The 124,389-nt window shown below is 42.4% G+C and overlaps 4 protein-coding genes across 10 annotated transcripts in view; 3 read left to right on the top strand and 1 right to left on the bottom strand.

Annotated features, from left to right (window-relative positions):
• The first annotated feature begins 6,068 nt into the window (after positions 1 to 6,068).
• Positions 6,069 to 29,286, top strand: LOC124133389 (testis-specific serine/threonine-protein kinase 1-like). 2 transcript variants are annotated; one of them, XM_048401136.1, is made up of 12 exons: positions 6,069 to 6,453; positions 8,676 to 8,783; positions 10,341 to 10,540; positions 12,131 to 12,186; positions 13,064 to 13,196; positions 13,674 to 13,792; positions 15,813 to 15,946; positions 19,785 to 19,995; positions 23,907 to 24,148; positions 25,779 to 26,003; positions 27,681 to 27,784; positions 29,002 to 29,286. In XM_048401136.1, the coding sequence occupies exons 1-12, from the start codon at positions 6,175 to 6,177 to the stop codon at positions 29,207 to 29,209; spliced, it is 2,019 nt and encodes a 672-aa protein (XP_048257093.1). In that variant the 5' UTR covers positions 6,069 to 6,174; the 3' UTR covers positions 29,210 to 29,286. The 2 variants fall into 2 exon arrangements, with proteins under 2 accessions (XP_048257093.1, XP_048257092.1); XM_048401135.1 differs by having other exon boundaries at positions 27,681 to 27,817.
• Positions 29,287 to 34,473: 5,187 nt separating this feature from the next.
• Positions 34,474 to 88,002, top strand: LOC124133390 (phosphorylase b kinase gamma catalytic chain, skeletal muscle/heart isoform-like). 4 transcript variants are annotated; one of them, XM_046497789.2, is made up of 13 exons: positions 34,474 to 34,600; positions 49,183 to 49,373; positions 66,986 to 67,161; positions 68,961 to 69,015; positions 76,409 to 76,474; positions 77,021 to 77,093; positions 78,347 to 78,437; positions 79,367 to 79,457; positions 80,984 to 81,013; positions 81,755 to 81,878; positions 82,124 to 82,204; positions 83,505 to 83,546; positions 84,479 to 88,002. In XM_046497789.2, the coding sequence occupies exons 2-13, from the start codon at positions 49,279 to 49,281 to the stop codon at positions 84,716 to 84,718; spliced, it is 1,164 nt and encodes a 387-aa protein (XP_046353745.1). In that variant the 5' UTR covers positions 34,474 to 34,600; positions 49,183 to 49,278; the 3' UTR covers positions 84,719 to 88,002. The 4 variants fall into 4 exon arrangements, with proteins under 4 accessions (XP_046353745.1, XP_048257090.1, XP_046353744.1 ...); XM_048401133.1 differs by lacking the exon at positions 34,474 to 34,600 and adding an exon at positions 41,434 to 41,500; XM_046497788.2 differs by lacking the exon at positions 34,474 to 34,600 and adding an exon at positions 42,948 to 43,139.
• A 4,002-nt stretch (positions 88,003 to 92,004) lies between these two features.
• Positions 92,005 to 102,975, bottom strand: LOC124133392 (SRR1-like protein). Its single transcript, XM_046497791.2, has 7 exons — positions 102,799 to 102,975; positions 101,738 to 101,778; positions 100,363 to 100,610; positions 98,542 to 98,640; positions 95,965 to 96,116; positions 94,511 to 94,556; positions 92,005 to 93,596 (listed from the first exon to the last, which is right to left on the bottom strand). The coding sequence occupies exons 1-7, from the start codon at positions 102,963 to 102,965 to the stop codon at positions 93,414 to 93,416; spliced, it is 936 nt and encodes a 311-aa protein (XP_046353747.2). The 5' UTR covers positions 102,966 to 102,975; the 3' UTR covers positions 92,005 to 93,413.
• Positions 102,976 to 115,622: 12,647 nt separating this feature from the next.
• The window catches only part of LOC124133393 (BTB/POZ domain-containing protein 2-like), a 10,429-nt gene continuing 1,662 nt past the window's right edge, over positions 115,623 to 124,389 (top strand). Inside the window, exons 1-4 of one of the 3 annotated variants that reach the window (XM_046497792.2) lie at positions 116,474 to 116,730; positions 118,001 to 118,119; positions 122,564 to 122,867; positions 124,289 to 124,389. The exon at positions 124,289 to 124,389 is cut by the window's right edge and continues 1,662 nt beyond it. In XM_046497792.2, the coding sequence (XP_046353748.2) occupies positions 116,657 to 116,730; positions 118,001 to 118,119; positions 122,564 to 122,867; positions 124,289 to 124,389 (598 nt within the window). In that variant the 5' untranslated portion in view covers positions 116,474 to 116,656. Of the gene's footprint in view, positions 115,662 to 116,473; positions 116,731 to 118,000; positions 118,120 to 122,563; positions 122,868 to 124,288 lie in introns of those variants that run through there. The other 2 variants (XM_048401132.1, XM_046497793.2) reach the window with 2 other exon arrangements.

The raw sequence follows: 124,389 nt of genomic DNA, 5'->3' as shown, positions 1-124,389 counted from the left end.
CTATCCTTAGTAGGTGCGGTCGGGTAGCCTAGTGGTTAAAGCGTTGGCTCATCACGCCGAAGATCTGGGTTCGATTCCCGACATGGGTACAATGTGTGAAGCCCATTTCTGGTGTCCCCCGACGTGATATTGCTGGAATATTGCTAAAAGCGGCGTAAAATCAAACTCACTCACTCACACCCTATCCTTTGTAAAAGTAATGTTCCCTTATTACATTCCGTCAGTATATGAGCCAGCGTGGTAAAACTGCATTACTCCAGTAGAATTTTTTCTTGGGTTTTGTATACACAACCAGGACACACCGAAGATTGGTTTTGTGCAATAATTTGGTTGTTATCACAACTGTACGGGTTAATTAATTATGACGTCAATTTCTTCTGGACTTATGATAAGGAAGAGTGGTTCCCAGCACGTCTGGTCGGTCGTCGGTCGTAGTCTTGTTTACATAACTAAAGAGGTGGATCTGGTAGCGACAAACATGTAGTAGAAATCAACAAGTCAACAACTCAACTACTCAACATCTCAGCTACTCAACTACTCACCCAAACGGCCTCCACGGTCCTGTGAGCTGTCAGTTAGCGTTGGGGATATTGACTTCCGGTATGTTAGTTGGCAACGCAGGTCGGAGTCGTGCATCAATTATTGATGGCCTACCCAACATTGAACCCTGCCACGCGCAGACATCACGCTCCAATTGATTGGGGCTACTAGCTACATTTCTTCATCAATACTTTATTGACAATCAGGGGCGGTCGGGTAGCCTTGTGGTTAAAGCGTTCGCTCGTCACACCGAATACCCGGGTTCGATTCCCGACATGGGTACAATGTGTGAAGCCCATTTCTGGTGTCCCCCGCCGTGATATTGCTGGAATATTGCTAAAAACGGCGTAAAACCAAACTCACTTTGGAGTTCATTTTTAGGGTTGGTAGGTTTGTTGTTTAACGCCGCACTCAGCAATATTCCAGCTATATAACGGCGGTCTGTAAATAATCGATTCTGGACCAGACAATCCAGTGATTGATATCATGAGCATCGATCCACGCAATTGGGATCGATGACATGCATCAACCAAGTCAGCGAGCCTGACCACCCGATCCCGTTAGTCGCCTTTTACGACAAGCATAGTCACCTTTACGGCAAGCATGGGCTGCTGAAGACCTATTCTACCCCGGAATCTTCACGGGTCTCATTTTTAGGGGTGATTTGAGTGCTTTCAAGGATGAGGATTCATTGTTTTTAAACCCAATTTAAGGTATACACCTCCTTGCCTTCTCAGGTATTATCGAATGAATAGATTAGCCCTGTCACTGAACACCAAGCTACATTGAGGCTGTGAGAACGGAGGCAAATAAACTAGTATTTGGTATGCAGATTCAACATTTAAAATAAATAAGTGTGTATGTTAAAAATCCTTTATAAAAACTGGCGTCCAAAAGAAAGTATACTAAGACTTTGAGAGGCGATTGAAGCAAAGATATTGAAAGTTAAAAGATATATATCAAATTTTAATGAAGTGTTGTTGAAAATAATAATCTGTTTCCAAGAATACAGGAAAAAAATAAGCAAAATAAAACATCTGGCATACAACACACTGGATCTTCCGAGTTCCCCCAAACTGTCTGGCTCCCCCGTCCAGAGATTGTTGCATGCAGACATTTGAGATTTGACTTTCACGTTGTTTGATTTCACTGGAGGATTAACCTTCACAGTGAGTGGGTGAGTGAGTATGGTTTTACGCCGCTTTTAGCAATATTCCAGCAATATCACGGCGGGGGACACCAGAAATTGGCTTCACACACTGTACCCATGTCGAGAATGGAACCCGGGTCTTCGACGTGTCGAGCGAACGCTTTACCACTAGGCTGCCCGACCGCCCCTTAACCTTCTCAGGCCCAGGGCCAAACTGTATGAACGTCGAAGCTTGCAACAATTTTTGTTTTCATATACGTTTTTATTTATTTTTATGTTAGCTTTTGCTTTGTTATTTTTCTAAATTATTTACTTTGGCAGGTTTAATAGTTGTTTGTGTGGCTGTTTTTTTCTATTAAGTGCTTTGTTTGTTTGTTGATGTTTTTGATATTTTCTATGAAAGGTTAGATATTTGACCGGAACAGATAACCTGTGACGATGCTGTTATGGAAGGAAAGTGCAACGCCCCTCGGAATGTCCCTCTCGCTTTATCTTCTTTACTTTAAATAATTTAAATTTACTGACGTTTAAATAAATAAAATCTGTCTGTCGACCTTCCGGGTGCGAGCTGGCATCTCTCTGTTGAACAGGTCATGGCATACCTGTCCCTCAACTGAATTATCGATCAATCACAGAATGCCTAGAGATCGATCACGAATTTCAAAGTTACGCGAGATCTTACGAGAGTGACGCCGGCTGTGTTTTGTTCTATTTTCCAAGAATCTCACCATAAACCTGAATTAGCAGAAAATATTAACTTATCAATTATAGTTTATGCAGAATTTACGAGAAAGCTTTTATTAAACAAGTGCCTCTGGTTTTTACGTTTGAGGGTTGTATACAATGAATATACAACACTATTCTATCATTGACCATACACACAGTATTTACATTGCAATATGATATTATCAAATATGATGATATATATATATATATATATATATATATATATATATATATATATATATATATATATATATATATTTATACATATATATATTTATGATATAATATTTATCACAGAAAAGTTGAATATTTTATTTCCTTTTTATTGACTCATCCCGAAGTTGAAATATTGTTCAAAAGTCTCTTTAAACTGTGTAATTCATCAAGTTTTTGTGAACATTTTAGCATATACTTCAGTGTGAATGAAGGCTGTGTTTTCTGAAGTTGCTGTGAACATAACACTTTGACGGAACTATTGTCACGCAAGAATTACCTCCCCTCAAATTGTCTCCCTTTATCGTAAGTGTCCCAATGTCCTTCCCAGCGCGTGACACCTTCGTTACACTCTCGGTAACATCGCTGCCGTCAGTGTGGGCGCGGCCATTACAAGTTTTTGCCGTCTAACCCCAAATGTAGTCATATTATAGTTCTGTTTATGTCTTTTGGAATTCCATCATAGTGAATTTTTATTTTTTTTACGACTGACCAGATTACCCAGATGAATTTACCTTTTTGTTTGTTTCATCAGATTGATTCGAGATTGCAGACGAACGGAAAATCACTCAACTTTCCCTTTACATTCTTACCATATCAATTACATGATAGTTGAAATGAAATAGAAATTCAAATTGACAAACAACGAAAATAATTTAGCAGAGGTTAGAGTGTTCGACGTCTTGGCAGCCATCACTTGTTTGAAAACATAACGGCCAGTATGGCTGCGAGTTCAACTCCATGTATGGTTGTGGCCACCTATCACAGTGGGGAGTTTTGACTGGTGGCAGCGATAGCATAGAGAGCTCCGCGGATGGGATATCGCTGCGAGGGGCTTGTAAGTGTCTGGCCCACAAACTTTAAACCTTGACCCGTGATCCGGGGTAGAATAGGTCTTCAGAAACCCATGCTTGCCGTACAATGCGGCTATGCTTGTCGTAAGAGACGACTAACGGGATGTGGTGGTCAGTTTCGCTGACATGGTGGATGCGTCTCATCGTATCCCTATTGCGTGGATCGATGCTTATGATATCAATCACTGGATTGTCTGGTTCAGACTCGATCATTTACAGACCGCCCTGATATATCTGGAATATTGCTAAGTGTGGCGTTCAACAACGAACAAACAAACAAACAAAACGATAGTACCACATTGACAAATTAATGACAGGTGTACCGTCAAGTATCCCTCCCTCGACGCTTCGTCTAATTATAGGTACTATTCTCAGTTTAAATCTTTACTAAATGTGGAAATATATTTAACCTTTGACCTTTTCCTTTATCAACGGAAAATATTAACCATGTTTCGGTGTAAGATCTTTGCAGTTGTGGTCTCCATACGAAATCTCCATATGACGAGCGTTTGTGTAGTCTGCCATGCTAAACGCCTTGATAATGTGACAGATTAACTCAATATACTGTTGATTTGTAACAGATATACCCAGCTGAGCTCAAGAAGAGGCCTAGGGTGTCGCGCTAATTATTTCATGAATTCCCCAATAATTGAAACCTATCAAAAGACTGATGTCAACCGACATATCCATAATATTACACGAGTAAAATCCGTTGCAAAGTACGCCGCTTTTAGCAATATTCCAGCAATATCACGGCGGGGACACCAGAAATGGGCTCCACACATTGTACCCATGTGAGGAATCGAACCCGGGTCTTCGGCGTGACGAGCGAACGCTTTAACTACTCAGCTACCCCACCGACCCCAAAGTACTACACGATATGAAGCGAAAATCTCAGGACCCGAGGAACATTTCATTTGCATTTCAGTATTTCAATATACAAATAAACGAAATTCTTGTGATGGTTTGGGACACTTTTCCACTCTTCTCCCTTCTTCTCCCTTCAGTAATGAGAAGATGGTTCGACGTAGGCAAATATCGGGATGAAATTATCATTGTAATTGACTTGTAATTCTCAAAAACATTTTTTTCTCATTTTACTTTCGCTTTACTCTATCCACCGGCCGTCAATACTTGTACAAGATGACTTTAAGAAAGGGTTTAAATTATTTTTCAATTTATGTTTTGAAAAATATCTTGAACCAAACAATCGGAAAGAATAAGAGATGTTTTTAGTTTTCGCATAGAACCTTTACATATAGATGTAGTCTCTGAGTGAAGATATATCAACAGTTGATCTACATTTGTATGTTAGTTTGTTGTTTAATGCCGCACCCAGCGATATACCAGCCATTTTACGTCTGTAAATAGGCGAATCTGGGCCAGACAATGCAGTGATTGATATAATGAGAAACAACGGGGTACGTTGACAAGCAATCAACCGAATAAATCCCTCAAAAAAGGAGAAAATGCTACACAGAGTAAAATCTGAATTTTGCTTTGTTTACTCTTCAGTCAAACGTGATTTTGTAAACACTATCCACTTCGGCGTTCGTATTTGCGTATTTTAAAAAACAACAACTTCTAAACGATTAAGGGTTATCGGCGACGATTCAGAATGATCATCGATGATGTGATTAGAAAACAGATGCCCCTTATCACATACAAGCATTTTTGGTAATTAAAATCTCTGGGTAAATAGCCGATATTTATATTTCAAAACATACGCGAAATAACGCCGTGAATGGCGATTTGGTAATATGTAAAAAATGGCGAGATTTACGATGTTACTAATTTTCAGTTTTCAGTAATTTTGTTTGCCTAAAATGTCAGCGGAATATGTCACAAAATAGAGAATTTCCGGCAGGGTTCACAACCTGAAGAGTATGTCTGTGAGTGATGCAGTTTGAATTTTATTTGTGTTCAATTTGGGGTTTTTAAAAGGAGGGACATATATGTCCCTGTGGCATCCAGGGGGGTAAAATGTGACAGTGAAGGTGGTCGTAGCGCTAACAGAGGGCGCTGGCATAACCAGTGACTTTTTCCCCGGATCGACGGAAATAGCCGAACGTGAGATTGGGGCGCTTCTCGAACATTCGTGAGCAACTCGTGTTATTCCGGGACAGGCCGAATAGCGACTCGTGCCCCTCTCATATCCATTTTTGCGACCGGGTTCCGTCTTAGCGCAAACGGGCATACCTAAATCAATTGTCAACTCGTTGCGTAATGGTTCACATATATTTCCCCATATATTATATATATTTCAGATGCAATTTAAAGCACATCTGGACATGCGGAATTATACAGCATGATTGAACACATTTAACTGTGTCTTGGGTATATTTTTAGATGCAAAACATATGTAAAATCAAAAATTATTTCTGAGGGATTCTTTGATGAACAACTTGAAATCAAACGCGCATTCTGATTGGTTTGTCGTATTTTCGCACATAACCTTCATCGATAGGGGGACGAGTCTTCTTGCAGGTTACGGAAAGGGGCGAGTGGTGACGAATGGCGGCTCGAAGTGCCAATACTGTTAAACGTCACAAAGCTGTGACGTCACAAACACCCTGACGTCATAAGCGAAAGAGCGCTGTCAGCGCCATGGCAGGATAGCGAGAAGACGTGGCGATGTAACTGCTCAAAGAACGGACAGATTTCCGAACAGGTAGAAAAAAACACCTGCAAATGGCAACGGGTACGATTAAGCTACCTTACAATCGCAGGGTTAATGTACCAGAGGCCGAGGGGGGTAAGAAAGGACAACTCTTCTCGTGTAAGTCCCAGACCGCCAAAGAAACCGAGAGTGAGATTGTAATGACAGAGTGTCTGGGCAGGGGGTACAGACTTCTCGGTAAGACTTTGGGGGAAGGGGCATACGCCAAAGTCAGTCTCGCTGAAGTATCGGCAGCCAAACTCGCTCGATGCAAGGGACTGTCTGACACCGTGGATGGTAGCAACCCGTTCGTGAGTATACCGTTTGTCTTTATTGAGTGAGTGAGTAAATATGGTTTAACGCCGCTTTTAGCAATATTCCAGCAATATCACGGCGGGGGACACCAGAAATGGGCTCCACACATTGCACCCATGTCGGGAATCGAACCCTGGTCTTCGGCATGACGAGCGAACGCCTTAACCACTAGGCTACCCGACCGCCCGTTTGTCGTTATTAATTCTTGGGTAAAACTCCCCCACGGGTTTGTCTTGATTGATTTTTGGGTAAAACCCGTGTAAGAGTATCGTTGTATGGGGGCAAAGCGTGTACTTGTTGTTAATTACCATTTACTTTAACTAACGGCTGAAGTAGGCTTGATCCCTTGTGATACGGCACATTGAAGAATTATTTCGATTGTTTGTTTGTTGTTTAGCGCCGCACTGAGCAATATTCCAACTTAATGATGTGTTCTGTAAATAACAGATCAGACAATGCAGTGATTGACATCATGAGCATTGATCTAAGCACATAGGATGCGATGACATGCATCAACCAAGTCAGCGAATCTGACCACCCGATTCCGTTAGTCGCCTCTTACGACAAGCATGGGTGGCTGCAGACCAATTTTAAACCAAATTTTTACGGGTTGAATAATTTCGAAAAATATTGACATAATTTCGAAAAGATTCGACCCTAAAGGGACATTCTTGTAAAAAAAATAACCGATTTGTGGTAGGGTCGTCATATCCATGGACATATATTTGAGGGTAAATGATTAACAATACCGGTGTAATTATTATTAGAACAAACCAGTTTTGGTATAGTACACGTGTGTCATGGCCAAGGGTATAGTGCAAGGGTTGACAAGCATTTGAGAGCTGGAGGGGGCGGTCGGGTAGCCTAGTGGTTCGCTCGTCACGTCGGGTTCGATTCCCGACATGGGTACAATGTGTGAAGACCATTTCTGGTGTCTCCGCCGTTTTATTGCTGGAATATTGCTAAAAGCGGCGTAAAATCACACTCACTCACTGAGCTGGAACAATCAAATGTACATACAATTTATCCTCATTCATGACATAAGTTACTGTAATGCAAAAGAAACTATACCTCTCAGTTGATTTTATCATATGTTTCATTTCCAAATCAAAATATCGTAAGTTAGAGAGAATATATAAAATTGAACTGTTCTTGCCTTTTGTCAGCACTCAAAGAATACTTCTACATGGTTTAAATATTTAATTTGCTTTAAAAACTTTCAACAATTAAAATAACTATAAATCGCATAACACACAACTGCTGGTGGGTATCTTAGAATCTGATCTTTGAAAATCAATAAATTTGCTTCATTTGCCCCAAATTTATATTTCAAACATGCGGACAGCTTAATCTTTTCGAGTTTGTTTCTGGAACAAATTAATCCATTTTTTTAAATCCCACGGTTGGGATTCATTTTTTTGTGAAATAAATAATACGAATATGGATTATAAAAAAAGGTAAAGGGTACCGACTGAACCATGATATTGGGGTTACATTATTTACTGATATTATTATTATTTTTCTTTCAAATCTGGATTTATAAATAATGAGAAATATCATACAACTTTTATATTTAGTTCATATGAACATGTGCGACAGAAGAATTATTGCACCATGTACTAAAAAATGGACCATGCAAATGGCTCTTTAAATAAAATTTAATGCACGATTTACGATGTGGTTATTTTGTATTAATATCATATCTTTCCAAGCAATCCCATGCAACTGATTTTGTCAAATGTATTTGTAAACAACTAATTTTGACCCCTTTGTCTTAGGCGGCGCAAATCGCTGTGCAGAGATGCGTCCCTCAAGCATGCCACAAACGCCAATGATAGTGGGTTCGAATCCCGGTCCGCTTTGATTATGTTTTTAGTTTTTTAGCACAATATACCAAAGTGGTAAACGTCTAAGACTTTCCTCCCACATTTAGCTGACACAACGTGATATAACCGGAATACTGCTCAAAAGCTCCGTTAAACCAAATTCACTCACTCACTCATTTGTATATACAACGCACAGTTAAACCTTCTCAGTCCGGACCGTAGCATGTCTATTGAGATGGTTCGGATTAATAAATGTCCAGATTAACTGGTGAGGTTTGTGAGATGTTCCTTTCATATATAAGCCAACCTTCCAAGAAGTAATCTCCTAAAGGTGGCTTTCTGGACAAAGGGTGTCCGCACTAATGAGGTTGTACTGTATCTCTACATCCAAGGTGGCTATCAAGGTGATCAACAAGAAGTTGGTGCCAAAAGAGTTTCTCCGAAAGTTCCTTCCCCGTGAACTAGACAACCACGCTACGCTCCCCCACCACCCACACGTGGTGAGTATACCTCTTCCCCACCCCCACACCCCCACACCCCCACCCCACACCCCCACCCCACACCCACACCCCACACCCCCACCCACCAAAAAAAAGTTAAAAACATATACATATATATGAACTCTCAGACAGCAGATAGATATAAATACCAACTTTGAGTAAATTAATCCCAACATTTGAGCGAGCTTCCACTCCAGCGAACCTCTTCAGGCTGGTTCTCCTAGTTGTTGGGGGGCACGGGTGGCCCAGTCGTCTAAGGCGCCGCGATCCGCTGTGCAGAGTTGCGTCCCTTGGGAACGCCAGAAACCTATGATTGTGGGTTCGAATCCCGGTTCGCCCCGATTATGTTTCTAGGTTTGTCAGCACAATGCCCGTGCTCGTGGGTTTCACCGAAGTGGTAAACGTCTGAGACCTGCATCACTTGTGGCTTTCCTCCCACATTAAGCTGACACGCCGTGATATAACTGGAATACTGTTAAAAGCGGCGTAAAACCCAACTCACTCACTCACTCACCTAGTTGTTATTTGTTGAACATGCCGCGATATAACTGGAATACTGTTAAACGCGGCGTTAAACCCAACTCACTCACTCACTCACTCACTCACTATTTGTTTAACATTTTATTGGCTTGGGGCTCTCACTAATTCACCAATTCCTCAAATCCTCCTCTCGTGGTGAGTACGTGGTGTGTTAGCAACGCGTGTGGTCTGGCGTTGATAAATGTATAATTTGCATACTCGTATATGCAAGAGGCCGACGTATGGTTCCTGTAGGAAGTGACAACTTGGAGACGATGGCTTGCGGTATATACAGTTTTACTTTATACATGTAGATATATACATACAAAAGACACTATGTGCCAGGTCAGCACATAGTGGTAGTGGTTGTCGTCTAGGTGCCCCGGAGCACCCAGCCTAACCCTACCTAGGCTAAGGGTAAGACCTTTCTTTTCTCCTTCTCTCTGGACCAAGGCTTATATAGTCAAGGTCACCTGACATTTAGTAAGTAATAAATATAAATGTAAACAGTAAATCATCAGTCACATACTTGCACATCTCGCTCAGGATGGCAGACGGTCGATGTACATAAAAATGGGGATTAACAAATAGGATTAGCATCTTATAAATAACAGCAATGAAGTGTTTCAAGGCATATAGATGTCATGGCTCCAGGGTAATTAGCCTTTGCAATTAAATGTTCTTCAGACAATGGGTGTCGTAAATCAGTCGCTATGACAGTATACGCATCCAAACGTGATGAGTATACTAATAGATGCTCACGCCATCGACATCCGGTTTCCCCCTTCCAGAGTTACCCAGTAGGAGATGAGACACAAAACTTATGTACAGTAAACTACGGTTATAACGAACTCAAAGGGACTACTAATTTTAGTTCGCTATAACCGTAGTTCGTTATAAGTACATATACAGCATGACTACAGCAAGTCGTCGGGACCAAAAAGTAAGTTCGTTATATCCGTGAGTTCGTTATAAACGTGTTCGTTATAACCGTAGTTTACTGTATAATCGAAGCTATGTCACATGTCCACGTCCCAGGTTCAAGTGTTCGAGAACTTCTCCACGGCCGACCAGGTGTACCTTGTCCTCGAGTATTGCGAGAAGGGGGACCTACTGGACATGATCAACCGAACCATCAACAACAACCAACGCGGCATCAGTGAGGACCTCACCAAGAAGATCTTCAAACAGATGAGCCAGGGCGTGCAACACATGCACAACAACGCTATCGTGCACAGGTAGGTGGATTTTAGTCACAGTAACACCTGCACAACAACGCCAGCCTGCACAGGAAGGTGGATTTTAGTCCCAGTAACACCTACACAACAACGCCATCGTGGACAGGTAGGTGGATTTTAGTCACAGTAACACGAACAACGCCATCGTGCACAGGCAGGTGGATTTCACTCACAGTAACACCTGCACAACAACGCTATCGTGCACAGGTAGGTGGATTTCACCCACTGTAACATCTACACAACAACGCCATCGTGCACAGGTAGGTGGAATTTAGTCACAGTAACACCTGCACAACAACGCCATCGTGCACAGGTAGGTGGATTTCACTCACAGTAACATCTACACAACAACGCCATCGTGCACAGGTAGGTGGATTTTAGTCACAGTAACACCTGCACAACAACGCCATCGTGCACAGGTAGGTGGATTTTAGTCACATAAACACCTGCACAACAACGCCAGCCTGCACAGGTAGGTGGATTTTAGTCACATAAACACCTGCACAACAACGCCAGCCTGCACAGGAAGGTGGATTTTAGTCCCAGTAACACCTGCACAACAACGCCATCGTGCACAGGTAGGTGGATTTCAGTCACATAAACACCTGCACAACAACGCCAGCCCGCACAGGAAGGTGGATTTTAGTCACAGTAACACCTGCACAACAACGCCATCGTGTACAGGTAGGTGGATTTCACTCACAGTAACATCTACACAACAACGCGATTGTGCACAGGTAGGTGGATTTTAGTCACAGTAACACGAACAACGCCATCGTGCACAGGTAGGTGGATTTCACTCACAGTAACATCTACACAACAACGCGATTGTGCACAGGTAGGTGGATTTTAGTCACAGTAACACGAACAACGCCATCGTGCACAGGTAGGTGGATTTCACTCACAGTAACATCTACACAACAACGCCATCGTGCACAGGTAGGTGGATTTTAGTCACAGTAACACTTGCACAACAACGCTATCGATCACAGGTAGATGGATTTTAGTCACAGTAACACGAACAACGCCATCGTGCACAGGTAGGTGGATTTCACTCACAGTAACATCTACACAACAACGCCATCGTGCACAGGTAGGTGAATTTCACCCACAGTAACACCTGCACAACAACACCATCGTGCACAGGTAGGTGGATTTTACCCACAGTAACACCTGCACAACGCCATCGTGCACAGGTAGATGGATTTCACTCACAGTAACACCTGCACAACACGTCGCTATATCAGTGCAATAATCTTGACCGCGACGTTAAACCCTGTTTCACCTCACCTGTGAAGCATTGTATTGCATTTTAAAGCATTGTAATTTCATTGTTACGATATATCCAAGCGATATCTCCTGCGGAAGCCAGTATGGGTGATAAAATCGCTTTAGCGCTGCGATCGTTTTGAGGAATCGGGTCCAGGGTCCCGTTTCACAAAGCGATCTTAGCGTTACCACTGTGGGAAGCCTATGTTAAAATATGGGAGTTACAGTCGTCATAGTGTACGAACCTGAATAGAAGTGTCATGTTTCTGTTTGTGTGAAAGATGATTGAGGTACATTCTCAATGTATCTTTCTGTCTTCAGAGATCTGAAGTGCGAGAACATCCTCATCACGTCAGAAACTACCGTTAAAATAACAGGTAAGCCTATATTAATAGCAGGAATGTAGGTCATGAAATACTGATTTCTTCGGAATGTAGGTCAGTATGATGAGGAAGTATACTCGTTAATACACTCAGAGTCGCAGCCGTGAAGATCCGGGTTAGAATTTGTCTTCAGCAACCCATGCTTGTCATAAGATGCGATGATACTTGTCGTAAGAGGACGGGGGATCAGGCTCGTTGACTTGTTGATACATGTCATCGTATCCCATTGCGTGGATAAATGCTCATGATGTCAATCACCGGAGACTTAAGTCTTTACAGGCCGTCGTCAAATAGCTTGAATATTGTTGAGTGTGGCGTCGGGGGTCGGGTGGTCAGACTCGCTGACTTGGTTGATGCATGTCATCGTATCCCAATTGCGTAGATCGAAGCTCATGATGTCGATCACTGGAGACTCTATTCTTTACAGACCGCGGTCATATAGCTTGAATATTGCTGAGCGTGGCGTTAAACAACAAACAAACTTAAACGACAACTAACGGGATCAGGAGGTCAGGCTCCCTGGCTTGATTCATGCATCTGTAGATCGATGCTCATGATATTAATCACTGGATTGCTGTGTCCAGACTCGATTATTTACAGACCGCCGTCATATAGCTGTAATATTGCTGAGAGCGGCGTTAAACAACAAACAAACAAACAAACAAACAAAACCCGATCCAACTGGCCTCCTTTTCCGACCAGCATAGGTTTCTGGGGACAATTCCAACCCAGAATCACCGCGGGGACATATGAAGTAGTACAATTATTTTACACTAAGTCTTCCTTATCACAATGATACGCAAACAGAATGCTGAAAACATGCATGTTTATTATAAAAAAAATTTTAATGTGTGTCATGTTTTCATTGTAGACTTTGGATTCTCCTGCCGCTTCCCAGACCGGAACCTGCTCCTGAAGACTTCCTGTGGGTCGTATGCGTACACAGCACCGGAAGTGATCAAGAACAAGCCGTACGACGGATACAGAGCGGATGCCTGGAGTCTGTGAGTAAATGCTTTACTCGTGGCTAAAAACAGTGTACAGGACTTTTGTCTTCTGAAAATGTGCTCACAGGTAATTCAGGAACGTAGTGGATACATACTTGTGAATATTAACAATGGGGTATTCCAGGCATTTTACGTGCGGCATCATAAAACAATGCAAACGCATGCGCAATGAATCCGGAACATGTGACACATGGCTACAATGCGAACATTTTCAGTATTATGAGAAATTAATATATTTACCATTGCCTGTTTACATACATGGAATGAATTTCAATTGTATTTATCAAATTGTTTTTTGCAAATCACGAACAGCAATAATCAATAAGAACAATGTCAACACAAAATCTTCATTTTTGTATAACGCGAAAATTCCACGGTTACGTTTCCTTTTGATAGTACACGCTGTCTCGTTTAGAAAGAATAAAATTGGGCCCAAGACACAACCTTGTCTGATACCGATGGGTGTATTTCCAGTGGCATCATCCTGTTCGCCATGGTGAACGGCCGTCTCCCTTACAACGACAGTCAGCTAAGCGAGATGGACGAGGATATGAGAATGCAGAGGCTCAGATTCGAGCGTAATGTCTCATTTGGTGAGTGTTTCTTACATGACCGCCAGGATATTGTTGCGTCCTATACTGCCCAACCTTTACATTTGTTAATACATTATTTAAGTCGTAAGAGGCGTCCAACGGGATCGGGTGGTCAGGCTCGCTGACTTGGTTGAAGCATGTCATCGATGCCAATAGCGTGGATAACTGGATTGTCTGGTCTGGACTCGATTATTTACAGACCGACGTCATATAGCTGGAATATTGCAGAGTACGACGTAAAACAACAAACCAACCAACATTATTTAAGAAATAAACGACAAGTAGGAGTTGTTTATCGTACAATATAATTTATTGTACGATAAACAACGACAACGAGACGTTTATTTCTTATATGAGATATCATTTTGTACACCTTTTTCAAGAATGTGACCTCTTCAATGTTGGACAAGTCCATTTTATGTACAGGGGGGTGGGGGTTAAGTTTGGTATTCTCACAATTTTCAAGTCGATTATCTGCACCTTTTCTCCCAATACTGACTGTCATATCTCTCTCACTTTTGGGTGCGATCGCGCGGCCATTGCGTTCATCTGCGCTGTCCAGCTGCATTATGGGGAACAACTCACTAGACTTTCCTCGTCATCAAGTTGCGCGCACATGTTCTATTTTCCATAAATGACGTCAAGACAGAACAATGTTTTATCGTGACATAAACCACGCTTCGTTGTTCATTGTTATTTAGGATTTACCGCGTAGCTATTTTATTTAATAAATATTCAGTAGTATGTACTTCTCAAAAGAAGTTAAGGACCACTCTATTCTTTCATATTACCAGAGTTAATCTGTCATGTTCTACACAAAAGAAGTTAAGGACCAATCTATTCTTTCATATTACCATAGTTAATCTGGCATGGCTTGGTCCTTAACTTCTTTTGAGTAGTATAGTTGGCCGAGCGGACCTGATATGAGACCAAGATGAGATCCAATCAGTTGATACGGGGGCACGGGGGGCCCAGTCGACTAAGGCGCCGCGATTCGCTGTGCAGAGTTGCGTCCCTTAGGCATGCCAGAAACCTATGATTGTGGGTTCGAATCCCGGTTCGCCCCGATTTTGTTTCTAGGTTTTTCAGCACCATACCCGTGCTCGTGGGTTTCACCGAAGTGGTAAACGTCTGAGACCTGCATCACTTCGGGCTTTCCTCCCATATTAAGCTGACACGCCGTGATATGACTGGAATACTGTTAAAAGCGGCGTTACACCCAATTCACTCACTCACTCACTCAGTTGATACAGAACGATAGATGCGCGTCCAGCGCGCTGATCTTGTATTTTATATCGGAAAGTAAAGTATATATACACATGAGTATATACTGACGGTCAAAAGAAACTTTACCATAATTTTTAAAAATCACAAAAGATAGCTGCATGATGTAAAATGTATTGAGAAGATCAAACTCTCAACGAAATTTCCCAGCTATGTGACTGCGGTCTGTAAGTAATCGAGTCTGGACCAGACAATCCAGTGATTGACATGATGAGCATCGATCGCAATTGGGATGCGATGACATGCATCAACCGAATAACCGAACCTGACCACCCGATCTCGTTAGTCGCCACCTGCGACAAACATGGGTTGCTGAAGAAATTCTAACCTTGATTTTTCCGCGTCAAAACATATGTCTTTTAAAGTAAATAGATATATTGATTCTTAATTCGGCTATGCGGATTTACACTGTATGCACACCAGTTTTACGGTTATACCACCATGAGCAAACAATAAATATCTTTTTTCCTTATTCATGGTAATTTCGGGGCGGTAGGGTAGCCTTGAGGTTAAAGCGTTCGCTCGTCACGCCGAAGACCCGGGTTCGATTCCCGACATGGGTACAATGTGTGAAGCCCATTTCTGGTGTCCCCCACTGTGATATTCCTGGAGTATTGCTTAAAGCGGCGTAAAACCAAACTCACTCACCTACTCAAGGTAATTTCGGTATGTTTGGTCAGGTGCTTGCTCTGAAATACACGCCAAAATGTTGTTTTAACTCTCCCCTGTTGTGTAGACTGCATGGTGCTGATACGGAGGATGCTCCAGTACAACCCCCTGCTCCGCCCGGTCGTGGAGGAGGTGCTGTCAGACCCCTGGCTCACTGGCAAGAAGCCCATCCCCCGCCAGTTCAACAAGCCCAAGTGGATCGTGAGTAGCAAAACAGCCTCACAGGCCTGGGCATCTATAGGTCAACAATGTTCTTCATCCGACATCGTGCGGTGGGGTAGCCTAGTGGTTAAAGCGTTCGCTTGTCACGCCGAAGACTCGGTTCGATTCCCCACATGGGTACAGTGTGTGAAGCCCTTTCTGGTGTCCCCCGCCGTGATAGTGCTTGAATATTGCTAAACGCGGCGTAAAACAATACTCACTCACTCCTTTCTGGTGATACCCGCTGTGATATTGCTGAATATTGCTAAAGAGGCGTAAAACCATATTCACTCATCCGGCATTAATGAGGTTAAATAACACCAGACAAGACCGACAGATAGACAGACGGAAAATTGTATTTAAGTCTCACTCGTAAAATAAATTTTAAAATACAATGATATTGTAGGGAAAGTGTCTACGACAATCGCTCAATGATTTATGAGAGACAATAAAGCATGGTATAAAACAGTTACTGATATAAAATGAGACATATTAGAAATTATACAAACATATTTGCCAACGCTAATATCAATATAAACGTTGACGTTGTCGTAAAATGTCACAGCAGGCTTTGGCTGCATAAAGGTGAGGTCAAGGTTAGACAAATATACACTGTAAGGCAAAAGAAACGTCATGTGGATGTATCATATAAATATTTTTATTTTCAAATGCTTATATATGTAAGTAAAGACATAAATGAAATTAACAGTCTGGGGGATGTTTTTGCGAATTGTGAATTTGGGGAGGCACCAGAAGACATCACAGCTAGGGGGTTAAAAATCAGTACCTGGTGTGGCCACCACGGGCGTTGACTACAGCCACACATCTCCTGTACATGGAGTGGACTAGCCTGGTGATGAAGGCCATTGGGATATGGGCCCATATCCTCAGGAACGCTACACGCAGTTCTGCTGCAGTTGTCGGCCTTGGGCGTACGTCGTTGAGTCGGCGTTGGATCTCATCCCACAAGTGTTCAATGGGATTCAAATCCGGACTGAGGGCAGGCCAAGGCATGATTGGGATGTTGTGCTGCTGGAGGAAGTCCCTGGTGACTCTGGCAGTGTGGAGACGGGCGTTGCCTTGCTAAAAGGTGTGGTTTTGATGACGGGCAAACAAAGGCACGATATGGGGTCTGAGGACTTGGTCAATGTAGCGGAGAGCTGTGATGCCATTACCCCTGCCTGGACCAATATTCTGAAAGACCACAGGTCCCACTCTCTGGTTCAGTCCGCTTCCACCCCAAACCAAGATGCTTGGATCTCGTTCCATAACACAAGCATCAGCATAACGTTCGCCCCTCCTTCGCAAGAACCTAACTCTGCCATCCACCGTTGAAACACAGAAGCGACTTTCATCAGTGCTGTTGACGTCAATTTTGATGCTGCCTGCCAATTGCAGTCGGGCCTGTCGGTGACGATCTCTCAGGATGGGTACACGAGCAGGACGGTGGCACGAGATGTTGTTGGCAGTTAGGCGACGTCGGACTGTACGATCACTGATGGCACGCTGGTGGTTGCCAATGGTTGCCGAGCTGTTTCAGTGGCCATTTGGAATCGGTTCTGCAGATGTTGGCGGATCATGAACCGATCTTGTCTGGGAGAAGTGACTCTAGGACGACCACTACGCGGTCGGTCGTCGTTGGTGTTGGTGGTGTTGTGGCGATGTTGCAAACGATATATCGTTCTGACGTTGACATTGAATGCATCTGCAACGTCCTGTGCACTCTGGCCTGCTTGCAGTCTTCCGATCGCTTGTTGTCTCTCATTTCCTGATAATCTTGGCATGGCTGATGAATGGAAATAGCGAAAGCCAGCTTAACAGTTTGGGGTGTCTTTTATACCCATACCATCCACGATATGCACGTGCATCATGTGAGTCCCTTTGACAAGACGTTTCCGCAACTGAGTCCCATTGCACTTTTGTAGGCTGCGTTTGGGCAAAGCACTCCATTTTAAACTCAATTGTTAAATGGACTTTAAGGCAACAAAAAAAAGCAGTAGAACGATAAATGAGTTTATTGACCACAGAACATGTAACTACCAGTGTCTGTTAAGTTTTATCAGTATTTTAAGAAGTGACGATTCTTTTGCCTTTCAGTGTACATACGTTTATGTGTTTCGAACATCTTATTTACTTATATAATCAGGCAATATGAGAACTTTTGCGGCCACGGGGATCGCTTCCGTGGTCAAGTGGTAGAGAGTCTGCCCGGAGAGCGGATTTATTATTAAGGTCAGGGGCTCTATTCCCGGGCCGCGTCATACCGTAGACTTAAAATATGGTACTTGTCGTTACCCTTCCTGGCGCTCGGCATTAATAATATAATATAAGGGGCTAAAACAAGGACTGGTCAAGTCTGTGTACAGCATATAGTCGGGACTAAAAGGTTAGTTCGTTATATCCGTTAGTTCGTTATAAGCGTGTTCGTTATAACCGTAGTTTACTGTATGTTCAATAATGTTGGACGCGACAAACCCCATTTAACGTCACCTCGCCTGTAGCCATGGATGTTCCTGCTTATATTGATTGTTCGTCCGCAGCTTGTTTCCGCCGTATAGCTTCGTGCTTGTAAGCTGATTTCTCTGTCAAGTTTTACAATCCCTCAATACAGACACCTTCTATCTTCCCGAGCCAAGGGAGCTAACTGATTATATAAGTCCAGTTTCCACCCTTGCCGAACTAGGCTGGAATTTCTGGGCTCGATCGTAGAGCCACCGAATGTCAAGTTCGTTGCGCGATTTTGATTGGACTATGCATAGACTCGTTTGTCCAACCAAAATGTGACACCGAAATTCAAACCTTGTTCGGAAAGGGTGGAAACCCGTCTTTTACAGCCAGTTAACTCCCCTGCCTCTTGGTAGAATGCAGATAATCCTTCTGTGTTTTGAAATTTGATGAGTCCCACTGTAGAGTAGACACCCCTAAAGCGCCCGGTTCCAAATTAAAATAAAGAGGTATCTACTCTTCAGTGGGACTACATCAAATTTCAAAACACAGTAGGTTTATCTCCTAAATAAAACGGGTCTTAAGTGCATCAAATCATGTGAGCACCTTGATTAAAAGCATTAAAAGATTTGGAAAATATCTGTCTACGCCCAGTTGACGGTACACATGCTTTGCAAATCCTCCAGTCGACCGAAATCTGGACGTTGAAATCCATGTTGTTTACAACCGGATGTCGATTTCGTTACGCGATTTTGATTGGACTATGCATAGACTCGTTAATCCAGCCAAACGATAACTCCATAATTCCATCTCAGTTCTGCAAGGGTGGAAACTGGACTTTTACAGTCAGCTAATTCCCTTGCCTCTGGAAGATGGATTCATTCATATTTGAACATTAAGAGATTAAACAAGGACTGCTCGGCTCGGAGTATACTGTGTCTGAGAGTGGTATCCATGTTACGAAGCTGCGTGGTATCTCATTGGTTAGAAGTATAAGACCGGCATTTCTTCGGACTAGTAAACCGCACAAGCAAACCACGCACACACGTGCATGCATGTCGCTGTATATGTGAAATAACCTTGAAAGCGACGTTAAATTCAATTTCATCCACCACATGCCGTTGTGATAAAGTTGAAATATAAATGTAAGACATTGAAGTCTTCACGCAGTTATATGTCGCTATTGAAGTTATATATGTCCTCTGTTTCAGAATCGGGGCGGTCGGGTAGCCTAGTGGTTAAAGCGTTCGCTCGTCACGCCGAAGACCCGGGTTCGATTCCCGACATGGGTACAATGTGTGAAGCCCTTTTCTGGTGTCCCCCGCCGTGATATTGCTGGAATATTGCTAAAAGCGGCGTGAAACCATACTCACTCACTCACTCACTGTTTCAGAATCCATACACGGCGAGCAAGGAGGAGTTTGGTCCGGAGAAGGAGCACTTGCGTGTAGATGGCGCTGGTTCCAAGAAGAGCGGTCAGCCATTGTGTTACCATGGTGATAACCCAGGTAGAGGTCGGCCGAACGCCACCCCAAAGTGTACTGTGACAATCAACCAGAGAATGGGGGAGACAGTCACTCTGAAGAGCCGGGGCAAGAACCAGAGTAAGTCGACTAGAGTACGAAAATAGACATCTGATGAAGCACGTGGGAAAAGAATATACCCCATATTGAAGGAATAGCGATGTCATTTGATTGTGACGTCATGGTAACTGATGACGTCACAATGATCTGCAAAGTATTGGGATGCAAATTCACTGCACTGCAGCTTGATCTCACCCAGGGATATCCCCATCTTCCCGGGGCAGAGGAGTTAACTGACTATAAAAGTCCAGATTGCAGTCTTTCCGAACTAGGTTGGAATTTCTTGGCTCTATCGTTGAATCACCAGTGTCTATAACGAGTTATGTCCCTTCTGTGCCCTTCCTATTGACCAATCAGCTTCCATCTTTCATATCACTTGTAAGGCTCTAAGATCTGTATTGTATTCTACCATGACATTGAAGAATGCTTGATTCTTTTTGTTTAAAAAGGGGTTTCGTTTTTGCTATGGAAAGCCCTTTTAAATACAGTAAGCCTTTTCACACAAAAGGTGCGCATAAATACATCGATCACCACTAGGAACATAAAACGTATCGATATTTCCTCTATTACACGCTTGGTCTCTAATACAAGCCTGGGCGCCGTTGTACAAAGCGACTTTAGCGCTAAGGTGATCGTAACTCCCATACCTTGACATAGACTTACGACAGTCGTAGCGCTAATGTTGTTTTGTACAACGGCACCTCGGTCTCTAATACATGCCAAGTCAATGGCTCTCGCGAAATTAATAGACGGCCTTGCGTCTAATAGAGGAAATACGGTAGTTTGATATCGGTTATTTTTGGCGACGGAATGTTGTTCTAGGGCGTAATCCTGACTGTTTCGGAGATGAGATTACAAGACTCTACAAAGGCATATCTTTTGCATACAAGTGAAATGTTTATGAAACTGTCAGGGACATGTTCAAAGTGAACAGACTCGGAATAGGCAATATCGATCGTCATTGAAAAGACCGACAATGAAAGTAAAATATAACATTATAAAAATGTGTTTGAAGAAACTTTATTTATAACAACATGTAGTTTACAAAACTTTTTGTGTTCGATATTCATTGCCATTTCTGTGGCAGGATTTGGCAGGAAGGGATTTGAAAATCCATCAGAAAATACTCCTCCCTCCGAAAGGCCACGAAAACAATGTCCTGGCATCACTGAAGTCACCGCTTATCAAACTTGATAAAATTCATTTCAAAACGCGCACAATTAAGAAAATAATTCAGGAACCACTATTTGGCCACAAAGGTCTCATTGCTTTCACACTCTGGCTTTGAAACCGCGAAATCTTTAAATTGACAGGTTACACCACGCAGATACCCTGTGTCAAAATATCTGGCTCGTTTGCAGCCTGAAAAACGGCTGTTCAGTCATTCTCAGTTAATTTGGTAATCATAATGTACCAGCAGGCTCAATCATTCCCAGTATATCTACAGGTTAATGTTGAACCACATCATAGATCGGGGTTGTCATCTTGCTTCGTTTAACTAGTTACGGAGAATGTAAACACAATATTATCAGCCATTGACAGTTGTGAGGTGTGAGTAACCGTGATTTGGTCAAGTTCTGCCACATCCAAGTTGGAGAGGCATATATTTTGATTTGTTTTTATTTACTGGGAGTCATTGCAAACTAACTAATCAGACTTACACATGTTAAATACATAATTGAATGTTAATTCATAAAGTTTGTTGTAGACATATATTTGTTTAGAAATTTAAAAATATGTCACCCCTACAATGGAAATGGCATGTTCGATTTCCAAGAAATGACCTCTCGCATATTTCCAAGAAATGACTAAATAATAAAAAGGTATCTACTCTACAGTGGGACTACATCACATTTCAAAACACGGTTGGTTCAAAACGGGTCTTACCTCGAGAAGTGCATCAAATCATGTGGGCACCTTGATTAAAAGCGCTTAAAGATTTGGAAATTATCTGTCTACGCCCATTTGACGGTACACATGCTTTGCAAATCCTGCAGTCGACCGAAATCCGCCCGTTGAAATCCATGTTGTTTACATCCGGATGTCGATTTCGTTAGGCGATTTTGATTTGAATATGCATAGACTCGTTAATCCAGCCAAACGATAACTCCATAAAACCAGCCTAGTTCGGTAAGGTTGGAAACTGGACTTTTACAGTCAATTACCTCCCTTGCCTCGGGAAGATGCACGCTCCTTTCCAGCGCGTGACACCTTCGTTACGCTCTCGGTAACATCGCTGCCACTAGTGTGGGCGCGGCCATTACAAGAATCTTGAAATTTGCCCTCTAATCCCAAATGTAGTAACGTTTATACTTTTGTGTATGTCTTTGGGAATGCCATCATATTTCATTTTGAAAAGGTTTACGTTTAACCATGTTTTCCAGATGAATTTACTTTGTTGTTTGTATAATCAGATTGGTTCGAGATTGCAGACAAACGAAAAATCAACCAACTTCTCCCTTACATTCTTACCATATCAATTACACGATAGTTTTAATGAAATAAAAATTCAAATTGACAAACAAAGACAAGTAATTTAGCAGGGGTAAGTGTATTCGGCGCCACGACAGTCGTCACTTGTTTGTAAACATAACGGTCATTCGATTGCGAGTTCAACTCCAAGCATGGTTTGGGTCACCTATCACAGTGGGGAGTTTTGACTGGTGTCAGCGATAGTATAGAGAGCTCCGCGAACGGACTATCGCTGTGAGGAGCTTGGGGAAGATGGGATATCTCCTTTGGAAGCCAGTTTTTGGATGATACATATGGAATACTAAACGAGCTCCCATGTAAAACCAATTTTATGAAACGAGTGAGTCACATACCAGGGCCCACTTGCACAAAACCATCTTAGAGTTAAGATTATCTTAAGCCTAGTATGGTAGTTACGGCCATCTTAGCGCTAAGATCACTTTGTGCAAGTGGGCCCAGAACCGTCCACGTGTGTCATAAAATAAGGTAGACTTGCAATGGTCAAGACGGAGAGTTGGTCATCTGAACGTGGGCACATATAACCTTTATAACTGCCTGTTATCTTGTTATCCGGACACACCCCTCCCCCTTTTTAAAACCAAATGTAGTCACTTTTGAAATGCTGGATCCGCCCTGGAGTGGTCTAGAGTTGGTTGGTTGGTTTGTTGTTTAACGCCGCACCTAGCAATATTACAGCTATATGACGGCGGTCTGTAAATAATCGAGTCTGGACCAGACAATCCAGTGATTACCACCATGAGCATCGATCCACGCAATTGGGATAGATGACATGCATCAACCAAGTCAGCGAGCCTGACCACCCGATCCCGTTAGTCGCCTTTTACGACACGCATAGTCACCTTTAACTACAAGCATGGGTTGCTGAAGACCTATTCTACCCCGAATCTTCACGGGTCAAATGTCACAACATACCAACACAAAAACACTGAATGAAAACAATGTCGTGTAGTTATTATGGCATGTAGTTTTTTGGTGGGAGACAACCCCTATAGATTTATATAGTTTTAATTAGTGCCATGCTAGTTGTTTTTAAACAACAATCTTGTTTTTTAACGGACTGCCACAGGTCCCAATCCTAGTCCACCTTTTACGAAGACAACACCAAAAGCCCGAAAAGCAAAAGGGCGAGACTGAAACGGGTCACTGTTAGAAACTGGTAAACGTCCGAGATCTGCATCACTTCGGGCTTTCCTCCCACATTAAGCTGACACGCCGCGATATAACTGGAATAATGTTAAAAAGCGGCGTTAAACCCAACTCACTCACTCACTCATTGTTAGAAACCAAAACCCCACAATGATCTTCGCATGTTTGTTTGTTTTTTGTTCAACGCCGCACTCAGCAATATTCCAGCTATTAGGCGGCGGTCTGTAAATAATCGGATCTTCACGGGTCGATCTTCACATATCAGTAAGTTGTATTGGAGTGCTGTGTTTAAGAGTACCAAGGAGTTGAACCACGCCCACAAACATGGCCGAAGACCGAGAAGGAGAGAAGACAGGAAGACAAACAGTTGCCTAGGAGACGCGGTAAGACGGCACCGCCAAGGAAGCTTAAGGACCAATCACAGTCCACGGCTCGGCTGACGCAGTTGCTAGAATTGACCAAAGAGAGAGCAACACGTCAGAAGGCTGGACAACAACACGCCCAGATGAGTGTGCCACTGTGGTATGTGTACAAGGTGAGCTATTTGTGTTCGTGTCATGCCGTGTCAGATACATAATTATCACTCTAGAGGTTAGACATTAAACGTGTAACCATTATGTCGGACCATTCGTGACCAACTCGTGTTATTCCGGGACAAGCCGAATAGCGACTCGTGCCCCTCTCGTGGCCATTTTTGCGACTAGGCTCCGTCTTAGCGCAAACGGGCATACCTAAAACAATTGTCAACTCGTTGCGTAATGGTTCACATAAATTTTCCCATATATTAAATATTTCAGATGCAATTTAAAGGACATGTGGACGTGCGGAATTATACAGTATGATTGAACACATTTAACTGTGTCTTGGGTATATTTTTAGATGCAAGACATATGTAAAATCAAAAATTATTTCTGAGGGATTATTTGACAAAGAACTCGAAATCATACGCGCATTCTGATTGGTTTGTCGTATTTTCGCACATAACATTCATCGATAGGGGGACGAGTCTTCTTGCAGGTTACGGAAAGGGGCGAGTGGTGACGAATGATGTCGGACGTGTAACATATACTGAATGGTCAGCATACATGGTTAATGTATGACTAATGAGGACAGTTGTTTGCTCTTATGTTGTTGTTTGTTTGTTTTTTGTCTAACGCCGCACTCAGCAATATTCAAGCCATATGACGGCGGTCTGTCAATAATTGAGTCTGGACCAGACAAGCCAGTGACTGATATCACGAGCATCGATCAACGCAATTGGGATACGATGACATGCATCAACCAATCAGTGAGCCGATCCCGTTAGTCGCCTCTTACGACAAGCATAGTCGCCTTTAGTAAAACCCAAGAGCACGCGTATGGAACTGACAAACCAGGGAACATAATCGGGAGGACCAGGATCCTAACCCACTGCCGTAGGTTTACGAAACCCTGCATAGTGATTTGCGGCGCCTTAGTGAGTGAGTGAGTTGGGTTTTACGCCGCTTTTAACAGTATTCCAGTTATATCACGGCGTGTCAGCTTAATGTGGGAGGAAAGCCCGAAGTGATGCAGGTCTCAGACGTTTACTACTTCGGTGAAACCCACGAGCACGGGTATGGTGCTGACAAACCTAGAAACATAATCGGGCGAACCGGGATTCGAACCCACAATCATAGGTTTCTGGCGTGCCCAAGGGACGCAACTCTGCACAGCGAATCGCAGCGCCTTAGACGACTGGGCCACTTTAGAACAGAAACCCAGACAGTGACTGATTGATTATGCAAGTTGCGTTTGGTGCTGCATATTTCAGCTATCCCAGCTTGTCGTCTGAATGTTTGAGGAAACGTTACGAGTTTGAATATGTTAATGAACCGATAGACCGAGGGTCATAATCGGGGGAAATTGGAGATTCAATTTAAAAATGGTTAAAAAGGGGCACTGATCATCAGCAATTCCTATGTTGCGTTAGCGAGCACATCGACTCACGGCAGCTAATGAGCCCAAGCGGGCAGTGTTAGACAGCCGAGAAGAAGCCAGCGATAAGTGCCCCTTTAAAGTGAGCAATTCTGAAGCCATGACATTCGGTCGAACTGAAGGTCAACTTTATCGTTATTGTACAAAAAGGATCAGAATATATTTGATTGTTTAAAAACAATGTACACGGGCCATATCCTGTTCCATAGATCCTTCAAAACAGCTGTAAACAGAATGGTCAACACGTTGGTAACACCGGAAGTCGCCAGTGTACTGCAGTGCCCTCTAGCGGGCCCAGGAAGCGGTACAAGACTTACGCGAGGGGCGCGAAGAACGGTGGGGGAGTGGTGAAGCTCCACGGCGACGCCACGAAGAGTGCCCTCATGGACAAATTGTCACAGAGCAGCGAGACAGAAACCCCCGAAGTAGAAGCCGTGAGTGAAAACACGCCCACTATTAAATTAATATATTCTGAATACAATTATTATGTCGTGGGAAGTAAATGTTAAAATCGGCTTTATGTTCCAGTCAAGATTCAAGATTCAAGATTCTTTATTCAGTATTTTGGGCCATGTGGCCTGGAGTACAATTACAATTACAATAATTGCTGCGTCACGTGATGTCAGGAAAATAAATACAAGTAGTCTTATTTCACATTAAATACATGATTTAAGTATAAGGCCAAAGCCTTTACAATGTTGATATTTTTGGAGTTGAGTAGATTACATAATCTGTGATTATCATGATGGACATTGGATAACCAAGGCAAATAGTGGTTTCTGACAGAAGAATATTTTGAACATATAAACAAAACATGAAATTCATCCTCTAATTGCCTCCCTTTACAGTGGGTACATAGATATAGACTCAAGTCTTCATTTGTATGTTTTGACTTTCGTAGCATGTTAATCTTAAAACCGTGTAGCGATATTCTGAATTTACAATATGCTCTCCTGAGTGATTTATTCGTGGGATTACTTTTCTAGTCTACATTATAGTGAAACTTAGTTGACAGCTGGGCCGCCTCCGTGGTCTAATGGTAGAGCGTCCGCCTGGAGAGCGGAAGGTCCGGGGTTCGATCCCCAGCCGCGCCATAACAAAAGACCTTAAAAGATGGTACTTGTTGTTACCCTGTCTGGCGCTCGGCATTAAGGGGCTAAAACAAGGACTGGTCGGCTCGGAGTCAGTATACTGTGTCTGAGTGGGGTATTCTTGTTAAACTGCGGCATGGTATCTCAGTGAGCTAGCACTATAAATCGGCATCAGTCCTGACTAGTACAAGCAGCCACACACACACATACACGTGCAAATCCAATTACTGACATCATGAGCATCGATCTACGCAATTGGGATACGATGACATGCATCAACCAAGTCAGCCAGCCTGACCACCCGATCCCGTTAGTCGCCTCTTACGACAAGCATAGTCGCCTCTTACGACAAGCATAGTCGCCTCTTACGTCAAGCATGGGTTGCTGAAGACCTATTCTACCCCGCTTATGGTTTTATGATAACCACGTTATTAACATTTTAGGAGATATTAGATGAGTGAAAATGTATTTTTAAACTAACAATGTTTACCTTCCCTTCTCCTTCTCCAAGGGACCCGTGAAAATTCCGGGGTAGAATAGGTCTTCAGCAAAATGAGAAAATGATATTTCGGGTTTTACAGTTGTCCACATAAATATACAAAACTGTACGGGTTGCAGTGGGCGCTGCTACTTGCTGTGCAGAGTTGCATCCCTTGAGCGTTTGGCTCATTTGGCAAATTCACTCATATCAACTTCACTCATAGACCCGTGAAGATTCCAGTGTAGAATAGGTCTTCAGCAACCCATGCTTGCCGTAAAAGGTGACTATGCTTGTCGTAAAAGGCGACTAACGGGATCGGGTGGTCTGGCTCGCTGACTTGGTTGATGCATGTCATCTATCCCAATTGCGTGGATCGATGCTCATGATATCAATCACTGGATTGTCTGGTCCAGCCTCGATTATTTACAGACCGCCGTCATATAGCTGGAATATTGCTGAGTGCGGCGTTAAACAACAAACCAACCAATCTTCTCCAAGGAAGGGGTCCTCGAACCACACCATGTCTTTACTCTTTCCAGGGGGACGCAACTCCTGTTACTTATGATGCCGACACCCAACAACCACAGGAAAGGCGTTCTTCCGTCAATAGATCCAAAAGCTGCAGAGAAAGGTTCCTCAAAATGTATGGTCCGAACATGCCAGCATACGTTAATGAGTATGTTTGTTTTTGGTTTTGTTTGTTGTTTAACGCCGACTCAGCAATATTCCAGCTATATGACGGCGGTCTGTCAATAATCGAGTCTGGATCAGAAAATCCAGTAGGTGATATCTTGAGCATCGATTTAGGCAATTGGGAATCGATGATATGCATCAACAAAGTCAGCGACCTGACCACCGGATCCGTTAGTCGCCTCTTTAGTTGTTTGTTTCTTTTTTAACGCCGCACTCAACATTATGCAAGTCATGTGATGGCAGTTTGTAGTGATAAACAGATCCATTAGTCGATCCGTCACGACAATCATGGGTTGCTGAAGACCAATTCTAACGCGGATCTTCACGGTTAAATGAGTGTGTAGGACATTTAAACTTGAGCTTCTGACGAGGAAGTATTTTGAAGTGAATATGTCAAAACTGGCTTAACATGTGGAGACGACAATAAATTGATTAAGGGTCCATGGTCAGTTGATATTTCCAGTCAAAGTCCAATTATTCAATTATTCAGTTTATTATATACTCTGTTATTATATGCCTATTTCATACCTCGATCTCCCCGCCGCTTGCAAAAACGTCATTGTCCTGTGCAATATAGACTAAAGCTTAGTCTTGAAAATATATTTTTTGATAGAAACTAACAACTCCATTTAAATTGAAAGGGAGCCCCAGTGTGATAGCTGAACCTGTGGAAAATCTAGACTTGCTTCGTTTAGAGCTATAGCGTTACAATAAGGAATGGGTGGAAGGGGAAATGATACTAATAGGGTATGTGCGAACTACTATTTGCAATATGGAGAATCTGGTTGAATTCACTCCAGCTAGCTTGATTGAACAGTCTGCAAATACAATTTGGTCGATAATGAACGGATTGCAAAAGGCGCGCGTGTTAACCATGTTCGCCTTCGAAATTCACGTTAGTTCGAGACTATTTACTTGTGCCGAGGACAAATCCAAAGGTGGTTGTCGTCATTGACTAGTTTCATTTGAGGGTTATTATTCTGAAGCAGGGAACTGGAACTGGAACTGAATAATAATGAATCTAAACATAGTAAACATATTTGTCCTGTTCAAGCATGACTAGCGACACGCTCTGGGGACTAATGAAGTATGGTGTTTGAGGCTGTCATGCTATCAACCCCTGGGTGGAATGAAACAGCAGTCTCTCTCAATATTTGCTTTCATCAGGTTCCCACTCCCGCCGTTGATGGTCCAGCGTCTTCAGATTCAGAACATTAATCCCAAGGCCGTGAAAAAGAAACCTTGCAGTCCCCCCGCCACCGGAAGTACTCCACCGGAACCACGGCCACCTTCTCCAAGCGCAGCCGCAGTCCACAAACCTGGTTCTGCGCGTGTGAAACCAGTTTATAAAGTTGTTTATCACACCTCTGTGTGACATCTTTTTCAAAAGTGTTTTGTTGTTATGTATTTATTTGAACATCAGTGGATCAGTGCAATAAATCCAGAGTTCTTTTTTCTTGTTTGTTTTTTGGTACTTGCTTCATAACGGTACAAGCACCTACCAACGAGACGTCGCATTGAAGATGAGAACGAGTCAATCTCATTAAAATCAGATCTTAGTTCTCGCTATCGCTAAACAAAGATCAGATTACGGGTCACGACAGACCGAACTTTCGAACTTTGACCGACCAATGGAATAACTAACAAGAAGTCGGCAATAGCCAATCAGAAGGCAGCCTAATCGAGCTTTACAGCACGAGTTTCAAACTGGCGACTACGCTTCCAAACATATTTTGAAATATACTCGATTAGAAAATTAAAAACTGAACATTCTGGAATAGCTAATAGATGTAATAGATGGTCTAGATTGTATGAATACAGCCATAACGCCCATAACTGTCGTTCGGAATACCATGTGTGTTTTTTAGGTTGCACGATAAAAAAAGCACATTCTAAATGTCACTTTCATGATCTGCTAAGCGATGCTCTGATTGGTCAGATGAAAGGTCGTTCTGACATGACCCGCAATGGGATGTCCTTAGATCTTTGTTAGCGAAATCTAAGATCTGATTTTAATGAGATTGTGAATGAGTGAGTGATGTGGTCATTTTTAGTTATAACACGGCGTGTGAGCTTGGTGTGGGAGTGAACTAAAGTGGAGCATGTCTTAGAGTCTACCAATTGGGGGAAGTGCGGCGTTAAACAACAAACAAACAAACCAATCGGAGAAAACAACAAGCACCGGTAGGTGCTGACAAACTTAGAAACATAATCAGGGCAACCGGGTTTCCATCAAACAAGCATTGGTTTCTGGCGTGTCCAAGGGACGCAACTCTTCACGGCGAACTGCTGCGCCTTAAGGGCTGGGCCATCCGCGCCGCGCACTGCAAGGAATTAAGTTCTAGTCTATGAGTCAGTAAACATAATCAGGGCAACCGGGTTTCCAACAAACAAGCATTGGTTTCTGGCGTGTCCAAGGGACGCAACTCTTCACGGCGAACTGCTGCGCCTTAAGGGCTGGGCCATCCGCGCCGCGCACTGCAAGGAATTAAGTTCTAGTCTATTAGTCAGTTCTGCCTTCATGAATACTACAGCTTCTAAAACGCAATTTAAAGGGCCACTGATCTACAGCAATTCCCCGGGACTGGTTGATGCCGTTATTGTTTTTTTAATGTGAGATCGACTAGTTCGCGACTTGTGCTGCGCCCACAGTAAGTATTTGTCGTTATTATTGATAGTAAAGGGGCGTATTGTCAAGTTGATCAACAAAATGAAATACAGTATAATAGTGAGTGAGTTTGGTTTTACGCCGCTTTTTGCAATATTCCTGCAATATCACGGCGGGGGACACGAGAAATGGGCTTCACACTTTGTACCCATGTCGGGAATCGAACCCGGGTCTTCGGGGTGACGAGCGAACGCCCCCATGGAATTCATAAGGAAATCAAGGTATCTTTGGGGTAGCATCGGTATGATTTTCGTCTACACTATTTCGACTTGTAAGACAAACTAAATATTTCACCCGAGCATTGCTTTTTTTATTGTGTGTATATGTTATAGTTAATGTGTAAAATGACTAACATTTAATCTAATTAAAATCAGATCTTAGTTCTCGCTACCGCTAAACAAAGATCTGAGGACACCCCATTACGGGTCACGTTAGACCGCCCTTGCGCGAACTTTGACCGACCAATGGAATGACTGACAAAAAGTCGACATTAGCCAATCAGAAGGCAGCTTTCTCGTGCTTTACGGCCTTAATTTCAAATTGGCGACTACGCTTCGAAACACATTTTGATTAATTCTCGATTAAAAATTTGAAACCTGAACAAAGAACATTCTTGAATGGCCAATTTATGTCTAGATTGTGTGGATTCAGTCGTTAATCCCGTAACTATCGTTCGACATACCCCGTGTTAAATGTTTCGAGGTTGCATGATTAGAAATCACATTCCGACTGTCACTTTCATGATCTGGTAAGCGACGCTCTGATTGGTCGGATGAAAGGTCGTTCTGACGTGACCCCTACTGGGATGTTGTCAGATCTTTGTTCAGCGGTTGCGACAACTAAGATCTGATTTGAATGAGATTGGACTAACATTTTCACATTTTCAGTTATTTCAAATTAAGTGAAAAATGACATAAAATATTTAGATATTTTATAGATTGCCTAGTTGAATCACATTGACTGCAACATATACACGCCTACAAACCAATGACTGTGAAAACAACAACTTAGTGTTGTCTGTCTTGCATTGAAGAACTTCCCAACGAAAATTGGAAGAACAAGAATGATTCTGTCCATGCTACAGAAAATGAATGAAAACAAAATGCAAATATCGTAATAACAACCGATCAAAGCTGTCACCTCGGGTATGGAAATCTACACTACTTAGAGCATAACAGGGTAGAGTGTCTGGCAACTCTGCCACATGCTCCCTGTTGGGTGGACAAGCGCGAAACCTGGTCTTCAATAATAGTGTCATAGCGACCAATTTGGGGCATCCATTGTCTGAATGAACATTTAATTCCAAAGGAGACATGACATCTATATGCCTTGAAACACTTAATTGCCGTTATTTATGAGATGCTAATCCCAATTGTTCATCCCCATTGCATTGTACATCCACTGTCTGCCATCCTGAGAGAGAGAGAGAGAGAGAGAGAGAGAGAGAGAGAGAGAGAGAGAGAGAGAGGGGGGGGGGGGGGGGGGGGTCTTACCCTCAGCCTAGCTAGGGTTAGGCGGGGAGCTCCAGGGCACCAAGACAACAACCACTACCACTTTGTGCAGATCTGGAACACAGTGTTTTTTGCATGTATATATCTACCTGTATAAAGTAGAAATGTATACACCGCAAGCCATCGACTTGATGTCGTTACGTCTTACCGAGAACCATGCGCCGACCCTTGGCATATGGGAGTATGCAAATTATTCATTAGCAACGTCACGTGTGTCTGCAACGCACGTGCACCAGAGGGTTGTAAATAATAGCATTCGTGTTTTAGTCGTGATGTAAACATCCCAGCTTCCAGCCGAGAGCCATGAACGCCATGTCAGGCGGAAAGCATCTTCCCGAGGCAAGGGAGTTGACTGACTGTAAAAGGAAGCTGGGCTTTTACAGTCAGTTAACTCCCTTGCCTGGGGAAGATGGTGGAAAAGCGGCAGAAAAAATGTAATATGGAACTGGAATGTGATCATGTTTGTTTGTTTGTTTGTTTTTTAACGCCGCACTCAGCAATATTCCAGCTATAAGACGGCGGTCTGTAAATAATCGAGTCTGGACCAGACAATCCAGTGTTTGACGTCATGGGCATCGATCCACGCAATTGGGATACGGTGACATACATCAACCAACGACCCCCACTGTTTGAAATGTAAATTTGTTCCGAAAATATTCATTGGCTTTCAAAGATAAGATGTCTAAGATACCCACCAGCAATTGTGTATTATGCGATTATTTATTTTTTTAAAGTTTTATATCAAATTATTTTTTTTTTAAATAAACAAATAAAACCGTGTTGAAGTATTCTTTGAATGCTGATAAGCGCTAGTAAAGTCCATTTTGTGGATATAATGTCGCTTTAGATATTTTCAATTTGAATATCAACCATGATCAAATCAACTGTGAAATATATTTCCTATTGCTCCTCAGTTGAATATGTCAGAGTGAGTGAGTGAGTTGGGTTTAACGCCGCTTTTAACAGTATTACAGTTATATCGCGGCATGTCAGCTTAATGTAGGAGGAAAGCCCGAGGTGATGCAGGTTTCAGACGTTTACCACTTCGGTGAAACCCACGAGCACGGGTATGGTGCTGACAAACCTAGAAACATAATCGGGGCGAACCGGGACTCGTACCTACAATCATAGGTTTCTGGGGGCAGTCGTTTAAGGCGCCGCGATTAGCTGTGCAGAGTTGCGTCCCTTGGGTACGCCAGAAACCTATGATTGTGGGTTCGATTCCCGGTTCACCCCGATTATGTTTCTAGGTTTGTCAGCACCATACCGTGCTCGTGGGTTTCACCGAAGTGGTAAACGTCTGAGACCTGCATCACTTCAGGCTTTCCTCCCACATTAAGCTGACACGCCGTGATATAACTGGAATACTGTTAAAAGCGGCGTTAAACACAACTCACTCACTCACCCATACGTTCATTTCATTTGTTCATGGAATGCACCCTTTTGATTGACGGTCGTGACGAAGAAAAATATCTTCAAATGACTGACGTTTCTGTCAAACGATATTGTTTCTAAATCACTAAATAACTTCGGAAAAAAATAAAATTTAATTTTCCAATCAATTTCGTCAATCTTCATATGATAAATGTTAATCATACAAAGATTCGTAGCTCTCAATGAAATACAAGAGCATTACGTAAGCAAATAAAACAAAATATTGTGTTTACAGTAATACTTAAATAATCAGGATTCTAAACCACTCAAAACCTTACGTGAATAATATTATGTTGTGAGGTATCATGAATAATTTTGTATATTTTAATTAAATTGTGTTCTGTCTTCACTACAAAATAATATCCCATAAAATATTCACGATCGCTTAATAAGTCGGAAAATGAGTCCAAACGTTTGATGTCATGTATCTCTGCAATACATATGAATTTAAGCTTGTGAATTGTATTTTTGTGTTCCGAAGATACTTTAGTTAAAAAATATAATGAAAAGTTAAAATGTGACTTTTCACCCATAAGATCCCTTTTGTTGTAGGTCACATTTCGAAATGCTTCTAAATAATTCTTACATGTAGGGGAGACAACTCTTCACATACTGGCATGAGTTTCACATGTTTACTGCCTTGCTTTGAAGCACCTTTGACCTATGAAAAGTAAAAAAATAGTTGTACTAGTACCTATGCATTCGTGAATAGCTACAGTTTCTGCTTTCAGTTGTTCTACAGCAACCATAATCTGGGTTTTGAGTCGAAACAAGGGTCAATTTACGTTACCAAAATGTTGTTGTCTTTGTAAATCAAAAACTATTCATGTCGCAATAAAATTATTTCCTTAATAAACATGAGGTAATTGATGTGGTCGATCAGGATATCAAATAAATATACAAACAACATGTATATATAAAATTATACGCCTTCTATCAAAACCACTTGAAATCGTCGACTCGATCCTGAAAATGGATGGTTGTTCGAGAAAGAACACCGAACATTAGTCTGACAAAAGTAGTCTCCCCCTTGACCACCAAACTTGGCAACTTATCAAAATGGTGGCAGATATCGGTCAACGATGACATTGACCTTCGTAGTATATTTACTGTCGTATCGTCGTCCACAGCATTTATCAGAGGATTAATTGGGGTAGGTAAATTATCGATTTCATGCAAACATATCTGATGTAATGTGTTCTCTGGCGCGAGAGGCCCGTCGCTTAATTTATCCACTGTTGTCTGTGAGTAGGACTGTGTATGATCAATGCATGACGGTACGACCGAGCAAGTGATGTTAGCGAGTGCTGAAAAATTCAACTCGTTTTGTAATTAGGTATTTGTTGCTGGATATGAAGAAGTGAGTTGTGATTGGGAATTTGTGTCATTGAAATAGGCCAAATTCAATTTGACATCTTTCAAAGTATCACACTAATAATAGTTAACTGCCTAGTAATAAACCGAATGCGGAGACAGTGGCCAAGTGGCAGAGGAGTGTTGAGATTGTCTTACTGCCGTTATACGAGATCTCATTGAGCTGTTCGCATTTTTGGACATCGGCTGCACTGATTTTTGCAATACCTGAATACCGTACAACTGCAGAAGAAGTTCAGTTTGTCTGGGTATCACAATTGCGGAAATAGCCAAGAATATTCCCGTTGACAATCTTTATCCGTTGTTCAATATACCTGATGAGATCATTGCAGCTCAACATAAACAAGAATCTCAAACATGATAAACATTCCTACATGGCCTGTAAACATAATAAATAATAAATTCTACCATGAGTTTCGAAAATGCTTGATTCCGATTGGTCAGTCAGGAGTATCAAATCACCATGACCACCACAGAAGTTACTATTTGTAGCAAAGTACTTGGGCCTACCTTTAGAATACAGTACCACAAACTTTTCATACACTTGACAATACCCTATGATGTAATTTGTAGTATTGTAGTGATTTTACCTCTGCGAACAATATAGTGATTAGCCGCTCTGAGGGTTTCACCAATTAATGCTATGATCGCACGGACCGATCCGCGTAGTGTTAGGTTAAAATATGGCCCGCGACTGCTAGCTCAGAACTAGGGACTTTACCTGTTTCGAAGCTTCGTTTGCATACGACCCCTTTTCCGGCAGCGCTCGGCCACATGCATTTCGGCCTCAGGTGCCCGAATAGTTCCGAGGGAAACCGAATGTCTCCGACGGAAGTGGAGATCGTCTCATACAACAGTATGTTGTTGCCCTTCGCACCGGCAAAACAATGCCCTGTGACGTCAGGGGTCATCGAGTGTGCATAAACTCCTCCCAGTGATTTATCATCTCTATATGCAATGTCATTAAATACGCCCAGCTATGTTGAGAGTTTTGAATATTTTTTTACTAGCCTGCTGCAGCACATTTTATAGCAAGGGCTAGTTTATGAAAGCACTTTTATTTTCAATATATATTTTTATTTCTTTTTTTTCATAATTCAAGTGGCTAAAGTGGTTATAAATGGGAACTAATCTACATATATTATTTTTTCGGTTCATTCATTTTCATTATTATGCATATGAATGCAGTTTATTAGGTATATAATATTGGCGCTGAACACATCCAAATGTCGCCAGTGTTAGGGTAGGTTTCCCAGAACTCTATCCTTAGCCCTTGGATCCCATTTACGATCATTAGGGTTAGGTTCCCGTTTAGTGTCTATTGTAGATTCTGTAGAGGCTCCTAATATTCTTCTTACAAAAACATCAAGTAAACAGGATGAAAGGGATTTGTGTCAAATATTTTGGCTACTGGAAACTGTCCTGGAATATTCACACCAGCCACTTTCACCGGCTACATTTTTTCAGTACTGATTCAAAAGCGAACTCACCTTTGTGTCATCACTAGCCATGCTCATACCTCCCTCATTCCTTACTATTATCCACATCATCCTTACAGTGTTCCCTACCACACTTTCCTGTCACAAAATACACCCGACGAATTATTAAATATCATGTCATTCATGCGTACTCGCGAGGTCGACATCTGACACCGGTAGCTGTTTTCAGTTCATGCCATATTGGCTCATTCCTCACCACTCGGAATTACGGAATGGGACGTGTGTGCCAAATGGCATCGGGATCATTCGTAAGTGTCCGTAGACTAAAGTCACGAGACACCATGCCTACCCGTAATCTTCGTAAGTGTCCGTCACCTATTCGACCCTTTTTGTTCAGTTCTGTAACGTCTTAGGCATGAGGTAAATTTGCACTTAGTTTCACAGTGTGGACGTAGGTCAGTCGGTTAGCTGTCAGGTTAACAATCCGAAGGTCGCGAGTTCGTGTCCAATGCATTCTCACTAAAACTGGTTGCTTGTCTTTGAGTCATGATATCTATGGCAGAGATCATCCTCATGAGAGGTTGTGGTACTGTACTCTAAAGGTGCTCCAGTACTTGTTTGTCAGTCACTGTCAGTAGGAATTTTGAAACAATAATATACAAAATTATAAATTACACTGTTGCAGTTCCTACAATAATCAAAACTTGTGTGGCAAAAACTACTTTAGCACATAGACTGAACATGCTATATCCGGACCAGACAATCCAGTGATTGACATAATGAGCATCGATCTACGCAATTGGGATACAATAACATGTGTAGCGGCCATAAAATTTCCGAGTCCCGTGATGGGATTCGAACCACGGACCTTCTGATCCCTGGTCTGACGCCTTGTCCACATGACCAAAGAGGTTAACCCCATCAGCAAGCTGACATGGTAAGGATGTCATTTTTGGGATGACTCCATGCCCTGCTACACGTGCATCAACCAAGTTAGCGAACCTGACTACCCAATCCCGTTAGTTGCCTCTTATGACAAGCATAGTCACCTTTTACAGCAAGCAATATAACTGTAATACTGTTAAAAGCGGCGCTAAGCAAGACTCACTCACTCACTTTAACATGTTTACAATATTGCTTTGGACAAAAAGAAATCTTTAGCATGATAAAATCTATCTGTTTGTATTTCAACCATTCAACAAAAGGTTTGGGAAAGCAAGATGTGAAAGAAATACCTTTTGAAATGAGAGACCTTAAAAGGTTTCCTAATTCTTGAAGCATGACTGTCATTGCTCTCTGATTCATATTTTCTCCATTATAAAGTCTTTGAAGGTAATGAGGTTATTTGCTTTGTACGTAGTACACCTCTGGTCGTTCAGCTGTGACTGCTGCTTGGCAGCATACAGTTTTTTACTCATTATCACACAAGTATTTTGAAGCAAGAAACATGTAGGTTGGAAGCAAGCATAGAGGGCAGAGCTCCAGATAAGCTTTTGGTGTTGTGGGTATTTTTCCCATGCATTTTAAAATCATTGGGTATCAGTTATTCTATCTGGGTATTCAAATTTCTGTTACCCACTAGTTTTTACACATGTGGGGATTTAAGTTAAACATTGAAGAACACTATTCATCTAGTCCCTGCAAACTGGTGTCGTGTGGGTTCGAGAGCTTTTAGGACTAAAAAATACCACGATACTTCCACAAGAAAGTGTGATGGCAAATGATCATGATGTAACTGTCATCGTGGAGTTTGGCAAGGTTGACGGAATGCCCGTTTATAATTTCAAAATAAGTTGCTGATTTGCTAATCGAATATACAGGATTACTTCACAATATTTTGATGATACACACAAGTTTTATTTTTGTAGCGTATCTGTAATGTTCGTTGCGTATTTGATACGCTTGGATTTTATTTTACTGCATATTTCTGCATTTCTGATGCGTATTTTACGCAGATACGCAGCTTATCTGGAGCTCTGGAGGGGTTATGCATTATGACCCAACACAGAGCTGAGCCTGTAGATCAAACTACTAAGCTCGCGGACAAAATCAACTCCTCTAATGGTTCAACCAGATGCTACATGCATCTTCCTGAGGCAAGGGAGTTAACTGACTGTGAATGTCCAGTTTCCACCCTTGCCAAACTAGGCTGGTATTATAGAGTTATGGTTTGGCTAGACTAACAAGTCCATGCTTTGCCCAATCAAAATCATGTTTCGTAAACACCGTTTTCAACATTCTGATTTCGGTCGACTGCAGGATTTGCAAAAGAAGTGTACCATCAGCTAGGCATCGACATATATTTTCCAAATCTTTTCATGTGTTTAATCAAGGTGCTCATGTGATTTGATGCGCTTTGCGAAGTAAGACCCGTTTTATTACAATATAGATCTTGATCATCGATCAGATTGACTGACTGGGCACCTGATTTACCAGTAGCACTCCACCTGAAAAACTTGATGCTGGGTTTGATGTTTGCTTTAGTCATGTTATCACTCTTTAACACTATTGCAGACTATTTGAGTGAGTGAACTTGGTTTAAAGCCTGTTTGAACAATATTCCAATTGTTTCACAGCATTAATATCGCAGTTTTCAGAGGGAGGAAAATCACTTGTACAATGATGGCAATTATGTTTCTGTTTGATCAGAGGAACTTGTTACAGTCATTAAACAAGTGTTTGGGTGAAAGTTGATCAGTCCTTGAGCAGTCAATCAGAAATCCTAGTTGAATTAATAATTGTTTTAATAAGTTGGTCCTTAGATTAATTTAGACAGGGCCTGTTCAACAAATCGATCGGTGCGCTTACAACTCTCATACAGCTATGTTTAAGTATGTCAACTATGTGTGTTACGATCGTCTTAGCGCTACAATTGTTTTGTGGGACAGGACAGTGAAGCACTCGACATACTCAAGGACAATAGGACATTGTCGAACTGGTAGATACGGATCAAATCTATTTTGATAGCAAATGCTAAACTTGGCTGATCCGAAAATAATGATAAGGCCATATGATTATGTTGAGAGTAACGTCTGCTTGGTGCATTATAAAGTCATGGGTCTTGTTGAGAAGAAGCGTTTGCACAGACTTGCACTAATAATGTCAGCATGGAAAACGGTTTTGTTTCTGTTGTGTAAACATCAAAAGGAGGATGGCGCGGTGGTATATTGGCAGATACCAAATGCAATCATGTATATATGCCTCTATGGTCCTTGACCTGCACCGACTGACACTTTGCACTGATGGGGGAATCATTCACTGTTGGCTGTTCCAGTAACACCCCCAACTTTCTTAAAGGAACCTGCACGGTGCAATCTCATTAAAATCAGATCTTAGTTCTCGCTGCAACTAAACAAAGATCTGAGGACATCCCATTACGGGTCACGTCAGACCGACCTTTCACGAACTCTGACCGACCAATGGAATTACTTACAAGAAGTTGATATTAGCCAATCAGAAGGCAGCTTTCTCGTGCTTTACGGCACTAATTTCAAATTGGCGACTACGCTTCAAAACATATTTTGACAAACCCCCTTAAAAATTTGAAACCTGAACAAAAGAAAATTCTCGAATGTCTAATATATGGTCTAGATTGTATAGGATCAGTCGTTAAGCCCGTAACTATCATTCGGAACACCCCGTTTTAAAGTTTTGGGGCTGCATGATTAGAAATCACATTCTGACTGTCACTTTCATGATCTGGTAAGCGACACTCTGATTGGTCAGATGAAAGGTCGTTCTGACATGAACCCTTATGGGATGTCCTCAGATCTTTGTTTAGCGGTAGCGAGAACTAAGATCTGATTTTAATGAGATTGCTGCACAGTGCCAATTTTCCTGTCTTGATCTCCATGTGTGGATTCTGGGTTAGAATTGATCGCCAGCAACCTACAGTCTATGCCAAGAACTGTGGAGTCTGTTACCCTAAACTTGGCTCTAAAGCGTCATTTTCGGATTTTAGTGTTATTGTACATGTTGTATGGTCAAGTATTCATTTTATCTGCTGTTTACTAGACTGAACAGAATTTTACCCGACTTGGGCTCCGTACGAGTGGCTAATGTTGCAGACTGAACTTGTGGTTGTAATAGGCGACCAAACGGATCAGGTGGTTGACTCAGTGGCCTGGTTCATAACATGTCCTTGTACCCTAATCGTTGCTCACAAAATCATTCACTAGATGGTCTGGTCCAGATACAATTATTTATAAGCCATCATCAAATATATTGTTGAGTGCAGCAGTTAGGTACAACTAACTAATTTTGTGATTGGTTTCTACATAAACATGACTACCAAACTCAATTACCCATCCGAGGTAGAATAGGTCTTCAGTAACCCACGCTTGCCGTAAAGGCGACTATGCTTGTCGTAAGAGGCGACTTACAGGATCAGGTGGTCAGGCTTGCTGACTTGATTGAAGCATGTCATCTATCCTAATTGCGGGATCAATGCTCATGATATCAATCACTGGATTGTCTGGTCCAGACCATGATTGTAGTAAGAGGCTATTGATGGTCAGACTTGGTTGATGCATGTCATCGTAACCCAATTGCATGGATCAATGCTCATGATGTCAATCACTGGATTGCCTGTCTGGCCTCTATTATTTACAGACCACTGTAGCTAAAATATTGCTGAGTGTGCCGTTAAACAGCATACAAACAAACACACAAACAAAACCGGATTGTCTGGTCCGGACTCATACCACCTTCATAGAGCTGGAATATTGCAGAGTTCACAATAAACAACAAACAAACACATCAAACTCTGACATTTCTTCTTGGATTACTTTCATTCAATCTTGCATTTGTGATTATAAAATGCAAGCTTCATTTTTAAAAGCTGTGAGCATGCTTGCAGACACAGCTGCAATGGGAGAATCATTCACTGTGTGAATGTTCCAGGAACGCCCCCACAGGCTGCAGCCTCGGTGCATGCGCTCCCCGATGCCATCTGGTGTCCCTGCTGCGTCCGTGCAGCGGTTGATGTGCATGTGTGGTGGGCGTGGGGGCTGCATGATTGCTGTGCTTCTTAGGGGGGAAGCATTGTATAAATGCGATAGGGATAAACATTTGACCTTTTGATAAGCATTTCTGCTATGCTGTTGGGCCTTTGTAAAAAAAGCAGAAGATGTATTTGTTTGGATAAAACCTTGAGCACATACTGCATTACTGGATTTGCATACATTGAGAAGCTTATCGTGCAATTTCAGCATTAGAATAGGTAGACAGGATGTAGACAGGTAAGCAGCATTAGAAATTGGCACTAGTCCTATAGTCCTTGCCAAACTGCCTAATAGGTAAGGTATCATAAGGTATAATTTTGCTATATGTTCTCATGGTAAAGTCTAGTTGACTGAAACTGTTAGTTTCCAAAGCTGCTGTCTGTGCAAAAAACTTTCAGTCCCTGAACTAAAATCTTAGCATCATTTTCAATACATTTTCAGCGTTAGAAACGAGCACTAGTTCTGTGTCATAGTCCTTGCCAAACTGCCCAATAGTTAAGGTATAATAAGGACGATTAGAAATTTGCTCTTTTTAAGGATTTTATTATATGTTACCATTATAAGGACTAGTGAACTAAATTGTTAGTTTTGACTTGGGGAGGACCACTTGTTTGTCTGACCCAGACTTTATTATTTCTATGATGGAGTGATATTGCTGGAAATTGGAATAGTGGTGCAGTGTTTGAAGCAATTTTAAAACCCAACAACGGTCAGGCAGGTGACACATAAGTGTTGCCTGCCCACATTCACACATTATAAATATTGAAAAATGTAAATATCGCTAATGTTTGCATATACGGTAATGCAAACAATCACTAGAGAATCTATACAAGGAGCATACAACTATGCTTGTCGTAAGAGATGACTAACGGGATTGGGGGCGGTCGGGTAGCCTAGTGGTTAAAGCGTTCGCTCGTCACTCCGAAGAACCGGGTTCGATTCCCGACATGGGTACAATGTGTGAAGCCCATTTCTGGTGTCCCCCGCCGTGATATTGCTGGAATATTGCTAAAAGCGGCGTAAAACCATACTCACTCACTAACGGGATTGGGTGGTCAGGCTTGCTGACTTGGTTGATGCATGTCATCGATCCCAATTGCGTGGATTGATGTTCATGATGTCAATCATTGGATTGTCTGATCAGACTCGATTATTTACAGACCGCCGTTATATAGCTGAAATATTGCTGAGTGCAGCCTTAAGATAACAAACAAACAAACAAACAAATCTATCTGCTAGACAGTCAGGCAGGTGGAGGAAAGTGTCATGCAGTCCGACAGAAAAGTTACTTGTCATGGGCAAGGGGTAGGCAGTTATTTCAGACACTGGTGCTGCAACAAATAAAATGTATATCAGTACTAGGTCTGCGGATCAGTGATGAGGGGATACGTAACTGGGAGACTCACAGACTGGAATGTTGATATGGCACACACACAGAGCACCAGCTCATTCAGACTTAACCCTTCAGCTGTCCCCAGTGAGATAGCAGTGTAGAAACACCCCCTGCCAGGATTCAGACATCCAGACGTGTTTTACATTGGGTTCCACATGCTGATCACCACTACTACTAAGTACTCTATATTTCCTCCTGCTGGCATTAGCAAAGCCGCTCCACATGGAATAACATGAGACTGGGTCAATATGATCTGTTCCGTATTGATCATGCAGGAAGTAAGAGTCATATGTTGGGCAGAATCTAAGGATATCACGTCATAATGAGAGTTTTGTCTGTGAACTTGAGTGTTAGTAAACAACCTTGCCAGGAGTATGGTGTGGGTAGACGCTAGGGTCAGTGTGCCGTGAGTCACCCGCCTCACTCAGTACTCTGCACTAGACACACATCTCAGATGGTCACATCGGCAGTGGATGTAGACAGGTAAGCAGCGTTAGAAATTGGCACTAGTCCTATAGTCCTTGCCAAACTGCCCAATAGTTAAGGTATGGTAAGGACTAGTAGAAATTTGTCATTTTTAAGGGTTTTGTTATGTGCTGTCATTATAAGGACTTGTGGACTAAAACAGTTAGTTTCTATCCCTGGTAAGTGTATGACGGACTGTTGTGACACAGGTAGGCACATGGCTGACCCCTGTGACACAGATAGGCAAATTGCTGACCCCTGTGCTGTGACACAAGTAGGCACTTAGCTGACCTCTGTGACACAGATAGGCAAATTGCTGACCTCTGTGACACAGGTAGGCACATAGCTGACCCCTGTGACACAGATAGGCAAATTGCTGACCCCTGTGACACAAGTAGGCACTTAGCTGACCTCTGTGACACAGATAGGCACATAGCTGACCCTTGTGACCAGATATGCAAATTACTGACCTCTGTGATACAGTTAGGCACATAGCTGACCCCTGTGACACAGATAGGCAGATAGCTGACCCCTGTGACACAGATAGGCAGATAGCTGACCCCTGTGACAGATAGACAAATGGCAGGTCCTTGTGTCACAGGTGACAATTGACTGTCACTTGAGATGCAAGTAGGCAAATGGCTGACCATTGTGACACATATGGTTATAGGCGATTGGTTGATCGCCGTAACACAGATATCAATAAGTCATTAGTAGGCTAATGTCTAACTGTCATGATACACCTGTAGGTGAACAAAATCAATATCCATGACACAATTAACACCTTACAATGAGTTTGGGGATTTCAGGTTCTTTGCAAGTGTAAACACAACATAAACACTAACAGAGCTCAAGGATGAGGGAAAATATTCCAGTGGATGTGGGTGGTCGGGTAGCCTGGTGGTTAAAGTGTTCGCTTGTCGCGGCGTAAAACTATACTCACTCTTGTGTATGTTTTGATTCATAAGCGCTGCTGCAAGAAGGAAATAACAGCTGTTTTGACTCCCACTGAGCAGAGTACAACAGCAATGTAGGGGTTGTGCCAAAAGCAGTTATCATGTTTATGGCAGTGTTGTGTTTTGTCAGAAACACCAGTTTGTAGCTCGCATCTTGCATCCAGGAATGTGATGTTTAATGTTAAACTGATTTCTCACTTTCAAAACTAGAGGGATTTCAGTCGAGTCATATCTACCATCAATTTATTAGTAATTTATTACATGTAATCCCATATGTAAATTATTGAGGAAGTTGCCATCCATAAATTCTCTTCCTTATGTGTATCACTTCAAAATACCTTTCAAAGACTTGATATTTTATGAAGGTGACATTGATATTTAATTCTTATTGTAAGGCAAGGTTTTACTGTGTGGAGAACATATGAAGTGTAAGCTTTAATATATAGCTGTTTAGGACTTTTTCTTTTTGAAACTTTCTATTCATTGTATAAATTGGTATGCACCATCCGTGCGTCACAGCGTCATGCTACTTGTTTCTGTTTAAATAAAACAAATGAGTGAAGGTTGTGCTGACATTGTCCCCGTGATTGACACGCTCCTTGCATGTAGACAGTCTGAGGGAGACATGCATATTGCACACTGACAGAGACAGTCACCTGATTCAAGCGGACATGACCTCTCAGGTTTCGAATGTTCTTGTATTAAAGGGGCAGTGCCGTGGTTAAAAGCGTGATGGAATTGTTAGACCACTCTTTTTTTAAACTTGGTTTATGGACCCACTGACTGTAAATTGACCCACTGACCCACTGACTGTTGAAATGGAAAACAAAATTCTGAATTTGCTCTTTTTATTTTATCCTGACGATACGCTGATCATGCTGATATCATATTGCTCAGAAAAAATATGTTCGAAACAAGGACCACTGAATTTGACTTATGTTAAACATCAGAGTCAAAACAAAGGTTTTTTTCTTGAAATTGATAGGACGTGTATACGTAGATGCACAATCACTGGGTTGTCTGGTCCAGACTTGATTATTCACAGACCCCTGTCATATAGCTGGAGTATTGCTGAGTGTGGGGTTAAACAACAAACAAACAAACAAACAAACCAGCCAACCACAACACTATTCCCACATTAAACCATTTTAATTATTTATACCAGTCATGGTAATGGGTGGTGGTGGGGGGAATTGAATTGCTTTTTTTTCTTAATCCCCAACTAACGACAGGTATTTTCCTGTAAAAAATCGTGGCCTTAGAATGCGTTAACAATGCCTTAAGGTACGCTTAGTAATCACTTATATTTTTTAATGAAGGAACCACTTGACATGTTATACTATGTGAAGCCAGTGAGAAATTTGTACCAGGAGGCTGGACAGACACATGGGAAATGATGAACAAATAAATATGCATGATCAGCAGATTTTCTATTAACCTATTTTCATTCTGCTTATTTTCCATTAAGTACACAGTTATATGTGACTGTCAGGATATATACATGAAAATGTATCTGAAAATTTCTGTTCCTGGGCCATTTATAATGATGTAAGAAAAAAGCTTTTCTTCTACTCTGAGTGAGTTGATCTTAACACTATATTGAATGGTTGTGCTTTACCAAAACTAGTAATTTAGACATCTTGTAATCTGTTTTGTTTGTTGTTTAACACTGCACTGAGCAATATTCCAACTATATATAATGATGGCAGTCTGTAAATAATCGAGCCTGGGCCAGACAATCCAGTGATTAATATCATGAGCATCGATCCACACAATTGGGATCGATGACATGCATCAAACAAGTCAGCGAGTCTGACCACCCGATCCGGTTACGACAAGCATAGGCGCCTTTTACAGCAAGCATGGGTTGCTGAAGACCAATTCTACCTGGATCTTCACTTGTCTGGCGCCTATGAAACCCCCCTCAGTAACTGAGCGTGAGTTGGTTGCATGTGACTACGCCCTGTTCTCGCCTATCTCGCCAGACGAGTGTGTAACACGTTTTGTTGTGTAGCCAGGGGAGCAATTAATATCGTATTCATTTCCAGGAGATTGAGGTCTCTTTGACGGTAATTCTGGTGTTTGTTACATGTGGTTAGTGGGCCCAAAAGTATCTGGTTGCATTGGGAATGCTTCCCACATAATGATCGATCATCTCCTTGACTTAATCAGAGCTACAGATAAGCTGTGTATTTGCGTAAAATACCCCCAAAAATATTCAAAACCCAATTACTTTCAATTAACTTGCGTACAGAAACGCATGCATTATATGAAAAACACAAATGTATAAACACTTGATTAAAACAGCATGAGTAAATACCCAATGAAGCTTTTTCAGCATGCGTGCAAAGGAGCTAATTTCCCGAAACACAATTACAAGCTAATTTACTTTCCAAGTCAAGCCTACTGTATTTTCTTGAGTATAGTGCGCACCCAAACATATTACGCACACCTCTCTAGCAGATTCAGTATTTTGGAAAAATAAAAATTGAAAATTGTGCGCAGAACAAAATTACACCGTACCCCTTCTGCGAAGTCCGGTAAACAAATGGGTGATGAGAAACTTGGTCAGTACAAATTTGAAATTTGATATAAAAAATTACCAGACATGTTGGTTTGTTGTTTAAATTGTATTTTTCGTTCTGCTAGGCATTGTTTTACATCCAGGGATTAAGATTACCTTGTGTATGTTCTTGTAAACTAACCCGGACACAGCAGTCAGCTGTACACATGTTTTCTTGGAATCTACCGGTGATTCTATTCTGTATCTGAAACTATTTTTTTTATCAGGAATAACATATTCCAATATCTTGTTATTTTAGTTGCAGCTTCTACTAAATATATTTAAAATCATAATAACCCTAAGCGAAGCAGCTGATCGCTATTAGAACAGTTATATACATCGAAAACATTATTTCATTTTTAAAAATCTTAAAATGTTCCCTAATTTGGGAAAAAAACAATAGAGTGATGAATAGATGAGTGAAAAAATATTGGTTACCCAATGAAAATGTAATAACCCAATTAAAAAAGAAACCCTAGAGTAAAAACTCAATTGCTCAAAATTTATCTGGAGCTCGACTGCTTAATCAAGATGACACTAGATCACACCGATGAAGGTTTTTTTTGGGGGGGTTGTTGTTTTACCCGGCGTGTTTAGCAATATTCCAGCTATGTTTGTAAATAATCGAATCTGGACCAGACAATCCAGTGATTGATATCATGAGCATCGATCCACACAATTGGGATCGAAGACATGCTTCAACCAAGTCAGCGAGCCTGACCACCCGATCCTGTTTGTTGCCTCTTACGACAAGCATAGTCACCTATTACGGCAAGAATGGGTTGCTGAAGACCTATTCTAAACCAGATCTTCACGGGTACACAGATGAAGTGTGAATGAATGTTTCAATGAATTAGTGTTGTAAACTTCAACATGTTTAAACAGAAAGTACACATTAGTAAAAGGTTCGTTGGATATTCCTTGTGCAGTGGAATCTAGGTTTACATTATTTTCATATAATATGCTTATACTTCAACAATATCGTAAAATGTGTCCCAGAAAAACAATACAAGTGAAAAGTCATTGAGACAGTTAACTATAGAGCCTATCACCTGGGTGGAGCTTTTGATTGGAAGGATTAGTCGAAACGTGATCATTATTAGAAGGATTTGTCAAAATGTGAACATTGTAAGAACACATTTGTTATTGGAAGGATTAGTCAAAACATTTATCACTGAAACAGCTTGGACATCAGTTCAGCTGGTTAACCAAGACACCTGGTACTAGAAATGTCTGTAAACATTCTAGACAATGCAAAAGGACACGTGGTTGTCTATATATTCATACAATTTATACCCATCCATCATGTTATTTGATTATTATTATTATATCTGCTGTGCCCTTCATTTTTTTAGTATATTATCATATGTATTTTTCTCATCTGAATATAACAATGTTTGCACAGAGTTGAAAAGTGCTGGAATTTAACGATGACCGATGAAAAGTCCTCAAATTTATTGACAGTCTTTTTAAAGCACTGGAATGTGAATAAAATCATCCTAGCAGTAACCATGGTATCAAAATTATTATCGATTGAGTTTTAATGTGTTCTTTGCTTCCTGTCGCTTACAGCTTAATAAAAAGACTATTTTCTAGTCAATTATGGGTTACATGTGTTGCTTTCTTTGCACATTGTATTACTGAATATAGTTTAATTAACATGGGGAATAAACTCTTTAAAAATATATTGGTATAAAAGCATATAGAGTAATGAGCCACTTATGAGAGTTATGAGAGACTGTTTAACATTGGTAAAAACGTGTACATTTTCACATATATTACACACAATATAAATGACTGTACCAGGCTTTTACAGAAGTGGAAAAGACCAGTGAAAATTTGGCGAAGAATAGGTCTTCAGCAACCCATTTTTGCCGTAAAAGGCGACTATGCTTGTCGTAAGAGGCGACTATGCTTGTCGTTAGAGGCGACTTACGGGATCGGGTGGTCAGGCTCGCTGACTTGGTTGATGCATGTCATCGTATCCCAATTGCATGGAACGATGCTCATGATATCAACCACTGGATTGTCTGGTCCAGACTCGATTATTTACAGACTGCTGTCATATAGCTGGAATATTGCTGAGTGCGGTGTTAAACAACAAACAAACAAGCTACAATAGCCCACAGCTAATCCAGCCGTTTGCTGTTTGGTAATTCCATGGCTGTCCTCCACTCTTCTTCACACATTCTATATTGCACTTCCGATGACACACATTTGCTGCTGTATCAGTTGTTAGTGCAGATAATGTGCGACAGACCGAGTGTATTCTCTGGTGTATCCTAAAAGATTTCATAACGTTTTCTTTTAATTGCCCAGTGGTGACTCCACGTGAGAACGTGATGGGCTGAGCATCCTTGGTGTAGGTTACGGAGGCGAATATTGAGTCGAGTGACACTTCCCCATTGCAGACAGACGGGATATTTGTTATGACTGCTGTGATGTATTTCAAGTGAGTGTTGGAGATGTATTTTGGCCAGAGTTTTTTAATCATGATATTTATTGTTTTTTTGGTGTCTCACCCTGTCATTGTGTGTTCCAGATGCAGGACCCGTGTAGGGACACCTTAGTGACACCTTAGTGACACCTATAGCTCCAGCTTGTATCAGCAGTTAGACAGCTCCCTCCCTCATCCACGATGACACAAAGCGATGACCTTGACCCTGACTTGCCCTCCCAGGACAAGGCCAAAGAGTTCTATGCCAAGTATGAGCCCAAAGAAGTTCTGGGAAAGTAAGTCGTAACATTTTGGTATTTATTTTTTTTATTTATGAAAAATATATGATGTTAAGCCTTAAGGATGTCTCGCTTGGTACAGAGAGGAATCTTTGATTGTGTTGGAAGAATTCTATTTTTTGTTGGAATTCTCAATTTTGTTAACTTGACATGTTATTATTGAAGGCCATTGCTAATTGTTAAGAATGATTCTTAAATTTGATTTTTATCAGTTTTTAGATGATCATATAAAAAACTGTTTTTCCTAGAACATGGAAAAAAACAAAAAAATTAAACGTTAGACAGTTCAAAAACTACAGTCAACTACGTTTATAACGAACACGTTTATAACTACGTTTATAACAAACACGCTTATAACGAACTGGGGGATATAACGAACTGTTGGTTTTTTTGTCATTTGCTGCGTATATGCTTATAAAGGACTACTGTTATAACAAACTAAAATTAATGGGCCCTCTGAGTTTATTACAACTGTAGTTTATATATCAGACCTGTGTAGTTTAGTTCTATGTGAACCTTGAAAAGGACAATAAATATTATGAGGTTACTGTTTTACCCACTTTAGTAGCTATTTGAAACAAATGTTAAGAAATGACATAGATTTAGAAAATATGTCAATGGTTGGTTGATGATATGTAGTTTTATTCCACACACCCTTGACATGTGTCTGCATATCATGACGTGTTTGTAGTCCACTGCTACAGTAATCTGCTTGCTGCAGTAGGAGTGAGCAGTGATTATCACATGTTGTTGAGAAGAGTTCCATTGTTACCATGGTTACTCATCAAAGTTTTTGATAGGCCGTCAAAGTTTGGGCGGGAATTATCTTGCCAAGATGGATGCTACTGACGAAGAACGTTTTGCTGTTGTTATGAGTATTTTGTGTATTGCCATGTTGAGAAGGTGGCATCGGGGTGGGCAAGGGCATGTTTGGTCCCGAGAATGGCTGCTTGTTGTTGGATCAAATCAATTAATTCTTCCAACATCTCGTCAGTCCAAAATAGTTGGCTCATTTTGACTTGACTCTTTGCACTTCCGGTTGAAAAGGGGTAAATGTTCCTTGCAGTCTGATTGGCTAAATTGAATGAAGGTCATCAAACTTTGATCAAAGTTTGATGAGAAATAGGATCGGTTTCTATTCCATCAAAGTCATTCAAAAACTTTGTCAAAATGGACTTTAACTAAGTTCTTGTGAGATTTTTTGATAGTGTAACGGGGGCTTAAAGTATCGTTGTGTCAAGTGTGTTGTAAACAGTTCCTGTCATTTGGCTTTTGTAGTTTGTTTGTTTGTTTGTTGTTTAACACCGCACTAAGCGATATTCCAGCTCTATGACAGTGGTCTGTAAATGATCAAGTCTGGATGAGACAATCCTGTGATTGACATCATGAGCATTAATCTAAGTAATTGGGATACGATGACATGCATCAACCAAGTCAGGGAACCTGACCACCCAATCCTGTTTGTCGCCTCTTACGATAAGCATAGTCGCCTCTTATGACAAGCATGGGTTGCTGAAGACAACTTAAACAGAATTTTTTGTTTCTATCAAAACTATATTTTTTCAGAGACTAAGCGCTAGTCTATAAGCCTGCAGCCTATGTTGGTTGTAAGAGGCAATTGAATGAATCGGATGATCAGATTTGCTGACTTGTATAATGGTTGAATGTGTGTTGGGGAACATTGCTAATTATAACAATCATTGGATTGTCTGATCCAGATTCTAATTTGTTACAGGCCTCCGTCATATAGTTGGAATAATGTTCCGTACAGAGTTCAACAACAAACAAACTCAGGGGATGATAAGTATTAGGGCCGAAGTTAGACTCCATATTCGATTCAATTTGCTGATTTGGGCATCAATATCATTGACTGAGTCTTTGATGGCCATTTAGAAGTTGGAAGAAAATGAAGACGTGAAACTATTATGGATAACTTCTTTATGTAACAAATGTTATATTTGGGATAACTCTTTTTAGTGAAGTACAACTTCTAGTACTTTCTTGGGTTGAGTCCATTCCGGTATTCGTACACCACACTCCTAGAGTGAGGCACCTAATCGCCAGCACAGAAAGCAATCTAACCCACTCAGGTGACTCAGCCATCGAGGCTTTCACATATATTGTGGGTTAGATCACTGACTTTGTGTGCTGGCAATGAGGTGCCTCTCTCTAAGAGTGGGGGTTCGAATCTCGGATGGGACGTAACCTAATAAAGTACTAGAATTCATGCTTTACTATGAAAATGTTATCCCAAATATAAAATATGTTACCTTTGACCACTTTCTAAATGGCATTGTGTATTCATAACTTGTGTATTGTTTGTAACAACGTCTTGTGGCAACGTCTTGCACCAGTATTCATTTGATGAAGGGGCAAAAGGTAGTTCTGAAATGTTGTTACAAACTGATTGGCTTGTTTTGGGGTTATCTATCTCAGCAAATTTTTTATTTACATGATTAACCCAATTAAGAATGAAATATTGGCTCATACCATGTAGACCACAGACCAAGGCAAAGTGAACATGTGGGAGTAAACATCAAATTAGGGTCAGACAATATACACTAGTCCAAGGTCAAGGTTACAGGTTGGATTATCAGTCAACAAATTGTCAGTGACATGCACTGCTGTCAGTAAACATGCGGACATGCAGAGACCTTTGACCCTGTTGACCATGTTGGCCAGTCCAGTCTGTGGGGTGAGATAGGGACATGACGGAGCAGCCAAATCCGAGGAGGACACCATGGTATTCTTCAGAACGTGTGTTGGTGTTACCGGAAATATATCTCAGCGTTCCCGTTTACCGGTAATTACCAGTTTTTTACCAGTTAACTTTGGCTTGGACCGGTAATTCATGTGACTGCCAGTCCCTGTGGACCGGCAAATAAAGTATCTTATATAAATCGTTGTTGTTGAACAAAACATTGGTGATATTCATATAAGTACATTTTTCAAACAAAGTCAGCTTGTCTGTTGCCATCAGGGTTTCCCCTTGTCTATTTCTAGTTAAATATCCATTTGTGGCGACTTTGTCTCAAAATATTAAAAAAGAGAGAGAAAATTGTGACTGAAGTTTGTGTGAATGACATAAAGATCTAACTAAGTTACTTCAGAGATGACATCTTTGCACTGAGCATGATGTTGAAAGAATTAAAACTAAATAATTTTCATACATTTTTTTTATTTGTTGAAAGTTGGGACTGGCAAAAGTTGGGGGGGACTGGTAATTTTGAGAGTTGCCTGTCCACAAGGACTGGCAGTTTCAAAAGCCAGCGGGAACACGGTATCTAGATCTGCTCAAAGGGACTTATGGGATTGCGTGGATCGATGCTCATGTTGTCAATCACTGGATTGTCTGGTCGAGACATGATTACTTACAGACCTCCGTCATATAGCTGGAATATTGCTGAGTTAAACAACAAATAAACAAAACCTACTCAAAGGCTGATATTTGGCTCCAAGTCTGCAGCAAATGACAGTCAAAATTCTAATGTGAATAACAAACCTCAGAATTAACGAAAATAAGAACAGAATAAAATTCCAGTTTTTAACAACATCATGATTGTTTCCCAGTATGCCTGCTAACATGGCTAAGGGCACTTAGTTTGGAATCGTGGGTAAAGCTGTGGTTGCTGATCATCCATCATCATCTTCACTGTAGGACTTTATACCATGGGGTTCACTTCTACTCTCTTATGGTACAATACAGTAGCAGTCTGTGACTTAATTAATCTGAAGCAGAGGCTATTAAAATTGTGTTCGGTCAGGTGGGCTCAGCCTCTAACTGTTCAGGGACACAGGTGGCCCAGTTGTCTAAGGTACAATTCGCTGTGCAGAGTTGCGTCCCTTGGGCACGCCAGAAACCTATGATTGTGGGTTTGAATCCTGGTTTGGCCTGGCTATGTTTCTAGGTTTGTCAGCACCATACCCGTGCTCGTGGGTTTCACAGAAGTGGTAAACGTCTGAGACCTGCATCACTTCGGGCTTTCCTCCCACATTAAGCTGACACGCCGCGATATAACTGGAATACTGTTCAAAGCGGCATTGGACCAAACTCACTCACTGGCAACTGATGGTCCATGTCAAAGCACGTAAAAATACTGAAAATGATATGAAGTTTGGACGAGAAGACTTAAAAAGATTTGGCAATAGTTTCCAACGGACTATACAACTTTATACTGCAGTCATAGCATTATGAATGCTCCTACAGACAAATGACTAAGTGTATGTAAAATAATGGATTTCACTAAATTTTACTTTGTATCGAAAATATTTGCTTGATAGCTGTCTTGTCTCTTTAGTCACAAAGTGGGGCACCGACGGCCGTGATACGCTATGCAGAGTCGCGTCCCTTGGGCACGCCAGAAATCTAACAGTGTGGGTTCGAATCCCGGTTCGCCCCGATTATGTTTTTAGGTTTGTCAGCACCATACCCGTGCTCGTGGGTTTCACAGAAGTGGTAAACGTCTGAGACCTGCATCACTTCGGGCTTTCCTCCCACATTAAGCTGACACGCTGCGATATAACTGGAATACTGTTCAAAGCGGCATTGGACCAAACTCACTCACTGGCAACTGATGGTCCATGTCAAAGCACGTAAAAATACTGAAAATGATATGAAGTTTGGACGAGAAGACTTAAAAAGATTTGGCAATAGTTTCCAACGGACTATACAACTTTATACTGCAGTCATAGCATTATGAATGCTCCCACAGACAAATGACTAAGTGTATGTAAAATAATGGATTTCACTAAATTTTACTTTGTATCGAAAATATTTGCTTGATAGCTGTCTTGTCTCTTTAGTCACAAAGTGGGGCACCGACGGCCGTGATACGCTATGCAGAGTCGCGTCCCTTGGGCACGCCAGAAATCTAACAGTGTGGGTTCGAATCCCGGTTCGCCCCGATTATGTTTTTAGGTTTGTCAGCACCATACCTGTGCTCATGGGTTTCACAGAAGTGGTAAACGTCTGAGACCTGCATCACTTCGGGCTTTCCTCCCACATTAAGCTGACACGCCGTGATATAACTGGAATATTGTAAAAAGCGGCGTTAAACCCAACTCACTCAATTAGTCACAAAGTAGCCAAATTTTGACAGTTACTTTTCGTATTTGGGCCACTTTGATTTAAGAATCTACTGGTCTTCATTAATGTTTACTGAAGTTTGTCTAGTGGACCAACATGCAGCGTTAGAAATTAGCACTAGTCCTATAGTCCTTACCAAACTGCCCAATAGTAAAGGTATCCTAAGGACTAGTAGAAATTGGCCCATTTTAAGGGTTTTGCTATATGTAATCTTTATAAGGACTAGTGGACGAAAACTGCTAGTTTCTAACCCTGACATGGTTGTCTAGTGGACCAACATGGCTGTCTAGTGGACCAACATGGCTGTCTAGTGGACCAGTGTATTTATCAATGGACCAGCCTACTGCTTTCACTTCTGACTGAATATTGTAAAGAAATCACAAAAAATATTTGAAATTGGATTTCCCCCTCAAAAGTCAGGCCTTTGGCATGTTGAGTTATCATTCTGTTGTCATTAACTGTGAAATCCCAAGCAGTGGTCTTTTGTTGTGTTCTTGAATAGATGTGATTAGAGATTAATTGTAGATCAGGCAATTAGGCATGTCAACATGGTCAGGTAATCTTATTTCACACCTGTTGACTGGCTGACCCCAGCTCAGTTGCCCGAGGATACATCCGTGCAACAACACACCTGTCTGACAACACACCTGTCTGACAACACACCTGTCTGACCACAGTGTGGGGCTTGATTAACCTTATCTTGACCATAGGACACAGGCTTGGCCGACGGTGCGTAGTAGCCGACATTATGATAACAACCGATATGTCCTTGTATGGCATTCCTGTAGATGATTGATAGAGGTGGGAACGTCTCTAACCGTAAGGCTGATTATAACCAGAGGCTGTTTACCAGAACCATCGACCCGTGTTGAAAACCTATTTGATGGCCTGGTAAAGATTTTTAAAAAGTACAGTGAAAAAAAATGTGAAAAACGTCTCTTTGACTTGCAGTGGGGAGGTGTGGTGGTCGTTCACCCCACTGGGTTTGAATTCCCACCTGGGTGCCATCTATATTGCACTATATTTCCACACCATACAGGGGATTGCTCAAAACCTTTCATTATTAATTCCCCAATCAGTGGAACAGCTCACTTGATCGATTCTCACAGGAAGTATACTATCCAAGCTGCCTGTGAGATACCAGAAGGTTTAAAGACATTGCCATCTCATCCTACTGGCTACCCATTCACTGCTGGGTGAACAGAGGCACGTTTGACCTTGGTCTATTTGTGTATGATCAATACAAGTGTTGTAGTCACTTCTGGTGGTCTTGTCTTGTTCTCTTGACACAATTGCCTGGGGGTCGGCCTTCATCTTGCAGCAGGGGCGGTCGGGTAGCCTTGTGGTTAAAGCGTTCACTCGTCACGCCGAAGACCCTGGTTCGATTCCCGACATGGGTACAATGTGTGAATCCCTTTTTTGGTGTCCCCCGCCCGTGATATTGCTGGAATATTGCTAAAAGCGGCGTAAAACCATACTCACTCACTCACTCACTCATCTTGCAGCAACTGTGTCAGTACCTGAGTGACTCTTGTTTCTTCAGGGGCGGTGGGGTAGCCTACTAGTTAAAGCGTTCGCTCGTCACGTCGAAAACCTGAGTTCGATTCCCGACATGGGTACAATGTGTGAAGCCCATTTCTGGTGTCCCTGCCATGATATTGCTGTAATATTGCTAAAAGTGGCATAAAACTAAACTCACTCACTCACTCATCATATTGGTGATGATCTTGGTGACGAGTAGTCCGTGGCCATCTTTGTCGTGATTGTGGGGGAAAGTAGATCCAACATCACTACAGTTAACGTCAGAGGTAAGGGCAACTCTACAAGACGGTGGTGTCCCCTGCTGTGATATTGCTGGAATATTTCTAAAAGCGGCGTAAAACCACACTTTCTTGTGTAGCGCTGGATATACATGCAACCTTCAAAGCAGATCTTCATTCCACCACGATTGTTCTTGGTACATTCCATGATTCTAACTAATACCGTAGACATTTCATTTTTATTTATTCACAACATTATAACAATATGTATGTATATATCTGATATATGGTATATATATAATTTCAAATATACAAATATGCCTCATGTGATTGAAAACTTTGTATTAATATTTGATAATTAGTTTTTGGTCACCTAATCATCAAGAATTCTACCTGTATATTAGGGCTGCAACGAATACACAATGAGGCGAATACAATTCGTATCACGAATATAGGGTAACGAATACGAATATTAATTCACGAATACAATAACAAGTCAGCAGCTGAAGTATTATTTGTTATATTCAGTGAAACATTAACAACATAAATTATTTGACATGATTGTTAATTATAGATATATTATACATTTAGATACTGCACTTATCCAGGTGCTAGTATCTGCTCAAATGCGACAATGACCAGTGACCACAATACTGTCAAATTATATATTATAAGAGTGTTGTCTTTAAAGAAATCTATGTTCTTATAGATATTTTTAGGTACAGGGTATGTGAATGGACATGCTTGCATATTCATAAATATTCGATTCTAGTGGCCACAAATAACGAATTCAATTCATGAATGGATACAGTTCGATTCACCGAATACATGAGTGAATCGTAACAGCCCTACTGTATATATGTATATATATATGGTGATACTTTAATTTCAAATTTTCAAATATGCCTCTCGTGATTGAATTTTTTTTATTAATATTTAATAAGTAGTTTTTGGTCACTTAAACATCAAGAATTCTACCTGTTTATGTATATATATGGTGACACATTAATTTCAAATATACAAATTTGCCTCACGTGAATGAAAACTTTATAAATATTTAATAATTAATTTTTGATCACCTAAACATTCTACTTTGGACTAGACATGTATGAACATGATGAAGATGGGTTACAGCCGATTGACAAGAGATTATCTAATCTGTCTAGTGATTAGTTCCTGGTATGGTCCTGCTCACCAGGATGCACACTGAGTGACGTCATGCCGTCTATTCATATCGTGGTGTCATTTAAACTTACCAGAATAACAATATCAGTCACCTTCCCAGAGCTATTTAAATACATGAAGGAGTTCATGCTATCAAAGTGGATGACGGAACTGCGTTGTTGTCCTAGCGCCTCCTTCATTGCCGTGCTCAGCAAAATGAGGCCATACTTATATTTTTTGGTTTACGTGTCAGTGGAATGAACCAGAAGATTCTGATTTGAAGGAGATTTTTCTTCTTTATTTTTACATTTCTGACACTTGTTATTGGATGGATTATTGGCTTGATCCAAAACACAGCTACCAAAGGAAAAACAAAAGTTGACCATTTCAAACAAATATAATTAAGTGCATAGTTTAGTCTCTGAGCACTGCCCATATATTAGGAACAGGATAAACACTTCTGCTGATGGGCCTTGCTCACGCTACGATCATAGGTCTGTGTTAACGTTTGTGCGTTATGGTCAACTCAGTGTTCAAGATCTCTTAGTGGAAACCTTGATACTTATTCCTCAAAAGATACTTAAAAAAACTTAGTTTTTGCTTTGCTGATCAACCGGGGATCCAAACAATGTCAAATAAAATACATGATTCAATTTTACCATTCATCTTTGCCATTCAACTTCTCAATTCAATTTCATCATTCAACTTCATCATTCAATTTCATCATTCAACTTCATCATTCAACGTCACCATTCAGCTTCTCAATTCAACTTAACCATCCCACTTCACCACTCAATTTCATCATTCAACTTCTCAATTCAATTTCACCATTCAATTTCATCATTCAACTTCTCAATTCAATTTCATCATTCAATTTCATCATTTAACTTCTCAATTCAATTTCATCATTCAACTTCACCATCCAACTTCTCAATTCAACTTCACCATCCCACTTCGCCATTCAATTCCATCATTCAATTTCACCATTCACTTCATGATCATGATTATTCTACCAAGTCAACACAGACATGATTAGTAAACAAGTCGTACGAAATGCATAAGCACCACTCCAGTCATACATACAATCAAAAACAAAAACACAGTGAAGGTACAGTGTCTGCTTGTTTCAGTCGTCCCCAGTAATTAAGCTTCACAAGATTCATTGTCAAACTTTTAATGTTCAAATCTTTTTTATTTTGGTATTGACCCACCCCAGGTAACCGGCTAATCCGTAAACCATACGGTTGTTAGACAGGGCCTAACTGACTAATGAGGTTAATGTTCAACACTTGGGCTTGGTATTAAATACCCATTGTTAGACTACACGTCATATATTGACAAGGATACCAACTGGCAACAACTAGATCTGTTGTGGAGGGTAAATATATCAAACACATGTCAGCTCTGATTACAAACAGTCAGCCTTCTGTTTAGTCAATACTGCTTGGGGAATGACCAACTAGATATTAATAGCTTTCCTTATTAAGACAGGGGGAATTATTGTTTCAATAATACTGCTTATATGTGGTATATAAGGCCAGTGCTTCAGTTCTCATGCATCATTCAGTGCAGACCTATATGATATACGAACGTGGTGTGTTTCTCATATGTGGAATACATATGTAATTCATAATTACTGGTTTCAAATGATACATGCAGGGAGAATATATGTTCCAACAAGCTGTGTGTTTGTCTATGTGTTAAACTTTCTCATACATATTGATAAAGACGTCATGCTGAAACCTCAAACCTGTAATTGATGCCAGGAGGTAAATCTAATCAGGTGTGACCTCAGGTGACAGGTGTGAAAGTATTGCTAGTATGAGTATTAAGTATTGACTGTCACTTGATACAGGAAGTGCTTGCATTCAGACAGTGGGTCTGGATCAGAGAAACATGTTCACCTGGACTAAGAGAAGACTAGGACTTCTGGCTGGGATTCTATACATGTTTCATCACTGTCTTATCTGATTAAACAGTCACAGGTTGAGGCAAGGATTTGACGTTTGTGCATCCGGTGAACTTGACAACCTTGTTTGAGTTATGGTTGTCTGAAGGAATAGTTTAGCTGGATATGACAGGATCCTGGTTCGGACATTCTGTGATGTGATGGAACTTGGATTAGGATAATTCTGGATTGGATGATTTTGCCACATTGTTAGAGGGAGAGGCTGGCATCATGGGGATGGTGGATGTGTGTGTGTCCGAGTTCACTGCTCACCAGGACAAGTTCGTTCTGGAGGAGGTGATTGGCAGGTGAGTTGGCTCCTCCAGGAGAAGGGGCATTGATTGGGGGAAATAATCACTGTTGGTCTGCTGGTCACTGTGACCTGAGACTGGTCGACTTTGTCAGGTTTCATATCATTCACTTTCTAGGACATTCACTTTCTTAGACATTCACTTTCTAGGACATTGGCTGATTGTCGTGCAAAATGTCCTAAAGATGTATTTTGCAATTTGATAGTAATATAGAAGAATGTCTCATCAAACGGTGGTGGAATTATGTCAATGTCCTGTTGCCTTTTGTCTCTTGACAATTTTGGATTATATATTTATTGGAATATTTTTTGTGAATATTATTGAGTCTGGATGATGATTGACATTTGTTCTGGACATGTTTGTAAAACCAATTTCTTTTTACCACGGAACTGTTGTTAAGTTTTAACACTTTATTAAGAATATTGCGTTGTGAGATCTGAATGGGACGGAGACATCTGAGTTTTGACAATTATTTGCCAGGGTTTTTTGTTGTTTTTTTTTGGTTTTTTTGTGGGATCGGGTGGAGTTTGTTTTGCGAACGTTATTGGTTGTTTTTGAGTGTGTCATTTTGCATGTTTTGTGTTTTAGCAACAGCAAAGTACTTAAATACTTCAAAACACTTAGCATCTTTAGCATGACTAGTGAAGAGTCAATGGGTCATCAATTACACTCAGTCAGAGATTATAAAGCTCATTAAAATATAAACTACTTGTCTATATTGAGCCACCTAGCCAATCTGCAGTCCCAGCCAGCTTGATTGAAGTGTTTGAAACTCATATTGGTTTGTCAGCTGACCCCCTACAGGGGCTTGATTGTCTCTACATGCCCCTACTGGAGCCCTACTGGAGCCCTACAGGGACTTGGTTGTCTCTACATGCCCCTACTGGAGCCCTACTGGAGCCCTACAGGGACTTGGTTGTCTCTACATGCCCCTACTGGAGCCCTACTAGAGCCCTACAGGGACTTGATTGTCTCTACATGCCCCTACTGGAGCCCTACTAGAGCCCTACAGGGACTTGGTTGTCTCTACATGCCCCTACTGGAGCCCTACTGGAGCCCTACAGGGACTTGGTTGTCTCTACATGCCCCTACTGGAGCCCTACTGGAGCCCTACAGGGACTTGGTTGTCTCTACATGCCCCTACTGGAGCCCTACTGGAGCCCTACAGGGACTTGGTTGTCTCTACATGCCCCTACTGGAGCCCTACTGGAGCCCTACAGGGACTTGGTTGTCTCTACATGCCCCTGCTGGAGCCCTTCAGGGACTTGGTTGTCTCTACATGCCCCTACTGGAGCCCTACTAGACCCCTACAGGGGCTTGATTGTCTCTACATGCCCCTACTGGAGCCCTACTGGAGCCCTACAGGGACTTGGTTGTCTCTACATGCCCCTACTGGAGCCCTACTGGAGCCCTACAGGGACTTGGTTGTATCTACATGCCCCTACTGGAGCCCTACTGGAGCCCTACTAGAGCCCTACAGGGACTTGATTGTCTCTACATGCCCCTACTGGAGCCCTACTGGAGCCCTACTAGAGCCCTACAGGGACTTGGTTGTCTCTACATGCCCCTACTGGAGCCCTACTAGAGCCCTACAGGGACTTGGTTGTCTCTACATGCCCCTACTGGAGCCCTACTGGAGCCCTACAGGGACTTGGTTGTCTCTACATGCCCCTTCTGGGGCCCTACTGGAGCCCTACTGGGACTTGGTTGTCTCTACATGCCCCTACTGGAGCCCTACTGGAGCCCTACTAGAGCCCTACTAGAGCCCTACAGGGACTTGGTTGTATCTACATGCCCCTACTGGGGCCCTACTGGAGCCCTACAGGGACTTGATTGTCTCTACATGCCCCTACTGGAGCCCTACAGGGACTTGGTTGTCTCTACATGCCCCTACTGGAGCCCTACTGGAGCCCTACTGGAGCCCTACAGGTACTTGGTTGTCTCTACATGCCCCTACTGGAGCCCTACTGGAGCCCTACTGGAGCCCTACAGGGACTTGATTGTCTCTACATGCCCCTACTGGAGCCCTACTGGAGCCCTACAGGGACTTGGTTGTCCCTACATGCCCCTACTGGAGCCCTACAGGGACTTGGTTGTCTCTACATGCCCCTACTGGAGCCCTACTGGAGCCCTACAGGGGCTTGGTTCTTTGTCAAACATGCTTACCCTTTTTGTGAACACCTGGTGTCATCACTGGTTTTCAGTGATCCGGGGACACGGGTGACCCAGTCGTCTAAGGCGCTGCGATTCGCTGTGCCCCTTGGGCACACCAGAAACCTATGATTGTGGGTTCGAATCCCGGTTCGCCCCGATTATGTTTCTAGGTTTGTCAGCACCATACCCGTGCTCGTGGGTTTCACCAAAGTGGTAAACGTCTGAGACCTGCATCACTTCGGGCTTTGCTCCCACATTAAGCTGACACGCCGCGATATGACTGGAATACTGTTAAAAGCGGCGTAAAACCCAACTCACTCACTCACTCAATTTCATTGATCCATTCTTATATTCTTCATCGGTATTTTGCCTTTTACACCCAATGGAATCGGTTTAAGATAATCAGGACTGGTTATTCTCTGGCATTGACTTTATAAATTTCAACAACTTCAAATAATTTTGCTCTGGCAGTGCTCAAGCCTTATTCCCCTACAAACTTTTCTTTGACATGATTTCGTGAACATAATTCTGTTATTTGTCAGTTTCTGTTTACTTTGTGTTGAAACTTCTTTGGATGAAGGCTTAATGTCAGATTCTCAGTGATGGAAAATGCTGCAGGAGAAAACAGTCACCGTGGTGAATTATTGAAATACATGTATGCAGTACAAATGTTCTCACTCCATCCCAGCTGGGACACTGAACTACTATGGGAGCTATGTAAACAGTGGGAGGAAAGTCGGTTAAGTATCTAGGTCAAGTATCTAGGTCAAGTCATCTGGTGTGAGCCAGTCAAGTGTGTTTATAGTTTGGCTCAGTTTATATGTACTGCTGCCTCCATGCTGAGTGAGGCACCAGTCACAGGGCTGATAACATTGATCCTAGGTTGATGTAATTCACAGTGGGGACAAACTTTCAATTCCTGGCAGTTTTGATGTTTCAGTGTTTGATGGAGAGCTGTTGGCTGATCTGAATACAAATTGATCCAGTGTCACTGACACCAGAAGTGCTAGGCAATAGCTAGGCAATAATAAATGATTCCACTTCATCCCCACCTGCTGCACATCCAAACACTTAGCCTCATGTGCTGCAGATGGAGACATTCACTTTGTGTGATTCCTTGTTTCTTAAGGGACCAGTTCAAAAGTTTTATGTCTGATAAAATACATAATTGGGGGTGGGGGTGAGGTGTTGAAAATTGCCCCGGAAGTGAGGTGAGGTGAAATGGGGTTTAACGTTGCGTCCAAGATTATTGCGACGTGCATGCGGGATCGATGCTCATATCAATCACTGGATTGTCTGGTCCAGAGTCGATTATTTACAGACCGCCATCATATAGCTGGAATATTGCTGAGTGCAGCGTTAAACAACAAACCAACCAACATATGTTCATATCAGACTATGTTGAGACTTGCATCACTTTCCTTTCACATTAAGCTGACACGTCATGATTTAACTGAAATACTGAAAGCGGTGTTGATAGCAATCAGTTCACAGGAGACTTAATTTGGGGTACTTTATTAACCAATATACTATCAAATAATTTTTTCCATTTTTGAACTATAATTGCTTTGGGATATCTCATCCTTTGAAATATATTCTTTGCAATGCAGCCCTCTATTTGGCAACCATTTAGTTCACCATTTCAATCAGAACTTACTTTAATAGTAGGCACACATGAGTTACCATAGTTATCATGGTTACCGTAGTTACCATGCAGTTGCCAAATTCTTCATTTTGCGATTTTGGTCTTCAAAATATGATCCTAGCCCTGTAAAGTAACATGTTTGATGTTTGACTGGATAATGATGATATTGAAGTTCACTCGTTGAGAAACTGTTGACAGTTAAAGGGGGACGGAGGCTCAAGCGTTGTTGTTGTTGTTGTTATTATTATTATTATTAGCCTGTTGACTTCCTAGTAAAGACTGGAATCGTGAGACCTGTTGCAAGTACTGCAGTGATGTCTAGTGCCGTCTACACCTCATCTGCATACATGCTCAGACTCAACACTGTACCCACTGCTTGATCAGTTTGGGGCATTGATTCCTGCTGCCTCTGTACGCCGGTCTTAACACATGATCCAGATGTGTCCGAGGCGAGACTTAGTGCTTTAAAACTTGAGACGGCATTCCAGGAGAACTTGTTGAATCAGGTGAAGTAGGAAGTGTGTTTGTAGGGCTGTATGGATCTCGGTCAATCTATGTAACTCGGTGGATGGCGTCTATTTATCAATCGCTGTTGTGTAACACTGCTGTGGGTCCCGGGACAAAACACCTGATACAGTACAGCCTCATTCATACTCTCATTGTCTGACATTATTTTATACATATGTGTGGTGTTTGCTATTTTATACATGTGTGGTGTTTGCTATTTTATACACATGTGTGGTGTTTGCTATTTTCTGTGTTGAATAAATCCTGCTACCAGCAATGACGGTGGTTGGTGTGAATGACTGACTGCCTATCACATGTACAGCCACAGTAAGTCGTGCTGGCAGTGGTCATACAGTAGTCATACAGTGGTCATTCAGTCATACAGTGGTCATACAGCCATAGTGGTCATACAGTCAGTGGTCATTCAGTCATTGTGGTCATACAGTCACAGTGGTCATACAGTCATAGTGGTCATTCAGTCATACAGCCATAGTGGTCATACAGCCATAGTGGTCATACAGTCATACAGTGGTCATACAGCCATAGTGGTCATACAGTCACAGTGGTCATACAGCCATAGTGGTCATACAATCACAGTGGTCATACAGTCATAGTGGTCATAGTGGTCATTCAGTCATAGTGGTCATACAGTCATAGTGGTCATACAGTCATAGTGGTCATACAGTCATACAGTGGTCATACAGCCATAGTGGTCATACAGTCACAGTGGTCATACAGTCATAGTGGTCATACAGTCATAGTGGTCATACAGTCATAGTGGTCATACAGTCAAAGTGGTCATAGTGGTCATACAGTCACAGTGGTCATACAGTCATAGTGGTCATTCAGTCATACAGTAGTCATACAGCCATAGTGGTCATACAGTCAGTGGTCATTCAGTCAAAGTGGTCATACAGTCACAGTGGTCATACAGTCATAGTGGTCATACAGTCATACAGTGGTCATACAGCCATAGTGGTTGTACAGTCATAGTGGTCATACAGTCATACAGTGGTCATACAGTCATAGTGGTCATACAGTCATAGTGGTCATAGTCATACAGTGGTCATACAGTCATAGTGGTCATACAGTCACAGTGGTCATACAGTCATAGTGGTCATTCAGTCATACAGTGGTCATACAGCCATAGTGGTCATACAGCCATAGTGGTCATACAGTCTGGTGGTCATACAGTCACAGTGGTCATACAGTCACAGTGGTCATACAGTCATAGTGGTCATACAGTCACAGTGGTCATACAGTCACAGTGGTCATTCAGTCATACAGTGGTCATACAGCCATAGTGGTCATACAGCCATAGTGGTCATACAGTCACAGTGGTCATACAGTCATAGTGGTCATACAGTCACAGTGGTCATACAGTCATCATGGTCATACAGTCACAGTGGTCAAAATACAGTCATAGTGGTCATACAGTCACAGTGGTCATACAGTCATAGTGGGCATACAGTCACAGTGGTCATACAGTCACAGTGGTCATTCAGTCATACAGTGGCCATACAGTCATAGTGGTCATACAGTCACAGTGGTCATACAGTCATTTAGTGGTCATACAGTCACAGTGGTCATACAGTCATCATTGTCATTCAGTCATACAGTGGTCATACAGTCATAGTGGTCATACAGTCATAGTGGTCATGCAGTCATAGTGGTCATACAGTCATAGTGGTCATGCAGTCATAGTGGTCATACAGTCACAGTGGTCATGCAGTCATAGTGGTCATGCAGTCATAGTGGTCATACAGTCATAGTGGTCATGCAGTCATAGTGGTCATACAGTCATAGTGGTCATACAGTCATCATTGTAATTCAGTCATACAGTGGTCATACAGTCATAGTGGTCATACAGTCATAGTGGTCATGCAGTCATAGTGGTCATACAGTCACAGTGGTCATGCAGTCATAGTGGTCATACAGTCACAGTGGTCATGCAGTCATAGTGGTCATACAGTCATAGTGGTCATACAGTCATAGTGGTCATGCAGTCATAGTGGTCATACAGTCATAGTGGTCATACAGTCATCATTGTCATTCAGTCATACAGTGGTCATACAGTCATAGTGGTCATACAGTCATAGTGGTCATGCAGTCATAGTGGTCATACAGTCATAGTGGTCATACAGTCATAGTGGTCATACAGTCATAGTGGCCATGCAGTCATAGTGGTCATACAGTCATATAGCTGGAATATTTCATTGAGATTTTGATCTTTTCAATACATATTACATCATGCATCTATCTTTTCTTTCCAATATAAAATACAAGATCAGCGTACTGGACACTTATCTATCGTCCTGTATCAACTGATTGGGTCTCATCTTGGTGCAGCATTGAACAAAAACAAAAAACAAATCATTTACCGGTGATTACAGAAGAGCTCAGGTGTTTATTGTTAAGCTCTGCATTCGGGAATATTCCAGCTATATGACGGCGGGCTGTAACTAATCCAGTGATTGACATCATGATCATTGATCTACTCAATAGGGATACAGTGACATGCATCAACCAAGTCAGCGAGTGTGACCACCGATCCATAAACAACATGGCAACTTCCATGCCGAATTCGTTCAATTGCAGAATTTGCAGAGCATGTGTACTGTCAACTGGGCGTTGACATATATTTTCCAAATCTGTTCTTGTTTTTAATGAAGGTGCTCACGTGATCTGATGCACTTCGCATGGTGAAACGCATTTTATTACACTAAAGATCTTTATTAATGGTGAGTTCATCTTGACTGGGCACCACCATTTTATTTGAAGCAAATGCAAGTGATATGAAAGGTTGAACCTGATAGGTCGGTTTAAGGGACTTAGAAGGGACATAAATTGAAATAGACACTGATGGAGTTACAATCAAGCGCAGAAAGTCCAGCCAAATTCGGCAAAGGTGGAAACTAGACTTTTAGAGTCAGTTAACTCCCTTGCCTCGGGAAAATGATGACTAGCAGAATGCTGACTGGGCATTTGAAAACATTGACTCACTCATTCACTACTGCAACCTGTATGTTTCAAGGGGTGTGTCGAGCACGGTGCGGCGGTGTGTGGAGAAGGCATCAGGGACAGAGTACGCCGTCAAGATCATCGACATCAGTGGGGAGAAGGGTGAGGAACACCAGGTGGAGCAGCTGAGGCGAGACACCTCCCGCGAGATCAACATCCTGCGCATGTGTGCCGGACACCCACATATCAGTAAGTCCATTGTCACAGTGCCGGACACCCACATATCAGTAAGTTCATTGTCACAGTGCCGGACACCCACATGTCAGTAAGTCCATTGTCACAGTGCCGGACACCCACATATCAGTAAGTTCATTGTCACAGTGCCGGACACCCACATGTCAGTAAGTCCATTGTCACAGTGCCGGACACCCACATATCAGTAAGTTCATTGTCACAGTGCCGGACACCCACATGTCAGTAAGTCCATGGTCACAGTGCCGGACACCCCCATATCAGTAAGTCAATTGTCACAGTGCCAGACACCTACATATCAGTAAGTCAATTGTCACAGTGCCAGACACCTACATATCAGTAAGTCAATTGTCACAGTGCCAGACACCTACATATCAGTAAGTCAATTGTCACAGTGCCGGACACCCCCATATCAGTAAGTCCATGGTCACAGTGCCGGACACCCACATATCAGTAAGTTCATTGTCACAGTGCCGGACACCCCCATATCAGTAAGTCCATGGTCACAGTGCCGGACACCCACATATCAGTAAGTTCATTGTCACAGTGCCGGACACCCAAATATCAGTAAGTCCATTGTCACAGTGATGGACACCCAAATATCAGTAAGTCCATTGTCACAGTGATGGACACAAACATATCAGAACGTACATTGTCACGGACACCCACATATCAGAACGTACATTGTCACGGACACCCACATATCAGAACGTACATTGTCACAGACACCCACATATCACGTGAATCAGAACGTACATTGTCACGGACACCCACATATCACATGTATCAGAACGTACATTGTCACGGACACCCACATATCAGAACGTACATTGTCACAGACACCCACATATCACATGTATCAGAACGTACATTGTCACGGACACCCACATATCAGAACGTACATTGTCACGGACATCCACATATCACATGTATCAGAACGTACATTGTCACGGACACCCACATATCAGAACGTACATTGTCACGGACACCCACATATCAGAACGTACATTGTCACGGACACCCACATATCACATGTATCAGAACGTACATTGTCACGGACACCCACATATCAGAACGTACATTGTCACGGACACCAACATATCACATGTATCAGAACGTACATTGTCACGGACACCCACATATCAGAACGTACATTGTCACGGACACCCACATATCAGAACGTACATTGTCACGGACACCCACATATCAGAACGTACATTGTCACGGACACCCACATATCAGAACGTACATTGTCACGGACACCCACATATCAGAACGTACATTGTCACAGACACCCACATATCAGAATGTACATTGTCGAACTCACACAAAAATATTCACATCTATTCTGTGCCAATCTTCTTACAACAATGTGTGGGTGGGCTGACAGTTGTTTAAGTTGAAGAAGTGTGCTGCCCCCAGAGTTATAGCCTGATGACATCTAGAATGCTTACATCATTTAACTATACCATCTCGGGGGGGATTGCTGATGTATATGGTGGCATCTAGTAACAGGGGCTATTATATTTCATAGCCCCAGCAGAGCTGATTGAATTTTTTTATTATGAATATGACTTTTAAAAAACATCCAATGTAATATAGATTTATGGAACAGATATTGTCTATCAGCTTTTAAGACATATGCTATCAGTATGCATTTTCTGAAGCAAAATTGTATTTTAGATGCTAAGAACCAGGCTAAGAACCATTTAAGAATGCAGAACGTACTGTAGTTGAAATATGGCCATTGCATTAACCAGAATGATCCTGTACATGTCATATTTGTTTCGTTTCAGTTGAGCTCCATGACGTGTTTGAAACACCAACATTCATCTTCCTGGTGTTTGAATTGTAAGTATTTGTCATCAGACTACTGTATTCACTGAGTGTCGGACTTTTATGTAGGATGGCTGCAGAGAAACGTAGTGCTCTTATTTTTTAACATAGGCTTAAGACATTCGTAGCGCTAAGATACTTTGTTGACAATCCAGTGGCTGATGTGAGCAACTGGGCACAAAGACATTTTATCAATAACGTCACCGAGGATTTTAAATCTGTCGCAGGCTAACACGGGAAAAAAGCATATTTTTTTTATAGGCTAATTCAATGTTTTTTCTCATGAGTTGAGAAAAGTGATATTTTCATTGCAGTGAACATAACACTTAATATTTCACTGCAGTGAACATAACACTTTGACGGAACTGTTGTGGTACAAGAGTTACCTCCCCGCAAATTGTCTCCCTTTATCAGAAGTGTCTCGCCCATAAACAAACTGTGAATTCCCTTTTTATGTTAGTTCCACATTAGGAAGGAAAAATTATGAGAGACAGTCATTTGTGGAGTTAATATCTCTTCCTGCCATTTGTTATTCTCTTGAAAATGTTTCGTTGTAATCCTATTTCTCATTTAACTCGTCAATCGAGACTGTTCGTTTTGCACAGCACCATTTTTGTTACTTGCATGTATTCTTTCATTTCCAATATGGATTGTATGTAATCTGAAGATCACATGACTGGTCGATTAAGCCTCATAAACCCCTAATGACAAGTATCATTGCATATGCTTCAGACCATGTCTCTGTCCAATAAGGTTGAGAAATTGTTGCAGTGGAAATTCTTATTCAAAAGAAGTCCAGAGCTCCAGATAACTTTTGAACAATTTAGTTTTTACTTGTCGGTTTCTATTTTAATTGGTTTCTTACATTTTTCATTGGGTAACCAATATTTTTTCACTCATATATTCATCACTCTTCATGGTTTTTCCAAAAATGAGTAAACATTTTGAGATTTAAAAAAAATGAGACTATGTTTTAGATGTATATAACAGTTCTAAATATAGGCTTGACTAGGAAAGTAAATTAGCTCGTAATTGTGTTTCGGAAATTAGATCCGTTGTATGCATGCTGAAAAAGCTTCATTAGGTATTTACACATGCTGTTTTTATACATTTGAGTTTTTCATATAATGCATGCGTTGCTGTACGCAAGTTAATTGAAAGTAATTGGGCTTTGAATATTTTGGGGGTTATTTTACGCAGATATGCAGCCTATCTGTAGCTCCGGTAGTCTATCCTATACCGTGAAGGTCTAGCATGTAGTGAGCTATGTAAGATGGGGATGCCGTAGTCAGGGCAATCATTATGAAACATCACAGTCATTTGTGAACCATGCAAGTATGCTGGAGAACTGCTGGGCAGGTATACAGGGACTGTCTAGGCTTGCTGCAGTCACTGTCAGTAGAAATGTCCAAATGGGAATTAAAAACTTCCATTTTCATGAAAGTATATTTATAACTGATGTCTGTCTGTCTGTCTGTTTGTTGTTTAACGCCGCACTTAGCAATATTCAAGCTATATGACGGCGGTCTGTAAATAATCGAGTCTGGACCAGACAATCCAGTGATTGACATCATTAGCATTGATCCATGCAATTGGGATCAATGACATGCATCAACCAAGTCGCCTCTTACCACAAGCATTGTCACCTTTTGTGGCAAGCATGGGTTGCTGAAAAATCTATTCTACCCCGGATCTTCACGTGTCTTATAACTGAAGTAAAGACTTTGTCAAGGTGACTTGTATTCTACTGATAACAGAACCAAAAAAAGAAAAGGCTTAATTTAACATTATTGTATTTAATGTTAAAATTACAACACAAAGTTAAAAGTTGAAAACTTTTAAAAATCCCAATTTTGAACAAAGTAACTATTTTTTCCCAAAGTCATTTTCCCAATCCTAGATAAATCCCTGGTACCGTATTCGACGTAATAAGCGCCACGCACTAATAAACGCCCACGGTGATTTTGCTAATATATTGACGAGTGAACAATCCCAATTAGCACCCCATCGGATTGATCAATGTACACAAGACTTATTTATTCGCGTATAATACGCACTCATATGTTATATGCACCCTTAATTATAGGCAATTAAATTCTGGAAAAATATATATGTTGATATAAACATTTCAGGCTGTCAGCATGAACCCGAAATTTATCTTTCAACTCTGTTGTTTTTTTCACCAGAATAATATTCTAATAAGAGCCCCCTTTTTCTAATTTTGAGAGCGCCCTGGGCGCTTATTACGTCGAATACGGTATATGCTTTGTTTGGCGTATTGTTCTACAATGTTCTATGTGTGCTCTTTGTTTTGACATGAACAGTGAGTGCATCAATCAAACCTATAAAATGATACACAGCCATTGCAGATCAACCCAATCATATTGGTGATATCTGAGGAATGTCAGGTGGACTATTTTAAGTAATTAAAGTTAGGGTCACCTTGCCACATGATATGGACTCTGTAACAAACCCCTGTGTGTGTCAGTAGTGTACTGCCTATCAAGCTGACTGATCTTGGCTTGGAGCCAGGAGGAAGCTATTGTGTAAGGGGGAAATTTATCATTCCATCAGAGGTGGCGGAGCGTTGTGCGGGAAAAACTGCACATGCAGGGTTCAGGGTCGCTGTTACCCTCCTCACTGCACATGTAGGTTTCAGGGTCGCTGTTACCCTCCTCACTGCACATGCAGGTTTCAGGGTCGCTGTTACCCTCCTAACTGTACATGTAGGGTTCAGGGTCGCTGTTACCCTCCTAACTGTACATGTAGGTTTCAGGGTCGCTGTTACCCTCCTCACTGCACATGTAGGTTTCAGGGTCGCTGTTACCCTCCTCACTGCACATGTAGGTTTCAGGGTCGCTGTTACCCTCCTCACTGCACATGTAGGTTTCAGGGTCGCTGTTACCCTCCTCACTGCACATGTAGGTTTCAGGGTTGCTGTTACCCTCCTCACTGCACATGTAGGTTTCAGGGTCGCTGTTACCCTCCTCACTGCACATGCAGGTTTCAGGGTTGCTGTTACCCTCCTCACTGTACATGTAGGTTTCAGGGTCGCTGTTACCCTCCTAACTGCACTCCTCACTGCACTCCTCACTGCACTACTGGAGTGGAATGCAGTCACTGCCCTACCCCTAGCCTGGCCCTTTATACAGGAAGTACGGTACCTGACATCCCCTTTCTCTACTGGAGTGGAATGCAGTCACTGCCCTACCCCTAGCCTGGCCCTTTATACAGGAAGTACGGTACCTGACTTCCCCTTTCTCTACTGGAGTGGAATGCAGTCACTGCCCTACCCCTAGCCTGACCCTTTATACAGGAAGTACAGTACCTGACATCCCCTTTCTCTACTGGAGTGGAATGCAGTCACTGCCCTACCCCTAGCCTGGCCCTTTATACAGGAAGTACGGTACCTGACATCCCCTTTCTCTACTGGAGTGGAATGCAGTCACTGCCCTACCCCTAGCCTGACCCTTTATACAGGAAGTACGGTACCTGACTTCCCCTTTCTCTACTGGAGTGGAATGCAGTCACTGCCCTACCCCTAGCCTGGCCCTTTATACAGGAAGTACGGTACCTGACATCCCCTTTACTGGAGTGGAATGCAGTCACTGCCCTACCCCTAGCCTGGCCCTTTATACAGGAAGTACAGTACCTGACATCCCCTTTCTCTACTGGAGTGGAATGCAGTCACTGCCCTACCCCTAGCCTGACCTTTTATACAGGAAGTACGGTACCTGACATCCCCTTTACTGGAGTGGAATGCAGTCACTGCCCTACCCCTAGCCTGGCCCTTTATACAGGAAGTACGGTACCTGACATCCCCTTTCTCTACTGGAGTGGAATGCAGTCACTGCCCTACCCCTAGCCTGGCCCTTTATACAGGAAGTACGGTACCTGACATCCCCTTTCTCTACTGGAGTGGAATGCAGTCACTGCCCTACCCCTAGCCTGGCCCTTTATACAGGAAGTACGGTACCTGACATCCCCTTTCTCTACTGGAGTGGAATGCAGTCACTGCCCTACCCCTAGCCTGGCCCTTTATACAGGAAGTACGGTACCTGACTTCCCCTTTCTCTACTGGAGTGGAATGCAGTCACTGCCCTACCCCTAGCCTGGCCCTTTATACAGGAAGTACGGTACCTGACATCCCCTTTACTGGAGTGGAATGCAGTCACTGCCCTACCCCTAGCCTGGCCCTTTATACAGGAAGTACAGTACCTGACTTCCCCTTTCTCTACTGGAGTGGAATGCAGTCACTGCCCTACCCCTAGCCTGACCCTTTATACAGGAAGTACAGTACCTGACTTCCCCTTTCTCTACTGGAGTGGAATGCAGTCACTGCCCTACCCCTAGCCTGGCCCTTTATACAGGAAGTACGGTACCTGACATCCCCTTTCTCTACTGGAGTGGAATGCAGTCACTGCCCTACCCCTAGCCTGGCCCTTTATACAGGAAGTACGGTACCTGACTTCCCCTTTCTCTACTGGAGTGGAATGCAGTCACTGCCCTACCCCTAGCCTGGCCCTTTATACAGGAAGTACGGTACCTGACATCCCCTTTACTGGGGTGGAATGCAGTCACTGCCCTACCCCTAGCCTGGCCCTTTATACAGGAAGTACAGTACCTGACTTCCCCTTTCTCTACTGGAGTGGAATGCAGTCACTGCCCTACCCCTAGCCTGACCCTTTATACAGGAAGTACAGTACCTGACTTCCCCTTTCTCTACTGGAGTGGAATGCAGTCACTGCCCTACCCCTAGCCTGACCCTTTATACAGGAAGTACGGTACCTGAGATCCCCTTTCTCCACTGGAGTGGAATGCAGACACTGCCCTACCCCTAGCCTGGCCCTTTATACAGGAAGTACAGTACCTGACATCCCCTTTACTGGAGTGGAATGCAGTCACTGCCCTACCCCTAGCCTGGCCCTTTATACAGGAAGTACGGTACCTGAGATCCCCTTGCTCCACTGGAGTGGAATGCAGTCACTGCCCTACCCCTAGCCTGGCCCTTTATACAGGAAGTACGGTACCTGAGATCCCCTTTCTCTACTGGAGTGGAATGCAGTCACTGCCCTACCCCTAGCCTGACCCTTTATAAAGGAAGTACGGTACCTGACATCCCCTTTACTGGAGTGGAATGCAGTCACTGCCCTACCCCTAGCCTGGCCCTTTATACAGGAAGTACGGTACCTGACTTCCCCTTTCTCCACTGGAGTGGAATGCAGTCACTGCCCTACCCCTAGCCTGGCCCTTTATACAGGAAGTACGGTACCTGACTTCCCCTTTCTCTACTGGAGTGGAATGCAGTCACTGCCCTACCCCTAGCCTGACCCTTTATACAGGAAGTACAGTACCTGACTTCCCCTTTCTCCACTGGAGTGGAATGCAGTCACTGCCCTACCCCTAGCCTGGCCCTTTATACAGGAAGTACGGTACCTGACTTCCCCTTTCTCCACTGGAGTGGAATGCAGTCAATTCAGGAGGCAGATGTCTCATCTTGTATAGTCATCAGTGGGACTGTGCCACATCCTTGCTGACATGACTGTTCATTGACTAGTCGTCACTACTGATACACACATCAACCAACAAGCAGTCTGGGCTTTGTGTACATGTGTTACAACGTTTGGCAGATGTCGTAAGTAGGGTGTCTCTTTCATTCTGTAAAAATAGACCGCCTCCGTGGTCTTGTGGTAGAGCGTCCGCCCGGAGAGCGGAAGGTCCAGGGTTCGATCCCGGGCCGCGTCATACAAAAAGACGTTAAAAGATTGTACTTGTTGTTACCCTGTCTGGCGCTCGGCATTAAGGGGCTAAAACAAGGACTGGTCGGCTCGGAGTCAGTATACTGTGTCTGAGTGGGGTATTCATGTTAAACTGCGGCATGGTATCTCAGTGAGCTAGCACTATAAATCGGCATCAGTCTGGACTAGTACAAGCAGCCACACACACAAATACACGTGCACGCACGTCGCTATATAAGTGCAATAATCTTGGACGCGACGTTAAACCCAATTTCACCTCACCTCACCTCACCTCATTCTGTAAATAGCTGGTGTCTGGTTATTGGTACTTAACCGACTTTTAAACTGACGAAATAAATATTACCGCTTAACAGCAATGTTTGAAAAAATCTAACCCTTTTAGAAATGAACTCGGCTAACAATGATGTTCTGTTTTAATAAAGATATACAGAGTGACATCTCTTTTTATTTGTAATGAATTAATTTGCTAAAAATAGGAGGTGTAGTGTTTTCTCTGGTTCTCTGGCAAGAAATAAAAGAAACAGTAAGAAAACATGAGATATCTGATAGTGAAACAATACAGTGTGTTGCAGTAGACAAAGGAATGTGGTCAGAATGGGTGAGAGAAGGAACATGTGCAGCAAAGACAAAACTAAGTCATGATATCTAAAATTGAACAAACTTAACATCATATGTGTAGTTGCAGGTTCAATTCCGTAATGATATCCAGGATATCTACTTTATTGGTCCTGTTATCAGTTAAAAATAAGTCACCTCTACAAAACCGAAATGTTGGTAACCTTTGGTTTGAACTTTAACAACATGATTTAGGAAATTTTTAATTCCAATTTGGGAATTGACATTGGTTGCAGATATGGGCTAAATAACGGCCTCTGAGGTGGTTAGATAATTCCCTGGTGTAAGATACCCAGTTTTCTGTTTGTTTGTTGTTTAACGCCGCACTCAGCAATATTCCAGCTATATGACAGCGGTCTGTAAATAATCAAGTCTGTCAGACAATCCAGTGATTGATATCATGAGCACTGATCTACAGGTTTGGGATACGATGACATGCATCAATAAAGTCAGCGAGCCTGACCACCCGAGACTGCCTCCGTGGTCTAATGGTAGAGCATCCACCCAGAGAGCGGAAGGTCCAGGGTTTGATCTCCGACCGCGTCATACCAAAAGACGTTAAAAGATGGTACTTGTTGTTACCCTGTCTCGCGCTCGGCATTAAGAGGCTAAAACAAGAACTGGTCGGCTTGGAGTCAGTATACTGTGTCTGAGTGGGGTATTAATGTAAAACTGCGGCATGGTATCTCAGTGAGCTAGCACTATAAATCGGCATCAGTCCGGACTAGTACAAGCAGCCACACACACACACACACACATACACGGGCATGCACGTCGCTATATAAGTGCAATAATCTTGGACGCGATGTTAAACCCTATTTCTCCATCTCACCTGACCACCCGAGCATAGTTGCCTAGTTTGCCTAACTGTGTGGTGTGTCTTCATGTTAACTGTGTGTTGTGTCTTCATGTTAACTGTGTGTTGTGTCTTCATGTTAACTGTGTGTTGTGTCTTCATGTTGACTGTGTGTTGTGTCTTCATGTTGACTGTGTGTTGTGTCTTCATGTTGACTGAATGTTGTGATCTGTTTCAGATGTAAGAAGGGGGAGCTGTTCGACTACCTCACAGAGGTTGTGTCAATGTCGGAGAAGAGGACACGGTTAGTTCCATATTTTGTTCACACTTCCTTCGTCATGTTTGTGTATTGGGTGGGACACAGTGATACATTGTGTAAGGCACCACAATTGTTGCATCCCTTAGCCATTCCAGGATCCACTGATTGTGGGCTCAGATCCTCGATTTGCTCTGATTGTGATTTCTTGGTTTATCAGCACCATATCCCTGGTGTTAATTTTTTGCTATAGTCTACTGAAAGTGAAGTTTTGTAATGGCTGCAATCACTGTTGTTGAGGGGCGGTCAGGTAGCCTTGTGGTTAAAGCGATAGCTAATCACGCAAAAGACCTTGTTTCGATTCCCGACATGGGTACAAAGCCCATTCCTGGTGTCTGGGCCCCGCCGTAATATTGCTGGAATATTGCTAAAAACAGCGTAGAACCATACTCACTCACTGTTGTTTGAGTGTGTGCAGAGAAAGAGTACTTTCTAAAAAACTCCACTAACTTGTGTTTGTGTTACCCTACTGTATTTTGGGTTACCCCACTGTATTTTGGGTTGAGCTGAGTGGCTATGTTGCTGTGTTTGCAGGATCATCATGACACAGCTGCTGGACGCGGTAGAGTACGTCCACTCCAAGAACATCGTGCACCGCGATCTGAAGGTACACCTATGCTCCTCAGGCCTTTTCGTATTAAACTTTGCTGGTTTTGTCTCCTGGGTGTTACACTCCACTCCACAGGGTGTTACACTCCACTCCACAGGGTGTCACACTCCACTCCACAGGGTTTTACACTCCACTCCACAGGGCGTCATTGTATCCTAAGGGGGCAGTGGGGTAGCCTGGTGGTTAAAGCTTTCACTCATAACAGCGAAAGCCTGGGTTTGATTCCCAACTTGAGAATATGTGTGTAGCCTCTTTCTGGTGTCCCCTGCCATGATGTTACTAAAAGTGGTGGAACACAATACACACCCATTGCTGTTTGTCTCGCCATGTTATTCTTGGGAAGAAATTGCTCTAAGTAGCGTGTACTTGTTGGTAAAGGTCACTTGGTTAATTGTAGTACCCTGACAAAGTTGGATGGTGCTCATAATATCAACCACTAGTTTGTCTTGTGAAGCCTAGGTTTTTTAGTGCCTTCTTGATATGGCTTGAATACTCTGCAAAGCAGAGTTAGGGGTGGTGGGGTAATTTAGTGGCTCAATCATATGCTCGTCACGCCAAAGACCCGGGTTCGATTCCCTGCTTAAGTACAATGTGTGGAGCCCATTTGTGGTGTCCCCCGCCATGATATTTCTGGAATAGTGCTGAAACAGAGCAAAACCATACTCATTGAAAGCGTTAAACCAAAGTTACTCACTCTTGATATAGCTGGAATATTGCAGACAGGTGTAAAACAACGTTCACTCACTCACTCGTAAAGAATCTGCTCAAGATGAAATGATGCATTATAGACATTGTGTTGGTAATGGCTACAAATTACTGTACAACTTGAGGATAAAGGTTAAGATTTGGTGTATTTGTGTGATATTTGTGAAAAGTATTAATTCTTATACTAAGGCAAATAACACCTATTGTAAGGATCTCGTGGTTGATGCATGTCATTGTATCCCAATTGCGTGGATCGATGCTCATGAGATTAATCACTGGATTGTCTGGTCCAGCCGTCATATAGCTGGAATATTGCCGAGTGTGGCGTTAAACAACAAACCAACCAACTATTATAAGGAAATTTGTTGAACGATGAGTCAGGTATTTCAATAAATGCTAATATGTACATGATGTAGTACTCAGTGTTACCATGGCTAAGATTATATTATAGGTATGGGATATACAATTCTTTAGGAAGCTGACCCTGCAAATGTGTTCTTGGTTCCTGGGGAACATATTGACACCATGTCAACTGTTTTTTTCAGCCTGAGAACATCCTACTGGACGACAATCTGAACGTGAAGCTGTCTGACTTTGGCTTTGCTACCGTGCTAGCCCCAGCTGAAGAACTCACAGGTGAGGATAGTGAATACAGAATGGAATATTGCTGACTGCGACGTTATGCATTATTCCCTCCCTCTCCCAGTTGCCCTTGCTTGTTGTACGAGCTGGCTGACAAGGATCGTGTGCTGACAACATGCATGGCTGATTATGTGCCATCGTGTCATAACAAAATGCATCCTTCTGTCAACCATTTTCATGGCCCAGATATGATTATTTATATTCTGCTCTGAAGTAGCTTGAATGTAATTCATTGTGGGAAGTACACACAAAAGACAGAATGTGTGTTTGTTTGTTTGTTGTTTTAAGCCGCACTCAGCAATATTCCAGCTATATGACGGCGGTTTGTAAATAATCAAGTCTGGACCTGGCGATCCGGTGATTGACATCATGTTCATTGATTCACGCAATTGGGATATGATGACATGTCAACCAAGTCAACAAGCCTGACTACCCGATCACGTTAGTCGCCTCTTACGACAAGCATAGTTGTTCTGTGTTCTTTTATGCCAAGCATGGGTTGACAGAATGTTTGACTTGGTTGGGTGTGTGACGTTGTACCTTGACAACATGTAACATTGCTCATTCCAACAAGTATTGATTTGCCTGGTCCCGTGTTAGTTATATGGCTGGTATATTACTGAATGTGGTGTAAATATAAGCGGTTGGTTGCCATAGAGAGATCTGAATGTCTGGTTGCCATGGAGTCCTAAATGTCTGGTTGCCATGGAGACTCCTGATTGTCTGGTTTTCATGGAGAGTCTTGAATGTGTGGTTGCCATGGAGAGTCTTGAATGTGTGGTTGCCATGGAGTCCGGAATATCTGGTTGCCATGGAGAGTCCTGAATGTCTGGTTGCCATGGAGAGTTCTGAATGTCTGGTTGCCATGGAGTCCTAAATGGTCATGTCCTGTGTGACTGACTGACCTGCCCCTACTGTTTCAGAGTTGTGTGGAACCCCTGGTTACTTGGCGCCGGAGGTTCTCTCAGTGTCAATGTACGACAACGTGCCTGGATACGGCAAGGAAGTAGACATGTAAGACTTTTACAATGTTACTGAAATTTATCAATCTCATGAAGTAAGACCTTCGCTCTAAAACGATTTCTCTGCATGAAGAACTGACAAGCTCCCTTGTAGATGTCAGTCAGGCAAATACACGGAAGCGTTACTGCAAGTCTAAATGAAGGATGGATGGGCTCTTGTCAGCTTTCTAAGAAACATTCACTTAAATTTTGTTTAGTACAATGAATTGGAAATTTGGCTCTGAATGAAAGATGACCCACACAGAACACAAGTATTTCCTCGATAGTAGCTGGGTGTGTGATATATATTAACGCCTCTTTCAGAGCTCCAGATAAGCTTTTGGTGTTGTGGGTATTTTACCCATGCATTTTAAAATCATTGGGTATCAGTAATTCTATCTGCGTATTAAAATTTCTGTTACCCACTAGTTTTTACACATGTGGGTATTTAAGTTAAATATTTAAAACACTATTCATCTAGTCCCTGCAAACTGGTGTCGTGTGGGTTCGAGAGCTTTATAGGACTCAAAAATACCACGATACTTCCACAAGAAAGTGTGATGGCAAATGATCATGATGTAACTGTCGTTGTGGAGTTTGGCAAGGTTGACGGAATGCCCGTTTATAATTTCAAAATAAGTTGCTGATTTGCTAATCGAATACGCAGGGTTACTTCACAATATTTTGATGATACGCACAAGTTTTATTTTTGTAGCGTATCTGTAATGTTCGTTGCGTATTTGATACGCTTGGATTATATTTTACTGCGTATTTCTGCATTTCTGATGCGTATTTCACGCAGATACGCAGCTTATCTGGAGCTCTGCTCTTTTGTTATTTTCAATTCAGGACTTCGCTTACCTGTGCCAAAATCTTAGATTAGAATGTTTACCTGATGCAGTATTGATGGAGTATTGCTAGATCTTCATGCAGAGAGGTATTGTAGCAGAGTAATAGGTCTGAGTTTAGTGTCTTATAGTGGAGAATGTACCACAGGTGGCCCAATCGTCTAAGGCGCCGCAATTCACCATGCAGAGTTGTCTCTCTTGGGCGCACCAGAAACCTATGATTGTGGGTTGGAATCCCGGTTTACTCTGATGATGTTTCCAGGTTTGTCAGCACCATACCTGTGTTCGTGGGTTTCACGGAGGTGGTGAATGTCTGAGACCTGCATCACTGTCCTATCACATTAAGCTGACGCTGTGATATAACTTGAATACTGGTCAAAGCGGCGTTAAACTCAACTCACTCACTCAATGTTACCATACACTCCCCTCATTTCCAAAATCCTGGCAGTACCTGTGTAATGTGTGATGTGTGATGTGTGATGTGGTTGTCCTGTTGAGCATCACACATCACGCATCACACATCACGCATCACACACAAATCACGCATCACACACACATCACGCATCACTCATCACTCATCACGTATCACTCATCACACATCACGCATCACACATCACACATCCTTGAATGTCTTTCAGCCGTCTGACATTTTGATATCAAATAATGAAATCCTTCACTTTTCTTGTTACAGGTGGGCATGTGGAGTCATCATGTACACATTGTGAGTACCTGTTCCTGTGTGTCTTCGGGAGTACTGAGTTCATTTATCAGATTTGCGTTACTAAGGGGGCTAGATGCTTATTTTCCCTGTTTTACCTTAATAATGTTTCTTGGACGGTAACATCATACCTTATCTCGTGGTTTCACCAACGTGGTAAACATCTAAGACCTGCATCACTTTGGGGTTTTCATCTCCCATCAGACCCATGAAGATCTGGGGTAGAATAGGTCTTCAGCAACCCATGCTGGTAGTAAGAGACGAATATGCTTGTCATAAGAGGCGAAATCTTGTTTTAAAGCTGGTACTGACTGACATTAGTTTTCAGATAAGAAGTCTGTTATTGAAGATGATCATGTATTGGTGTTGCTTTAAAGAATGCCTGAATCATAGTCGATGTGATGATAGCAAAAATACAGGAATGCATCAATGAGTTGGTGACCCGTGAAGATCCGGGGTAGAATAGGTCGCCAGCAACCGATGCTTGCTGTAAAAGGCGACTATGCTTGTCATAAGAGGCGACTAACAGGATCGGGTGTTCAGGCTCATTGACTTGGTGGATGCGTTTCATCGTATCCCAATTGTGTTCATCGATGCTGTTACTATCAATCACTGGATAGTCTGGTTCAGACTCGATTATTTACAGACCGCTGTCATATAGCTGGAATATTGCTGAGTGCGGCGTTAAACAATAAACAAACCAAAGTTGTCTACAAGGTTTAAGTGGCTGTTCTGTGTCCCCAGGCTGTGTGGGTCTCCACCGTTCTGGCATCGGAAGCAGATGATGATGCTGCGAGCTATCATGCAGGGTAACTACCACTTCAACAGCCCTGAGTGGGACGACATCACAGAACCTCCCAAAGAACTGGTGAGTGTCTTATACTGTGTAGATTGGTACAGGCCATGGGCTTGTGTAAAGTGAGCTAGCATGATAAACCTGGGATAAATCTGGACCAGTACAAGCAGTGACACTTCACATGCATGCATGTCGCTATGTGAGTGCAGTAACCTTAAATACAACATTATGTCAGTCTTCGCACCCCAAGGAGGGGCGGTCAGGTAGCCTAGAGGTTAAAGCATTCGCTTGATTTAAATATTTTCGTTTGTTTGTAGATCTCCAAGCTGCTAGTGGTTAATCCATCTCAGCGGTACACTGCCAAGGAAACTCTAGCACATCCGTTCTTCAAGAGAGAGGTGAGACATACATTTTGTTAGGCCTTGTGTTTGTTTCGGTTGGTGTACAGATTTCTCATCTCCTAGGGGATTCCGGGGTTAGAATAGATCTCAAGCTGCCTATGCTGGCCATAAGAGGCAACTTAAGGCTCAAATAAATTTAAAAAATGGTTCTCAGGCAATAGCAGGTGCAGGTGGCAGCAGGGTTGTTTGTTGTCTTTTGGGGGTTTGGGGTTTTTTTTTGGTTGTCTTTTTGTTTTTTGTCGGGGGGGTCAATCTAGTATGTAACCAAATAAACATGCAGTTGTGTACAATCAGTGTGGGAAAGGGCCTCCGAACATAAATGTGTTCCTAGATGAGTAGAATACAGTATTTGAATACAGTGTGTGCACTCATATTATGAGATTCGATTTTATTTCACATCATGAAGATGTTATTGTGAGTGGTAGCATGTCTACAAATACGCAATTTTATTACACTCTCTGTTCATAGTGTATCTGGACTTCTATTTGTCATCCATTATATTACTTTTATCCAAGATTTCTAGTAATTTTGTTTACATTAATTTCGGTGAAATCGTGGATGAACTGATGGTCAAATCACACCATGAACTCGCCTTGAAACAAACATTAGTCGGTAGAGATACAAAGTCCACCGTCTTCCTGTTAAAATTTCTTTTGAGTTATGATATTGGCCATGACATTACCGTATTCGACATAATAAGCGCCCCGCTCTAATAAGCGCCCATGGCGATATTTGCTAATATGTTGGCTTGTGAACAATCCCATTTAGCCCCCCTTCCGATTGATCAATGTACACTTATTTATTCGCGTATAATACGCACTCGTGTGTCATATGCAAACTTAATTATGGGCAATTAAATTCTGGAAAAATATATCTGTCGCATATAAACATTTCAGTCTGTCAGCATAAACCACGAAATTTATCTTTCAACTCTTTCAACATCTTTCCACCAAAATAATATTCTAATAAGAGCCCCCTATTTCTAATTTTGAGAGCGCCCTGGGCGCTTATTACGTTGAATACGGTAAGTATTTTTAAAACTAAAACACCCATTGATCGGGGAGAAAATGTTTGAACAGCTGATTTCTATATCCGGCTTATTTTACGTGACAAATACACATGTAATCTTAGTCTCTTTGTATGAAATATTTGAGTTAATATCTATCGCAGCAGGTGGAACATTTGCAACATGGCTTGCATGTAAGACAGATGCACCCTATTCACTACATTGGCACTACACTAAGTACACTACACTATGTATATTAACTAACTTGCCAATTTGTTTGTGTTTTGCCAGTTTGTCCCCGTGAAGAAGTTCCATGCTAGAAGAACTTTCAGGGTAAGAATTTCACAGAATAATGCTGCAATTATCTTTGGACCCATGAAGATCCGGGGTAGAATAGGTCTTCAGCAACCCATGCTTGCCGTAAAAGGCGACTATGCTTGTCGTAAAAGGCGACTATGCTTGTCGTAAAAGGCGACTAACGGGATCGGGTGGTCAGGCTCGCTGACTTGGTTGATGCATGTCATCGATCCCAATTGCGTGGATCGATTCTCATGATATTAATCACTGGATTGTCTGGTTCAGACTTGATTTTTTGCAGACCGCCGTCATATAGCTGGAATATTTCTGAGTGCGGCATTAAACAACCAACCAACCAACCTACTTTATTGCAATCACTGTCACATCTGGCTAGCACTGATGTGTGTATCCCCCTGGGGATTCCGGGTTACAAGAGGTACCCAGCACCCTATGCTGATCCTAATGGGCTACCAAATGGATCAGGTGGTCATTCTCGTTGACTTGGTTGATAGCACGTCATCTTTCCCCAACAACGTGGATCATTGTTCACATGGGGGCACGGTTGCCCAGATGTCTAAGGCGCCGCGATTCACTGTGCAGAGTTACGTCCCTTGGGCACGCCAGAAACCTATGATTGTGGATTCGAATCTTGGCTCTCCCCGATTATGTTTTTAGTTTTGTCAGCACCATACCCGTGCTCGTGGGTTTCACCGAGGTGGTAAACGTCTGAGACCTTCATCACTTTGGGCTTTCCTCCCACATTATGCTGACATGCTGCGATGTAACTGGAATACTGTTAAAAGCAGCGTAAAACCCAACTCACTCACTCCTCATTGTTCACATTATCAATCACTGCATTGTCAGTTCAAGTTTAGAATTTCACCGTCATGTGGCTGGAATATTGCTGAGTGTGGTGTTAACAACAAACAAAGAAAAAAACTAATGTGTGTGCAACTTCTGTTTTTCAGGCTGCAATCCTGTGCACAAGGTTCTTTTTCCGATTAAAGCATTTTTATGAGAACCCACCCCCTATATCACTGGATGTGGTGACAACGAACCCCTACAGCGTCAAATTGTTCCGAAAGCTGATAGACGGATGTGCGTTCGGGATGTATGGACACTGGGTTAAAAAGGGAGACAACCAAAACAGAGCTGCTCTGTTCGAGCATTCGCTACGAGATGACTGGAAAAATGATGTGAAACTTTAATGACATGTTGTGCTTAGAATTTTTCAATTTCTATGGAGAATTCATCAAAGGTACTCCCTAGCTGCTCATGGTTAAACAAAGGGTGTGGATGTGACCCATACCTCATGACTGTAACTGTTGACTTGAGTGTTCAGTCTCCCATTGTTGTCAGTTGGATGTCATGTTGAACATGTTTAAATGTCCCAACGTTCCAGCAACTCGTGAATGACAAAGTGAAGCTGCCTGCATCATTCACGGGTGAGGTGACCAGTCCACCTCTGTTTTGCAGCCTGTGCACAGTCCTCCAAATTTGGTGTCACTGGTGGAAGAGTCGAGCTATGGTTCCACTACAGAAGCCTCGGATGAACGAGGCATTGTTTCGAACTACAACATGTCTGCTTCAGTGTGTAACAGCGTTCTGTGATACCACCCTTTGCCCTACACCTCCCCTCACTTCATGTAACTAACATACTCAGAATGCAGTTCTATGAAATGAATGGTTAGGGTTGGATTGTTTGATTCTGATATATTTGCGAAGATGTGTCACCCAAATCTGTGACCCAGATCAACATGGATAGTCTGTGAAGACATCGACCTTGTTGTAAGCTGTGTCACCCAATTCTGAGACCCAGATCAACATGGATAGTCTGTGAAGATATCGACATTGTTGAAAGCTGTGTGTATCCAAGTCTGTGACCCAGATCAACTGGGATAGTTTGTGAAGACATCGACCTTGTTGTAAGCTGTGTGTATCCAAGTCTGAGACCCAGATCAACGTGGATAGTCTGTGAAGATATCGACCTTGTTGAAAGCTGTGTCACCCAATTCTGCGACCCCGATCAACATGGATAGTCTGTGAAGATATCGACCTTGTTGAAAGCTGTGTCGCCCAAATCTGTGACCCAGATCAACATGGATAGTTTGTGAAGATATGGACCTTGTTGAAAGCTGTGTCACCCAAATCTGTGACCCAGATCAACGTGGATAGTCTGTGAAGTTATCAACCTTGTTGAAAGCTGTGTCACCCAATTCTGAGACCCAGATCAACATGGATAGTCTGTGAAGATATCGACCTTGTTGTAAGCTGTGTCACCCAAATCTGAGACCCAGATCAACATGGATAGTTTGTGAAGATATTGACATTGTTGAAAGCTGTGTGTATCCAAGTCTGTGACCCAGATCAACGTGGATAGTCTGTGAAGATATCGACCTTGTTGAAAGCTGTGTCACCCAATTCTGCGACCCCGATCAACATGGATAGTCTGTGAAGATATCGACCTTGTTGAAAGCTGTGTCGCCCAAATCTGTGACCCAGATCAACATGGATAGTTTGTGAAGATATCGACCTTGTTGAAAGCTGTGTCACCCAAATCTGTGACCCAGATCAACCTGGATAGTCTGTGAAGTTATCGACCTTGTTGAAAGCTGTGTGTATCCAAGTCTGTGACCCAGATCAACGTGGATAGTCTGTGAAGATATCGACCTTGTTGGAAGCTGTGTCAACCAAATCTGTGACCCAGATCAACATGGATAGTCTGTGAAGATATCAACCTTGTTGAAAGCTGTGTCGCCCAAATCTGTGACCCAGATCAACATGGATAGTTTGTGAAGATATCGACATTGTTGAAAGCTGTGTCACCCAAATCTGTGACCCAGATCAACGTGGATAGTCTGTGAAGTTATCGACCTTGTTGAAAGCTGTGTGTATCCAAGTCTGTGACCCAGATCAACATGGATAGTTTGTGAAGATAGGGACATTGTTGAAAGCTGTGTCGCCCAAATCTGTGACCCAGGTCAACATGGATAGTCTGTGAAGATATCAACCTTGTTGAAAGCTGTGTCGCCCAAATCTGTGACCCAGATCAACATGGATAGTTTGTGAAGATATCGACCTTGTTGAAAGCTGTGTGTATCCAAGTCTGTGACCCCGATCAACATGGATAGTTTGTGAAGATAGCGACATTGTTGAAAGCTGTGTCGCCCAAATCTGTGACCCAGGTCAACATGGATAGTCTGTGAAGATATCAACCTTGTTGAAAGCTGTGTCGCCCTAATCTGTGACCCAGATCAACATGGATAGTTTGTGAAGATATCGACCTTGTTGAAAGCTGTGTGTATCCAAGTCTGTGACCCCGATCAACATGGATAGTTTGTGAAGATAGCGACATTGTTGAAAGCTGTGTCGCCCAGATCTGTGACCCAGATCAACATGGATAGTTTGTGAAGATATCGACCTTGTTGGAAGCGCTGTGTTACCCAATCTGTGTCCAAGTCCAACATGTTTCCTGTCTATGAAGCTCATCCACCTTTGCAGGGTCGCTGTAGGAAGTGGAGTTCAATCGGTGACTCACTAGTATGTACTGCCATCAGAGCACAAGACACTGGAACTAGTGCTGTGCCAGCTCACACAATCTCATAATCATCTCAGTGTGTTGTCCCCATCAAGCTTGACTGACCAACGGAAGATGCTAGTGATGGTTGTTGCGTTAAATACTCTGTGCCAAATGAGTTTGTTTGTATGTCCTTAGATACTTCGGGGCCCACTAGCACAAAGCGATCTTAGCGCTAAGATGATCGTAACTCCCATACTTAGGCTTACGATAGTCTTAGCGCTAAGATCGCTTTGTGCAAGTGGGCCCAGGTCTATCAGTATATCAGGGTAAGTGTGGGAAGAGAATCTACTCACCGGTCTGGGATCAGTGACCACCAAGGATGCTAAGGGACCGACTATTTGATATTCTAGGTGTGACCCTGAGATTTTATCAAAAAAATGTTTGGAAAACAAATATTTATTCTTCAAATTATTTTAAAAAAAAAGAAATTGTCTGCCACAAAATGATATTGTTACAAGATGTTTTTAAAAAAACCTAAATATTTAGACTCATAGTTTTAATTGCAAAAATATCTGGTTTTACAACTGAAAGATTGAAAGTGTCTGAAAGTGTCCCTACAAAATCCCCCGTCCCCCAAATATAAAATGGTTGGTCGCAAAACTAAAACTGACCTGGTTTTTAAAGTATCATTGCCCCCATTTTAATGTCACCATAAGGCCATAATGAATTAATTGTTAGATTTTCATCCCCCCGTCTCACTGCAAAACACCACCCCACGTCATAAGTCACTAAGTACGGCACATTCAAAGAAAATTGTCACTTTTGTTCCCTTCTTCCTCCATGATGAACTACACCATGTATGGTCGTACAAAACATTCAAGCTTCATGTGAATCACATCTGTCCACTGTTGGTGTGCAGAGATCCCTTGAAGAGTTTGCTGAAAATGAACAAATAAAATATGAAAAACAAAATGCTTTTTGCATCAGTTTTTTTAATTTGGATGAAATGTTATATTAATTTATTGTGGCCTAGCCTGTAGAGCATATTTACATGCCAAAGAGTATCACAGTTCTGCAATAGGTACACAGTGGTACAGTCATCTTCCTGAGGCAAGGGTGTTAACTGACTGTAACCGAACAAGGCTTGAATTTCTGGGCTTGATAGATGTGCCCCCATTGGCTATAAGAGTTATGTCCCTTCTATGTCCCTCCTATTGACCAATCAGATTCCACAAAAGGGATACCCATGAAGATTCAGGTTAGAATAGGCCTTCAGCAACCCATGCTTGCTGTGTTAGACAGCTGCATCTCCTATTCACTCTATGTATTTGCACTTCACTATGTACACAGAACGACTATGCTTGTCGTAAGAAACGGCTAACAGGATTGGGTGGTCAGGCTCGCTGACTTGGTTCGTGCATGTCGTCGTATCCCAATTGCGTAGAACGATGCTCATGGTATCTATCACTGAATTGTCTGGTTCAGACACGATTATTGATAGACCACCATCATATAGCTGGAATATTGCTGAGTGTGACAACAAACAAACAAACAAACAAACAAACAAACAAACAAAATGGTGGTACCCAGTCAGGACGATCTTATTGATAATCAAAATCCATATTGTTATAAAACGGGTTTACAAATCTGATAATCGACTCCGCTGCATTTTACGAACCGGATGTCGATTTCGTTATGCGATTTTAATTTGAAAATGCTTAGACTAGTTACTACAGCTAGTATATTGATATAACTTCAATATTCCAGTCTAGTTCGGCAAGGGTGGAAACTGGACGTTTATAGTCAGTTAATTCTCTAGCCTTGGGAAGATGTGGTAGAGTCTGAACTGTGTCTTTGTACATGGTACAACATCCTGCAGTGGTAGACTCAGGATATATCGTGGGCAAATCCAACCAGTCCACAGTGTTCCAGGTCAGGGGGTTTATGTAACATAACTAGATTTGGGAGGCAAACAAGTAGTCCTTTGAGATTTTAACAAGTCATGGATAAGTGAACAAGTGGTCGTGTCTATCACTGAGCAGTGTTGTCATACCTCTTGGGGTGTCATTGTAACCTTAAAGGGTGTTGACACACTGCACAGGGTGTCGTAACTTGAAGGGTGTGGTCATATTCCACAGGGTGTCGTTGTTGCCTAAAGGGTATTGATATTCTCCACAGGGTGTCAGTGTACCCAAAAGGGTGTCACAATACACCATAGCATGTCATTGGAACCCCCCCTCCCCCCCAAGAAAAAAACCCAAAACATACCAAACAAAACCCAAAACAAACCAAACTAATCAACAGCGAAACACGCGCGCCAATGTACCCTGATTCGTAGGATAAGGAGAGGAATTCTCGAAAAGAGCTTTCACAACAACACCTGACTATAGTATGTTTATTTCCATGAATAAAAGATTTGGGGTTTTCCCTGAATGCTTTTCACTTCACATGCCTTTTAATGAGTGCAAGTTTTCTCCACTCAAATATTGATGTTTTATGTCAGAGCATTTGATCAAGGCCATTGATACAATGTCAAGGTCATGTATAATTCAGGTCAAGGTCATTCATGAACTTTTTCCAGATTTGCATCAAGATTTTATGCTTATCAAAGTTGACATATATGTGTTGTGTGACTTAAGGAATTTGTGAATGTGTAGATATTGCCATGTATTGCAGCCATAATATAGCTTGTTATCTTCCCCTTATGCTGGAGCAAGTGCTCCCGAGAAGCAACACAGGTCGCAAAACCAGCTTTCTTTCTGATTATTTCTATGTAAGTCTGAAAGGGTTTATGTTTTATGAGGGAAAAACGTTTATTCTTTATTGGTGTCCTTTTTTAATCACTTGTTGCATATATGGAAACTTTTTACAGCAGTTAAACTTTGATGTTACTTGTTCTGAAAGAGTTTAATCTTTGTTGAATCAGCGTACAGTGAAACTATGTTTTATCATGGGAATAATCAAGAAAGTTAGCAAAATGGATTTCAAGTAATGGTTTGTTCAATGTCTAGTACACCTTGAAGAATGGTTGAATAACGATTGTGTGCAATATAAGAGAAGTGACTCAGTGTTTTCGAATTCTTTATGTTCATGTGGATGTATGAATGAGTATGTGAACAGTCCATGTTATCTGCTTATGATTCACCCGTCTTCCTGAAGTTTCCATTCATAGAGTCAGTCGCGTGCAGACATGGAACTTCTTATGGATAACTTCTTCATTAATTTCAATTGTGTTTCATGGCTACTTCCGGTTTTAACTGTTTTAATCTGAACTTGACGTTCCTCTTTTAGTATTGACATCCATTCAAATTATAAGTACATAATATTTTTAAGCTTGTGTATGGGTTAAAGATTTCAATCATTGTAAGGGGCGTTGGGGTAGCCTAGTGGTTCAAGCGTTCGCTCGTCACGCCGAAAGACTGGGTTTGACTCCCCACATGGATACAATGTGTGAAGCCCATTTCTGGTGTCCCCCGTCGTGATATTGCTGGAATATTAAGTACTGTAAAACCAAACTCACTCACTCATTGTAATTTTTCTTCCATCAACTTAGATACCACGTTCCCGTGGGGATTCTGGGTAAGAGTATAGGCCTTGAGCAACCTATGCTTGCCGTAAGAGGCTAATGAATGATCTGGTGGTCGGCCACTTGGTTGATGCATGTCATCGTACCCCGACAGCGGGGATCGGTGTTCACAACATCAGTCACTGGATTGTCTGGCCCAGACCCTATTGTTACCAGACCGCCATGATAAATTATATTGCTGAGTGTGGCATTAAACAACAAACACGATCATACATGGAAGTCCACACTTTAATTCTTATCTTTTGTCAGAATTTGTCATCAACATGTACCATCTTTCTCCTTTGTGCGAGGGATATTTGTCACTATTTCGTCAACCATTCTGTACATCTAGGAATGTTGAGTGTTTCCCAGAGTGAAAGAACCGAGTGTATTATCAAGCTACCCTCAGTGCAGTTACCATGGTTACCCCTTTGCCCTAAACAACGACAAAAACAACGTTCTGGAGACAGTTCAAAATATGGTGGAAAGGACTAGGCAGGACAGGGCCTATTGGAGTGTCAAATTTTATAGTTGCTAAAAAAAATAAATGATCATATATGTTCAAATGGCTACAACTAAATTTTACCCAATTTTTTTTTATTTCTGGCATAATTGATATATGAATTTGGCGAGACTAAGTGAAAAGTGTTATTTCAAAATTTAAGAGAAAATCTAAGTATGAGCAAATCTGTAGCCCGAGACGAATGTTTCACCATGTCCTTTGTGGATGGTCATAATGAAAGTACATGAATGTAGATTTTGGAGGATATCATGGATTTCAACCTGTTGGTGGGTTTAATATTTCCTTGCATGTAAAAATCCAGCTGAAATATCAGCTAAAGTCATGTAAGGAAGAGAATTTTTTATGTCAACTTCTTTATATTAAGAAACACAATGTTTCAGAGTATATGCTTACTCCTTCATCAGGTGAGTGAACGCTATGAGGCAGAGAGCATATATATATGTACATGTAAGAACAACAAAAGTAATAAGATAACAAAAGGTGGAAAAAGGAAGCCAATTGATAATTGGCGCTGATAGGTGATTAGTAATAGACAATAGAAGCCAAAACTTTACAGTAATTAGCGCTGATGGGTGATTAGTAATAGTCAATGGACGCCAAAACTTTACAGTAATTAGCACTGATAGGTGATCAGCAACAGACAATGGAAGCCAACACTTTACAGTAATTAGCGCTGATAGTTATGGACAAGTGGAAGCCAGAACTGAATTATCACTGATTGGTAAGCATTTACTCTGAAACTTTGTGTTCCTCATGATAAAGAAGTTGACATCCATAAATTTTCTTCCTTAGGTGTATCACTTCTAAATGCCTTTCAAAGACTTGTCATGTATTTGATAAAAAAGTTATTAAATCAGAAAATCAAATCTGTTTTTCATGATACTAGAGCACGAGTGTAGCCTTCGAAATTCCTGCTAGTCTGCTAGCCCGAGGCTACTAAATTGTGCTGTTGATAAGTAAAACCCCACTGACAGTAGTCCTCAATGACTAGTTGCAGTTTAGGGTTACTATTCTGAATATGTTTTCATGCTTCAGTTTTGCTACAAATTGGAACTGAATAAAACTGACAAAAAAGTGTGAACATTTTTGTCTCATTCAAAAGAGCTAGCTACAAGACTCTAAGGACTAGTGAAAGAAAGGTTTTAGTCCTAAAAAAAACGGGTCTGGGAGAGTAAATCTTCTCGACAACACAGCTTTTACATCAGTCAGTTTGACACTGACCAAAATTTGTCAAGGGTCCAAAGGACCAGCACCAAGAAAACTGTTGGATCTCTACTGGTCCTGTTGGATCTCTACTGGTCCTGTCGGATCTCTACTGGTCCTGTTGGATCTCTACTGGTCCTGTCGGATCTCTACTGGTCCTGTCGGATCTCTACTGGTCCTGTTGGATCGCTAATGGTCCTGTTGGATCTCTACTGGTCCTGTTGGATCTCTACTGGTCCTGTCGGATCTCTACTGGTCCTGTTGGATCGCTAATGGTCTGTAAAATTAGAATGTAAACTGGTCTGGCCATGTTGAGGAACTTCTGACATGAAAGGATAATTTTTTCCAAGCTGAGCACGAAGTTTTGCTATCCCTTCTTGTGAGTCATATGTACATTGTTCATTGTTTTCCACACATCGCACTGGGCAGAATCCTGTTATCGGACACAACACTATCTTGACTTGTTGTTCTGAGCTGATAGAGTAAATACAGACCCTGAACCTCGAGTGTGTTTCTCTCGTCTTTCCACAATATGTCATGGGTGAGATCTAAACCTGAGGATGTATTGTGGCTTCCTCTAGGGATTGATCCAACGACCTCCATCTCTACGGGCAGACACTCTACCCACTAGACCACGGATCAGGTTCGCAAATGAATACTTTACTTTTCAAGAAAAAAACACGAAAACAAAGCATGAGCAGCATTCCATAACTTCCCTTTACGTTTATGTAAGAATAACTTTCCTAGGTTTCAGATACCTGATGGTCTGAATCCAAAATCACAACAATACAATTGATGATATTTCTTAAGATGCCGGGGGTACGGGTGGCCCAGTCGTCTTAGGCACCGCGATTCGCTGTGCAGAGTTGCGTCCCTTGGGCACTCACGTAACCTATGATTGTGGCTTCGAATCCCTGTTCGCCTCGATTATGTTTCTACCCGGACTCCCCCTTTGGATCCGCCTATGACCACCATTGGTTGCTGGAGGATGGGGGGATGGGTTGGGGATGTACCCTATTCAAACCTGGAATCCCCCCTGAGTCCAAGTTCATGGAGTCCATCCTACCGATGTAGTCCACAAAGCACAGTGCCTCAGCAGCTAAGTATTATCTCTGCTTCCTGTCCCCTGTACACTGGTGCATCATGGGCCTCCCACAATTCCCCGGGAGCAGTGGTCAGTCGATGGAGAGGGAAGTAGTGGATGGCCATGTCGTTGAAGACGTCGCTGTGATGAAAGACTGGACTTAGAGGGATCTCAACTGTGAACTCCTGTATCTGAAATAAGGGTTGCTCTTATAAACCCAATCCTTGTAAAGGGAGTAGAACTAAGATCATATGATAGCAGCTATTGGAACGCAAGCATTACAATGACACCCAGGACTACAGACATCAGAGATTAAAATTTTAACTCTATAGCTAAAAAAATTTAAGAAATGGTTCTCAGGTAATGACTTTTAAAAATATAGTTTTGAAAATATAGTGCGGGTGGGCAGTGGTTTTTTTGTGTGTTTTTTTACTAGTTCAAACTAGTATGTAACCAAATAAACAGTTGTGTACCATCAACCTGGGAAAGGGCCTCCGACATAAACAAACATACAAACACCTATTGGTGCCATGACCATAACACAAAATGCACAGTAAGGCAGTGCGCATGTAAAGGGAAGTAACTGTGTGCTATATTGGATTGCATTGTTTTTAAGTATTCAGATATTTCTATTTTTTTTTAAATGGAAATAAAAACGAAACATGCGGCAGACTTCATGGTGGTGCGAGCGTTGCCTGAGAACCAAGACTATTTTTTTTAGCCTATAACTATATATTCCTTGATGTTGATTGGACATTTTAAAACACATGTAAAATATTCTCCACTGATATAAAAACATTTTTCACAAAGTATTGTGATGATGTCACAAAAAGTTGCTACAGTTGATTCTGATCCAGGAATTTACTGGCCATTCTGAGCACAACTTAAGCAGGTATAATGACACAACCGGAGGTCATTATGAAAGATAAGGTGAAATTACGCATCAACCACATGGCTAAAGTTGGAGAAATCATTCGAATCAGTTGATTCTGGAAGCTGAATTCGTGGCTCATTCCAGTACAGTCTCAAGTGGCCAATATTGAAGGTGTGACGATAAAAGAGTTTATGGCTAATTTTCTGAATAGATTAAAAAATGAATAGGTACCTTCAATATATATAATCCAGTTTGTTTTAAAAGTCGCTCTGGAGTCCTGAAATATAATGAGAGATATGTCAGGAGCTTTCATACATTTTGTGAGCTGCAATCTGAAAAGTAGCAGACTTCCATCACAGCGGAACCATGCTGGCATCACAATACAAGGGAGGTAACTCTTAGTTGCCAGAGGCACAATGTTAAACCTGGGTTTTCAGTTTTGTTTGTTTGTTTGTTGTTTAACGCTGCACTGTTAACATTTAACAACATATATATTTCTTATGACATCAATTAGTGATGACATGATTAATGGATGACGCCATGTCATGTTTCTCAATCATGAAGCACTTTGACGTCATATGGCTTCAATTTACCAATCAGAATTGAGAGTCAAGTGCAAATATCGGAAAGTTATTACACACAACAAGTCAGCAATCTTCAGTTATGGTGTTGTTTCTAGTGTGACGTCATTCCAAACTCACATTACAATAAGGTTCGAATGACGTCTGCAATGCTGTCTGGATGACGGAAACAATACACGGTTGTCTCGTGACATATGACCCTGGGGCACATATGATTTTTATGAACCCGGTATGTTACCCCTCGTAGGTAATAAAATAACTTATATCATGTATGTGACAGGTCATGATTACCAAACAGCCAATCACCAGTGATGACAAATGTTAACTCGTGGTGCCCAGGTCAGTGACAGCATGTTCAGTGCGTCTCAGATCACTTAAGTTCTCTTGACTATTTCTTTCATTGTCACAATGTAACAATTCACCGATACCTACGATATCATAGACACTTCAGTGCACACGGTACTTGAATCGGATGTGTGAGATTGAGATATGCTATAAATAGAACAGGAACTAATAGAGTTACCTCCCTTGATGGCGGAAGTAGCATCGCCACCTGTAAGCATGGCAGAACACAAGGACGTGGTCGCTGAGGACGCGCCGACTAACTGTTACTTTTAACAACCATCCCTTCATTTCAAACTTTTTTTCTTGTGGATTTCTTTGTTAAAGATTAGAGATAACAATAAATAAATGCATGAAGAACGAGGTTTTAGAGAGTTTTTCAGCGATTTCATCATTTCTTACTATTTGATGTGGTGTATCATGATACCAGTAGTATCACAAAGTAGACACAACTTAAGGATAGGAACTTCTTTATTTACTGTAAAGGGACATTACGGTATAGATCCTTTTACCATTGTCAAGCAAGTCTGAATAATGAACATAGTACATGATATAGCCTTGCATAACAATGGTATAAGGATCTATACCGAAATGTCGCCTTACAGTTAAAAAAGAAGTTGTCATCCACTAACTGTGTCTGCTTTGTCATCCATCAACTTCTAACTAATGCCTATCAAACAATTCACTAGTAGTATCATCAGTCTGCATTGTGATTCAAATCATATCGCAAGATACCAAGCGATACTCAGCTCTAATTGTCACCTTTCAACCATGGCTGTGAAGCTGTTTCCAACGATGACGATGTTGCGGAGCATGTGTGGCAGCCAGTTGCACCACAGAAGGTTGTTGTAGAGGGCCTTGCCGCAGTGGGGGAGGAAGAACAACGTCGGCACTCGACAACGCCTCTTGCCCTCCTGCAGTCAACAACACGTCACTGAACACACTGACAAGCACTAGAAAACATTGGTGTAAACATGGCCAGTGGTAGAGAGTGATTGAGGTTTTACGCCGCTTTTAGCAATATTCTAGCAATATCACGACGGGGGACACCAGAAATGGGCTTCACACCCAGTGGATGAGAGGATTTGAACGTGTGAAAATGTGTCCAGATCGGTTGATTATCTTGTTTAACTGACAATTTAAATTTTCGGTGTGTTCATTGAAATTCCTGCATTCTGATTAGCTGAATTGGTCACATGTTATTGCATTATTTCCCAGTGAACCGATGTAGTGGATTCTTACAAAAGTTTGCACATCGGTTTTTCGATTCATACCTCCATGAACCGAAAAAAATACACAGTCACTCCTTAAATATTCCTGTTCAGTTAGAAAGTGCACGATGCACATGATGTCAATCACCGGATTGTCTGGTCCAGACAAGATTATTTACAGACTGCTGTCCCACAGCTGGAATATTGCTGTGGTGTAAAACAACAGACAAACAAATTAATACTACTACAAAACTTGTGAAAATCTGTGAAAAATATTATTTAACTTTGTGTTTATTTTTGTTAAAACTCATATTTCAAGCCATTTTGTTTCGGGCAATGAACATTAAAAAAAACTTGTCAAGACTTTAAGGCCTCCTTCCTCTTATTATAATAATAATAACAATAATAATAAGAAGAAGAATAGGCTATTAATATTACGCATATTTCCACACCACTCAAGGGCATGCTCAAAGCGCTATTATTACCCCGGTCACTAGATCAATGTGCACTCAAAAATCATTCTCAGCTACCTAGGGAGTATACAACCCAAGCTGCCTGCTAGGCGCTTCTAGGTTAACAGACACATTGCCATCTCTTCACTGCTGGGTACCCATTCACTGCTGGGTGAACAGAGGCACATATCGAACAAAGTCACTTGCCCAAGGAGATGCCCCATGTGTGTTACATGTGCTTCAGTGTGGGGCAAATTAACTGGGAAATCAAAACAATCCAGTGGCTGACAGCTGAAGCAACAATCCATGGCACTCGGGTATGACAACACACATCGGCCAGGTCATACATTGTGACCAACTGATCCTCATTTCATTGGCTCTAATGTGAGGTGAAACGGGGTTTTACGTTGCATTCAAGAATATTGCACTTACTGTATTCGACGTAATAAGCGCCCCGCTCAAATAAGCACCCATGGCGATATTGACTAATATATTGGCAAGTGAACAATCCCAATAAGCGCCCCTTCCGATTCATCAGTGTATGCAAAACTTACTCACCAAAATATAAATAAAATCCCCCTTTTTCTAATTTTGAGAGTGCCCTTGGCACTTATTACGTTGAATACGGTATATAGCAACGTGCATGCATGTGTCAGTGAATGCTTGTACTAGTAATGACCAGTGTTTAAAATACCTACCTGCCCGACAGATGGCTCCAGCTATTATTGTATTCCCTAAATTACCTAAGCATTCTAGTCTTAATTCAATGTACAAGATAAATTAACTGTAAAATTAAACATTTTATTCTGTCAAATCCATGTATGTTGACATGAAGTGTCTGTGCAGTTTTTCTATTGTCCAAATGCTCAAAATTATCCAATCAGAACGCACGTACTTAATATCTTAGACTTGTATTGTTTATAACAGAGGATGTATGTACAAGTACTCTATATAAAAAATTCTGGCCTGGTAACTTTGCAAAGTTTCTGGTCAGGTCGTCTGACTGAAATGTTTGGGAAATTTAAAAAGTTCTGTGACATATGCCAGATTTATAGTGCTAGCTCACTGAGATTCCATGCTGCAGTTTAAGATAAATACCCCACTAAGACACAGAATACTGACTCCGAGCCAACCAGTCCTTGTTTTAGCCCCTCAATGCCAAGTGCCAGGCAGGGTAACAAAAAGTACCATCTTTTAGCATATTTTGGTTTGACGCCGCTGGGGATTGAATCGGACCTTCCGCTCTCCAGGAAGACAATCTATCCACAAGACCACGGAGTTGGAAGATACATCAACCATGTTACACAAGGGACACATCTGCCCAAACCCCTGCAAGGGACATAACCCTGATAGTGGTACATCAGAGAATAGGCAAATCATGGAACATTACCATGGTTACCATGATAAGTAAGATTGTTTTCAAAAACGGTCGTCACCTGAGCATGTGTAGAGCTGCATTCAACTGGGCCCACGTGCATAAATCTGTCTAAGCATAGAGCAACACTCAAATTAAACAGGCTACAACACTAAAATAGCTTCGTGTCAGTGGGCTCTGGTATACATCTCTATATAGTTAATGGGCCAAAAAAATTCAAGGTATACTGATGTGAATTGAAACCTCTAACTGACCAATCAAATGGATATACCACAGTTATTGTATAACCAACTATACCCACCTCATTTACAGGAATAATACTGAAGTGAAGGTCTTGTAGGGTCTGCTTGTCCCCATCAGTGAAGGCTGGGTCAAACATGAAGCACTTGTCCTGCTTCAGCTACACCATCATGAAAATAAACTGTGTGAGCTACACCATCACGAAAATAAACTGTGTGAGCTACACCATCACGAAAATAAACTGTGTGAGCTACACCATCATGAATATAAACTGTGTGAGCTACACCATCACGAAAATAAGTTGAGCTACAAAACTTGAAACTTAGTGAGTGAATATGGTTTTATGCCACTTTTAGCAATATCCCAGCAATATTATGGCGGGGGACACCAGAAATGGGCTTCACACATTGTACCCATGTAGAGAATCGAACCCGGGTCTTCGGCGTGACGAGCGAACGCTTTAACCACTAGGCTACCCGACCACCCCTGAAACTTAGTGAGTGAGTATGGTTTTAAGACACTTTTAGCAATATTCAAGCAATATCACAGCAGGGGGACACCAGAAATGGGCTTCACACATTTTACCCATGTCGGGAATCGAACCCGGGTCCTCGCCGTGACAAGCTAATGCTTTAACCACTTGGCTACCCGACCTCCCCACTTGAAACTTAAGTTACATCATCGTACTAGCATCGTCCTGATTGTAATTTGCTACGACCAACTCATTGTTTGTTTGTTTGTTTAACGCCGCACTCAGCAATATTCCAGCTATATGACAGCGGTCTGTAAATAATCAAGCCTGGGCCACACAATCCTGTGATTGACCTCATGAGCATTGATCCACGCAATTGGGATACTATAACATGCATCAACCAAGTCAGAGAGCCGGACCACCCGATCCCGTTAGTCGCCTCTTACGACAAGCATAGTCGCCTTGTACAGCAAGCAGGGGTTGCTGGCGACCTATTCTACCCCGAGTCTTCACGGGTCACCAACTCATTGATGTATTCCTGTATTTTTGCTATAATCACATCAACTATGATTCAGGCATTCTTTAAAGCAACACCAATACATGATCATCTTCAATAACAGACTTCTTATCTGAAAACCAATGTCAGTAGGTACCAGCTTTAAAACAGGATTTGCGATAAATTCAACTAAGTTGTGAAAGATACGGAAACAACGTGTCAATACAGAATAAATAAACAAAGTGATTCTAGGGCATTTGATTGGCTAACCAAGCACATGTGCAGGGCTCGGTGAACGATGTTACTGATTCTGTATCATTATCTCCAGTGTGTTAGTGTTTGAGTTAATGGTTAAAAAAGCAGTCAGTGGAGTTATTATTATTGATCTACCGTATTTGACGTAATTAGCGCCCCGCTCTAATAAGAGCCCACAGCGATATTTGCTAATATATTGGCTAGTGAACAATCCCAATTAGCACCCCTTCCGATTGAGCTATGTACACAAGACTTATTTATTCGTGTATAATACGCATTCGTGTGTTATATGCACCCTTAATTATGGGCAATTAAATTCTGGAAAAATATATCTGTCGTACATGAACATTCAGGCCGTCAGCATAAACCACGAAATTTATCTTTCAACACTGTTTTTCCACCAAAATAATATTCTAATAAGAGCCCCCTATTTCTAATTTTGAGAGCGCCCTGCGTGGGTTATAAAAATTAATTGCAAAATGTTTAATGCAGCAGATTTATGCAAAGTGTGCACACCGTTCTTTACATAACTGTTTATCCCTCCATAAATGCAAAAATGACTGAGGTCAGTTATTAAATGAAGAGTATCATGAATGGCCTGGCTGAGTAGAACATGTTGGTTAATGGTACATGGATGACTTGTTCTATTCCCACCCTACCTTCAAGTCCTCCCTCAACGCCATGACGAGGGCCAGCTGATACTGTGCAATGATGTTGCTGGAGACATTACCCACGCCGTAACAAACACACTCCATGTCGGGCCGGAGGGGCGAGTCAGGGGGAGGGTCACTGAGGCTGAGACCGGCCACCCCCCTGACAGCGCCATCTAGATCGGTAGCACGCCTACGTTCAGCCTCCTGCTTTTCACTGTCTTGGTGTAGAGTCAAATAACACTGTTTCAACTGATCTGAAAATGTAACAAACTCAAACTGGTAAAAATGAAATCAATTTTCTGTACGAAGTGTTACATTTTGTTACCGTGGTTACAACAAAAATAAAACCTAGATATTGGCACGATAAGTCTGTTAACCCTAAACATTAACCTACCAGTACCACCACAGTGAGTGAGAGTAGTTAGTGCTAAATACAAAGGGGAGTCCGTGCAACTGCTGGGGACGTTGAGAATTTTTTGTAACAGAATGAGAGTGAGTGAGTTGGGTTTAACGCCGCTTTTAACAGTATTCCAGTTACATCACGGCGTGTCAGCTTAATGTGGGAGGAAAGCCCGAAGTGATGCAGGTCTCGGACGTATACCACTTCGGTGAAACCCACGAGCACGGGTATGGTGCTGACAAACCTAGAAACATAATTGGGGTGAACCGGGATTCGAACCCACAATCATAGGTTTCTGGCGTGTCCAAGGGACGCAACTCTGCACAGTTAATCGCGGCGCCTTAGACGACTGGGCCACCCGTGCCCCCAACAGAATTAGAAACTAACGACCCCTAAAACCAGGGCAGAGTAATGACAGCTATATATTATCATGATTATGACATCGACCCCTTGACATTTATTCATCATCATCACCGACAGCCTCCATGGTCTAGTTTTAGAGCTTCCGCCCGGAGAGTGGAGGTCTGGGGTTCGATCCCCGGCCGCGTCATACCTAAAGACGTTAAAAGATGGTACTTGCTGTTACCGTTTGGCGCTTGGCATTAAGGGGCTAAAACAAGGACTGGTCGGCTCGGAGTCAGTATACTGTGTCTGAGTGGGGTATTCATGTTAAACTGCAGCATGGTATCTCAGTGGGCTAGCACTATAAATCGTCATCAGTCTGGACTAGCACAAGCAGCCACACAAACACACACGTGCAAGTGCAATAATCTTGGACGCGATGTTATATGCCCATTTCACTTTCATTATCATCATTACAAACAGCGATAGTGAGAGCATGCATCTTCAAAATTAACAAAAGCCTACCCATTAAAAGTTTTCTCACACAATCAGATGGTATCCATGAACAATCAGACATACATTTTTACAAGTGATTAAATGTGGCATGAAATCTAAACAACATGGTAGAAATGAACTTACCCAGTACATTGATGTAAAACTCGCTGCACTTCAATTCATCTCTGAAACAATCATCAATCAGTTACGTATTATTGATTCATATCCGGGGTAGAAAAGGTCTTCAGCAACCCATGCTTGCCGTAAAATCGACTATGCTTGTCGTAAGAGGCGACTAACGGGATCTGGTGGTCAAGCTTGCTGACTTGGTTGATGCATATCATTGTATCCCATTTGCGTGGATCAATGCTCATGACGTGAATCACTAGATTGTCTGGCCATCGTCATATAGCTGGACTAAACTACAAACAAACAAATGTTACAAAAATACTAAAGCTTTGCTGTTGAGGTGGTCTTGTAACAACACATGCTGAACAGGTATGTTAACTGGCAACACTGCAGATTATGGCTCTTGCCTCGACGACCTCACATGCCTCTTCGATCATTAGGGTTAGTTGTGTCAGTAGATCACCCCGAACTCTTTAGGCCTTGGGCACCACTTGCCAAGCAAACACCCATTTACGATCTCTTTTAAACTAAAGAATTAATGTATTTTGAGGAAAATCAAAACTTTTATCAAGTTTTAAGTTTTACAGAGAAAGTAGATAATGTGCTAAAAGCAAATAATTGGTACTGATCACTTTGTGATCAGCTGGTGATAGCATCCATGTTCCTGTTGTAAATTGTTGGCTAATTAGAATAGATTAACTCTATCATTAGCTTAGCTTCAAACTGGCAATGGTTGATCCCCACGTTGCACTAATTGAAATTCGAAAAAGGGGGTCCAATACAGTGCATAACTGCCACCATGATCCCACTATTAGGCTTACGCTTAGTCTCTGAAAATATATAATTTTGATAGAAACTAATAACTTTAAAATGAAAAGGAGCCCCAGTGAGATGGGAGATGTAGACTTGGTTAATTTAGGGTTTTGTGGGAAAGGGCTGGTCGGAAGAGAAAAACATATGGTTCAGGGACTGTGAGACAGACTGTCCCACTATATAAATCACGTACGCGAAGAACAAAAATACACAACTGTCAAGTGACAAGCTCAACCAGTATGTCAACTCAGACCTCAACTCACCTATACAAGTGTATCTTTGCTTTTACTCTACCATAATCGATATCGTTATCACTTTCATTGCGATCAAACGCTTCTGTTGAACTTGACACACAGTCTCTGCTTCGCCTGGGTCGGCGTCGCCTTCCTTTGCTGTTTTTAACCACAACAAAGTCTTCCGAGTCGGCCATGTGAGCAGAAAAGGACCCGGAAATGACTCGCAGCATTCGGAAATGCTCGGGCTAATTCGGTAATAACCGGTGACTTACTCGATTGCAATCTCGGTGCGGAATGTCGTTGAGCCAACCAGCGAAGGCTGCAGGTTATTCTTACCCCAAATAAACGCATACTCGTATGAAGTTATGCATAAGGTTAAAAACAAATAATTTTATAAAGGAACACTCGTGTACTGAGGAACCATAGATGTGAGCCCCTACATATACCCTAGAGCACGATACATACGTGAATGGAGTGGGGCTGATTGTTTCACTAAATAAAAAAATATGCTTTTGAATCTTAGAGTTCATAAGATTCCAACGGGAATTTGAGAGTTTCGTACAAATAAACAATTTTCTTACTGTCTTAGTGTTTGAATCTACCCAACGACTCAAAATAGTCAAAATAATTTCTTTTCTTGAAAAATTGAACCTAAATCACTGAGTTGATAATAGGCTTGAGGGAGTTGTGTTTGGGGCATCTTTCAAAAACAACTATTCATGATGAAATTCAACAACTATTCATGATGAGATTCAACAACAATTCATAGGGATATTCAACAAGATTTAACAGTTTTTCATGAGGAGATTCAACAGCTATTCATGAGATTTAACAGCTATTCATTAGGAGATTCAGCAACTATTCATGAGGAGATTTAACAAATATTCAAGAAGAGTTTGAACAAATTATTCACGAAGACATTCAGCAACTATTCATGAGGAGATTCAACAAACAGGTCATGTGAAGATTCCGCAAACTATTCATGAGGAGATTCAACAACTATTCAGGAGAAGATTTAACAGCTATTCATGAGGAGTTTCAACAGCTATTCATGAAAAGATTCAACATCAATTCGTGAGGAGATTTAGCAGCTATTCGTGAGTAGATTCAACAACTATCAATGAGGAGATTTATCACCTATTCATGGGGGGATTCTACAAATATTCACGAGGAGATTCAACAACTATTCATGACGAGATTCAACATCTATTCAAGAAGAGTTATTACGAGGACATTCAACAACTATTTATCAGGATTTAACAAACTATTCATGAGGAGGTTCAACAACTAGTTATTAGGAGATTCAACAGCTATTTATGAGGAGATTCAACAACTAGTCATTAGGAGATTTAACAACTATCCATGAGGAGATTCAACAACTTTTTATTAGGAGATTCAATAACTGTTCACGAGGATATTCAACTGCTATTTATGAGGAGATTTAACAACTATTCATGATACGATTAAGCAAACTGCCCATGAAGAGATTCAACAACTATTCCTGATAAGATTTAACAAACTACCCATGAGGAAATTCAACAACTATTCATGATAAGATTTACCAAACTATTCATGAGGTGATTCAACAACTAGTCATTAGGAGATTCAACAGCTATTTATGAGGAGATTCAACAAACTATTCATGATAAGGTTCAACAACTATTTATGATAAGATTTAGCAAACTATCCGTGAGGAGATTCAACACTTAGTCATTAGGAGATTCAACACCTATTTATGAGGAGATTCAACAAACCATTCATGATAAGGTTCAACAACTATTCATGATAAGATTCAGCAAACTATTCATGAAGATATTCAGGAACTATTCATGAGGAGATACAACACCTAGTCATTAGGAGATTCAACACCTATTTATGAGGAGATTCAACAAACCATTCATGATAAGGTTCAACAACTATTCATGATAAGATTCAGCAAACTATTCATGAAGATATTCAGGAACTATTCATGAGGAGATTCAACACCTAGTCATTAGGAGATTCAACAACTATCAATGAGGAGATACAACACCTAGTCATTAGGAGATTCAACACCTATTTATGAGGAGATTCAACAAACCATTCATGATAAGGTTCAACAACTATTCATGTTAAGATTCAGCAAACTATTCATGAAGATATTCAGGAACTATTCATGAGGAGATTCAACACCTAGTCATTAGGAGATTCAACAACTATCAATGAGGAGATACAACACCTAGTCATTAGGAGATTCAACACCTATTTATGAGGAGATTCAACAAACCATTCATGATAAGGTTCAACAACTATTCATGATAAGATTCAGCAAACTATTCATGAAGATATTCAGGAACTATTCATGAGGAGATTCAACACCTAGTCATTAGGAGATTCAACAACTATCAATGAGGAGATACAACACCTAGTCATTAGGAGATTCAACACCTATTTATGAGGAGATTCAACAAACCATTCATGATAAGGTTCAACAACTATTCATGATAAGATTCAGCAAACTATTCATGAAGATATTCAGGAACTATTCATGAGGAGATTCAACACCTAGTCATTAGGAGATTCAACAACTATCAATGAGGAGATACAACACCTAGTCATTAGGAGATTCAACACCTATTTATGAGGAGATTCAACAAACCATTCATGATAAGGTTCAACAACTATTCATGATAAGATTCAGCAAACTATTCATGAAGATATTCAGGAACTATTCATGAGGAGATTCAACACCTAGTCATTAGGAGATTCAACAACTATCAATGAGGAGATACAACACCTAGTCATTAGGAGATTCAACACCTATTTATGAGGAGATTCAACAAACCATTCATGATAAGGTTCAACAACTATTCATGATAAGATTCAGCAAACTATTCATGAAGATATTCAGGAACTATTCATGAGGAGATTCAACACCTAGTCATTAGGAGATTCAACAACTATCAATGAGGAGATACAACACCTAGTCATTAGGAGATTCAACACCTATTTATGAGGAGATTCAACAAACCATTCATGATAAGGTTCAACAACTATTCATGATAAGATTCAGCAAACTATTCATGAAGATATTCAGGAACTATTCATGAGGAGATTCAACACCTAGTCATTAGGAGATTCAACAACTATTTATGAGGAGATTCAACAAACCATTCATGATAAGATTCAGCAAACTATTCATGATAAGATTCAACAACTATTCCTGATAAGATTCAGCAAACTATTCATGAAGATATTCAGCAACTATTCATGGGGAGATTCAACAACTTTGTAGAAAACTATTGACAAAGTCAGTCCATCAGCAACACGTAATAGCCTATGGACATTTCACGGTTATCCGGAGTCAGGTACAGAGTGGTATCTCCATATCTGCAGATGTGTTTACTGCTACAGCTATCCCAAGTCACAATGTAGGCTCTGTTTATCACATGCATGTCTCCAGAAACTTCATAGTCATTGCTGTGTGTGTGTATCATATCAACATCCTCGTTAAGACACATACACAGATGTTGTCACTATGACATTGACAAATATTGTTCTTGATAAACAACAGGTGTAACATAAGTATTCTGAACATGTATTAATATTTATTTTAATTTTGTTTTATTTGTTTGTGGAGTGGGCGTGGGGGTATTTCAACCGCGTTTACATTTGTGCAGGACATGCAAGAAAAAAAGAACGTATGAAGACAGGTGGAAGAGATATTTATAAGGAAATTAATAAATATATACTTGACAAGCATGTGACACTGGGGACCTACTTGACAAGCATGTGGCACTGGGGACCTACTGAAGCATGTGACACTGGGGACCTACTTGACAAGCATGTGACACTGGGGACCTACTCAAGCATGTGGCACTGGGGACCTGCTCAAGCATGTGACACTGGGGACCTACTTGACAAGCATGTGACACTGGATACCTACTTGACAAGCATGTGGCACAGGGGACCTACTTGACAAGCATGTGGCACTAGGGTCCTACTTGACAAGCATGTGGCATTAGGGTTCTACTTGACAAGCATGTGGCACAGGGGACCTACTTGACAAGCATGTGGCACTAGGGTCCTACTTGACAAGCATGTGGCACAGGGGACCTACTTGACAAGCATGTGGCACTAGGGTCCTACTTGACAAGCATGTGGCACTAGGGTTCTACTTGACAAGCATGTGGCACTAGGGTCCTACTTGACAAGCATGTGGCACTAGGGTCCTACTTGACAAGCATGTGGCACAGGGGACCTACTTGACAAGCATGTGGCACTAGGGTCCTACTTGACAAGCATGTGGCACTAGGGTTCTACTTGACAAGCATGTGACACTTGGGACCTACTCAAGCATGTGACACTGGGGACCTACTCAAGCATGTGACACTTGGGACCTACTTGACAAGCATTTGGCACTGGGGCCTACTCAAGCATGAGACACGAGGGACCTACTTGACAAGCATGTGGCACTATGGACCTACTCAAGCATGTGACACTGGATACCTACTTGACAAGCATGTGGCACAGGGGACCTACTTGACAAGCATGTGACACTGGGGACCTACTTGACAAGCATGTGGCACTGGGGTCCTACTTGACAAGCATGTGGCACTGAGGACCTACTCAAGCATGTAACACTGGGGACCTACTTGACAAGCATGTGGCACAGGGGACCTACTTGACAAGCATGTGGCACTAGGGTCCTACTTGACAAGCATGTGGCACAGGGGACCTACTTGACAAGCATGAGGCACTAGGGTCCTACTTGACAAGCATTTGACACTGGGAACCTACTCAAGCATGTGACACTGGGGACCTACTTGACAAGCATGTGGCACTGGGGTCCTACTTGACAAGCATGTGGCACTGAGGACCTACTTGAAAAGCATTTGGCACAGGATCCTACTTGACAAGCATGTGGCACTAGGGTCCTACTTGACAAGCATGTGGCACTGGGGACCTACTTGACAAGCATTTGGCATGGGGGACCTACTCAAGCATGTGACACTGGGGACCTACTTGACAAGTATGTGACACAGGGGACCTACTTGACAAGCATGTGGCACTGAGGACCTACATGACAAGCATGTGGCACTGGAGACCTACTTGACAAGCATGTGGCACTGGAGACCTACTTGACAAGCATGTGACACTGGGGTCCTACTTGACAAGCGTGTGGCACTGGGGACCTACTTGACAAGCGTGTGACACTGGAGACCTACTTGACAAGCATGTGGCACTGGAGACCTACTTGACAAGTATGTGACACTGGGGACCTACTTGACAAGCGTGTGGCACTGGGGACCTACTTGACAAGCATGTGGCACTGGGGACCTACTTGACAAGCATGTGGCACTAGGGTCCTACTTGACAAGCATGTGACACTGGGGACCTACTCAAGCATGTGACACTGGGGACCTACTTGACAAGCATGTGACACTGGAGACCTACTTGACAAGCATGTGGCACTGGGGACCTACTCAAGCATGTGACACTGGGGACCTACTTGACAAGCATGTGGCACTGAGGACCTACTCAAGCATGTAACACTGGGGACCTACTTGACAAGCATGTGGCACAGGGGACCTACTTGACAAGCATGTGGCACTAGGGTCCTACTTGACAAGCATGTGGCACAGGGGACCTACTTGACAAGCATGAGGCACTAGGGTCCTACTTGACAAGCATTTGACACTGGGAACCTACTCAAGCATGTGACACTGGGGACCTACTTGACAAGCATGTGGCACTGGGGTCCTACTTGACAAGCATGTGGCACTGAGGACCTACTTGAAAAGCATTTGGCACAGGGTCCTACTTGACAAGCATGTGGCACTAGGGTCCTACTTGACAAGCATGTGGCACTGGGGACCTACTTGACAAGCATTTGGCATGGGGGACCTACTCAAGCATGTGACACTGGGGACCTACTTGACAAGTATGTGACACAGGGGACCTACTTGACAAGCATGTGGCACTGAGGACCTACATGACAAGCATGTGGCACTGGAGACCTACTTGACAAGCATGTGGCACTGGAGACCTACTTGACAAGCATGTGACACTGGGGTCCTACTTGACAAGCGTGTGGCACTGGGGACCTACTTGACAAGCGTGTGACACTGGAGACCTACTTGACAAGCATGTGGCACTGGAGACCTACTTGACAAGTATGTGACACTGGGGACCTACTTGACAAGCGTGTGGCACTGGGGACCTACTTGACAAGCATGTGGCACTGGGGACCTACTTGACAAGCATGTGGCACAGGGGACCTACTTGACAAGCATGTGACACTGGGGACCTACTCAAGCATGTGACACTGGGGACCTACTTGACAAGCATGTGACACTGGAGACCTACTTGACAAGCATGTGGCACTGGGGACCTACTCAAGCATGTGACACTGGGGACCTACTTGACAAGCATGTGACACTGGAGACCTACTTGACAAGTATGTGACACTGGGGACCTACTTGACAAGCATGTGACACTGAGGACCTACATGACAAGCATGTGGCACTGGGGACCTACTTGACAAGCATATGCCACAGGGGACCTACTTGACAATCATGTGGCACTAGGGTCCTACTTGACAAGCATGTGGCACTGGAGACCTACTTGACAAGCATGTGGCACTGGAGACCTACTTGACAAGCATGTGACACTGGGGTCCTACTTGACAAGCGTGTGGCACTGGGGACCTACTTGACAAGCGTGTGACACTGGAGACCTACTTGACAAGCATGTGGCACTGGAGACCTACTTGACAAGTATGTGACACTGGGGACCTACTTGACAAGCGTGTGGCACTGGGGACCTACTTGACAAGCATGTGGCACTGGGGACCTACTTGACAAGCATGTGGCACTAGGGTCCTACTTGACAAGCATGTGACACTGGGGACCTACTCAAGCATGTGACACTGGGGACCTACTTGACAAGCATGTGACACTGGAGACCTACTTGACAAGCATGTGGCACTGGGGACCTACTCAAGCATGTGACACTGGGGACCTACTTGACAAGCATGTGACACTGGAGACCTACTTGACAAGTATGTGACACTGGGGACCTACTTGACAAGCATGTGACACTGAGGACCTACATGACAAGCATGTGGCACTGGGGACCTACTTGACAAGCATATGCCATTGGGGACCTACTTGACAATCATGTGGCACTAGGGTCCTACTTGACAAGCATGTGGCACTGGGGACCTACTTGACAAGCGTGTGACACTGGGGACCTACTTGGCAAGTATGTGACACTGGGGACCTATTTGACAAGCATGTGACACTGAGGACCTACATGACAAGCATGTGACACTGGGGACCTATTTGACAAGCATGTGACACTGAGGACCTACTTGACAAGCATGTGGCACTTGGGACCTACTTGACAAGCATGTGGCACAGGGGACCTACTTGACAAGCATGTGGCACTAGGGTCCTACTTGACAAGCATGTGACACTGAGGACCTACATGACAAGCATGTGGCACTGGGGACCTACTTGACAAGCATATGCCACTGAGGACCTACTTGATAAGCTTGTGACACTGGGGACCTACTTGACAAGCGTGTGACACTGAGGACCTACATGACAAGCATGTGACACTGAGGACCTACTTGACAAGCATGTGGCACTAGGGTCCTACTTGACAAGCATGTGGCACTGGGGACCTACTCAAGCATGTGACACTGAGGACCTACTTGACAAGCATGTGACACTGGAGACCTACTTGACAAGCATGTGGCACTGGGGACCTACTCAAGCATGTGACACTGGGGACCTACTTGACAAGCATGTGACACTGGAGACCTACTTGACAAGTATGTGACACTGGGGACCTACTTGACAAGCATGTGACACTGAGGACCTACATGACAAGCATGTGGCACTGGGGACCTACTTGACAAGCATATGCCACTGGGGACCTACTTGACAATCATGTGGCACTAGGGTCCTACTTGACAAGCATGTGGCACTGGGGACCTACTTGACAAGCGTGTGACACTGGGGACCTACTTGGCAAGTATGTGACACTGGGGACCTATTTGACAAGCATGTGACACTGAGGACCTACTCGACAAGCTTGTGACACTGGGGACCTATTTGACAAGCATGTGACACTGAGGACCTACTTGACAAGCATGTGGCACTTGGGACCTACTTGACAAGCATGTGGCACAGGGGACCTACTTGACAAGCATGTGGCACTAGGGTCCTACTTGACAAGCATGTGACACTGAGGACCTACATGACAAGCATGTGGCACTGGGGACCTACTTGACAAGCATATGCCACTGAGGACCTACTTGATAAGCTTGTGACACTGGGGACCTACTTGACAAGCGTGTGACACTGAGGACCTACATGACAAGCATGTGACACTGAGGACCTACATGATAAGCTTGTGACACTGGGGACCTACTTGACAAGCATGTGGCACTTGGGACCTACTTGACAAGCATGTGGCACAGGGGACCTACTTGACAAGCATGTGGCACTAGGGTCCTACTTGACAAGCATGTGACACTGAGGACCTACATGACAAGCATGTGGCACTGGGGACCTACTTGACAAGCATATGCCACTGAGGACCTACTTGATAAGCTTGTGACACTGGGGACCTACTTGACAAGCGTGTGACACTGAGGACCTACATGACAAGCATGTGACACTGAGGACCTACTTGACAAGCATGTGGCACTAGGGTCCTACTTGACAAGCATGTGACACTGGGGACCTACTCAAGCATGTGACACTGGGGACCTACTTGACAAGCATGTGACACTGGAGACCTACTTGACAAGCATGTGGCACTGGGGACCTACTCAAGCATGTGACACTGGGGACCTACTTGACAAGCATGTGACACTGGAGACCTACTTGACAAGTATGTGACACTGGGGACCTACTTGACAAGCATGTGACACTGAGGACCTACATGACAAGCATGTGGCACTGGGGACCTACTTGACAAGCATATGCCACTGGGGACCTACTTGACAATCATGTGGCACTAGGGTCCTACTTGACAAGCATGTGGCACTGGGGACCTACTTGACAAGCGTGTGACACTGGGGACCTACTTGGCAAGTATGTGACACTGGGGACCTATTTGACAAGCATGTGACACTGAGGACCTACTCGACAAGCTTGTGACACTGGGGACCTATTTGACAAGCATGTGACACCGAGGACCTACTTGACAAGCATGTGGCACTTGGGACCTACTTGACAAGCATGTGGCACAGGGGACCTACTTGACAAGCATGTGGCACTAGGGTCCTACTTGACAAGCATGTGACACTGAGGACCTACATGACAAGCATGTGGCACTGGGGACCTACTTGACAAGCATATGCCACTGAGGACCTACTTGATAAGCTTGTGACACTGGGGACCTACTTGACAAGCGTGTGACACTGAGGACCTACATGACAAGCATGTGACACTGAGGACCTACATGATAAGCTTGTGACACTGGGGACCTACTTGACAAGCATGTGACACTGAGGACCTACTTGACAAGCATGTGACACTGAGGACCTACTTGACAAGCATGTGACACTGAGGACCTACATGACAAGCATGTGACACTGAGGTCCTTCTTGACAAGCGTGTGACACTGGGGACCTACTTGACAAGCATGTGACACTTGGGACCTACTCAAGCATGTGACACTGAGGACCTACTTGACAAGCATGTGACACTGAGGACCTACTTGACAAGCGTGTGACACTGAGGTCCTTCTTGACAAGCATGTGACACTGAGGACCTACTTGACAAGCACTTGACATTACATTTTGAACATAAATGGCTGTGTACTAGTATTGGCCACATATAGGTTATCAGACTCGAACCGCTTGAAAAAAAAATGGGGTGAAAAAAATCATTGGTGGGAAAAAGCATGTGACATTCTCGGGTATTTGGTCAAGTGGCTTCCGAGAGGTTGATGCTCTCAGTACTGTCACAGCGTGACATTTAAACCTGTTTTTTTTAGTTATCGCGAAAATGACAAAGCAGTTGCCATTAATATCATTTTCAATATGACTGGTAACCTCTTAAGCAAATTGGGGCGTCATCATTGGTTTTAATAAGATTTTGAAGTCTCAGCTTCGTTGGTCCACTGGTGTCTGAGGAGACTATGTTTAAAACGAATGAATCATGATTTTTTTGTATTTTCAAACATGGCTGTTGGAGCCCTTATTTGATATCCGAACAAGATGCCTCAAACAAACTTTGAACTACACTGAGTGACCATCTCACCAACCACGTTTAAGGCCCCTGGCCTTTTAGGTTTTGGAGAAACCTTTTGAATTTAAAAAAATCAAAGATGAAAACCAGGCGGCCATATTGAAATTACAATTTTGATGCCTTGAAAAAACTTGACCCCACTTATAGTAACAAACATCGACACAAAATGTCAGCTGAATCCACCAAGCCATTTCGGAGAAGTAAAAAGTGTCAAATTTTATTGACGACAGGCAACGTCGCCGCCGCCGCCGCCGACGACGACGACGGACGAAGGAGGACTCCATCTGCAGCTGATGTGGTCGAGATGTGCAAGTCATCCCAGTCCTGCTGGCTCACCGTGCACGTCATCTGATGACGTTGGACGCTGTATCTGTAATCGGTATCGTGATCAAGGTCAAGGCCCCATAGTGATGCAGGTGTATGTTATTGTATCGGTAGACGAGGCTACAATCTAGAACACGTGACGGACACAGGGCTACTTTCATGTTCTATTTTTATGACAATTCCAGATTTGAGAACAACGTAATTAACATTTTCCTGTGTTTTTTATATGACGCGATGAACGTGTATAGCTAAATGCAATCCAGAACCTATACAATCAATTTGTATTGTTTCATGGCCAACTGCCCCATAATCCGTATGATCATAACAGTATAATTTTGTAGCACGTGGTCATTTACATCATACCACTACGACCTTTTAAAGCATTTTTTTGTTTATTTTTGAACCGACTAAAGAAGATTGGTTTCATCTTACTCCCCGTCTTCAGTTTGGGGGCGGTCAGGTAGCCTAGTGGTTAAAGCGTTCGCTCGTCACGCCGAAGACCCGGGTTCGATTCCCGTCATGGATACAATATGTGAAGCCCATTTCTGGTGTCCCCCGCCGTGATATTGCTGGAATAATGCTAAAAGTGTCGTAAAATGATATTCACTCACTCACTCACTCACACACTCACTTAATCACTCAATCACTCACTCGTCAGTCTGAGCAGATATGTATGTCAACGTTCGGTAGTCTAGTGGTGACAGTGTTGGCTCGTCACGCCAACTCCTCCACACGTTGAAATCGTGATATGGTTATTTGTGTTATATGGAATATCGCTGAAAGCGCCTTAAATATAATCTTATCGCTAACTCTGTATATACAGCTGCAAATAACTGGTTAATTCCATCCATTATCTGTGATATAGAAAAGATAACGTTCGCGTTTTTAATGCCAAATGTGTTTTTTAAGCAGTGATTTATATAAGAAATGTTAAGGTCAAGTCAAAGTTCACTGACCTCAACATGCAGGTTCTTAATAAAGCGTGATTTACGATAAGCTAGAAACCATGTGTTGTATAATATGTATGCACTGACTGTGTCACAATCTATATCAGATGAGGCTAACGTGCCTTTGCAGCAGGATATACCTTTCAAGGAATAAATGTATTCTGTATTTGAACATTTGATCTGTTATGTCGCCCGTCCGTATGTCAATAGCTTGCGGTCACACGTTTTAATGGGAATGTAGCCACGTGACGAGAACGTGATTCACCTTACGCGGAAGCATGACAGTCATGTGGGAATTCCCCATCTGTTACTGAAGGAGACGAAGTCATCGATGTTTATGGAAAGATCTCTGGTTCCATATAGTATTCGATCTTCTACTATTAGGTAAGTTCTATATTGATTTAGAGGAACGGGTGGCCAAGTACTAAAGACATCGCAATCACCGTGCAGAGTTGCGTCCCTTAACAGTGCCGGGATCTGATTTTGGGTACGAATCCAAGATTCGCCCCGAGTTTGATCCGTGGCCAACGTCATATCAACAATTTGAAGCTGCTTTGAACGTATTTCAATTCTTAATTCACCTTTTTTTTATGAAGCCGGCAACGTAAGTAAGGTATATAGGATGTATACGATGTTCACAGTTCAAAGATCATAAACGGATCTCTATGATTCGAACTCACGATCAGCGGATCCTAACATAACTAAGGGACGCAATTTTATAAAACAAAGTCGTTGTGACGTGGGAGTTATTGTTTTGAGGATTTATAGAGAGATTCACCTTTCGAAAATAGTAATTGTTTTGAATAACACGAATTGAATTGGGAGCGGTGACATGTTAGGAAACCACGTGATGAGAAAACAACCTTTAGAAGTACCGGAAAGTAAAACGGACCCGGGTACGACACAACACGGATACGACAAGGTCCGGGTTTCAAGGAATTCTGATAACAAACTGCCTTCAAAAGATTTTCCCACAACGACAGTGGGGGAGTGGATTTATAGACAGGCTCAAATGCCTATGTTAATTTCAAATTCGAGAAGGAATATTGAGTTGTATAGCTGATACAATCATTTATATGAGAAGTGGCTGAACAGTTCTAAATCTAATTATGATTGACTGTGTTGATGGCGTGGTTGCTAATTATCCTTCATCTTCTCCTTTGGAACTCCGCTGTCCACCTAGGAAGTACTTGGTGAAAGCGCGGTAGCCATTTTTGTCATTTTTCTTCAACGGAGTGAGTGAGTTGGATTTAACGCAGCTTTATCATTATTCCAGTTATATCACGGCGTGTCAGCTTAATGGGAGAGGAAAGCCCGAAGTGAGGCAGGTCTCAGACGTTTACCACTTCGGCGAAACCCACGAGCACAGGTAGGGTGCTAACAAACCTAGAAACATACTCGAAGCGAACCGGGATTCGAACCCACAATCATAGGTTTCTGGCGTGCCCAAAAGACGCAACGTTGCACAGAGAATCGCGTCGCCTTACACGACTTGTCCACCCCTCTTAGGCTTGCGGCAACACCTGTCGTCACAGGTGAGTGAGTATGGTTTTACGCGCTTTTAACAATATTCCAGCAATATCATGGCCGGGGACACCAGAAATGGGCTTCACACATTGTACACATGTGGGGAATCGAACCCGGGTCTTCGGCGTGATGAGCGAGTGCTTTAACCACTAGGCCACCCTACTGCCCCTTTAGGACTAAGGGTATACTTGGTCGCTATATACATGTATGAAGCACGATAAGTATCTTGCAATTGCTACACAATACACGACAGATTACCTGACCCAAATATCAACACTAAATAAACCTGTGTTCATTAAACTAATAATTCGGGGACAAATACGAAATGGAAATCAGGAAATACCATTTCACTATGCATTTAAAGTACGTTTCCTAATATCAACATATATGGTTCTACCGAATTCCTTCCGTGAAGATTCCGGGGTAGAATTGGTCTTCAGCAACCCACGCTTGTCGTAAGAGGCGACTAACGGGATAGGGTGGACAGGCTCGCTGACTTGGCTGATGCATGTCAACGTATCCCAATTGTGTAGATCGATGCGCATGATGTCAATCACTAGATTGTCTGGTCCAGATTCGATTATTAAAGATCGTCGTCATATAGCTGGAATATTGCTGAATGCGGCGTTAAACAACAAACAAACCTTATACGATACTCATACGGTTGCAAAATCATTATACAATTAATATACTGAAAGAACTAGCAAATATATACAGAAACCTACTCTGAGTGATATCTCTTTAGATAACAATATATAGTGCCTAGAGCTGGAAGTATATATGCCTATACTATAGAGCCGTCCCACATTGCCCGCTTGGCTGAACATACCTGTGCGAATGAATAGCATACCTGGTTCAATTAGTGTGACAGCCGAACCACGCACTTTGGAAACTGGCATTGCTGTACACAGGTAAGTTTTCGACATTGATTTACCTGTCAGTTATAGCATGTTTTTGCAGAGATTTTAATGAAGAAGTGGTTTATTAAACACGTGTGCCTGTCACAACTGTATGGCGCACCTGGCAACCATATGGTGATCTAACGGTTCATTGTTGGCCGTGTTTCATGTCTTGGACAAGAATTGTTAATTTGTGAGAATGGAACTGTCCGATAACTGAGTAGGTTAAGTCACCGATATATTTGATACATGACATATTGTCCTAGATAGCGATAAGACACGTGAGGTCCAACTGTATACGCAAGTGAGGCTTATAGTGGGGATGTACGGGCGGCGTTGTAACGAGGACGTTCTGATACTGTAGACAGCACGATATACCGCCAGGACATAGAAGGGAATTCATTATGACGTGTGGGGCACCGCTATAAATATTAAAGATTAATACCAGTTAACAGTAAAACCTATATATAGAGTTTCTCAGACACTGTGCGTGACAAGATGAATATAACATGTATGTAACAAGAGGTCAGTGTTTGGTAATGGTTTACCTACTGCCCACCCTCTCTGCCTGACTATCTACATACCTTCCCCTCCCTCCGGGGATCCACACCTCCCCACCCACCCACTGTCCTATATACCTACACAAGCACCTACCTACCTCTCTACGTACATGTACCTCCCCGATGCCGCGATATCCGATATCCGTACCGTTAATGGTATTATATGTTTACTCGTTATAACGCTGCACCGGGAATGTTTCATCAGCGTTATATGAAAATGCATTTCTGTTATTTAATCTTCCCGTTATTGATCAGGTGAATATTTAAAATTGAAACTGAAAAGTCGTGCATCAAAACGCAATGAATAATCCACTCGTGGTATAGTACTTTATACTGGCAACACGTTGTAATATCACGTGACTATGCATAATAAGGCTAGTTATCATGATGGATGCAGTCGGTTTTTGTTTTTTTAATATTGTTACAGAAAAAAGATAAAAACTTAACTGTCTCGGATAAAAAACATGGTTATACGCGGTAAACATGATAAGTGGTCTGGCTGAAACCAGTGATGTCCGCCCCATAGCTGATAGTTACCCCTGAATTCTTGACCCGTGTTTGTATCAGTGTTATCATATATATATACTGATAGTCTATCTACATCACTATAACAGCCGTACCACACATGACGTGATACATTGTTCCACTGTGCACATGCCGAACACACAGGTGCATGATGTAGAGAGCTTCAGAGTGTATAGAGTATACCGGTACACCTGCAGGAGGATACGGGTATATGAAAGTATAACGATGGCCAGTCCGGGGACCTCACGCTCCAGTGACGCTCGCTCCACCATCAGAAAGAAGTCCACTCACAGGACTCCGTCTCTGACAAGAAAAGGTAGTCTTATGTTAACAGTGAAAATTGGAAACTAATCGAGGATATATCATTGGCGTTTCTTCTCAAATGTGGCGTTTCTTCTCAAATGTGGACCCGTGAAGATTCCGGGGTAGAATAGGTCTTCAGCAACCCATGCTTGCCGTAAAAGGTGACTATGCTTGTCCTAAAAGGCGACTAACGGGATCGGGTGGTCAGGCTCGCTGACTTGGTTGATGAATGTCATCGATCCCAATTGCGTACAGACCGCCGTCATATAGCTGGAATATTGCTGAGTGCGGCGTTAAACAACAAACCAACCAACCAAACCAACCTCAAATGTGTATCTCTTAGAGAGATTTGACAAATATGAAATTGTTATGTTATTTGCTTGGTTGTTTGTTTGTTTGTTGTTTAACGCCGCACTACGCAATATTCCAGCTGTATGACGGCGGTCTGTAAGTACTCAAGTCTGGAACAAAGAACACGCTGGATGCCGAGCTAATCCTTTTCACCTCAAAGAAATGACCAAATATGTACAACAATGTTTATATTCGTATGACATCACACCGGTGACCGACTTTTACGAAATAGCGTGTACTCTATTTTACACTAGATCCGGGGTAGATATATCATTAATGATTCGGGGACACGGGTGGCCCAGTCGTCTAAGGCGCCGCGATTCGCTGTGCAGAGTTGCGTCCCTTGGGCACTCCAGAAACCTATGATTGTGGGTTCGAAACCCGGTTCGCTCGGTTTATGTTTCTAGGTTTGTCAGCACCATACCATGCTCGTGGGTTTCACCGAAGTGGTAAACGTCTGAGACCTGCACCACTTCGGTCTTTCCTCCCACATTAAGCTGACACGCCGTGATATAACTCCCTCACTCACTCATTAATGATTTAACACTTTAGCATATATACCCACGTACTATATATCTCAATAACAGGATAGCCATTAGGGAGGTGCACTCAATTGGACCAAGTCTCAAGGGCCGTCTGTCAGAATAAGGTTCCTCCTTTGAAAATGGTGCCATTGAAATACAGCAATAAATAAAATGTATATTATGTCTAACCTGTAGCCTATAAAACTGTAGGCTTGTTTATAGTGTTATCGTGATACTAGTACATGATAACATATATAAATATCCTACTTCAAAAACAACCCGTGAAGGCCCGGGTTACAATAGGTCTTCAGCAACCCATGCTGTTAGAACTGATCTTCAGCGATCTATGCTTGTCGTAAGAAGCGACTAACGGGATCGGGTGGTCAGGCTCGCTGACTTGGTTGATGCATGTAATCGATCCCAATTGCGTTGATGGATGCTCATGATGTCAATCACTGGATTATCTGGTCCAGACTGGATTGTTTACAGACCGCCGTCATATCGCTGGAATATTGCCGAGTGTGGCGTTAAACAACAAACAAACAAACAAACACATACATACATACATACATACATACATACATACATACATACATACATACATACATACATACATACAGAAATGCTAATAAATAGCAAGAATAAACTCCGTGAAAATATGCTTACTCAGCTCCAACCCAAACAAAGTCGATGTCACTTTGGTGAAAGGATGTTGTGAGGGGTGTGGGGTGTTATCCGGGGGTGGGGTAGGGGTAAGAACAGACAAAACCCGGGAGTAAACGAGATATGACACAAATCTCCACTCTCACCGTGACAAAGCGAAAAATGACGAACCCCTAGTCGTGGGTCAGCGGCATCGTGGTGGTGTAAAGAGATACCTATAGCTTTGTACATCGTTTGAAAATACCACTTCAGGTCTAGTGAATCACTGTCAGTCACTCGCACCGGTGACTATGATAATGACGTGTGTGTGACATATAGCCTGATGAACAGTGCTTGTGTAGAACATGAGAGCGCGGGGCCACGTGTACACTACGCTCCTATCGTGTTGAGATTCAAGGGCTGTGATAAGCGCGCGCGTGTGTGCACACATTATTGGATATTCAAAAGGAAGGTTTTGTTTGTTTGTTGTTTAAGACCACTCAGCAATATTGCAGCTTTTGGACGACGGCCTGTAAATAACCGAGCCTGGACCAGACAATCTAGTGAGTGATACCATGAGCATCGAATTACGCAATTTGGATACGATGACATGCATCTACCAAGTCAACGAGCATGACCACCCGATCCCGTTAGTCGCCACTTGCCACAAGCATAGGTTGCTGAAGATCAGTTCTAACCGGGATCTTCACGGGGTGGAATGGAAGGTGTTTGCAGATGTATATTTAGGGATGAGAATGGATATTTTCCTTTTCACCTGAAACTTCTATTCAATGGAGCGTGGTACATAATTTCGGGGTGTTTATGGGGGGTTCCTAATAATTTAACAATTTTTTTGTCACTAAAATTCGCGGATCCGTGGAAGATTCTCATCCTTGTATATTGTGTACGCTCTAGTCTCAAGTTGAAGCTGGGGGGTGGAGGTGTCGGGGATGGTGGTGGTGGTGTGTGTGTGTGTGTGTGTGTGTGTGAGGGGGGTGGGTGGGGGGTCCATGTGAGTATACAGTGTTTGTTGTTTAACGCTGCACACAGCAATATTTCAGCTATATCATGGCGGTCTGTAAACTAATCGAGTCTGGACCAGACAATCCAGTGATTGATATCATGAGCATAGATCCACGCAATTGTGATGATCGATTACATGCATCAACCAAGTCAGCGACCCTGACCACCCGATCCCGTGCGTGTTTTACAGTTAGGGGGGATCATGCGTGCGAGTGTCTTGTCGCGTGGTTCGAGTTACTCGAACAATATTAAGTGGCTTGAGAGAGATTTTATGACCTCTTACATCACTATGTTCGTTTCACCCTGGTCACATCGATTCCTGTATTTTGATCACTGGTTCTTCACACATATTCCCACTGTGGGTGGCCCAGTCGTGTCAGGCGCCGTGATTCGCTGTGCAGAGTTGCGTCCCTTGAGCACGCAAGAAACCTATGATTGTGGGTTCGAATCCCGGCTCGCCCCGATTATGTTTCTAGGTTTGTCAGCACCATACCCGTGCTCGTGGGTTTCACCGAAGTGGTAAACGTCTGAGACCTGCATCACTTCGGGCTTTCCTCCCACATTAAGCTGACATGCCGTGATATAACTGGAATACTGTTAATAGAGGCGTTAAACCCAACTCACTCACTCACAATCAGCGGGCTGTGGTCGGGGTAGTACAGGTGTAGCTGTAGTGGATAGAGCGTATGCCCGAGAGCGGAAGGTCGCTTGTTCGATCCCCGGTCACGTCACCCAAAAGGACATCAACAGATGGTACTTGTTGTTACCCTGCCTGGCGCTCGGCATTAAAAGGATATATAAAATGGCTTCTCGGAGTCAGTATACTGTGACTACTCGGGGTATCCGTGTTAAACTAGGGCATGGTATCTCAGCTGCTCTAGCACTATATATAACCGCTACAAGTCGCGGTGGGGTAGCCTATGGTTTAAGCGTTCGCTCGTCACGCCGAAAACCCGGGTTGGATTCCCCACATGGGTACAATATGTAAAACCCATTTCTGGTGTCCCCTGCCTTGATGTTTCTTGATTATTGCTAAAAGCGGCGTAAATCCATACTCATTCATGCACTCTGGAAGTTGCGACAATCTCCTCGCCAGTGTGCTAATTAACTCATGCCTGACGTTGTTGCTTATGACAAACTGTGAACATGTCTGATAGTTACTGCTCTATGGAATGTCTGGGTAGAAACAGTGTCGTGATTGTAGCAAGAGTCGACCAACACCGGAACTGCATGGTAACTATCTGCAACTTAAAATAGCCTCATAGTCGGGACCTGACGGCTAGACCTGATGGTTGAAGCGTTCGCTCGCCACGCCGAAGACCCGGGTTCGATTCCCTACATGGGTACAATCTGCGAAGCCCATTTCTGGTGTCCCCCGCAGTGATGTTTCTGGAATATTGCTAAAAGCGGCGTAAACTCACTCACTATAGAGTCTAGTAATACTGTGGGTGCAAACCTTTCGGTAGGTCGGAGGCCGAGCCCTGATAAGTTGTTATCCGGACGCCGCAGTGCAGTTCGCTGGATGCCATGAAATGTTTATCTGGTACGCGGATGCCAATATTTCAATGTTCAATTATATTTTTTGTCTTTTTTTGTTTCAAAAGAGTAACAAATAAAATATTTAGCCCTAAGCTTTCGAACAGGCATGGTCATGTATTCTATATGAACACTACAGTCTAACTTACTTGTACGCGCTGTGTACGCTTACTTAAACTTTCTTAAATTGGATGCCAATACAAGTTGAATGGTATGCAGGATGCCTAGAGTGGATGGTTTGGCACCCTCAATGCTAACACAATCGACAATTGTTTTCTGTGATCACAGTTCTATGAAATATTAAGGGTTTCGTATCCTTCTGCTGACAGCGTAGACCGCTTAAAGTCACTTCACCTTCTATTCATAATCCTTGTTTTCCAGACACCAAGATGTCAACGCCAACCACACCAAACCTTTGGAAGACTCCTCATCAGACCAACACTGCAGTGGACTGGCAGGAAAACAAGACCCTGTCCGAATGTACGCTTCACATGTTAGACCACCAGGTGGCGTGTGATGTTCACTTCCGGGTTGGGCAGACGAGAGAAAACATTGGTGCGCACAAGTTCCTGCTCATCAGCCGGTCGAGCGTCTTCTTTGCGATGTTCCAAGGTCCGCTGGCAGAAACCAAGGAGGAGATTGACATCCCGGATATTGACCCGGAAGTATTCTGGGAGTTCCTCAGGTGAGAGGTCTCTAACATTTTGCACGTGTGTCCGTGGGTAGTTCCTTGGGGAGGAGGTGGTTGTGGGTGAGAGAGTATTTTTGTTGTTGTTGTTTTTTAAAGCCGCACTCAGCTATATGACGATGGTCTGTAACTAATCGAGTCTGGACAAGACAATGCATTGATTGACATCATGAACATCGATCTACGCAACTGGGACACGATGACATGCATCAACCAAGTCAATGAGCCTGGCCACCCGATCCCGTTAGTCGCCTCTTATGGTGAAATGATGGGTGAATTGTGTGGGTGAATATAGACTACTCAAAAGAAGTAAAAGAACACCCTTGACTATACATGTAGTTAATCAGTCGTGGTTGCAACATACATCTTCCATTAAGGATGTTCTTTAACTTGTTTTGAATAGTATGTAAGCATGTCATCAATGTTCCGTCAAGTGAGTGAGTGAGTTGGGTTATAACGCCGCTTTTAACAGTATTCCAGTTATATCGCGGCGTGTCAGCTTAATGTGGGAGGAAAGCCCGAAGTGATGCAGGTCTCAGACGTTTACCACTTCGGTAAAACCCACGAGAACGGGTATGGTGCTGATAAACCTATAAACATAATCGGGGCGAACCGGGATTCGAACCCACAATCATAGGTTTCTTGCGTGTCTAAGGGACGCAACTCTGCACAGCGAATCGCGGCGCCTTAGACGACCTGGCCACCCGTGCCCCCTATTCCGTCAAGCATCCCACTCCCATACGTTGCAGCTGTGCATGCTGATTTATTTGTCAATACAGCACTCAGCAATATTAAAGTTATATATCGACAGTCTGTAAATAACGGATAAGACATTTCAGTGATTGATATCATGAGCAACGACCCACGCCGTCGGTGTACGATGACACACAATCAACTGAGCCGGACCACCCGATCTCTTTGGTCGCCTCTTACGACCAGCGTTGTTTGCTGGAGACTAATTCTAACCCCGAATCCCCATGGGGGAGATACCTGATGAGTTGTTCTTAGGAACAGTGTACCTGTAGAAAGTTTATGTACATCTATCTATTATCAGAAGAAGGGCACACACGTGTGATCCGGGGTAGAATAGGTCTTAAGCAACCCATGCTTGTCGTAAAAGGCGACTATGCTTGTCGTAAGAGGCGACTTAAGGGATCGGTGGTCAAGCTCGCTGACTTTGTTGATGCATGTCATCGTATCCCAATTGAATGGATCGGTGCTCATGATATCAATCACTGGATTGTCTAGTCCGTACTCGATTATTTACAGACCGCCGTCATAAGCTGGATAATTGCTGAGTGCGGAGTTAAACAACAAAACAACCAAACCAACATTGTGGCAATGTCATATTTAAATGTGGAAACAAATCGTATTTTTTTAAACGTGAGTAACGTTATTTTTATTCATTGTATTGCCAGGTTCTTGTATGCTGAAGAGGTGAACCATAGTGTAAGGACAGTGATAGGACTAATCTACGCTGCCAAGAAATATGCAGTCAAGAGGCTGGTCATGTCCTGTG

This window comes from Haliotis rufescens, unplaced genomic scaffold, assembly GCF_023055435.1.
Source record: "Haliotis rufescens isolate VD_foot unplaced genomic scaffold, xgHalRufe1.0.p SCAF_21, whole genome shotgun sequence".
Taxonomy (NCBI): domain Eukaryota; kingdom Metazoa; phylum Mollusca; class Gastropoda; order Lepetellida; family Haliotidae; genus Haliotis; species Haliotis rufescens.
The sequence above is the reverse complement of the archived record's forward strand: the minus strand, read 5'-3'. Positions and strand labels throughout refer to the sequence as shown.

Excerpts from the sequence above, each read along its gene's own strand:
- LOC124133392 (XM_046497791.2), bottom strand. The coding sequence starts at position 102,965 with ATGGCCGACTCGGAAGACTTTGTTGTGGTTAAAAACAGCAAAGGAAGG. Across the intron at positions 98,641-100,362 it reads CGTTGAGGGAGGACTTGAAG|CTGAAGCAGGACAAGTGCTT; the intron begins GTAGGGTGGGAA and ends ATGATGGTGTAG. Across the intron at positions 94,557-95,964 it reads TTCACAGCCATGGTTGAAAG|GACTCCAGAGCGACTTTTAA; the intron begins GTGACAATTAGA and ends ATTATATTTCAG.
- LOC124133389 (XM_048401135.1), top strand. The coding sequence starts at position 6,175 with ATGGCAACGGGTACGATTAAGCTACCTTACAATCGCAGGGTTAATGTA. Across the intron at positions 15,947-19,784 it reads TCAACAAGCCCAAGTGGATC|AATCCATACACGGCGAGCAA; the intron begins GTGAGTAGCAAA and ends TCACTGTTTCAG. Across the intron at positions 19,996-23,906 it reads GAGCCGGGGCAAGAACCAGA|AGTACCAAGGAGTTGAACCA; the intron begins GTAAGTCGACTA and ends GCTGTGTTTAAG.
- LOC124133390 (XM_046497789.2), top strand. The coding sequence starts at position 49,279 with ATGACACAAAGCGATGACCTTGACCCTGACTTGCCCTCCCAGGACAAG. Across the intron at positions 78,438-79,366 it reads CCCAGCTGAAGAACTCACAG|AGTTGTGTGGAACCCCTGGT; the intron begins GTGAGGATAGTG and ends CTACTGTTTCAG. Across the intron at positions 81,879-82,123 it reads CAGAACCTCCCAAAGAACTG|ATCTCCAAGCTGCTAGTGGT; the intron begins GTGAGTGTCTTA and ends GTTTGTTTGTAG.